The sequence below is a fragment of the Haliotis asinina genome, chromosome 15, assembly GCF_037392515.1.
Source record: "Haliotis asinina isolate JCU_RB_2024 chromosome 15, JCU_Hal_asi_v2, whole genome shotgun sequence".
NCBI lineage: Eukaryota > Metazoa > Mollusca > Gastropoda > Lepetellida > Haliotidae > Haliotis > Haliotis asinina.
In genome coordinates, this window is record NC_090294.1 from 29,567,386 (window position 1) to 29,697,098 (window position 129,713).

A 129,713-nucleotide genomic window follows, 5' to 3' on the forward strand; every position below is an offset into this window, starting at 1 on the left:
TCACGAAATGTCACCTTAACAAACTCTGCTTGGCTAGATGTTATTTGCAAGACCATTATGATTTATGATTCATTAGATATGTGTAGATGACACAGTCTCTCATTATAGTATGGTATTAGTGCCCTCAGGGATATGGAATACACCGCCCAACCTGTAGACCCTGTGTGTTAACGCTCTTGGACAGGTATACTGGAGCACAATACACTACTATAATCTCTACTTACCACCTAGGAAATATATACACACCTGCTTATACACACACGTACAAAGGTTGTCAAATGCAGGTGGACAGTTGTTCTTGAAGTTGATCCATTACAGTGGTGATCTTCCACATTAGAGATTTCGTTTTCTGATTCTGATTACTGCTGAGCAACATGTAAGTATTGTTACAGCCACTAATAAGCTGCTAAATAAGTAACTTCTCATAAACAGTGATCATTAACTTCCAAATTCCACTCAGGTTTGATGCCCCACAATGTATGAAGCCCATTTCTTGTAAACAGCAGCACAATATTGCTAGAATATTGCTGAAAGCAGCTTAAAATGTTACACATGTTACTGTGGTTAACTGAAAGAGATCCATTGGGTTCTGTAGCTTTCTTGTCATGTAATATATCTAATAATCCCTTGACACTTCTGCCTTTAAATTATACTGGACAAAAATAGTTAGGGATATATATAAATTTTAAAATTATAAGTAATGATCGTTTTACTCATTGTGACAATCTGATGAAATATCAGTCATAATCCTAAATTATTTTGTCCAGTATAATTAGTGATTCAAATGTGTGCAAAAAGTTCCGCAAAAGAGAAAACAACTCTGACATTGCTCGTTTAGTCAACATATGATCCCATTATTGATCTCCTTGTGTAAAGACGAGAGTGACAGGTTAGACCAGAATACAGTACGAGGTGTTGCCAAAGCCATTCACTTGGTCAATTGCTGAAAAAGCCTTTGAAGGCAGAAGAGGAGCGGAGGCTATGACCAAAGGGAGGTAACAAATAATTAATTTGATGAAGTGACATAAAATCCTTTCCAACTCCTCAAAATTATGACACAACACGCACAGTTTTAACAAACTGTAATGACTTAGGGACTGTTCACAATTTATGACTAGGGGGTGGGGGTGGTGATGATTTTTATAGAGTTGCATGTACAGTGTGAATGACCTAGCTCAGTAACGATATTTCGTTCTTGTTCAGCATGTAAAATGTCACGAGAAAAAAATTAGGAATGTTTACAACATGAGCACATGTTTTTGTTTTTTAAATTCATATCATGGTTTGAATGAAAATAATTTATAAGCGTAATATATAACATGGAAAGTGGTATATAATTTCACCTCAAACTTGTTCATATAGTCACAGCCCCCCAAGGTAACGAGGACCTGAAACGAAGCGCTGGTAAAATAACAACCTACAGACAGCTCACCCTGACTTCAAACACTTGGTAAATGGTTATGGACTTACTTTTGCGGAACAAAGCCCTCATAATCCCGACTTTATGCCTGGACAACAAACGTAAGTCGTGTTGTGAAACTTTGAATGAGAGCCAAGTTGTGTGTTATCTGTTCGGGAGGACCAGTCCCTCACTGATTCATCTAATCTGTATTCAGGAGTCTAAAGTACGTTCAACGCCAAGGTGTCTACATCCAGAGTTGCCTACAGAAATAACTGCATGCACACTGGGAACATTGGATAGAGCCCTAAGAGATAAGACGTGTTGTCCGACTTGTGCTATTCCTGTATAAAATGTCAGCTTATGTATACTGTACTAACGTGCGTGCGTGCATTCACGTGCCTGTCTGTATTGTTGTAGGTATTCACATGTTTCTGTGTTATGTTGTAATATTACTTACCTCTATAAAAAAAAATAACATAGAAGCAAAAGCAGGTGCAACAATATGATTGTGAGATTCCCTCGAAATATGGTTATGGGAGATATAGAGGATTGTTACATGACTCTATACAGATAAACGAGAGACATCAGAAAATGACATATCCCCCGGCCCCGACATATTTGAAAGGACAAATCATCTGACAGTTACTTGATGTCTTTTTCGATTAAGCTTGAATCGTTTTCATGGAAATCATAAAAAATATAAATGCCATATATCTCTAAACAAGAAAAGGCACCACTTCAAGATCTGTCTAATATATCTGCCAAGATCTGTTGAAAGATATGTTATGGTTTTCGAGTTGTGTTCCGGGCAGGAAGCCCATCCCACCATTTTAAGACTCAGTCCGAATTGTTTCCATGGAAACCGGGAAAACTAAAAATGGCAAAACTTTGTAAATAGCAAAAGGCACCACTTTGTGATCTGCCTCACATATCGGCCAAGTTTGGCTGGAAACCAAGCCCACCCACCCTATTGAGACAAAGTCAGAATCATTGCAATGGAAATGGGAAAATGAGAAATATAATAATCTGTAAATAGCAAAAGGCACCACTTTGTGGTCTGCCTCACACATCTGCTGTTGTTTTCAGAAAGATATTAAGAAGTTTTTGAGATCTGCTTTTTTGGTGAAAAAAAAAATACTGAACGTTTTTTTCTTTGAGTTTTGCTCCGGAAACAGAATGATTACGGATGGACAGACAGGTGGCAGTTTTTGTATTTCATCAGTTCGGTTAAAGTAGAATATACCTCTTGTTAAGCATGTTTCTTCGAATCATCCTGTAATATGAGATAAAAGATTAAAAAATAGCTTTACAAGTAAGTCTTGATAATTCCTTGCTTCGAGATATATCATGTAACAATCAGTCCACAGAAAACAGCTTTCGCGACACAGTTGAGAATACGAAATCAGAAGCATCTAGAAGCGGTCCCAGAATCAATACGTCAAGTTTGCTTGTATGTTGACACATATTTCTGTAGTATGACGGCAGTCATTCTCGTGTGGTTTGCGTCAGGTCATTAAAACAGCACAGTGCTTTCCATTCTTTGTCTGTAACTACCTAAGTTATGTAAACAACACCAACAACGACGACAACACCACTTTAAAACAACAACAATAATATCGGTATCATAACAACCGCTATAAAAAGAACAGGTAATCAAACAGAAGAAAACCTACTACAAAATGTCCAATCAAAACGAGATGTAACGGCCAACTAAAGGGATGTTTATCATCAGACTTATTTTAATCCGATGTCTTTCACGAACAAGTCTATTTATACGTAGAACGTTATATTTGTACTTGCTATAGGTAGATATATCAGACTTTAAAGCTGTCTATTTATTTCCCCTCACAGAGTCTGCCAGATTTATATCTTTGTGATATAAAAAGAACGGGAAATTGCGTCTGAAACCTTTCAAGGGTTGTTTCCGTGTTGAACGTACCTATACATGGCCAAAAGTATCGCAAAATCCTAAGTTGCCATTAACCATACCAGCTTAGGATAGCGAACGTATCAACTACTTACTTACTACCTACACTCTGGAGAAATTAAATGGCATTTCTGGACACTAAGTATCAAAAGCTGTACTTTATTCACAGACGCGAACATTGCAAAACTACGAGTGTAGTGCTCATAATGCTGTGCAGTTATTTTCAAGACTCTGGCATACAGTCTCCAAGAAAGGAATTATATAAAATATCACAACTGAGCTATGCCAGTTTCTGATGGGGCCTCTGCCACCTGCAACGATATCCCCGACTCCCCGACTCCCCACCTCACTGACTGTATCCGACGTTGAATTTGACGCTGAGGTAGTCCATTCTTGATGGATTGCTTGTTCCAGTACATTAAGAGTTTGGACAGGAGGATCTCCATAGCGTATTCTGCGACCTATAATGTCCCCAACATGCTTTATTGGATTAAAATCTGGTCTCTGGCGCTGACGGTCCTTTAACGTCATTAGTTTACCAATATCCCTTGCAACAGCCCCTAGTGACATGCCAGCATTCTCCAAACCTGTGAGTTGCCATTTTTGACCAATTTTCAGTAGATGAGTCCTGATAATTGCTCATGAAGAAGGGCGTCAATTAATTTCCCAAGTTATCGAGCTGTAGGACAACTGTTCAAAGAAGACCCGTGAAGGTCCCGAGGTAGAATAGGCCTTCAGCAATCCATGCTTGCCATAAAAGGCGACTCAGCTTGTCGTAAGAGGCGACTAACGGGATCGGGTGGTCAGGCTCGCTGACTTGGTTGACTCATGTAATCGGTTCCCAATTGCGCAGATCGATGCTCTTGTTGTTGATTACTGGATTGTCTGGTCCAGACTCGATTATTTACAGACCGCCGATAAATAGCTTAAATATTGCTGAGTGTGGCGTAAAACTAAACTCACTCACTCACTCACTGTTCAAAGAATATTATTTACATTTAATCACATCAATATGTATATTACAATGTATTGTAAATTGTGTTATTTGAACACGCCGTTGTCATTTATGTTATACAAAACAGGATCTCACAATCGCCGGTGAAGTTCCAACTGCATGACTTGTAAATTTTGGTATTGTAATGTTTTGAACGCAGCATCTGTAGCTACAACTACATCTCAGTGCAGTTTATTTATTCAGACAACTTAGTTCCCAAACAATATCGTTCCGAAATGGAATATCCCATTTTTCATAGTACATTATTTCATCGCTATTTTGCTTTCATCCAGATAGAAAATTGGTTTAAGACTGGCTATTATTTTGCGTTGATATTGTATTTTTTCCTGCTGTCAAGCGTTTCATGTGAGGGTTTTTAACCTCAGTAAATGGCGAAAGACCAGGCTTGCCAGACCAAACGTCCAAATGTTTTTGTGGAGCCATATAAGACGTTTGCTCATTAGGGACTTAGCGAAATCAATAAAAATATGTTCAGGAATATAATTCTGTTTGTATCATAAGTAAGTTCAGTAAGTGTAACTCGCCAATCATTTAGGTGTTTATGTTGGACCTTGTGTTTGAAATCACTGAAACAGTCTCTTGCCAGTATTTAATGTTTTGGTCAAAAGCATACTGTTTCAAAACGTTGAACTTTGATGGAGATAAATAGAAATCCCGATATCTGTTCTGATATCAAAGTTCAGTTCACTTCCGTTTTGATAACGTCACATCCGGCCTGGGAGAACACTTGAGCAAAGAGTGCTTGGTCTTATTTCATGTGTTACTGTATCTCCATATATCTTTTAAAGATGAAATGTGAAGATCATGATTTGAAGATACATCATGTTTTGCCAATGGTGTCATAGCTCATCCAAAGATCCTGATCATGACGTTTTCATATGTGTTTGATAGCTGTCATGATTTGGGGTACATCTGACAGCAGCCAGCAAGTAAGGCCTATGGTGACACCTGAGTGACACCTGAATGACACCTTCCAGCAGGATAACACCTGTGCCTACACTTCCCCAAGGGTTTCTCTCCAAATGCAACTGGCACCTTTTCTGTGCTTTGGGGTGTCCTCAGCCAGGATTTGAACACAATGGAAAACTTGTGAAGCTGGATTGGGAAAAGGATTGGAGATGTGCCCAAGGCTGATAACTGTAGCTGAGTAGGTGTAGGAGCTCAGATCTCAATGGGCAACAGCTCTGTATCCATAATCAGCACCCATATTGGGTACACACATTACTGTGCCTTGTAATGTGCTCAGCTACTATTGAAAATGTCATAATAGGTTTATGTGGAACAAATTTTTCTGTTATTTTGTCACAATTTAATTTGACTGAAAATTATTTTGCCTCTAGTCCGAAAAATACACATCCTTTCCTCGTTTGTCAACACATTCAATCATAATATGCAAAAATATAATCTCATTTAGAAAGAATAAACAACTTCTGGATGAAATATATTTAAAGATTAGTATGGGACTGAAATTAGCTTGTACACATCAGCCGGCACAAATCCATCTTACAAATAGTTGAATACAGTTGGCAGGAAATTAGAACTGTATGGTGACTGACAAGATATTTTTAATGTTTTTAAATATTGCAACATTCAAACTTGCAAATGACGTGAAAGTCTCTAGAATCTAAGTTTACAATATCCTTTTTAAATGGACTATGAGGTTTATCATTTGAACAAGTCTTATCATGGTACTGTATTGGTATGAAGTTTGTAGTACTCAAGCCATTTTCAGTACAGTTGTTTTGTTACATTGAGGTAGATCAGTGCTTCAAGTGTTCATCAGGCCAAATCAGTGGGTTCAAGCCCTACATAGGTATTTGCTTGAAGTAATATTTACATCTTGTGTTGTTACTTGGGGTAGCTCAGTAGTTCAAGTGTTCACACATATGAGTGGCTTGGTTCAAGTCCCTCCAACTATGCTCTGCTTGAAGACTATCACTGGTGTTCTGGACAGAGTTTCAACATTGACATAAGATCACTTTATGTTAAATCAGCAACTTGGTGATTATGGGCTAAAATATCATCTGGGGCAGTTGGTCTGCATTGGCTGTGCTGTATGTGAAACTAAACTGAATATGTTCCCCACCAGACGTTGAAGTATGTGTCTACTTGGCACAGCACTGCACTGATGCTGTAAGCAAGTCGGAATGGAACCCTGTTGCTACATCGTCTCTCTCCAGATATCTCTGGGTGACTACAGATTGTTAGTTGAAGGTAATTGGCCCTGATGACATCCGTGACCCCAGGGTCACATTGCTGATCTGGAATCAGGTGGTCTTATCTCCCTTGGCCCTGCTTGAGCAGACCTTCACAGGCAAGCCCTGTATGGACTACTTACTCACATAGCCACTTCAAGCCTCAGTTAGTACAGTGTGTGATACTTACATCACCAGTACCTCAAACATTGTTGACTTGATCCTCAATGGATCAGTCGGGTTTGCTAATCACAAAGGTGTTTTTGATCTTAGTCGCACAGCTTGCAATTGCACTTGTGCATGTCAAGGGGCCTGTTGCACCAACAAGTGTAGCACTGTGGAGGTTGTAAGTCTACTGTGTTGAAGTATGGGAGCTGTATCATAGCAAGGTAACAGCTTTGTGAAATGTGCCCAGGTATGATCCTGTGTTGTTTCTTAGTGTTGTCCACTCTCCATTTTTCAGTGTTTCAATGCATCACTTATATGAAGCTAACAAACTATGCATTTGTGTGTAGCATCAACATGTACAGATGTGTACAGATCCTATCTCCTACCAGTGGGATACAGTTTCCACCAGTGTTGCCGTAACACAGTTATATATAGACAGTAGGGCGTGCACCAATTCATCCAAACCTCAATTCGATTTTCGATATTGGACCCTTGCTTCGATTCTTCATACAAGTAAAATTGTCAGATTTCTTAACTCTCAGACTCAGCTTTCTTGTCCTGAAATCCATTGTGAACTTGGCGATGTCTACTAACAAGTTGTAGTAAAACCTTTGTTCTGGCTGTGTGGAGATCATTTAAATCGGTATTCAAACATCAAATCGAAATAGTGATCATGGTTATTGAAAACTGAAACTAAGGTGTCAATTTTTGATTAATCGGATAAAGCAGCTACAGCCCTAATTAACAGCACCTTGTAGTCTGGTTAGATGCTAGTCTATCTGGGGACTTGGAGACATTACTTGACCATCATGTCAAGATTAATCTTAAAAGAGCTGATGTCATTCACTTCCACTTTCAAGTAAGCCCTTGACTGTAATCAAGTTACAGACTGTGTAGGGAAGTTCTGGGAAGAAGCACGAAACAAAATGGGTTAATATCATGCTCTGCAAGTTACACATAGCATGATCTTAGGACATACATGTCCTCTCTCCATTTCCATTTGCACTGAAGTAGTTTAGCACTGTAGAAGTATGATTGCCATGTGGGGACACCACAAATGGGCTTCCCATATTGTACAAATGCAGGGAATCAAACCCAGGTCTGGCATGATGAGCAAATGCTTTGACCACAGAGTTACCTCTCAGTTTCCCCTTGCCAATGACTTGTACATATACGAGACAACTATGCAAACACCCTCTCTCATATATTCAAAAAGAATCGCTAAAGATGCAGGTTAGAATCATCTTCTGTAACCCATGCTTGTCATAAGATGCAAATAATGGGATTGGATAGTCAGACTTGCTGACTTTGTTGACACATCATCCTATCCCAATTATGTAGATATGCTGTTGATCACTGGACTGTCTGGTTGAGACTTTATTATGTAGACTGCCCCATACACTTGGGACATTGCTGAGTGTGGTACCCACTCACACATATTCACAAACTACCAAGAAGTCCATTGTGTTTATGGTTTATTGCCATATATTTTGAAAGGTACACTTTGAAAGTGAGTTGCATGTTCTGCATTCATTTACAACATTTGATATATACTGAAAACAATGTTTGTTTCCTTACAAAAACAATTCATATTTCTGAGACATTCACAAAGCACAGAACATTTGGAATTTTATATTGGAGAAAAAGGCATTTGTATAATATAGAAATAAGCAGAGGTAGATTATATTGGGATTGCTACAAGGCTCTTGAGTTCCATCGTGAAACATTCAGTCGGTGTACCCTGTGCGAGGAGACATTTGATTTAACCGTGACGTACTAATTGGAACTTACATCAAGCACTGACTGAATCTGGCCTTCATAACAAAACCTGTACCACTTCCATTTGACCAATTGGATCTCTATAATGCTCATGATCAGAACAGAATATTATTTGTGATCAACACAAAAACAACGAACAGTTAGTCAGAAGAAACAGACTGCAAAATATATGCAATGTCGCATAGAATGGGAAAGTTTATATATATATATGTATATATATATATATATTTATATATATCGTCAAATTTCAAGAGTGAAATTTAACATTTTGCATAACATGGAAGAATAGCTTAAACAGTGAAAACTTTGTGTAGTCGTAACTGTATTCAACTTAAATAAAGAAGACGTACATATACTTTATCCTACTTCAAAATGATGTGAAACGTTTAGTTATATTGCTAGTTCATAAAAGACATTAGTAGGTGAGGAGAGAGATTATACAGCAGAAAAGACCCTTGAGACGTTTTGCTCTAATTCCAAGTCTGATTCAAGAAATAGGTTCTTGAAAAAACAATTCATAGCCACAATTTTAAAAGTCGAAAACGTCCGTCCTATAGAAACTACCTCAATATAAAAATGCTCAACAATAATTAGTCTTGTAAGTTTATCTTGAATGAAATAAATGAATAAGACAAAACAATTTGATTCACGACATTAAAGAAACCCAACATAATGTTGTCCACCCAATAAAATTTTTATATATACATTTTTTTGTATTTAAGATAAAAATTCAGAATAAAAAAGACCAGAATATTAACCTGAAATGAAATGAATTTCTTTGCTATCTTTTGTACTGAGGTATTGATTGCAAAAATACAAGAAACAGTGAAGACAATTCAACAAATATATCTTCAAAGCTGTAACGCAAAAAGTGCACTGCTGTATATGTAGCATGAAGATGCTGATGAATTATGCAAAAAGCTTGGAAAAGAAAGAGAAAAAGTATTTAACATTCCTGAATATGCCATGACTTTGAAAGAATTAAGGAAAATAAACTGTACATGACTTATTTGAAAGGTAAACCAATGACAGTGATTACATCTCTGAACATTAAGGCAAATATGGTCTGACCCATGGTCTCAATGCTAAAATGTCTTTTCTTTAAACAATGTTAGATAGTTTAAGGTATGAGCTAGGACTGATTGCTGTCAAGAGAAATGCAAATCTGTTTGCCACAGAAGACACTTAAAGATGAGCAGGGTTTCCACAACCATAATTGAGTATGAATTCCACTGAAATATTCAACCAATGAAATTGATAGGTTTCCATAACTTGCTGATAGAATGAAACTTACATTTCAAATGATCATAACTCTAGTATTACTGAACGAGTCAGAAAGTCTTGACACAAAATTCACCTTGTATTTGTGAGTATGTTATTTCATTTCTTGAGTTGTCAGCTGCGTAGGTAACATTTGCTCAGACAAGTATTATGTATTATTATTGAGAGTGCTGGAACATGTCATCACTGAGAGATGACAAAATTAAAATAGATGGGAATTATTATGTTTATTTCAATTGCGCATATGCATAACAAAAAGTGTTATAAATCTGAATTATTTCAATAACCTTCCTTGAGCATGTGATGAATTGTCAAAATACTACAGGTAGGAAAATACTATGAGATTTATACACTTGTTATTAGTCTTGCATACATTGACTATCTGAAAACTGGCCGAGAAATATCGTGTGCGACAATTTACAAAAACAAAAATTGAGCGACAAAGCATTTTTTTACAGCACCAATGCAAGCAGACAAGATACACCCATTCCTTGCCCAGGAAAGTAGTCCAGTCTCACACAAAGTCTCCCAATTCTGTTCTCTCCTTGCAAAGTTCAAGGTATTCACAAACAGTGTGGGTGTGGCTTAGAATAGATCTGTCTCATTGACAGAGTAGTAGAGTCACAGTTTGTCCCTGAATTGCCTCAGTCCATCCAATGATGTATTTCTCCTTCATATAAACTTGACATCTGTCTGCAAGCTATCTACGGCCAAGCACAAGCTTTATGTACAGCTTCGCACACAATACGTTGAGGTAATGAGTTTTGATAGATTCAGAGCTGATAGAGGAGAGAAAAAGATTTGTGGCTATGTACAAATTCTATAGTTTTTATGCTAGAGTTTGCACATTTGTCTTTTCCCACAACACTTGTTCTTGTTTCCATTGAAGAGTTGGTGACAGAGGCGTCACTTGCCAGTTGCTGGACAGTTATTCTGAGTGGTTCCCGGCCATGTCCGTTGCATCGGCTCGGCATATAGGGCAGGTTCGGTTGGTCTGGAAATAACAACAGTTTGTACAGTGTTATTCATGTAAATAAGGATTTATCAAATTAGATGTTAACATACTGAAAGGCAGGTGACTGTGTATTATTTATTCAACATTTTGTAACATGAGACAATAGTGTGATTTTCCCCCCAACTAATGGCTGAGCAGTAATGAGCAGTAACCTATGACATCACGAGATGATACAGAGAAGGTGCTACAAGATACGAACTTTATACCATTTCTGTTTAACAATTTAATAACTAGGTGTTAAACCTGCAAAAGTGAATTTGTAAATCTTTCACAAGTTAATTTAAATGGAATTTCACAGACGTGAATTTAGTTTTCTGTTAAATACTCTGCGACATAATTTGATAGAAACTGTCAATAGTGTGATGACAATCAGCTTTCTGCAAGTCGAGCAAGGTCTAAACCATTGTGACAGAGGTATTCAATGTCTCAAGTTCTCTTGGTAGACTCACCTTGAGCCATTTGTCAACACATTTTGTGTGGAACTCATGGCCACACGGAAGCACTCTCAGCAGCTGGCGACTCTCGAAGTCACACATGCACACCACACACGATGTCTGGTCCAAGTCGGAGCGAGGTGTCTCACTGTTAAAGTAGTATGCTGGTAGCTGTTTGATGTCAGCCTTAGAAAGACCTCGCGGTTTGGCCTCTCCCAGTCGTTCCGCTAAACTCAACAGGGCCTGCAGGATATAGTATACAAATAAATAAAAGAAACACATATCTGGGTATCTGCACCTAGGGTTCAGATATACATGTATCTGATACTTGAGACCAAGAAGGGGCTCTCCTCAATCCTTCAAACACAACTATCCACACTGTAGCACATGTTTATCCAAGAACTTGTTTCTTTGACTGGCATTCTAGAAGTTGGGTAGATGAAGGATGAGGACTATTTATATGGAAAAGGAACTTCCTAATTCTGTATAGGCGTCACTTCCTTAGCAACGACAATAAAATCAATGTTGAAACATCGCTTATACAGAATAAGGAAGTTGTAGTCCATAAAAATAGTCCTCATCCTTTAAGAATTTCTTTACACCTCGAAATGGGGTGTTACATTTTACTGCTTGATAACAATGAATTGCAATTGAAGGGCAGTCAATTCACACAGCACACAGCGTGTTGTGATCATCAGCAAGCGAAGAAACAAAATATACACGTACACCTACCTCGTAGTTTTCCTCCGTTGCCTCATCTGGGGGATCTCGACCATAAGGAGGCACAGGCGGATTACCCAACATGGCTCTAGAGAAGAGAAAATATTAGTCAACCAAAGACATATAAGTAATGACACTCATAATCAAGACAGTGAATTGATAACTGATAACTAAAGTGACTACAGGCAATAGATAGACACAAGCCTATTCATCACACTAAAATCCACTGAAATGATGCACAATACTGAATGTTAAAACTACAGAGTTGAACAAAAGAGTAAGATAAAATGGCTTACAGGAAGTGAAGGAGGAATCCTGGGTATGGAGGTGGTGGTGGTGGTAGTGATCCACGTAACCGACTACGTCCTGCAGCTCTCCTTGCGTAATAGCGCTGATATGGACCCTGCAAGTAACACATTTTATTAAAACTTTTCACATAAAAGACTAGAAATTATTCTATCAATTAAAATGTAATAGCTGAGTTGAGCAGAGTTCCACAACGGCAATATTTCGGTAACGAGATAAATTCTTCATTCATGAGAATTTTATGTTCAAAGTTTATGTTAAAAAAACCCCACATATACAATGCAATACATTTTTTTCAGTTTGAAGTTGAAGATAGACTTTGAAATTTAAGATGATTACAAAACCTATTTGTGAAAAAAAACCCCCAAAAACCCAAAAGAACAAAACAAAAAAAAACCCCAACATTCCTTTCAAATAATCTTAAAATACCAATCAGCTTTTCTCTTACCATGTATATATCATGCGGTGTTGGGTGCACAACTGGCTCTTGTAAAATGACTGGAGGGGAGGGGTTCAGTGTTGCCCCAGGGTGAATACTAGTGGGGATGGGGTAATGTGGCCGGTGTTCTGCAATAATTTGCACATCTTCATCCTGAAACAAAGACGTCAAGTTTAATTTAAAGTCTATCATATATTCTGAATCAATGAGAAAATTTGGTCTGATTTATTATTATTTAAATCAGCATTTGTTTTCACCTACCCGCATCTGAGGTTGAGGGACATGTGGAAACTGTGCATGTCCAGTGTGCGTCAAGCCATGGTGGTGTGGCATCGGATGGTGAGGGGGCGGGTGATGTGTATGGTGCAGTATCGGTGGTATTGTATGTGGAACCGGCATCTGCTGCAGACTGCACGCTGGAATGTGCTGCATGCTGCATGACGGCAGCTGCACTGTGCATGCAGGAATGGACCATGTTGGCTGCGTGTTGCACATCTGCATGTGTGCGGCACTGCACACGGGCATGTGATGTGGACCGGTGCACACAGGTATGGCATATGGCGTCATGGTAACAGGTGCAGACACTTGAACCTGTGGTGCAAAAGATGAATATATGAAGAGATGTGGTTGAGAATTGATGATCAAGAAACATTAGATCAACAAGTTCTCATTAATAGCTAATGCCCGCCTGCTAATTTGCACATGAATAATGCATACCTTAATTCATACACTGACACAAGGTTAGGTGATACAACGAGTTGGACATAGGCATCTCATTTCATACTATTGTTATCAATTTCCGGAAACATTCATAGAGACAAGCAGAAAATTGAATCTATGAATAATATATGAGAGTTTTCAAAATTACAGCGGTTAGCTTATTTCACCAACAATAATATCTTTGAAAGGTTGTGACCTTTTAACCTATCACAAATGAAGCATCATGATGAAGGTTGATAAAGCGTACCTGATCTACATCAATGACAACAGGATGCTGGGGGGACTGGCCAGGCAGGACGGCCGCAGGATGGAGTTGTCTCCCTGTCAACACAGGGGGTTGGAAGGCGCGACGTTCAGGAGATTCGGACTGTCGCAATGTGTTGCGTTCACGAGCTGTCCTCCTTCTAGTCCCAGGGCTGCAACATAAGGGAGTATTGTAAAGCTAATGCCATGTTAATACCAATAAAATTATCACCTGATGCAAACATACATCAGTCTAACAAAAATTCTTTGTTCAAGTGAATATCCTACACTGATGACTGAAAACCTGGTAAATGCACTGTATAGTAGTTTGTGCAAGAGAGTGAGTGCAGCTAACATTCACCTGTTTCAAACATGGCGACTGCAATACAGAAAAGATGAAATACATTCTGAAATATTCTGTTCATAAATAACTAACAATTCCCAACATGTGACTGCATTATCATGGACGGCCTTATATATGAAGAAAAACACGCGTATCACAAACACGGCCAGCTGTGACACACTTCAGTCACACATGTTCCAAAGTAAACACTGGGACAAACTCGTCAATGAATACCTGGAAAATTTCGACACTAATCCATTCTGATATTCCATCAGTATTCTCCTAGCTGTAATGGCCACATCCCTGCTGAATTTACGCTGCAGTCGCTTTGAATCCAGCTGAATATTTGTGGTTCTTGCAAGGTCTCTTAAGTGAGAGGCCAGCATGGGAGTTACTTCCCCTACATCAACTTGTCTCAGCAAGATCAATGCAGAGTCCTCCAACTGTTTTTGTTTTGACACCAGCTTCTGAACAAAGTTGGTGAGAGTGGATCTCAATACACATTCAACTGGCTGGCCCAATATGCGAGAAATGATCTCCAGCTTCTGCTGAACTTTCTGCATCTTCCTGTCCACACATATTCTGACGTACAACCAGAGGTACAACTCAAACATATACTGGGAGTGAAGCTCTTGATAAAACTGCATCAAGTTATGCTGCGAACACAGTTGGTAGAGATGTTCGAACACCATATCATCCACCAATCCATCCACACTGATCAGACCAAAATCCCTCAGATGCCTATCGAATGATGAATCCCTTTGTCCATACAGAGGTATCCCACCTTCAGCACGAACTGGGCGACAAGACTCCATGATACCAGCCATTGCTGGCCGGGTAGGGACAATGGGACTAGAAGCTTGCCTCTCGTTTAATTCAAACAGTGGATACAACAGAATCCCCGAAAAGACACAATGGGAAGGACAATAGTCTATTTGTGGCCAGCTCACACTGTGTGCAAGTGTAAGCAAGTCATGCGAATCCGTTGATGAGATGTTTCGACCCGTCAACGCTGTCACACTCCCTACACATTGTGTAGGTCGTCGCACCCTACTCACAGCATGTGCGGCATATTGCTCGGGGACCTCATACAATCCTTTATTTAGGGTGGTTTTCAAACTGTGAGCATAGCTCCATCCATCAATATAACATGTCTCCACACAGCCACAGCTGTGCTGCAAGTCCAGCAGATTACTTCCTCCTAAATCCTCCCTGGAGGACTCACAATGATCTCGGCCATTACAAACCCCATATTCAGCTGGTAATAATGAATATATCTTTTCAGCAACTTCTTGTAACCTTTCTTCAGACAGAATAGAACTGATGTTTGTCCTTGTTCTTTGGGATGATAAAATATCCCAAGCTATGTCAGAAACTTGATTGAAAGCTGTGGACCAAATCTGAGATTCGGTTGAACAGGCCCTATCAAACTCCATACGAGGGATATAGCACGCAGGCTCATTCAGGCCTGACCATACAGGTCTCCACAGAGGATCAGTGATATCTGAAGTAAAAGCTGTACTCAAATGGATTTAACTGCTGATGGAGGCATGGTACTCCCTGATTCACTAGCAATGATTCAGAAAGGGAACTTTCCCTCAACACCAGCTGAATCATAACGGCATCCCTTACCCAAAGAACACGTTTAATAATTCCTGACTAATAAGCCATTGACTCATTAGTAGAGAAAGCCTGCATGACTAAGTCCTCACTGTAGTTGACTGTAATGAACACAAACAGGCTGTGAGGAATAGTAACTAGCTGACAAGTCAAGTTTTCATCTACAACACTGTTTGGCAATTCCAAAGCATAAATTAACCCACACTGGTATTTATTCTGTGTTTGTAATTACAAAAATTACATGATCAGAAATGTCAATGCAATTTCCACTGTTGGCTACTTAGAAAAAGGTTGTTTATTTCAAAACCTTCAAAACCATTCATATACAAGTCTGTTGTGGTAGTCTCAGCATGCCTGTGCATGCAGCCAAAGAAAACATGAATACATATGTCACCTGTGACATCATGCCACAATGATTCAGCTCTACAAGTGACATCAGCACCTTTAAATGACATCACAAAGGACAATACACTCCCTGATCTTTCAAGAGTTCTCTCCCTTTCCCCAGCACAATAATAAGCTTAACAACACTCACTCAAGCATGCATGAAGCCATTAAACCAAGCATCCATTCAACCGAACAAAAATATTTGAAAGGATGTTTTTTCAAAGATCCTTTAAAATCTTCTGCGCAGTGACATTCAGTGGGCAGCTTCCATCAATCCAGAATAAAGTAACGTATGCTTGAATTTCCTCCAAACTACCCCCATTATATAGTGATCTGGCTACGTGCCAGATATGTGGTTTCAACATTGAATGGAAAAACGAGCTCAATGTTGAGGGATGTGATAAATATTAGCCAGGCCACATGAGACTATAATCATTCGATTTATCTAGCTTGCATAAGCAGGGAAACTTTAGCACGGCACAATGTGTGCGTCCAGGTGTCCTTCACCTTGATATTACAACAGGCTGTTGGGGCCCTACATGGCGGAGTCATTACCTGCATCGAAATATTCTTCACAATGGCCCAGCAAGCACTGACCTATCTTGACCTTTTAATCCAGTCTGATGGATTAACAAGGGCTGTCCATAAAGAGGGAAGTGTTCATGGTCTACCAGCTAAGCCTAACAAAAGTACTGGAAGACACTGAGGGAAACTCAAGTACTGAATACTGAAAATAATTCATTACTTTAATTTATCAGACTATGAAATGTTTGACATTTATCTAATCATACTCATAATTTAACCTACCAAACCATCAATCACTCTGACACTGCCTAATTTGCATAGAGCTAAGTAATGAATTTTGCAAAACACATGATGGAAGAAAAGTACATGAAATTGATTGCAATTGACAAAATAGCTGGCATCTTTCTCAAAGCTTAAACTGAGCCCAAATCAGCTTATTTGTTCTTATTTCAGCTTAGAAAAGGCATAAATATTTAATAGATTTTCTTCTGCTTCATGCAGCTAGCTAAGAAAGTTTTTGAGAGCTAGACTTTGGCTGAAACTCAAAATTTCCAGCATCTTGAAAACATCACCCGAGGAAATGCACAAATTATCAAAGCTGCAACCACAAGCTGAGCTGAGTGGAGAGAAAGCGGCCAACAGCTGAACACTAGTCAAGTACCTCATTATACCGTCACCATCTGTATAACAACAAATCAGCCTCAGTATAAGACCCTCCCTGCCAATGACCTTGCCCTTGAAGAATACAGCAAACCTCCATTATATGGATTCCTAGCCTTTCCATATTCTCCTTGATTGGGCGACTGGCAATCAGAGAAGGGCTTCACAGCTTGCAACACTAGTTAGCCGAGGCCTTTCTAGCTTGGTAGTGATGACTGTTGACTAACACATGACACATTATTTAGAACCATACAAATCTCTCTAAATTCTTCTGTTGTATGATGTTTATTTTATACAAATTTGTCATAAAGAGCAAGTTGGACATGAATCTTTCATAAACCAGATTATTTTTTTTTAGTTCATTAAATTTTACAGTCTAAATTCATAGAGCAGGACTTTCAATAATAAAGAACAAACTTTAAATTTGCCAGTCTGATCCTAAATTGTTCAGTTTCAAGAGATAGCTTTTATAAGTATGACATTTTTAACTATACAGGAGTAAGGTGGTATCCTGCTATGCTACCCTGATGAAATGATAAATATCCTACACAAAACTAATTCACAGAACAGTCAGGTGTAACCAAGGACCACATGTTCACTACGATCTCAAGACAGAACTTAAGTATAGTTCACTGGGACACCATGTCTCATGTCCTGCTGAACCAACATGGGCATCCAATTGTTTGCTTGGCATTCTAGGAGTTAAAAGGCGCTGTCATCCATAAAGTTGTACATTTCACTCTTGGACATCAAAGTTGAGTCCAAGCATTCAGTTTGGACAGACTCAAAAAATATCTGCCTGAATCTTGCAGGTTGTTACCATATAACAGATATGGTTTCTTTTGTTACATAGCACACTCTTCTCCTCTCTTGATAAGCAAAGGCCATATACTCTACCTGATGACCCCTAGCTAAACGGCAAGAACCCCTCCCAGTAACATTTCCCCTAAGTGTAGCTCATTAGGGAAATTAAGCTGAGGATCAAACTCGTATTGCCTTGTAGCTGAATTACAAGAACAAAGAAAGTGGATTTTGTTCCCACACAACCCACAGGGAGTAATTTTATATCCCGGTTAGCATATGTTACATCTTTAAGAGAAGCTGCTATTTCAATAATTTTGTAACTGTTTCATTTAAACAGAAATTCTGGGAAATAATCAATAAAACCTGTTATTTATAATTTCTGACATTTTCCTGAAGTAATCCCCACAACACAGTATCCCACAGCTGGGATGTTAATTCCAAACAGGGAATATTCACGGAGGAAAAAAATCAATTGATTTTACCATATTCCAAACAATGACTGACTTGTGCAATTAAACATTCTTTATCACTAATCGATAATTGTTCTATTATGTAGAACTGTCCAAAGAGGGTATTTCTTTACATGTAAAGAAACTGTTGCCATGTAACATATTTCATCAGTATTATGTAGTGTTCATATTTCATTGAAATAATTTTTGAACGAACTGTTTCTGAACTTCTGTTAAACAGAGGGAACTTCACTCAATGAAATGGTTACAATTGGGACATTTTGTTCAAAAAAAAAAAAAGATGGCCGACAGAAAATAGGATTAGCTCCCTCAGCTTGGTGTCTTGGAAGGACTGTCTCAACTCAGAAAATTTGGTGTTGGTCATGAATTAATTCAACATGTCACAGCAAGGAGATGGATGGCCCAAACCAGCAAAGCCCATTGGCATACGAGTGGTTTCCCTTTTAACTTGCAGCCAATCAGAAGGGCCTGTGAATCACATAGGAGCACGATTTATTTACAGATGCGGGTCAAATCACCCTGAAGCAAGTTTCTAATGGAATCCGGTCTTCCATCTTTTTTTCCTATAGGGTTTTATCAGAACACACTTCTCCTCTGTAGACAGCTTCAAGCTTAAATCTGGGTAGCTAAAAAGATTGGACTGATGTGGAATGGGATTTGTAACCCTGAAACACATAAATTACGTGAAACACATATCAGGAGTGCCCCTGGGTTATCTGCCTCCAGAGCATGAATATGAACTCAGAGGGACCTATCTTTCTGTGGGCAAACATACATTTTTAGAGACACGACAGAGGAATTTACCCTTAAAAACAGTCATGCTTAGTCAACTTTGTATCCTGGAAATACACTACAAAATACCTCATAGATCAATGTTTTATATAATCTTCTAGATGGTATTACATTTGGTTTTGATTCAAGTCCTGTTTTTATCAAAACATTTAAGTTCAAATTCCAGGCATCATCCCGGGGTAATTCCCCTGCCATTTTGGATCAAATTTGCCAAACTAAACCTATCTAAACAAAATTAAGTGAATGCATTCAACAAAAAGATTATTTTTTAAACTCAAAATCTTTTCAAAGCATAGAAATCTATAACCCAATTCTTTTATCTCTGCTTTGTTCATCAAACAATGGAAGCAGAATAGAATTCCCTCAGGGAAAAAAAACTTCAACAAGATCCTTCATTTGTGCCACAGTGCCTCCAGGCAGACTTGCAAAGTTATCTGATACCCCCCATGTGACAACATGGACTAGTCCAGCACAACAGATAGATTATACCACTGCATTGCACAAGGGCATATAGATAGGAAAATTAATTGATAACTGGTGTATAGGAGGAGCATAAAGATGTCACAAGGCTAACTTGGCATTCATGTGACATCAGGTATAGTTAATGTCAGATGTTAGCAACTAATTTTAGCCAGGGCATTTTATTCTATAGTCTGTTTCAGGTATTTTCAGCAGGCAAAGACAGTGATTTATGAAGTATTTCAAGATAATGCCATAGCAATTGATCATGATTAATTCTTCAGAATATTGTCATGAACTTTGATGGTGATTCATAAAGAGGCCACAAAATGTGCAAATATTCAAGCTTACATTGTTCTGGGAAGGTCAACACTATATCCATCAACATTTCTTGGTGTGTTCCTCAGCTTCAACTCACAAGTGGCAAGGAGTCAGCAAGTGAGTGAGTTTGGTTTACCCCACTTGTAGCAATATTCCAGCAATGTCACAGCATGGGACACCAGAAAGGACTTCACACATTGTACCCATGTGGGGAATTGAACCCGGGCCTTCGGCTTCATGAGCCAACACTACTAATGTAAGATACTTCACCGCTCTCACAAGTGTATAGGGCATAGAGGTAGCCATGGAACGCTTCTTGAAGGCTTGAACACCATCAGTATCATGTGACAACAATAACAATTGAATTACACAGAAAACCCAAGCATAGTAATTATTAACAGGCACTTAACTATGACATCTCTACAACAGACAGCTATTTACTAGTGTTCCATATTTTGGAATAGTTGACATTCAAACAGACCGTGATGTCCTAATGCTAAAATAAAGCCAGTAAACCAGGGTATGATTCTGAAGACTTTCTTCAAAACCAAGTACAGTGGAAGCTGTCTAATCCGGCACTCACTGGGACTGAAGAAATCATCCGTTTTAGACAATGTGCTGGATTGTAAAACTGATGATAAATGTACAAGCCACGGAAGGGACTTTGACTTTATGCCAGTGTTGACGATTTACTGGATTAGACTGTAGCCGGTTTTGACAGCTTCCACTGTACTGATAACTCTTCTAAATGTAAGCATGACATGCTTCAAATTAGTTTATGCATATAATCTTGTGTATATTACGCTTTTATTAGTAAATGGGGGCGCACACTATATGCCAGTTACATCACTGGGCCATTTTTGAAACTCACAAGTAGATCATGAACTTGAGCATATATATGAAAAATCTTTACCTCAACAAATACTACAACTCAAAGGAGCAGGATCACTTAGTGTTTCGGAACACACTATACACAAGTTAACAGTGTTTGATGTTGCTTTGTCTACTTCTGGGAGCACTCTTCCACAAGTTAAAACAAAGCAACTTCTTCTATTTGGCCCAGCGGGGTGGGGTGGTTTAGTGGTTAAAGCCTCATGTGCCATGCTGAAGATATGAGTTTGATTCCCCACATGGATTCAATGTGCGAACCCTATTCCTTGTGCGTCGTGCCGTGATATTGCTAAAATATTGTCATAAGCAACATACACCCATACTGACTCTAACCTGCCAAAGACAGCTCAAGATGTCTCTAGTTGATATCTAACATGCTTGTAAGCAGGTCCTTACCTTCTCCTTGCTCTGGGTGTGGTGCAGCGCTCGCCTGGTACTCTCCTCTGTGTGGAGCTTCGTCTTCGTACTGATCTAGCCGCGTCCAATATAGCATCCCTCTGACTACTAGGGGGAGGACTGGGAGAGTTAGTGAGGTCCACTATGGTCCCAGATGTTTTCCGCCGCTTTCTACTTGGACTTTCACTCTGGAGAAAGAAAAACATAACACCAATTTAAAATTTTAATGAATTTAATTTAAAACATTCAAGCATGTCAAGATTGTATCCATTGCCATATAGGCGACATATTGGACGCATGTCACATTCTAACTACAGTATGGTTGGCAAAAGTAAGAGCACATTCAGATATTTATCAGCTTAAGGTGCGCTCAAATCTATTTCCTGGATAAAACCAGACCTAAAAGGAATTGATTTTCATCCCAACTAGACTGCCATTATACAAATACAAAGAGAAGCTGACAAATGTCAAATAGATTAATTATATTTACAAAGTTTGAGAAAACACTGCATTTACTGAACATAAAGTCATTCCAATATTTATATTCACTGAAGTCTTTAGGTCCAGATACAGATTTGAAATGTATGCAATTTAGGAGTTGGTCAAAAACAATGAATCGTGAATGTTTTTAAAAATAAGTGTTAGCATAACTCGCAATAGATCCAAAATTCCATCTTGCAGAGGACGTGCAGTCATCAAACATGCATTGATATTGATGCATGTGTGTCAAAAGTTTGACATCATCTTCCATGGAATTGGGTGTTTGCAAACCTTAATGGAGCCAGCTGAAAACTTCAAATTGCACAGCACCAAACACTGACCATATTTAGAACCTGTGTTGAGTAATAATTAAGAATGAAATGAACTCTTCTGGACACAGACTGAATCTAAACCATGACAAATGTTCTGCATCACCTCTTAAACTCCAGTACCAAGGCGGCACAATGAATAGCCATGTGTGTGTAGAGAATAAAGATAGCACACACTGCCAGGAGCTGTGGTAACCCTGGATGCGATGTCGCTACCTGGAGGATGCCAGCTCACAGAGACATCACAATGGCGGGAAATCGGCAAGCTAATTTGGGGTCTTGTAAATGTACCTAGATTATTCTAGTTGGGTAGCCATGTGACATTTTCAGGAGAGATATTTGTGGGTAAATGGAAGCTGGCGATAAGGAGTGATATGAAAACTTCTCATCTCATCTGACCAGCTCTGTTTCTCATCTCATATGAAAGTGCATTAACATACATAAAATTAAATGATGAATGATTTTCATGATGTTTCAATAAATAATTCTTTGATACCATAAACACAGGTTTGCTTTACAGTGAAGGTGGTTGGTTTTCTTTTCAATGTACTGAGGTAGAATAATACAGTACTTCTCAAAAATCTCTTGCACTATTACCATGACTACTGCTGCAACCTATTGAGGAGAGTGTAACCTTCAGGTTACCGGTCAGCCTTAGAAACTATATTGGTACAGATGACACTGGGGTATACAATATGGTCCTGGGTTTTCTAGGCAAAGTAATGTGACATTCTGTTATGCCTCATTCCAAAATGGCCGTTACAAACTCATTTTCGATCAGACCATGCTGCGAGGTTCTCCTGTTACAACAAACAAGAAACCCAGCACATTGCCAAGCAAATAGCTTGTCATGCTGAATACGATGTGCTAAATATTCTTGAAATGAACAGAGAAAGATGAACTAAGCACGATAATGACAGGATGTGTACCCCAGTCGCTTGAGCAATAAGAGACACAAACAAGTCCTATTTCAAAAGTGGTGATGCTGGAGAGTGGTAATTGCTCCAACTTTATTTCAACACTCTGTGCCTACATTCAGATGCAGAGGTAATGTATCACACTATCCCAGCCCCAAAAGAAAGGTAGTTGCAACACACCACACTGAAATTGATTATCACACATTTCACATTTTTCTTGTGGGTTATCAACGAACAAGGCTGCAACATACATCTCATACTGATGAATTTCAACTGGAACACCTCAGGGAACCTTCAAGTTCAGAGGGAAGCCGGAAATCTTGCAAACAGGACACAAAAGAGGCTGAAGACTATTGGGCATGTGGGGGGATGTTTCTATCACTGCTGTCACATCAAAAGCCTGGTTGACGAGTGAATTTGCCAGTGTAATTGGCGGTGCCTGCCCACAAGTCCTCAGCTCTCTACACTCTGGGGGAAGGTTGCAGCCTCAAGACACCAACCCTTCCCTCAACAAGTACCTTCCACATCACTGACACACACATATAATAAAATAAAATTAAAATTCAAAGCAAAGGAATTTCCGTGAGTTTACTGAATATTTGTTATGCCATGACTGACAAGAGACTTACGATGACTAACAAGCAATATATCGAAACATTTATTTTGATCTTATTCACATACATTTGGTGGGAAATAAGGCTACTTCACTACTGTTCAGGTTACTATGTACCACAATTTCTACAAAGTTGATCAGCTAGATTGGATCTGGTTGATGTTTATCAAGCTAATATTGATCTTCTTAGTTGGAGACAAATAATCAATATGAAGGAATCAATTTTCCAAACAGCAATTGATACAAATTTCTAGCTGAGTGAACAGACTATTCTCCCCATGGAATGTTTGTTGAAGAAAAACTCAGAAAGAAGCAAACAGTTCGGTCCAGTGGCTCTGTGACTGACAGTTACGTCATTCTACTCCCAACCTAGCCCACAACCAGCCAACATCACAGGATTCAAGAATGTGGAGAGTGCGGACACTAGGCTTGGTGGGGATACAAATAAACAGTGTGGACCAGGGAAACAGGAGAAATGTTTAGTACAGCTGAGCTGCTGGTGGCTCATAGTCCTGTGTATGGAGAAACCAGCGTGGGTGCTCTAGGCATGAACCAGCTGTTTACTTTGCGACAAAAACTTTGAGGGAGCCCGTATCCCAAGCTTTTGAAAACTACCAGGCTTTCAGAAGGTCCTGAATGGCCCTTGTTAAGTGATTTTTAAGGTGTGCACGTGATATTGGATATTGGGACCCGCTCTCAAACGATACTGCAGCGGGCTTTGGATGAAATTAATTGGGGTCTCAAGCTGTTTTTTAAGTCCGCGACAACACTGAAATTTGTGTAGCTCGTCTAATATACGTACAGAGTGTTTGTTTAGAAGTTTTGAATTAGATCATAGGCTGATAAAATTCTCCAGTAATGCAGTTTGGGCTCTTGAAATGGGAAACTGTGTCAGGTGAGGAAAAAAAATCAGCTTGAAGTGGTCTGTGACATGTTTCAATGGAATGAAAAGTACACTGACATGTTTAATCTGCCAGGCAACTCAGTACATTCACGACAAATCCAAGTCTCAACTTACTGAATCTGTACATTAGATTCATTCACCAACCGATCTAAATCTGCTTCAATGTGGATGATTCAATGACTGAATTAGAGTCAAAAGGTCTAGCCAACAGTACAGATCAATAAAAACATGTCCTGATATAAAAATATGTGAAGATCATTTGAATAAAAGCAAAACAAAGATTTACCATTGACAGTTGAATGTTTGTTTTCACACAGTCACACATCCTGACAGTACTACTGTATTCGTCCTGGTTTCTTCTGTCCTGCCAAAATTCACTCCCTGGTTGTCTACGTTCTCCCTAGTTGAGTACAAGCTCTGAGTCTCACAACACCACCTCACACATTCATCTCCAATCCCACTATGACTGTCCTCTGTGGTGTAATCAACATCCTATTCCCTGCCCTTTCTCTTCTCCACCTCCACGCTGCCTCACCCCCACTCATTCCAGTGCATACCATAGGCAACAGCCTCACTCTCATACACAACATCAAGGTATGAGTTCATTCAGTTTTATCGGTCACTCACTCTGATAGCAGAACCACTCCTCTCTATACAGGCTTCGCACACTAACACACACACACAAACTGCCTGCTTATAGCAAGGCTGCCTTGGTCCATCGCCTGTAGTACAATCCCTTATTCAACCCTAACAGTACTAACATCACTGAACCCCCTATGGGCAGACCATTCAGGTTGCATACAATAGCTGGATCTACTAGGGACTGTGACCCAAGATAAATGTTGACACATGCCCCCAGGGGAGGGGCTCTAGACAGGGGGGAGAAGAGGGAGGGAGACAGAGAGAGAGAAAGAGAGAAAAGCTCATTAGTCCAGAGGCAGCCAGCCATGAAACTGTCAAAGTTGGCTGCAGTATAAAGGGAGAGAATTACTTAAGGGTAGCTAGGGTTAAAATTCCTTAATAATACCCATTGCTATAAAATCCTCATGGTCTATGGATTAGCTTAATACACCAACGATAGCAGCCAGCCTGCATGTGATGTCTCTCAGACATTAAAAGTAATCACTCATCATAAATTCTTGACGATTCAATCATTAATTCTTATCAATTCATTCATCCTTTCTTCCTTCCCTTTCATTTGCATTCAGTTCCTCCTTTTTTGTCCACGCTCTGCCATGGCTAACTATCAGTTACATCTAGCGACTGGTCTAAAGGAGGATTTACAATTTTTCAACAAATCCCTCATGGCTCAAGGGGCAGAGGGATTTCTGGCTTAAATAAAGGAAAAGATTAACTATTGAGTCCAGAACTTAAAGCATTTGAAGTAATTCCCTTGCATGGTGCGAAGAAACCTTCATACTAGTTCACTATCTTAAATTTCAACAGCTGCTTAATCAAGTAAGTACTTGAAACTTGACTTTGAATCAGAATTTTTAAATGCCATATATGCTACACTGTCATATTAGATCAAATTACGCCAAATGTATTGAACCTGTTTGAAGAAAAATTTGATTACAGTTGAAAACATATCCAAATGAATTTGTTTTCCATTACAAACAAATTTTAATGAAAAAAAAATAAATCTCACAATATATCTTTATATGTGACATCATATATGACTTACTTTGTCTACATTTAGGGGAGAGGTAAATATAAATCTAACAATATATCTTTATATGGGAACCTACATATGACTTACTTTGTCTACATGTAGGGGAGAGGTAAATATAAATCTAACAATATATCTTTATATGTGAACCTACATATGATTTACTTTGCCTTACTTGTATAAATAGGTCTTACTCTGAGGATCTTTACTAAGGATTCTGAAGCATAAAAAGAAAGTGAAAACTTACAAGTGTGCAAGCAGAGTTATATGTAAAATTCGAAGTTTATTCTTCAACATAACTAATTGATTAAGTATTTAAAAATATGCTTAAAAAAGTGCCCTCTCATTCCACAGTTGAAGTTTGGACAGAAACATCAGGAAACACATTTACATATTGAGAACAGCACAGTAACATTCATGAATAATTTCAACATTTTCTTTCACAACTTTGCAGCCATTTTTTTATGGCCTTCTAAAAATCCAGAACAACCATCTGGGACCATGGAGCCTTTCTTCATGAGACCTGATCATTTTTTTCAAAACTCTGTCATGAAAAACCCGAGCCAGCCTATAAGAGTTGTACAGTCCACAGCAAAGAGCTGTTCTTGGGAGGCCAAGTTAAGCAAGCTTCCCATTATCAATTATTCAGCATGGGTCAATATTGGAGCCCAAGACAAGTCCGCTGGAGTCCAGTGTGCAGGCGTCAACACTGACTGTCGCCTTCTTCAATTATTTCACAGGGAAATCTAGACTTTGTCTTCTCTCAGACTAGTGGTGTCCTAGTGTTTTCGAACTTGAGAATTTCGTTTGAAATCGGCTTTGTTTTCCCTTCCTTACACACTGTGTGACTCGTTGAACATGCGAGAGGCTTTTGTTTTAAGTGAGAATGTTTGTTTTGCTCTTTGCTGTGAGTAAGAAATTTGACCATGGAGCTCAGAAAGTTATTGTACATAACTGTAGGAAAATTTCTCATTGTTTCCCCATCATTTAAACATGGAAATATGTAGACCTCTCATGTTTAACAGCCAGTACAAATAACAAATTGTGAACTATGTTCAATTATGACCCACATCAATTGGGGAAAGAAATCAACGAAAACATCTGACAATAATATTCCGTCCAACACTTTGACTTTTCCATCCACAACTGGATCCATGTACCTTCCAGCAGTTTGATACAACAACAGTAAAACGTCTTCCATTGTGATTATGAGGACTGAAATGGAAGACACTGTTCTGTCAGCATCTGCCCACATGGTCACATCAAACATCTGACATGCAATGAATGGAATTTTTCGCTGAAGTTTGCTTATTTGCATATTGTCCATTTCTCTCCGGAAAATAAAACAAAAGCAAGAGAGTGTCAAGTCTAGCAGGATTCACTGAAGGCTGAATGCCTTTAACACTGATGTTGAGGTCTTTATGCAAATAAGCTCTTCTCATTCGCAAGCTGTCATCTTTCATTGATTGGCTCTTTTTGTGCAAAGTATGCAGCGGGAAAACTGGCCGATAATGGGGGTGGAATGCACAGCCATTGTACTGGTCATGTGACAGGACGTACGGAAAGGAAAATACAGGGACAATCGTGCGTGCAGTTCGTGATCGTCAGGTAGCAGATGAACAATGCCACATTGTAACTTGCGTAGGATGCCATATGCTGCCTTAAACTCCATACTTTCCCCTTCCAATCAAATTAACAGAAATTATCAATTTCTCGATATTTTTTTCCCATGGCAAAACTCCACATATTCGCCAAAGTGTTTCGCCTTCCAACGGACATTCGCATAATCAATATTTCATTGTTAGTCAGCCCGAGCCATTCTTTCTTAGGAGATAATTGGCAAGTCATTAAAAATAAAAAAGCCTGGATGAAATTCAATATCTGTAATAATTTCAGCAATGAGCATCCCCAGAGATGTTATCTGTTTTTCCTCAGGTAAGTAGTTGAAACAGCCATGCACAACATTATCTCTTCATATAGATCAATAGCATTCTATCTTTTCCTCTTTCACTTACTATTTCAATCTCTGAATTAACCCAATAAACAGTTTACAGTATTACAGAGCAATTTTTTTTTTTTAAAGTTGACAGGTGCCCCATACTATTTTTCTACATATTCAGATGTGTTCATTATGATTTATGTATAGTATCAGTTTAAGGATATCTTATGGTTCAGTACTAGATAAATATCTGCATCATTACATTTGCACAACATAAAGGGTTAAACTATGTCACAGATTTTCACATGTGGTACCCAAGATATTTTACCAGGGAAGTCTATTATTAAAGACCCTGCCAGGATGTGTTTTTCTCATGTCTCATGAAGATATCTTTTATCTGACAATTACAATGGTGAAAAATAGCATTTTGAAACTGAATCCAGTCAGTTGCTCCTTGACAAGGATCTGGTTGCACATAATCTACAGAATAACCTGTCTCATCTTGTTTCAAAAGAAAATATGAATTTCCATTTTAAACATTCATGTATGTCTGTAATGTTTATGAGGGGAAAACATTTCCTTGCCATATATATTTTTCGAAAAAATGATTTTCCAGGCAGGTATTGATTCTGAAACGAACACTGTCCATGTCACATTTATTTGTAGGTTTCAGATAAAAACTTGTAGGATCAATACATTCTTACTGCTTATCATTGATTTTCTACAAACATTTGAAATTTTTATGACTCTCACAACCAAACACTACAGAGATTGTGTGCTTGTATTAAACAAATCACTACAGCCTACTATCTGCAACAAACTATTGTCAAGGCAAACAATGTAAATTCCGCTCTTCCAAAACATGTACATGGACAAACACAGATAAAGGCATGTTTATGTCTATTTCAAGAGCTATGTAAGGAATTTCAGGAAAGGAAAATGTAATTGAACAACATGAAATGAACACTGATTTCACAATGATTACAGTCATCAGAGTATTTTCTTTACCTTAGAATCTCACTGCCCACTTGAGTTTTTCAAGACACCAAGTACTGGTGGACTACAAACGAAAGACTCTGACAACCTTACTGGTATGTAAGTTGGGCATACAGCTGCATAAGACTGGGCCCCCTGGAAAACATTGGACTAAGAAATCACTTTTTCAGCTGACAGCAACCTTTTTATTGGCAGGCAATGTGTACAGGGAGGACCATTAGCTTCACTGGACAGTTGGGTGCAGAACTCACTCTAACAAACTAGCAATACAATGTTCTTTTAGTACTGTCTCGTTATGAATGAGTCATTTTGTGAATTTTCAGTATTAATTGCTGAATTTAATACAATTATCTGGTAATACAATGTATTTAATTTTGATATGGTTTGGTAAATTGGTTTAAACATTTCTATTTCAAAGAAATCTGGATCTTTAATAGCAAAACTGGATTATATAAACACCTCTCTAAGTAATGTGTTGAAATTGCTGGTTAGTACATGTGTAGAGTACTAAGCATGACATACAACTGCATAATCGAAACAAGTAATGTCAGTATTTTGAAGTCAGTTGTACCTGTGGTAAAATTATACCATTAAAAAAAACTAGGGGATATTCTATTTTGCGAGCATACTACTAGCCAATGCCAACGCATATGAGAAAAGTAATATATTATCCATACAGATGAAACATTTCTAAATGAATGGAATAAATTGTCACACATCCCCTTGATTTCTCTTCATCATCTGTTTCCTACTTGGCTTCATCATTTACATTTTCATCTTGTAAATCCACTATCCCCTACATTTTTAATGGTATATTATCATTATGCAGTTATTGAGCTGTGTATATTGCAGTGGAGCGATCCTTTAGACTTGTGAATTTCAGCAGAGTTACTGTCACAGGATTTGTCTCTCCCACAATGTAATGGATCTCTCCATGTTTACACTATGGAATCAAAACTTCCATGAACTAGACCCACCTTTCTGTTTGAGCAAAACTCTGTGTATGTTCATTTTCAGTATGTACATGTCAGTTTGATTATGAGCTTCATTTTGAGAACAAGGCTGCATATGTCCATTTTTCTGCTCTGTCAGTGTTAGTATCATAACCTCATTTGAGGAAAGATCATTTTGTCCATCACAAGAAATGTACAAGCATCTATTTTGGTATCCTAGAGATGTTTTAAAATATTGGTTAAATGACAAAGGTATCAGTTTCAGCATATCTGGCATTTTACATGAATCATTATGAGTATGACTTTGTATGGCACAACACTAGAATACTTGACACACTACAGAAACATGGCAACATGACATGAAACATTAATGGCTTTCAGAATGAACGTGCAATTTGAAATCATGCAAAATTCATACCCCACATCTTAGTTACTTCTACATAAAAGAAGTAAAATTCACATTTTACAGATAATAGTTGGTGAGAAATTTCAATCAAGAGAAAAGAAAACCCACAATTGGTGAATTTAGAAGAGATCACATCAACTAAACGATTCACTGTTAACTTTTCCAGTGTTGTAGATCCACCGTATACATGCACCTACCCCACATATTGTAATTCCACACATTCTAAAACTGGTCTGGTTAGCCACAGTTTGTTGTTGGTATCCACAGTTATCGATCCTTCATCATCTCAACTTCCGAAACTGTTTCTTAGCTTGTCGATATCAAGGCAAGCCCTCGATCAGCAGGGTGGGGAAGTTTGGGTCTTGCAGTGGGGTTCTGTACTTTCATATCAATATCCACCTATCTTGTTGTCAGTATCCCAACCCTGCTCCTATGTATGCATCACTGTCATTACTGGCCAGGGAAACAGTGGAGGTAGTGTATGAGGTAGACAAGCCCCAGGGCACTGATGTGGACAGCCAGTGAAATTGACAACTGCCTGAGGCAGGTAATCCACATGGGTGTCATCAAAGGGGGGTGGGTGCCCTGAGCAGGGGGGTAGATTTCCTTGTCTCCCAGCTGACCTAGTTAACCACACAGCCAGAACAAAGTCCGGCTTTCTGCACCACGACCCGCACAGCAATTTCCGGGACAAAACATACACAACCCCTAAAGCATTATTGCACTTAGTAAGGCCTCCAGTACATTTTTTCCTAGACAAATTGGACCTTTACGAGCCATAGATAGTGAGGCATGAATGAGTTTGGATCAGGATGAAATTGTGTACAGGCACTGACATGAAATTGTCTACAGGCACTGTCATTTCCCTGCATTTTTCAGAAACTGTGTGTTCGAGTTAGGGTCTGTATTACTGGAACAGTGTAATATGCATGCAAGGAATGTTGCAGATTTCACTCACCTTTCTTGTCGGATCATCCGTAATAATTCCTGAGTAAATTTGAGGCGAGTGCTGCATCTGTTGACTGAGGTTACTATGGAGATCTGGAAAGCAAAATACAAACTTTAATGTCCTGCCAATTAGGGAATATTTTCAGTTGTGAGTAATTTAGCAAAACACAATTCTGTCAAAATAACCTAGCAGTTCATTCCAGCTTTTACATGGCTGGACATATCATGCATTGGCTTCACAAACTGCCATATGTGGACGTCAAGCTAGATCAGTCTCACTATGGCTATCCCACAAACTCAGTTGCCTAGGCAAAGTGAATCACCAGTAATGAACAAACCACTTGAGTGAGGGTAGATGTACAATGTAGTGAGAGAATACAATGAATACTACTGCCATGATCTCACAAACCTTATCAGCATAACATTTTGCTTACAGATCACTGCAATGCACTAACAAAACTTCCATTGCTAAAAGCATAAACAACAATTCTTAACATTTTTTATCATGATCAGTATTCCTGTTTCATGAGATGACGATATAAACTCCATATCTAATTCAGAATCCAAGTTTTCTATAATCTCCTTCTCTTAGTTTATTGTCATTTCAAGCATAACAATACCATACAAGAATTCAAGTGTGTCTGATACCAACACTTCAAGATGATATCCAAAATAAAACCACTCCAAGGGCTATGCCCACACCCGATATTCCCTTGATAACCTGATAACCCCCTTGAACATTATGATAACATTCCACCTTCAAAATAAAATATTTTGCAATCAGTTGTCATTGTCTCCAGCAAGCTGACAGAATGCACACCCATTGTTCTCTAATACTGTTAGGACATTTGAGCTTGTGTTTTCTTATGCTCTTGGAGACATCACACTTTAAACACTGATCGAAAACAGATTTTGTTCCTTGAGTTATCACATGACAAAATAGTATGCTTACAGATGAAATCTGCAAGACAACTGAAACAACCCCATATAAAGTGCTGCTTATACACCTATCTGTCATAATGAAGGTCACAGGGCATAGGTTACATCATCAGGTGCCATTAACACATGTTATACCAGGAAATGGTCAATTTCAAACTGGTAGCCTGGTCCATGTCAAACTGGTGCTGGTCAACTTCAGCTGGTCAGCAGATCAGTGACAGGTGGCCATTACTGGAGAAACAAATTACACACACCCTGCCGTGAGTCTTTCATCTACTGACCTTACACAGGACATCAATTTCAGACCTTAACCAATCAGGCCACTTTTGTAATTAAGCATGGTCACATCTTTGAAAAGGTCTTAGAATTATCAGTCTTTTCAGATCCATTTTGCAAAACAGACTGTGTAACTTGAATATCTACTAGCTGTTTTCAAAGCATCAAAGCGAGGAAAAGCAACCACTTCGCCCATGAAGGCTAATTTGAAGTGGGTCCCTTGCGCCTTCTTACACTTAAATAATTGTAATCTCCAAAGTGACTCAATTTCTACTTAAATACACAAGGCAAATAAGTAGCGAAAAAAAAAAAAAAAATTACCATAATTACTCAAGTAAATGCTCGAGGGTTAAATAGTTTTTCCCAATAAAATTGTAGGTGTGTATTTGTGGAATTTGATAGTGTTACCATCCCAGAAGTATAGACTGTAGGAAAAAGGGACATTTCTATGCAGACTAAGCTTTGGTTCAATACCACTGTTCTACACATACAAGTTTGGGGAGATTTTTTATACTGAACAATGCAAACCATACCAGTCATTTGATAGCAGCATTAATCTGCACTGAGCTAATTTCTCAATGGTAAATGTCTCCAAACTGGCCCTTTAAGATATCTTCAAGAGGCATATGTGAAGGATAGACAAGACGTCTAATTTAATTATTATATTCCTCAAGTAGGAAAGAGACCTGAAGATTCTGATATTAATGTGAGAATTCATAATTAAAACACAAGGCTTACATTTCATTGGAGAACAAACAGTGGCGTTTATGCATAAAGTCGAGACACAAAAATCTCAAATCCCTTCCACACATGACACAGCAGACATGGTAATGTTTACCACACCTATATACTGTATGAGAAAACACATTATTATGACATTCCCTAAAAACGTTGATGATAGTATTTGAATGAACACCAAAACAGAATATTTTCAAAACATATATATATCTAAATGTTAAGATTCCAATCACAGTTCTGTAAGAAGTGACTTGGTCTGGAACTTGAAGACAGTTCCTCCTGAAATTCTTCCACTTTGTGACAATAATAGCTTGATGTTCCAGGTTAGTGCTACAGGCATGTCACCCTGACCCTTGGAGGTGCCAGATTCTTGGAAGTTTAGATTCACTCTTGACAACAATAGATGAATGGTTGGATGAATTGCCCTTAAGTGATGGGTGGGTAGCAGGGTAAGGGGGTGGGTAGCAGGGTAAGGGGCTTGGCACTTGAGCAGGGATGTTTCAAGAAGAAATAAAAAGTTGTTGTAGAAAAGGTATCAACAGATAACAGCAAAAAATGAGATGAAGAGAAGAAAAGGTGGGTTCTGATGAATGCAGGGATGGGCAGGGAAGAGTTATAAAGGATGTTGAATTTGGGCAGCCAGACTTCCTTGACAACCACTAATTGGTATAGAGGTAGGCTAACATTTTCCCTGATAGGGAAGGGAAGCTTTTGAATCAGTAGATTGACACTATGTCAGGATACCTTGTAGGACATTCGTCTGGGAATACTGGACAGGTGCCAATTTAGACATGTCACCCTGTGCAAAACATGCAAAACAAAACTTTGTCCAAGTCACTGAACAGTAACCTTGTAGACGGACATACAGACAAGTGATATGTGTTGGTGTGCTTACAAAAAGTTCACAAAAAATGTGCACAAATGCATGCAGATGGGCACAGATCTGACACTTCTCACTATGCATAGACCCCTGCTGTCTAGACTGAAACCATCACTCATGCAGAAACTAGATTTCATTTGAATTTGACAATCATACAGAAATATCCAGAAGTACATGAGGCACTTGGCAAGCTCCTGTCTTCACATATTAATCAAACCATGACCTACAACACATGTTGACCGGCAACAGCTGATGCAGACATACAAGTACTGCGAGACAACCTGACACAGACATACTGACTGACTCTAAACCTCTACCCAGAACACATCTGTCTCCACTAAACTCTTGGACAGACTAGAATCCCATAGACAGAAACAGTGCTTTAGTTCATGCAAGCTGATCATCTACATATGAGATTGAGCACAATGTGATATCAAGGCATAACAGCTAGGTTACTACATTGCAGTGCTTATGTCCACATGATGTAGCTGGTGTCTGCATAGCTTGCATAGCTAGCACACACTGACTCAAACACCTGACAGGGTGTATGTGGGCAGAACCTCTGTAGCAAGTAAAACTGCAGGTTGTGTATATTGGATTGGAGTCTTCCTGGGTTTGGCAAGGGCAACGCATGGTACAGGCATGTAGGCCCAGTGTAGGCAATCCAGACAAGGCCCAATTAAAGCTAATCATTGGAAATCACCTCAAGCCATGCTGGCTGCATGCCAGGACTACACAATCAAGCTGGACGGCATGCAGAGCAGACGTACTTGTGCCAGGAAGAGAGAGAATAAAAGAAGGAAGAATATATTGGATGAAGTGCTTGGTGCTGTGATTTTTTTTTTGGGAGGGGGGGGAGAAAGAAGGGGAGAGCGAGGGAGTGAAAGAGAGGAAGAAAAATAAAATGGGGTTTATTGAGTGATTGGGGGATACAATTTTGGTGGCTGGTTGTTGCAGAATATAAGGCAAATGTGGAGCAATTGATTGGAGGCAGATAACAAAAATGAAAATTTGAGAAGTAGGTTAACATAGTGGTTGAGGTAGCAGCACAGATGAATGATAAAACTGTGTAGTGAAGGGGGAATGAAATGGAATAAGGCTGCCATGATGGGGATTAGCTTTTGGAATAGAAGACAAAATAAAGGAAAGGAGGCAGGATTGAATGAAAGGTCATTCAGGGTGAAAGGGGTGGACTGTGTGGATGCATGGCACACAATACTGGCTGAGGGCAAGGAGTGGTAATTACATACCAGTGCTGAAGGACACAGGCAAAGATAAATGGTAACAGGAAACTCCAGCCTGAATAGTGATAGACAGAATTGGGCAGGGACGAATAAACTGGACAATAGGGAAACATAAACTACACATAAAGACAAGTCTTTTGTGTCACACAGTCAGACTTTGTTCTGAACATAAAATCAAGCATACATACATTACAATGAAAACAGAAGAAAGTACGGATGTAGATGAATGTGGCCTTTCATGAAGTCAAGGTTTTTTAAAAAAGACAGTTTAAGTTTGATAACATTGAAAATTACTTTAGCAATTGTCTAACAATATCAACAGTGGATAGAGAAAAGGCCATCAATTGGAAAAAGAGGATAAATTGGTTACTGGCACAGGGATTTAGAAAAAGACACTATAAAGTGGATCAAATTGCATATGAACTTTAGAAGGTCTTCTGAGTTGGTGAGAGGATAGAAAGAAAGAGAGAAAATGGAAAAGAGATATACACTGGTTGTTGACATGGGAATTGAAAAAAAATTGATGAAATTGCACATTAACTTTAGCAGGCTTACCAAGATGGCGTGAAGATAGAGAGAATGAGGTCAGGAAGGAGGAAAAGGAAGGAGGTATACACTAGTTATTGTGACGGGGATATATATGAGTAAGCCATGACAGAAATGAACATGAAAGCAAATGGAGCCTGAATATGGGGCAGGTAGGTGGAGAAAGGGAATGAGTTAGTGCAAGGGGATGAATGAAGGAAATTGCCTGTAAAGATAACGCCTGTTTAGATCGATACCAAGTTCATAGCTACATAAATGCATGCAAGCGTCGAGAATGGAGGGTTCAGAAACTCTACAAGGAAAGAAATAACCAAATGAATGACACTTTTGTACTGGTCCTAATGCTAAAGTCACTTTTACACACCAAGCGAAATTCACATGTACAGCCTGGCCAACATTTTCAAATAACTCTCTCTATCTTATCTGAGAATTTGACAAGTAAACAAAGCTGAAATGATAACACATGGTCTAGTAACTCACGCTGACAAACTTGAGAGTGCATACCAAAGTTCCCCCACTGATGCAGTTGATGGCCCATGCTGTTTGGGGTATGACTGTCCAACATGCTGTATAGTGAGGAGGTTGCCATGCCGCTATGGTTGTCCAGTTAGCTGTATAGTGAGGTGGTTGGTTCAGGCTGAAGTGACTACAACCACAGGCTGGCAATATCTACCACAAGCACATCCTACATCCTTGCATGTCCACCATCACGATCTACACAACACTACTTTGATACACATCCTTCCTCAACATCTAAGCATGCTTCAAGTGTTCCTGTATATAAAGGCTAGTTGCGGCCTAGTGTATCCAATACAGGGTTTAAACAAACCAAGCAAAAGGGGAAACTATGCACAAAGTTGACAAAATGAAGCAAAAATCACACTCACAAAGGCACAATCCGCAGTCGTACCTTAGTCCCTCCATTCAAACCAAGAGTAAAGCCCTACTGTGACTTGAGAGAGGCAGCAGGGCTGGAGTAGAGTGGCTTGAAGTACTGTTTGGCTGAGCTAGCTAGGCTATATGGACTCCACTATGGCTGGGCGAGCAGGCAAGCAGACTTGCCTAGCTGTGATAAGGTGATTACCGGGTGTGTCTGTCACTGGCTGATGGCCATTGAAGCCTGGGGAGACTGTAGCCCAGTCAGTTTGCCTGACACACACACTCTCCAGCTCACACACACACTAAGGGTTTCCCTAGCTATGTTATCACTGCTGCCTGACCTAGTTGGGATGACCATGAGTTGACCCAGCTACACAGGACCATGATAGAGGGAAGGCCGGGTCTCCCCTCCCATTGATGACAACAAGGCTGGGGGGGGGGGCTTCTCTCCCTGGAGACTGTGGAAGTCAGGCAAATGTTGCTTGCCTTGTCAGTTGCGAGGAGTTGCCTGCTGGAGAGTCAGTTTTTTTGTTCATGATGAACCGGGAGGGGGGCTGAAGTAGTTCATGTGACAAAAGTGTTGTCTGGGTGTTGGGCTGGGAGTTTTTTATCCCATGGTGTGTTTTTGTGAGAGGCTTCGCTACAGCTTTTGGTTGTAATGGGGTAGATAAGAACTGGGAATAGGGATAATCTCCACACAGGAAACTAGAACAAAGACAGATCTCCTGGGAAATTTGCTAAAATGATAATGCCAGTAGACAGCAACTTGCTAAAATATTAGAAGCAAAGCCTAATGGAAGAGGGGCCGGGAGGAACCATGGTTGAGGAATCACTTCATTTAGTGAAGGCAGAGAAGCAAATACTCTGTGAAGACCTGCGACCATCATCTCAACCACATTGATTCGCAGTCCTTGATTGAAAGCCTGGTGGGGAAACTTTAGTCCAAATGTCATTAACTTCCTAAATTCGGTGTGAGTTTCCCACTGTCTGGGCTAGCTCCACAAGCGAAGGTCAAAGCAAGAAGGTGTATGGGCAACACACCTTGGAACCTTCACTTGGAATCGGCCCAGCTGTGTCACAATATTAACAAACTGCAGAGGACAATTTCTTGTCCCGAATGGGTGAACAAGGACTACGCAACCACGTCAGGCCTCACCCAGCTCAGTCTCTTCCTACAATCCCCCACCCTTCTTCTGCTCCCCCCAACTTCCTCCTTCTAGATTGCCCCCACCCCATCTTATCGCCTTCCTCTTCTCCAAGCCACTAATCTACTTTCATGTTGAAACCATAGGGAATATCTGGCTGGCACCATTGCAAGAGTTGTACTCTTGCTCTTCTACATGACAGTCTGGAGCATTTCTCAGCCAATTTCCAGGAGCACTAAAGATACATTCATTACTCTGGAGTCTGACAACCTTAAAGGAACATTTTGATCGTGTGTGGTGTTTTTGGTTTTTGCATGTAAAATATTAGTTCCAGGGGAACAAGGGTTCTGAATTACCCAGCCTTCTAGCTTCACAGACTTTGTGACCAGGGAATGGTTTTAGCAAATTCTTTGGTCTTCTGGAATTGCTTCAGTAGATATCGGAATCGGTAACAGTGACTATCCTTCTGATGCTAATTTCTGGGGGATAAGAGTCTCTTGCTTGAAGGAATATTCAAACAAAAAACAAATTTAAATGAATAGGATACAGTCTGAGAAATTAGACAAATTTTCTAAGCCCTAAATCAGAAAGAAACTGTACATGGAAATTAACTCTATTTTGGCAATAGAATTACAAGAATAATTACAAACTCACATCTGTCTGACTCTTACAGCCTTCTATGATCAAATGAAGTAGGTTGTTGTAACAAGTCATATACTGGGATACAACTTTTCCATCAAAGTTCATATTCCCCTAGTTTTGGGTTGAGTCAGATCCATGGCTAGTTATCTGTAATTATGTATCCATTTCCCAGAAAAAACCCCCAAAACATGGAGGAAGAGCCACAATTTACTCAAAACATTTCTGGGGAAACAATTTTATAGCATTGAAAAAGCATAACAATTTGTTACCAAATATACATTACTGAAAAAATATCCTGTCAATAATTAGAACCTGGTGAATATCTGTAAGTACATAGTATTGACAAGCTTTCTGCTTGGTCAAAATGACAACTGTGACAGATCATTTTTATCAGTCATTACCATCTCATGGTTGTCAGTGCCATGTCCAACTCTCAAAATCAAACAACAGACTTAGTTTTCAGCAAGGACTTCTTATATCCAAGGACAGGGTTTACTTGTATTACTTATTCTTTTCCTTCTTACTGAAAAAACTGCCTCGCATTACATTACATCCAAAACTGAGCCTTTTAAAGATTTGTCGCTATATCCATTTTGTTACAAATATACATCAAAGCTTGTAGAAATGGACAAGAGAACATACTATAAAAAAACTTACATATCTGATGATCAACTTCTATCAGTGTCTGTGTGTGAAAGCATTAAATATAACAAAATCTTATGGTAACAAAATGTTCCAGCCTAAAAAATCTTTCTGATGAAAAAAAAAAAGGTTGTCTCCTTTGTTACTAATCCACAAGTTTTTCTATGCACATCTACGACCAGGGTGGTGACAACTATATTATTCACACCCTAACCTTCCAGTCTCATCATGGTGTGATATATGTCATGTGAAACTCTATGAACTCAAACAGGAAATGCATTGTCTTTCCCCCCATAAACTGAAGGCAGGCTCTGCATATCTCCAACCCCCCTGCAGTGCTCCCCACTCCCTTGCCCCGAACCAACACCTACTCATTGTCAGGTAAGACAAAGGACCATAGGTATGCTGTTCTAGCCCAGATAGTCCTAGACCAGCCTCCAGCTATCAACCAGCAAGCTGTTGCTTCCTTCTGAAAAACCAGGGGCAAATTGCAATCTATTATGGGCAAATTTGATCTACAAAATTCTAGTCAACTGTCAATGTGTTAGTCCTGGGCAAATTTACTAAGCAAACAATCGGCTCGCAATGCCTGGGGAGTTTTTAGCCCAGCCGAAATATCAAATATTGCAAAAATAAAATGAACTATTATTCCCCTCATGAGCAAACAGTCCGGGAAATGGACAGGTTTCTCGTAGCTCAACTAGTCAGCAAGAGGAAACAGCACACTGTCACCATAAAAGCAGTGACGGGACACAGTTTATCTGTGTATATATGTCTGCTTGTCCCGACTGTTTTTGTCCAAGTACCAGGCCTAGGGCAACAGGAACCACTAGATTAGAATCCACTGTGTGCAGAGAGTGAGCTGAATTTGCTGGTGGATTTCGATACTGATGCATATCAAATTGGGAGTTTCTCACACACACAAAAATAACCCACACCAGCTGTGTGATGAAACATACATCATGTAGTAACCCCTATCTGTTATACATATTCATTATGAATACATTTGGTTGAGTACTGAGCAATTCAAGGGCTCTGTCATAACCCTAATGTGAAAAGTTCAAGTATTTCAGGGTGCTCAAATTCAAACAATGTCAAGGAAACCTAAAGATTCACATAACTTCACTCATAGAGACATACACCAAACAGTCTTGGTGTATGGATTTCTATTATACATTTTGAAATTGGTTTTGAAATTCATTCATTTGCTGAATCCTATTCGAGTTGCTGAGAACTGTGAAATTGCCATACAATATCTGCGTTCAAGCCTAGGTTGAAAGTCAAGCAGTCATAAACCTAAAGCAGACCTAGGACATATATTTCATTGCAAAAAAACCACAAGTCTGATGACCACCCTCAGTCAAACACTGTATTTGAAACCTACTGTTAAACAAGTAGAGCTAGCTGTCCATATAAGTCATTGAGAAGAATAACCATTAACTAAGTACCCTTCAGTTATCATGATATATCTGAAAAGTGACTCTGAAAGACATTTAACATATTTCATGTCACTGGCAAGTGGGACCACATTAATGCAAGGATTCTCAACAAAAACAGTTCTGAACTTTAGATGTGGCTAATGAATGAGACATAATTTTGACTATTGTGTACACTAAAACTACATTTCATCAAAACAGCTCATGCAAGGTACTGTCGATGACATTTTCCATATCGATGATAGGAATAATTCTTCCCATCAACAATATTTTTGTTTATCAATCTTTTTGATCAGCCCTACAGATAGGTGAGTTTTATTTTTTCAACAAATAGTGTTGTGGGTGCACAAACTATACTTGTGAAAGCACAAACTATATTAGCCATGTGACCCTCCCATTAAAGCATGTACTATTCTGCATTTCTTTTTCTAATTACAATTAATACTTACCTCTCTACTCACATACCTAACACTCTGCTCAGGATATATAGTTTTTTGCACCCTCCAAATTCATTTTTGACTCTATCAATGTACCATATTATATACTGTGTTTGTGTAGTTTAGCAAGTAATACATACCAAATGTATGTATTTCACATAGTTTATAAAATGTTATATTATTATGTTGGGCAAAGTTCCTCCCCTGTCAAAATTATGGTGGGCAAAGTTCTAGTAGGCAAAGTTCTGTATATCCATTTTACTACAACACTGGTGTACAGTCTATGTGAACTGCAACTTAAAGGAAGACATTTCATATGTCATATTTAAACTGTTTCTAGATCGACACATGATATTGATACATCTTGAAACAGTAATAATTTCTTAGAAATTTATGGTTGCATAATGTGAACTTTGTATGTTTCACTACATTTGCCATGACTCTTTGAAGCCTTCATGCATACAAACCTCTTGCTTATTTCAGCAACATACACATGTAAATGACTTTGGTCACCATCCCCTTATGATGAAATATTCATCCACACATGCTGACTTATTGATGTCATCTTTTCATGTTTTGTCAGGTAAATCAATCTATCATCCATGATTCAAGCCAAGCATGAAAGCCATGAGCCAAGAAGATGGATTTCAAGCCTGATTATTGATGAGTTTTAATCTAGTGTGTATTTTGCTATAAATTTACAACGTTATCTTCATACTTTATGTTGAAGAATTTAATTAAAACTGAAAACATTGGAGGAACTAAACTTTTCTAAAACCATAATTGATTTTAGTACTAACATCTGACCACGCTCACTACAAAACATTGATTTTTCACTTGCAACATCAAAAAATTTACATTTGTAAATGTGACAATGTTCCAAATGCCAAACTTGAGATCAGTCTTCATTAGAAAAAGCAAGGGACTTTCAATGAAAAATACACATACATTAGATTATAAACAACAAAATTATTTCTTGATAATGAATCTTAACTGGTGTGGAATTATTGTGTTCTTCATCCATAGAAAAATTTAGATTTCCACTGATAGTTGGTAGCGTTTGTCTAGTTGGATGTGAAGCTCTGTAAGTGTAATTATTCACGGGAAGGATTAGAAACATTAGCAGTAACTATCACTGGATGTCTTCCCTTAGCAACCATATAAACACCTGGCTATATTGGGACTGTCATGGAGTCCCATCATAGCCTCTCTGCTGAAACTTTAATGTGCAATGAGAAATCTTACACACTAAAGCTTGATTGAATTTGACATTTCAAAGATCATGTCAAGTTGCATGTTATGAATGATTTTCATTTTTTTTATTTAATATTTACAAACTGTTGTATTGATTATCCATGTCTATTTCTGTCAACTCTGTTCTTGTTCATCTTTCCTAATTACCTCATTCTACATCACATTCTTATGTTCCACCACTGTGATTTAAGGTAAGTTGTGTTCGCTCTACTTGGATCTATCCTCAGCAGTGAAGTGGCTCCACTAAAACTTTCATCAACTTTTCACACAGCCATTTTTCCCATCCTTCTCCCTGTTGGTCAATCAATGGACAATACATTCAAACACAACTGACCAGCATCCAGAATGGTAGGCATGGCCATGCAATATTCACCTTGGGCTTTTGCCATTGCTCAAATACCAAACCCGGGCTGAAGTCAATAAGGTATTAGATGTATGGACCTCCATTATGGCTGCTGTTCCCTAGACTACAAGCAGCAGATAAGGTTCCCCAGTTTTAGGTTGGACTCCAAAACAGCTTGATTTTGTTAGGACAGTGATGTGGGTGTACAGTGTAATGTTACAGTTTAACATAGGGCCATTGAATTATTTGTAATGTCATGGCAAGTTTGAGTTTTGGATGAAAAAATAAATATGGCTGAAACTGACTCTTGAATATATTTCTCTCATATAAAACATGTCTGCTGCATGGAGCTGATCAGGAAAATATCTTGTAGATGAGGAACAAGTGTCCATATACTATTCGGGCTCTGTTGTCCTTCAAGATGTAAAAGCTGTATTGATTGGAGGTATATGCATCTCAGGCATTTAATTACACCACTTCCAAAAAGGCATAAAGAGTCAAAATTTGCCTTGTAAATTTCAGGGATGCGTAAATCTTGCATTAACCTACCTCAAACTATCATATGCTCTTCTGAGTCTCACACCTGAAGGATGCTTCAACTGTTTTTCCCAAAAGATCAACCAAAAGGAAGTGCTCAGATAGTAACTTTTTCATAAAAACACAAAAGATGTCTTGAAAATTATCACAGTCTGTACTCATTTTTCGACTCCCTGGGAGTTGCTAGAATGTTTCTCTTCAAAGTCTCTAAGAACAAAAGAAACTGAGAGAAGAAAAAAAATGACCCAAATACCAGTTTTTTCAAGCTTCAAGACCTTTCCCTAAAAACTGTAACATAACCAAAGAGAGTATAAAAAGAACGAACAAAAACTGGCAATGTGCATCTTGAAAAGTGTTTACCTGAGAAAAAAAGTTTTTATCTATCATCTGAAACTGTTTAGAAAAGTATAAAAAATGCAGGAATATCACTTGGTTTGGTGTCTGAAATGGAGTATTTATCGAGCAATCCTTGCTTATCCCAGTCTTGGCAAGAGGGATTGGTAGAGGCAGAGCTGTTGCTCAGGTTAGCGATAGGCTGTCTTCAATGTCCTCTCTATTCCGAGTGGACCTAGTTTACTGAGAGCTGCCGGGCCAGGCCAACCTGGGAAGGAGGGAAAGGAACCCACATTGTCCTCCCGCACAAAGGCATCTAACTACACCCCCTACAACTTCATCTACAACAGTACAACCACCAGTGGTATCCTACCGACTGGCTGGCGTGTTGATATCCTGTAGAAACTGTCATCTCAAAGACACTGGTCTTTACAAATGACAAACAAGCTTGTCTTTTAACATCTTTTGTTTCCTTGTAAATTTTAATAAATGACACTGCATTAATCCAAACATCAAAGCAACCTAAAAAATGTTGGACTAAAAACACTTGAAGTTTGTGTCTAATTTGGGGAAAGTAATTAACATTATGTGTGTGATGTAAGCTAAGATTTAAAACTAGTTAGGATCAAGTTCAAAGAATTTGACTTTTATGACCTAATACTTGGTATCCAACTGTTGTAGAAAGTGGAAAAATATTAAGATAATCATGCTACAGGCTATATTTAACTACCACACAGCTACTGGCTTATAGCCTCAGATTATTCTCAGAAAAAATCAAGTATCAGTCATAGCTGTACATTTTGTCAATATGACCCAAACAAATTAAAACCTTAATCAAGAAAATTCATGCCCAACGTTTTTAATTACTGGCCAACACTAATCTCAGTCTCTATTGGAATAATCTCACGAGGACAACTATAAAAACCCCAGGCAACAGTGGTGAAATTTCAGTATTTACTTTCAATTTGCCATACCACTTCTTCACTGGACAGCAGCCTGTGTGCAAGTGATGAGAACTTCTCAACTGGCTTTAGTTATAATTCACCCAGTGAAATGAGACCTAGGAAGGGGAGAAAACTGATCCCTGAATCCAAACACATCCCCCAAATTACAAGTTGGTCCCAGATGTTTGAGCTCTCTCCACACAGCTCAGCGGGAGCTTGGGATAGGCGACTCTCAGGCGCAGAGCTAGATAAACACCAGTTTTTCATTTTGTCTCAGTTTTAGACCCCCCATGCCACCTCTCCCTCCTGCCATGATAACCTCCTAGGTGTAAGCACCTTTATATTGGCTTGAGATTCGTGAGAAGTAAGTAGTTTCCATGGTGTCTCTTGTTCACGAGTTTCATCGACTATTTTCACACAAGTTTTTGGCCCAGATTCATAGCAACAGCATCTGATTGCAAAGTTGATATTATGCATCAGTTGCCAGGTGACTACATTGTCATATCTGCTTCAAATGAATATATTTCATCCAATACATAGGCAATGGTATGATTACTAACAGAATGACAAAACCTGAAATCACATGTGTAAACAGATGGATCAACATATATGATCATGGACCCATTTCAAACACGAAAACATCAGGAGCCTCACTAACAATCATACACCACCCAAAATAAAACATTGGTGCAATTCCATCAGGCAAGACTTGATTATAAAACTCACTAAAGAAACAGAACAGCACAACCAAAAACTGCCGAAAGCAACCAAATTTTTCAAATTCCAAATTCATGAAATTGACATCCCGTTAGGGATTTGGGCCTTAATTGTGCCCCTTACAGACAGCAGAAAAGCATAAGCTAAAGTCATCAGATCCCTGGTCCCTGCTGTCTCAACTGCCAGGCACTGGTATTTCTGTCGCCAGGTCTAATCCCATTCTCATAGGAGCGGAGCTAGGCCCTGTCTTTTGTCTCTGCATCCAGGAAACTTACCCAGTCTAAGGACTTCAATGTTGGGAATACCTTCAACATCTCAAATGCATTTGAAATCTCAACCGAAATAGCTGCTTCCCAGTATAAATTTGATAGTTCACATGGTTACAAATCAAGGCAATGTTTTTGCCCTCCCTGCAGCAAATCAGGCACAGGAAACCTAACCTGTGCATTATCAGTTGGGCCTGGGTTATAGTCGCTTTCAGATTTTGCTGGCTTTTCAACAAACAGGCAGTGTGTTCAGTCTCAGAACTGACGGTTGCTATCTGAACATATTCCAACTAATGAAGGACAAATGCACCTGCCTATTCATGTAAAATATTTTCGTTACAAACATATTTAGAGCCATTGCGTGCTTACTTTAGTGACAAGAACATAAAATCACTTGTTCTAATTCTAACAAGGCCAAAAATATAATCAAATCATTTTTCTTGTTCAAATTAGGGGTCAGTTTTTGAGTGTTGGTAGATTACTTTCTTTTCCAACAGCAATACTCCATGAAGATCACTGAAAAATATTTCCACCAGTTTATTGCACTTCAAGATGATCAACCAGAGCCAGGCATATCTTGTCAGATGTCATAAATAAATAATTCTGCAAACTATTAGAGGCCAACTAAATACCCGAGACTAAATGAAATAATAATTCATTGTCAATTGCCTGCTGCTGAAAGTTGAAACAAAGCATACCCTGTCAACTCTATGCTGGAGTGGGAGAGAAAGAAGGGAACACTCAACTAAAAGAAAATCTCCATGGCAACAGAACACTGTCAACATTTTTCATCCAATCAGTTGGCTTTAACGGTTCATTCCAATCAGAGATAAAATTTCATATTTTTTCTTCCTTCACAGGAACTAGAATCCAGAGACCATAAACACAGCTCAAGGCTTCAGAGAATGTACATTTCCTATAATCATGAATAAAAGGCACTTAACTGCAAAATATTTACTGTGAAAAGCTTTACGTTATACATTTTGCAAATAATTACATCCAAAACTGATAATTACAGCATTTTCCAAGACAGGATGTCTTGCTGAAATATCAATGGAATAAACCATGAGCTATTCCTTGGCTTGAAGATTTTCATTAATCTTTGGCATCAAACCCATCAAGCTCTCCCAAAATCCTTGTTGATACCAGAGAGCCAGCCAGATAAAACAAACTATTAAGACAGAAACATGATTGAGGAGAAATGTTGAATAGAAGAAAGAAATACAGCAACACATAACTGCTAGCCATTATTGTTAATATCCAACATCTCTGATAATGTCTTGGACATCCCATTGCATAACAATAGCATTGCCAAAATTTGGGCAAGTTCATCTCATGACTGTGTGTGTAGGGGTGGGGGTGGGGTAGGGAGAAGGGAAGAGTGGTTTAGGTATGATATTGTGTTTCATTAGTTTTTAAGGGATGGAGAAATCAAATTCTCATTTAAACAGCTTCCCCAGCTGTGGTCTAAACAATCAAATGCACATTTGGGAAGTTGAGCATCTCATTTGCAGAGACAAAAAAACACAAACCAAAAATATGTGGGCATAAACCTCATTTCTCATACCCTCTTGCTGGCACTATCTGAAATTGTTTAAATGTAAAAATACTTTCAAAAAGAAATTATCAGAGAGAAATGATATGAACGTTGTTAAAAGCAGAAAACTGTAATCATAACATTAATAAACAGACATATTCTATATCTATACAGCTGCTTATAGAATTTGACAGTTAACTGTTGCCATGGAAGCTGTCATCAGTTTCATTCCAGAGAAAGTACTCCTGTCTTCATGACATCTGCTTCAAATTTTCAGACTATGTAATTCAAAATGAAAATGCCTCACAGTTTACCACAGTGGGGTCCTGCAGATGTTTGTAGACAGTTATCAAACAGGACAATTTTTATTTGACAACCAAAATCATGGTGACCTTGTCTTACAAATCTAGATTCATAAGGTCCATCCTTTCACTGATTCATTCCTTATTCAAGGAAGAGCACTATATTCAAAGTCTTACAACCTAAAATTTTACACTAACAACCTTATTTTCCTGCCTGAGTGAGCTAAGTCAATGTTGTTTTATGCCCTTCTACAATGTTCTAGCTATAATTATTAGTTGACAACTTGAGTGACAATTTACAATTCCTGAAAAGTGCTAAGCCCCTCTGCTGAGGATGTATACTATACCTTTCATAATTTGCATGTAGTAAGTAACATGCATTCAACACATACTGGATGAGTGGAAGCAACCACTGCACCTTGAGTGAATGTGAGTGAATGAAAGATATCATAGAACCTTTTGTGAATGTGAGTGAATGAAAGATACCACAGCAGCTTGTGAAAATGTGAGTGAGTGAAAGATATCAAAGTACCTTGTGTGAATGTGAGTGAATGAAAAATATCAAAGCACCTTGAGTAAATGTGCGTGAATGAAAGATATCAATGCACCTTGTGTGAATGTGAGTGAATGAAAGGTATCAAAGCACCTTGAGTAAATGTGAGTGAATGAAAGATATCAAAGCACCTTGGGTGAATGTGAGTGAATGAAAGATATCAAAGCACCTTGAGTAAATGTGAGTGAATGAAAGATATCAATGCACCTTGTGTGAATGTGAGTGAATGAAAGATATCAAAGCACCTTGAGTAAATGTGAGTGAATGAAAGATATCAAAGCACCTTGAGTAAATGTGAGTGAATGAAAGACATCAAAGCAACTTGAGTGAATGTGAATGGATGAAAAATATCAAAGCACCTTGAGTAAATGTGAGTGAATGATATCAATGGACCTTGTGTGAATGTGAGTGAATGAAAGATATCAAAGCATCTTGAGTAAATGTGAGTGAATGAAAGATATCAAAGCACCTTGAGTAAATGCGAGTGAATGAAAGTTATCAAAGCACCTTGAGTAAATGTGAGTGAATGAAAGATATCAAAGCACCTTGAGTAAATGTGAGTGAATGAAAGGTATCAAAGCACCTTGAGTAAATGTGAGTGAATGAAAGATATCAAAGCACCTTGAGTAAATGTGAGTGAATGAAAGATATCAAAGCAACTTGAGTGAATGTGAGTGAATGAAAGATATCAATGCACCTTGTGTGAATGTGAGTGAATGAAAGCAACCACAGCAACTTGAGGGAATGACAGCTACAACACCTTCAGTAAATAATTCGTTTATTTGTTTATTTCACCTATATGGCGGCCATCTGTAAATTATTGATTCTGGACCAGACATTCCAGAAATTAACAAAACAAACACCCATCTACAATATAATACAATGACATTTCTCAACCAAATCGAAGAGTCTGACCACTTCTTCCTACGACAAGCCTGGGTTCCTAAAGACCAAATATAACCCGGATGTAACAGCTAGACATATAGCTATTGATGAGTAAGACTTTTTGCTCAGTAAGACAGCATCATACCCATGCTCTAGTGCTCTACTGAAGAGGTCAACATTTCAGACCTACACCGCTTCAGGTGGTCCTCCCATGAGTCAATATGTTGGAGAAGACTGGATACTTTTGACCACAGCATCAAACTCACTTCACACGTTCCTGAGATAGTAAACATAATGTGCATAATGAAAAGAAACTAGTACCATTTCTTTTTCTTTCCTTCATCAAAGATACCAGTGAACAAAGAGCTTGCATCTGATGCAATAATAATGTGATTATTTATAACGCACCTCTTCCAGGATGGGAATCCTGCTTAAAGCACACAATCTGGTCATTATTAACTTGAATAACCCAAGCTAGAAGGTTAATAGTCTCATGACTTATTTCACCGGGTACCCACTTTCTACTGGGTTAACAGAGGCAATTTCAACAGAACGCACTTGCCAAGGGTATCAAACATGCTTTGTTGCGGGGCACAACTGATGTCCTGGAAACTTTCAGGAGTTTCTGAACATGGTCACCCATCCATGGACCCTCCACGCTCAGCGTTGCTTCACTTCCACTAATTGTGACCTCAGCTCTATGCACAGGGCATCCTCACCACCATGATAATAACATAACAATCATTTGGTGTATCAGTATATATTTTAGTATATTTTAGCCTGTTTTTGGTGACAATCTAAGTCAGTTTTAGGCCTGAAAGTGAAATCTGACTCTTCATTTGGCGATATTAAGGACACAAACGTAAGGATTTTTTTTTTCACATTTTGGAATCTAGAAAACCAACCATGATGGTTTTAATGGCCAGCACAAATCAATCAACCAACCCGACTGTATTGAGTACTCAAGCTGCCTTTTCACCAAATTGTATGCCTATAATATGAATATTCATGTTTACTGGGAGTAGGCTCATTTTCTTCTAATGTTTCTTTACACTCTAACAATATGACTTAACTGAACTGTGTTGATGGCACAGTAAGTTCAAGTGATGGTCAATGGACTTCAGTAATTCTAAACTGCTGTCAAATGAACACATGGCTGCCTACGGTAGTCAAATGGGACTGACAAAGGGAGATAATTATTCACAAATTCTGTCGCTTTTGTCTCAGTCATGCAGTTCTCTCTGTTATGTTATCACTTCGAGACTTGACGGATGTAAGTTTTCACAGATATTTATTAAACACCAGAGTATGTGAAGCAAAGCTGTAAAATGACAGACAGTGTTGATCAAAATCCTGCTGTTTTCTACGCTCATTTATTTGTACAATAAATATTGATTTTACACGTTACCTTGGCAACAATCCCCATGCAGCTGACTTCATTTGCAAAGTGTGATTTGCCTATATTGATACAAAAAGGGTACCCGGTAGGATATAACCTTTTACGCAAAACATGAAACTTTCAAAGAGAATGCAATTTGAATTTACAGGGGTCCCCTGAGTGGGATGAAAATATGTCACAAACATAATCACAGCTACCTTGTGAACTGTACATAAATGGACAATCACCATTATTTCAGCTATTTCAAATCAGAGAAATTATGAGTGATATTTCCACGGAATAAATTAACATACAACACCAAGCCAGAAGTTATGTCAAGCCAAATATTTGCCACATTTATCCAGACACATTCACAATACATTCCATAAGCCAGAATTCCACTTTCTGCAATAAAAGATATAAAACCAGTCGACCTAGCCATGTGCTCGATCACATTTATCTACCTCAGACGAGGGTGTGGAAGAGTGAGGAGACCCACAGAAAGGATCTTACTGGAATGAGAGGGTCTTGGGGATGAATAAAATATCCCTTCAGTGAGTCATCAGCAAAATCAATTGTGTACACCTACAATGTTTTACATACAATGCCAGGCCAGCATCCAGGCTAACCACTGCCACAACGGTTTTAGCATGAAGCACTCTTTACCTGACAGAGGATGCTTTTAAGACCTACCAACTGATGTTGGGTGGTGGGTTGGTGGCCCAGATCCTGAGACGGATTGACGTGGTAATAATGGAAGCCTGCAAATCGGATCGAGACTTACTGGAGCTACATACTTACACTGCGATTGAGTGCACACAGGCAGAGTCCAATATGTCAGTTGCTAGGCAGGCCCAAACTTTGCTTTTCACAAAGCCAGGACAAAAACATTTGGAGTGGGATTGACAGCTGCCTACCACACACACAGAGTGTTTTTTATGCGATGCTTCTTTCATGTTCATAAACACCAGACAATACTGCAGGACCTGATTTCCAATTTACAAATAATATCCCAAATTCATGGACAGAAATATTGAGAACATACCTTGTACTCTTGAAGAGCATGATAACCCCATCACTGACGAAATGAAACAAAATGTTGAAAAAAGAAAGAATAACATAAAAATGATTCTGATGAATAAATGAAAATGGCTGTTGAGTTCAACATGAGAAATGTACATTGTTCAGTGGGCACATGTGAGTGAAAACCCCTAACCTGTGTGAACCACTCAGTGAAACACATCTGAAAGTACATGGTTGAGTGAAACATGCCTGAAAGTACACGGTTGAGTGAAACACATCTGAAATGTACATGGTTGAGTGAAACACACCTGAAATGTACATCCATTGAGTGAAACACGCTTGAAAGTACATGGTGGAGTGAAACACACCTGAAATGTACATCCATTAAGTGAAACAAGATGAATGTACATTAAGTGAAACACCTGTGATGTACATCATTGGGTGAAACATATCTGTAATTTACATTGTTGAATGAAGCACACCTGAAATATACAGTGTGGACTGAAACACACCTGTGATGTACACCATTGGGTGAAACATACCTGTAATACATTGCTGAGTGAGAAACACCTGAAATGTACATTGCTGAGTGACAATCACCTAGCATGTACACCACTGAGTGAAACATGATAAATGTTCATTGATGAGTGGAACACCTGAAACATACATCCTTTGATGTACATTGTATCCCATCTGGGAAGCATGAACACATGTTTAATCAATATGGTTTTCTTTGCATTGTCAAACTAATTTAAATGATAATTCAGCGATCATGTTTCTCCCGAGTGTATGAACCACAAACATGTTGAATTTGATATACGAAGCTTGTTGAATGTTGAAAGATCTGTACCAAATCAATTTTTTCAATACTACATTGAGTTTACCATAAACCTGTTTTGTATTCACAAGGCATTATTGGTTTTGAACTGAGTTTGGAAGACAGAAAGAAGAAACTTAAATTCATATTGAAGATGATCCTTGCAGGTGTTTCACACCAATCATGATATGTCATGATATAGACAAGCATCTGAAATTGAAATAGTGGCTTTCATGTTTCTACCATCACCTTTCAAACATATGCTGTAAGTATAACAAGCCAAGTGCTTTGTCCAAGGATTTGCTATGCAAGATTCAGACCTGTAAGTCCCCATGAGCCTGCCGAAGACACTACTTAGCATCATGACATGACATCATATACCTAGTTGGCAGCACAAGGTGGGATGGCCACGATGTGTCATACCTTACACTCATCAAGTCAAGCATGTCAGCAATCTCAAGTAATTAAGTATTCTCACGTTTATTTCAACTAAGTCACTTGTGTCCTGTTTCCTTATCATCACCCAGGATACACCATCTTGTACTGACCTATTTCGATCATTCTGTCCCTCATACATATATCACAAAACATACTTAGATGACCTCAAAACGCCAGCAGGAGACAGGGGCTATTTTCGGTCATGACCACAAGGGAACTATGTAAATAGAGCGTTGATTTAGCTTGGTGTCAAGGATGTGTTATGGTCAAGAAGGAAAGTGGCCACAACTGACGAATATCAGAGACAAAAAACAAAATCTCCAGCAATCCCTTCCCAGTGTGATATTTACCTGAAACATATGATTATGTCCATTGCTGATAACATGAAAGAATGTTGCATGTCACCCTCTGACTCTCTCTGCAGTGGCATGTTTCCGATTAGACCATGAACCTATATTGTTAGTCAAAAGTAAGTACCCATCAAACACTTTTATACAACAGAAGATCAGATTACCAGTAACAGACAGTTGGTCCCAGAGATTATTAGGTAGAGTAGAGATTATTAGGTAGGTAGGAATACAGCCAACATCAATCAAACCTGTTTATCTAAAATGAAATATACCATTCATAATAAGTAGGGGGATATTGGATTTACAACATTGATAACATACAAATGATGAAGCCGAGGAGGAAACAGATGATGAAGAGAAATTAAGGGAAAATGTGAAAAATTATTCCATTCCTTTTAAAAATATTTCATCAATATGGATATTTACTTTTTCTCATAAGCATTGCCATTGGCTAGTGGTATGGTCACAAAGTAGAATATCCCCTACCTTTTTATGAATGGTATATAAGGAACCACGTTCAATAAGATGTCTGAACAAACTGCCCCATCAACTTTAAGTGATGATTCTTCACCATGTTTTCACACATTAGGAAAGGTTTGGTAATGTTATGCAATAATTCATCCAGCAATAGACATTGTATCAATGTACAGATATCATCTAAACATTTTCTACCATGATATGTCATTTGCATATGCATTTATTCATGATACAGAGTTGTGATTGGTGGATCACATCTTATCCACTATTCATGACATGATAATAGAATTTATCAACCATGCTGATTTCTGTACATGCTCTTGGGTACTTATTTTGAATGATTTCATTCACAATAGCATCAAAGCCTCTGCAAGTTAGAAGGGACAAACCTGGAACATATGCCATCAAACACTTTTTAGATCACAAATGAATTTAAGTTGGAATAAAATCGAAGAGTATTATGTAAAGTCTCAGGGTTTTTCTGAGCACATCTTTACAAATTGTTCAAGCGTGGTTGAATTTCAAATGATTTTAAAAATATCTTAAAACAACTTTTTTAAAATTGAATAATAGCAACAGGACTTATCAAGTTCACAGGTGGTAGATCCGGACTCCAGACCTTAATGAATACATCTTTAGAAAGACCCGAGTACAAACAAGTTCGCCCACAGAAATGACTTTCCTGTGACATTATGATTCATTTAAGTGCATCCACCCGCATTGTTATCAGTTTGATTACAGTCATCCTAAATCCTGGAATCTGTAATACCACGGACCACCATGTAATCACAATGGATAAAGCAGTGTGCACTGAGTGACTCCAGATCGTCATCGGGCTGTTTACTGACCAGACATCATACACAGACAAACAATGCCTCTCTTCAACCATGATACATCAATTCCTCACATGGAATTCACTCAAATGTTTGATTTTATATTTCTCGTAAAATTAATATCCAATATTTTGTAACAGATTCTCATCACATTCATGTCAGTAAAACAATAATGCACAGAGCTAAAAATCAACCAGCTGTACATATATATCTGATTGCTTAGAGTTACACCAGAAAATCCAGTAGACGATATTCAGTCAAGCGCAAGCCATAAAATGAAGCTACTGTTTAAATTTCTTTCCTCATTTAAAAGCTGGTGTTGCTGACACTGTCAAGCCTTTACAGATGTAGATGTTAGGAGGAGGGCGTGGCATTAACGTCATTCTGTTTCTATCCCACTTTTACTATCAAGTTTGCCTACATACTCTGGGTGGACATGCAAGTAGATAAAATGTATAATGCCTGAAGCAATGGAAAAGTACCACAGGCCGGAGAACTGAAACTGACAAGTGAAATAGACATGTAATGCACATCACATGAAATCGACAGTTTTTGCAAATGATGGCAATGAAATGGGGTTCAGCTCAAGAGCATTCCACTTACATAGTGATGTTTCAAAATGAAATATTCCATGCAGAACTTTTCATATGTGCATGTGAAAATTGACAATTTTGTGTCTCTCAGCGGGAATTGAAATGATAACATCATGTAATGAATTTCTACTGGGGTTTCACTGTATTTACAGCTGTTGTATGTAGCAATAACGGTTACTGACCAGCATCTGTGACCAAGTAACGAAGGAAGGCTTGTACAAGTCCCTTCACCAATACACTCATTCATGCTTCACTGAATATCAATTCAACATTTTTTTTTTCATCATCGACCTCAGCAAGCCTTTGAAGTCCTGCCTCGATATAAAACAATTCTGTTTCAAGCTTATTCAATTAATTTTGCCAACTTCAAAAGTATCATGGTCGTTTTTCAACATACAATGAGTAACATTTCTTGATTATTCTGGGTAGCTTTTATACTGAAGGTCTGAGAAGTGTTATAGAGAGGAAGGCTGGGATATGGTCTAGTTCACATGGTACATCCAATAATGAAGAGAGTATTGATAGACTCTGAGCTTGGTTCCATTTTATCTTACAAAAGAATGTGGGAAATTGTAAAACAGCTCTTAGATAGCTAATCCATAATGTTTTTCAAAACAAAATGTCCATAAAACATAAATTTCAGATGTTGACTTCAATTCACAGCAATTATCTGGAAGATATAGAATCATGCACTACTGAATAGGAACAGACCTAAATGCAAGGGGAAAATGTCAGTCACATTTACCCCGGTGGATAACAATTTGAATAAGATAATTTTTCTGAAGTAATTGAGCATAATTACATTGACAAATGGAGTTTGATTTTAAATGAAAAGTGCAAACCAATTACCCAACAAAAATTTAAACACATAATGAACAAATTATGGAATATCAGAAATGATTGAGCAACTGAATTAATGTAAACAAACATGGGGAAAGTGGAAAATGTAATTTATTCTTACTCATGAAAAACAAGACAGTGGCTTTCATGAAAAGAAGTTTTATGTATTTAACAAGAAAAGTTAAACATAGGAGAAGATGAACAGGAAAGGAGGTAAAGCTTAGTCATATGAGTAAGGAATACAACATGGTCACATAAATGAGACATCAGAGAAAGACATGACAATTACCAAACACAAAGAATCCAGGTTGAAATCCCTCGAAGAAATAAATGTATGAGGAGGGTCAAATGAAACGATTTCGCCCTGAATAAAACTTAAATGCAAACTCAACATTGATTGGAGAGAGCGATAGGGGTCCACAGATCCGGGAACCACAATGAGGGCAGAGCTTGTCAGATGGACGCCCCTTCTGGAGGGTAGGTGAAGGTAATTGAAGGGTCGGAGGTGAAGGTAATTTAAAGGGTTTAAGGTGAAAGGCAGGCTTAGAACAGGGTCGCAGCTGTGTGGAGTATGATGTTTTAATCAGCATGATGTAGGGGCTTAAGGAACAACATCGGTTAATGATTCTTTACTTTTAACTACAATAATTAAAACAGCTGCCTTTATTCAGTGGTTTCAACAAAACTGTATATGTAAATAATAAAAGTGAGCGAAGATTTATACTTGTGTCAACCATTACCTTTTTTAAAGGTAAGTGACTGAAATATACAGAGTATTATCTGACAGCAAAGATGCATACATATATACAGCTTTGTCTGAAGGTTATTTGTTGAGTAAACAAATGGATTTGAAAGCCCACTATTTCCTTTATGTGAAAACTCGCACACCAATACATTCTCAATTTCAATTAATCATTACAGTGACTATACTCTCATTTACTTACCAGACAGAAAAAGCTAGGTTTATTTATTCAACTGAACATGAATACTGAACACCGTTACTTCCTGTAGCCATTGAATTCTCCCATTTGATAACAATGGCTATCAAGGAAAGCAAAATAACTTGAATTATTAATCATCTCCCAAGAATGAGTATAACAAATATGATCACATCATTATGAAGAAGGCCAAAAGTGAATTGCTTCTTGAATAAATAGTTAGCTAATCATTAAGAAAAAAGAGTAGACATAAGTAGTGGTTGCCTGGGAATGGGAATTAGAAATCAACACTGGGGCTAGTGATTCATGGAAAAAGTGAGTGAGTGAGTGAGTGAGTGAGTGAATGAGTGAGAGTGAGCGAGAATGAGTGAGTGGGAGTGATTGAGCAATATCCCAACAATGTCAATGTGGGGGACACCAGAAATTGGCTTCATAGATTGAACCAATGTGGGAAATCGAACCTGAGTCTTCAGTGTGTGTGTGATGAGCGAACGCTCTAATCACCTGGCTACCAACCACCCCTCATGAAAAAAGAATCAGAGTAAAACAAAACAAAAGCATCTAACTTTACAAATCTGTAGTTGCCTAGATAACTGATTTTCTCTTCCTGTGAAAAAAAAAACCAGGAAAAAATGTCCCGATTGTATGTCAATACTGTCTCCCAAAAACAGACTATGAAAAAAATATCATTGCTTGACCACAGTAGAGGATACAGTCCAGCAAAGATCTTTAAGAACAAGAACACTGTGAACGAGTCAACATCAATGTGACATCTATATAAAGTTTGCTTTGATTCAAACAGAAATGAAAAAGAAACATGTCCGATTCCTCAGAGATGAAGGAGACCAAGTATTGGGATTGTTAGAGAAGCAAAATGTCAGCAGTTAATTATGTGGATGCAAAATAGTAACAGTGAAAAAGGGGATGTATTTCTTCCGAGTGCTCTAGAGGTATGGGAATAAGACAAAAAGCAACAGCTTCCGAATCCACCAACATTGATCAGGATCTGTATCTGCACCATAGATGTTACAAGCTGTAGTATAAGGACGACCCAGCCATGTAGTATTGTGAGTGTCTGTGAGCACCCATAGTAACTGTAGATTACTGTCAACAGGATAGGATACCACATCATATTGTTTTGGACAGTACCAAAAGTATACAACTCAAGTCTGTTTAGAATCAAACATCATTCAACAAATAACAATTGAAATATCCCAGTACACAATGACAGGGTAACCCTTGTAGAACATTAGTTTCATGATCAGTGAGTGAGTGTGTTGGGTTTTACACTACCTTTAGCAATATTCCAGCAATATCACGCCAGGGGGACACCAGAAATGGATTTCACACAATGTACCCTTGTGGGGATTTGAACTCAGGCCCTCGGCGTGATGTGCAAATACTTTAACCACTAGGCTACCCCACTGCCCAGATTCATGATGAATGAACACAGGAATATAGTCATGAGCTTGATGTGTACAATAGTGGTGTTCCGATTAATTGAAATAATCAAAGACTGGTCGCAGAGACCAAATGACCAAGCAATGGATCACATTTTCTCATAATCGAACACAAACGATTTTGGAACTTCTGTGTTAGTGTTTGAAACACTTGATGATGGAACATATCTTTGAAGTTGTCAGGACCTGAAAATGTGTTTCTACCTTAGAGAACTCACTTCACTAACTGAAAAGTCATGATTGAATATTTCTTAAAGACTCCAGGGAGTTTACATTTATGATATATTAGTCATCACTTTAAAGTTGCAACTGCATCATTTTATACATATCTACAATAAAAAACCTTGATAGGAAAATCTGATAAATGACGTTCACCAATTTTTTTCACTGATTATTTGTTGGTAATGAAGCAATCATCAGTTGTGAGATTTCAATCAGTTTCAAACACTAGAGTGTAAGGTGCTCAAAAAATTATGCTAGGATGTAGCATGACATAACTGTTGTGCATCACTATCAACATTTGCTTTGGAGGAGTGTAACATTTAAATGCATGTATGTCAGATCAGCGTCAAAGAAGTCATTTTGATGATTCAAGAACCAGAAGGTGCTAGGCATGCTTGAAAGTGTGTCCATACTACACACACTGGACAGCCATGGCACGCCATGAACCAGTCCACAGTTTCAACAATGTAAGGAGGCAAGTGAGTATGTTCAAAATTGCCTCTATCAAGCCACCAGTAAAACTGGCTATATGGCACTACACCATGGTAGTTTGAATTTGAACCTTGAGCACCTGACAGGCAAATGGTTGTATTTTCCACTGGGAGTGTTCTGTACTCGTTGACCAGGGTAATATGTCAGTGCTTTGAGCATGCAGTGTGTGGATAAATTTGTAATATAAATGGCGTATTATTATTATGCTAGACAACCAGGACATGTCAAGTTACTGCTTACATCTTGCCAGAGGAAAACACAAAATGAAAACGTGTACACATTGACAGTTTTAGTGGTTAACTTGTGAGCCCAAGTACGATGAAGAAACATAAGGATAACTATCTGAGCCAATCTGGGAGTCAAACTCACAAAGTGGCTCCCAGAATACCTATGGATGTGAACTGCAGCATTTTGCCCCTTGGCTAAACTTTCCCCTCTCTGCAAGATGCAAGGGAATCCTTATGTACATCACAGCCCCCTTCTCTACGAAGAAACCCACAAGCAGGAAATCGCAATGAACATAACATGTTCAACATATAAATACTTATCGCATACATAAAACTTAAGCATCACCAAATTGTCTGGAATCCAGCAATGCATTCCTCTATGATGTTACTTAGTGGGTTGAATGCGATACAAGAATGAAGTATCCTGTGAGTGTCAGTGTCAAGGAAGCTGTAGCAGCTAGATGAGTAAAGCTTATTATGTATATGAACTCTTCAGGAAGTCTGTGTGTCAAGATTCAAATCTCTGAAGGAAGAATGTCTTATGCGACATCATTAGCCTGTTGGAAGGAAACTACTTCAGTCTTCTGATGACCTTCGGAGGTCAAGAGGAGGTCAGGCGATATGCTCTTGACTGGTCGCTGAAATACTTGTGGTGTATGTCTGTCATAACTCTATAGAACCTTTATACTGCCAGGCTTATGCAATCAACTGTAAACTAAAACCATAACTTGTTGAAAATATTTTCAAAAGGCCTCTGCAGAGACAACAACCTATATCTTTGGACATGCAGACAAGAGTAAGAATTGACCCCAGTGTCTTCATTTGCATGCTCAAATATAAGCAGGGTCAGTGCACAGCCTTGTGGTTTTAGTGTCCACTCATCATCCTGACAGCCACGGTTCGATACCATATTGCTGGAATATTACTTAAAACGGCAACCATCCTAAAACAAGGAAAACACAGGCATTACTTGCACAGACTTTCCAAATCCAAATTCATAGATCATATATTCTGGACATCACCACTTTGTAAGTATAGGTTTTTAGCTAAAGTAATATACTTTCTTACAGTCTCATATAGACACCACATCCAAACTAGATCCAGATCCTGTCTAGTCTTTGCTATCGGTACAAGCCAAGTCCCTGTAGATGGTGTTAAGTTTGGATATTGAACCAAACCACAAGGACACAACAGTTGGAATTTAAGCCAAATTAAGGCTAGCCATCACATAGTGAAAACACCCATAGATTAGTAAATCTCAACTTACTAATACTTTCAGCACTCAATCAATGGCAGTGGCAATCTCATATCCTACAGCCTATCAGTCAAGAAAATTGGTAATTTCAAACCACGTACTTGGAGGATAGTAAATAACACACACTGGTACAGAGTGACATCTGTGTGAATGACACACAATCTGCAGTATGCATGCGTGTGTGTGTGCATGCATGCATGTGTGTGCGTGGGTGTACATTTAGGACTCTATGCAGGATTGTTGCCTCTGTGGTGTCCTGTTGAGCCAACTTCCTCCAAGCGATATTGAACTCGGAAAAACTGCAAGCGTTCAATCATCCTTGTAGAAGACATTTTGGAATTCCCTTTTTCTAAGTTTCAGGATGAAATATAGCTCAGTGATTCTACACAGCAAGATTTACAACTTGAACACAAATAGCCAGAGCACAAGAAGTAGGGATCAGTAGAAATCACAGTTGTTCCAGCATTTAAGCATGCGTGAGCAACATGGCAAAGGGATCCACCATTTCGTATTCTGTCCGTGAAAATATGCCCATCATCACAAGAACATTTGCAATTAATTTTTTTTCCAAATACATAGGGAAATATTTTCAACACTCTTTCATTTCAACTTTCCCTCATTCTACAAGCACACATAAAGCCTAAAAATGCCCTCAGGCTTTGGGGAGGTGGGGGGCTCAATAAGTAATGACTGGTAGTTGAAAGTGCTTAATCTAAAAGGAAGCCAACACCCAAGTTAAACTATAAAGCCTCAGATTTTCATCTATTCCGAACCTTCAAAGACAGTTAAAACTTTGATACTGATGGATGTCTGTGTACCTATCTATGCTAAAGAATGCTGGTAATTTTAACAAGTGCTGTCAAACCCTCTTTCAGGAAATGGAAGGCTTTGTGTATACAGATGGACCATACCATTTCTAACTGAAGGGTTGTCAGGCAGGAAGTGGACAAGGTTGTGACCTCAGAATGGCAGGTGTTGACTACAATGAAAAGGGCACATGGAAAGGGCTTGCGAATGGAAAGGGGAACAACCCCTCAAGCCAAGTGACCAGGTTTTTGTAAATTTGACCTGAGTGTGTGGGAAAATGTCACCACTGTAACACCATGTCCCCTGAAATTCAGACTAGAGTTGCCAAAATCAAGTGTCTCTCTCTCTCTCTCTCTCTCATTTTTTTGCCAGATTTCAAATTCATAATACCCTTCAGGTACTTAAATAAGTCAATACTTTTCTATAAATTGGTTTACAGATCTGTTCATACACACGCACACGCACGCACGCATGCACACACACACACACACACACACAGATTTGAGAATATGCAACCTAAACAGGACTAAAATCCATCATTGACATATAATGATTGTTTTTCTGGTGTGAAAAGGTACCTAAACAAACCAGTGCTGGATTGCTTCAACGGCAGCACACACTAAGAAACTTATAGTACTGTTGTTAATAGAAAAAAAACCCTTTTTTCATGTTATCTCTACAATTTATGCAGTTGATCTGCGAGAGTGTGAAATACCTGTTAAAATATGTTCGGCCTATCTACAATTGCAGTGGTGGGGAGAAAGGAGACATGACAGAAGACTTTTACTGAGGAGAGATAAGAGCAGAAATGAGCAATGCAGATTTTTTCAGCCTAAAGTGATGTATGGAACAGACCATGGCTTTATGCAAATTAGTGTGCGATGACATTGTATTACAAAGGGTACTTTTTAAATGCCCATTTTGAAATAAAATGTAGCTTCATTATAAACGATAGCTGACATAAAAAATAACCTACATAAAAAATAATATGTTGCTACCCTGGAGTCTCACTATCATATGAAAGAAACAGGTAAACGGAATCATCTCAAAGGTAAAAACCAGGATGGGTAAAGCAGACGATGTTGGGGTGGGGCTTGGGGATAGAGATATTAGCTAAGATATGACAATTCCTTAGGGGAATTAAAGTCAGGAAAGTACACGGCATGTCTTAACATGTAAAATAATATCCAGTCCTATCAATCTTCAGGTTGTATGTCTACGATGCTTTTCTATGGTTATCTGGTATTATACTCTTTTACATACCTTAACATAAACTTCATGAAAGGAAGACACGTAAGATGTTTGTCAACAGATGAGACATATTAAACACACTTGAAAAAGCCCAAATATCTTTGAGATGACCCCTTGCACCAGTAGGCAATGTGTGCATTTCACGCCAGGTGAGTCAACTTTGTCATTGTACGTGGCTGAGTGACCTAATTGCCATCTATAGTCTGATCTATTGTTACACACCCTCCTGAATTCCCAGTTTGGCACTAAAAAGTCTTTTTGGCATATCCTATTTACAGAGGTACGTCCGAAAAACATTTCTATTCCATTTCCAACTGTACTTTAACTCTCACATTCTGGCGATTTTGAATGGTCTATTCCTAACAATTGTCTGTGCTTTGAGCATGGACTGCTTAGAGACCAGCGCTTTACAAATGTGTTATGATGTTGATATTAAGCTGTATGGGGACAATCATTTCTGTTCTGAGAAAAGTGACACTGTGAACAGTGAAGAAAAAGTTACTTCATAAATAGGTTTAGCATTGGTGAAAGGGTAATAGGGGTACCTCAGAAGTGTACCCCTGGGTATGTTCATGTGCCAAGAAACGTATCCCAGGTATGCTCCTGTGTACAGATATGTATCCTGTATATTTCCCAGGGTACAGAAATGTTTTCCAGGTATGTTCATGGTACAGAAATATTGTTCAGGTACGTTTCTGTGTACAAAAATGTAACCCAAGTATGTTGGTGAGAACAGAATTGTATCATAGCCCAATCCAGAACAGTACCCATGATAGGTCCACGCTGCACTGTGCAATGCATACCCGTGAAGGTCCCGGGGTAGAATAGGCTTCAGCAACCCATCACTGACTTGGTTGACACATGTCATTGGTTCCCAATCGCGCAGATCGATGCTCATGATGTTGGTCACTGGATTGTCTGGTCCAGACTAAACTCACTCTGCAATGCACTTAATTGATTCTTTAAGACAGAACAAAAAGATTTTATTACTTATTGCTAGATGTATTCATATACAATAACCAGGATATGCAGTGAGGAAACACAGTGAACATACACTCTTATATTCTTTGATGTGCAGCAATATTCATGATGCACTCATAAACAGATGAACCAGAACTTGTAATATGATTGAGATTCAGTTTCCTGCTGAGGAATAAGGACTCTCTTGTCGCTTAGGGTATTGGGTACTGTTATGCATTTTGATTTTGGCTAAGGCTGATTTCTATATTATAAGTTGTTCAGTGGTCACGAACACCTCAATGTTACTTTTAAACTGTGGGAAGCATGGGTATCGGATCGTACACTTCAAACAACGTGTGTGAATCACATGATTCGAATCTTGAATCTTGCTGTTTTTTCCCCCCATATATATTGTCTTAGTAGAGACACCGTGATATAATTCCCCTTCTTAATTATTCACAGGGACTACATTTGAATCTTTTGTCTAAATTTATTTATTGGAAAGTGAATAGCCATTGCTAGATTTTGCGGATGACAAAAGAGGAACAGATTGAGAGTTATCTCCCTTTCATCAATTTCCATTCGCAAAACATTGGTAATTTCATTGCACGTCATGCATGATTTAATAAGTAGATAAGAAAGTAACTACCACAAAGTACTGAATGAGTGCTATTGGCAGCAGGTTATATTACAATGTACTATACTTGCAACAGAAGAGCGCTCAGCCAATCAGAAAACGACATTTATGTGTGAGGTATGATAAATTGAAATGTACACTTCTGTAGCATCTGTGCAACCAATGACCCATTTAGCTTACAATGTTAAAATGAATTACTCAGAGTCGTAGGAACTTGGCAACAATAAATTATCTGAGAAAAGATCATAATACAAATATCTTTTCAAGGACATTATTTAATTTGGAAATTATCCCCCATGATTGCTGTATCATGCTGAAAGATGAAGCACATTATGTGCTGTTTCATTGTGCTAAGCTGAATGGCGACACTGACAGTTGCATGGGCGTACCACTTTCCACAGCAAATGACAATATCAAGACAACTAATCTTTAACGCTGACTGCAGTTTAATCTTAGGTATACATACTTTACTCTAAACAAGGACCAAAGTGGCGGTTTTTAACATTTAAAAATAAGGTTTTGACTTCAAACAATCCTGTCCATCAAGTTACTTCCTTCAAGGGGAGATTCCTAAGAACTTTATGGGAAAATCCAATCATGTTAACTTATTTTACTTTTGAGGAATCTGACACAAACCTAATACTGACTAGCACGCACAAGGGGATTGAAAGGTACCCTGTGTCACAGAAAACACAGTACTTTGCAGCAGGAATGCGCAGTATGTTTAATTCTACTTGGTTTAGTGATAGCAGCATCCAATGACTGGAGGCAGCGAAAGCAGTCCTGCTGGATGTGACAAAAACACTTGCTGAAAAAGTATCTTGTCACTGGTATGAACAATGCACTTGATATACGAACCGATTCTTGCAGATATTGTATATGTCATTATGTAGGGGCAGTAGGATCGCCTGGTGGTTAATGCGTTTGGTCATCATGCTCATTTCTGGTGTGCACCACCATGATGAAATTTATGAAATCTTTAATACATGTATAAAAAAGTTAACACTCTTCACATTAGCTTGATCCTCAAACAGGATATTTAGTTATAATGTCAACACCATAGTATTTAATCTGTCTCGACTATCAACAGAAAAAAGTGTGATTCCTGGACCATATTACACACATGCATCAATCTACCAACAAACATCCTGCATCTCAAGTATCTGATGCTATATCTTTCATCAAGGTTGCGCTTAACCCATTATCTAGCATATATAGCCAAGTATCCTGTCACACACCTTCAACACCTTTTGAGAATCAATCCTAGTTCTTCACAGTGTCCTTTTCACAGTTAACAAACTATAGACATAATCTGCACGCCAAGTCAAACTGGAATCTAAACCGTGTCTGGATTCTATTGTTCTATGCTGACTTTCTTCAAATCCACTTCAAACAAGAAAACTCAGAATAATGAGTGAGATGGAGAATCTACTTTTATATCACTTTTTATCAAAATTTCAGGCCAGAGACACACCGAACTGACAAAAATTGTACAAATGTAGGGATTAAAACCCTCATCAAATGAAGAAATGCTTTTCACTACCCCCAATACTTTTAAATGTAGGCAAAATTGTGATGCTTGTGTTAACAATAACAACAACATGCCCTGTTGTTCCCACATGAACAACAACGATGTGCAATAACTTCAACAGCATCTCACGGGTAGGTGCACCAGCAGTAGCAGCAGTAATACAAGCTGCTGGTGTCTCCATAGCAGCAGTCCCCACGGCAATAATTCATGAACAAATACAACCAACACAAGCTAACTGGTGAAGCTGCAGAAGAATTACTTCATATAAGAGGGAAAATCATCACTTGAAAATATCTATGGAATTTCTCACGTGCACTATTGATTTTGAATATGAAAATTGGGAAAAAAGTCTAATGATCCCTTTTCACACAAAACTTCCAATTTCCTATTGTCATCATAATAAGGGCGTTTGACAAGAGTGCATGCTCCCTGCATTCTGCAGTTGGGTATCATATTGCAACGTCATGGGCTGCTCTTCAGGGCTTCTCAAAAGGACGTCGAGTTCCATACATCAAGCATGTGCTTTGTGTGAGACCACCTATTTAAAGTCATACTTGAATTCTAAGAGGATGTTGAAAAAAACGTCCAAATTATCATATCAGAAAATGCAAAATAAACACCCAGTGTAAATATTATACTTTGGAACTATTTTTTCTTAAGTGAGTTGATTCTGACAAATACATAGAAGCAGAACATTAACTGCGGAGTGTTTACGCCAACCTGGTTTTCACCTGGACCAAAGAAAGAATATTCCAAATTTTAAACTCATTCACTCTGAAAGTCAATGCTCAAGCTAAGGCAATATTTCATGCTAATATTTTATTAATATGCATATGCGGGCTAGTTGTAATTCCACAGAATTTGCTACAGTATGTGACTGCTTCATATGGGAAAGAAACATGTCTCCTACTGCAATAAATATAACTGCTGGACACAGTTATTTAAAATCCATATGTTTAAACCGCTGTTCATGACACCAGTCTTGATTCCCTTCACGAATTCCAATATGATTCATTCTCAAACAAACTATAATTTATGTTACAGTTTTGGAAACAATATCAAAACTGATAATTCAAAATGGGAAACCTGAAAACAATCTAAATCTGTAAATGTGAACAAATCTAACAAAAATAACATGCAGCATCAAACATACCCTATGCATGAGCGATCAAGAGAACGGTGACATATATATTTAAGGATTCATACTGCTGCTCAGACAGGGGTACAGATCAGAACTATAAATCGTTCTTCACAGAACAAAACTAGATGTTTAGCCACTGCCTACGTAGGCAATTGTTATGAGAGTTCGCGAGTGTGTGGGTGGTCAAGTGAGTGAGTTAGTGAGTGAGTGAGTGAGTGAGTGTGTTTGCAGCCCAAAATGAATCAAACAATCTGGATTACGACAAGGACGCCTTGACGTTCATTTTGATACCAAAAAGAAATTTCACCAAACAAGCATTAAAAACTTCCAAGTCAGTTTTGTATGCATGTAGATTGTTGATGAAAAACATGATGAATGCCTAAAGAAAAGCAAAGAACAGAGGATAATATTATTGAATAGTTTTGTTTCTTATAACTCCATAGCCTTGATAAGAAACACATACCCATATGCCACACATACAATCGCTTATTCTACATACAACCCTTCAACGGAATCAACATTCAATAGAAGATCAGGATTTCTTCATCACGGCCAACAAGCATCTATTTCAAAACGTCACACAAAAGCTTCTGTACTAACGTCATGCACACTGATGATGACATCATCTTCAATTATTGACAACGCACTCGAGTAACATCTCGTTGCTAGGGGCAGCATCCTAAACAATCCTAAACAATGGGACAAAAGGTGTGAAGTAACCAATGAGCTTTTAGCAAAAATTATATCACTGAAGATAGCGGAGAGAGCTATTCATTATGTTATTACAGTTTTTAAACAAGTAAAACCTTGGTTGATTTTTATTTCAGCATTTATTAGGTTTATGAGTTTACTGATATCATGTGATGTAATAAAACCTAGAACACACTGCCACCATTCTGGCTAGAATAAAGGTGTAAACTGGCATATTTTCCCAAAGCTATGGCATGATGGCAGAGTCAGGGAGCCCTTAAGATGAGGACCAGCCCTGAATGGTATGGTTTGGCCTAGGGCCGACACGATCAATATTCAGTATTGACGGCAGCAGCAACGGCACTCGACTGCATTGTAAACCTTGTGAACAAAAGGATGGCTTTGTCAGATGGGCATATTAATGTTTATATATACCTCTCCTAAAATACCAACACAGTAACAATTTTCTGTGTAGTTCTACTGACATTATCACAAAGTAAATATTTTCTGTCTTTACTTATAAAGGGAGACAATGTTTGGTGTAATTGATTGTTTAAATCCAGTGTTTATAAAAGAAGCATTGTTTTCCTGAAGGGTGAAAAAAAGCCCCCATCCTTTCTCCTCCTCTTGTCCAGCAATGTCTGTCACAAAGACCATTTACATGAAACAATGTTAACGTTAATCTATTCTTTATCAGCACATTACCAATGCATCAAAAAACATATATACAACTATCTTATTATACATACAAAAAAGCATTATTTTCCAAATTAAAATATTCATATTTTTCATGAGAGGGCTTCATATGATAGCTCAATTACACTTGAAAAAAAAAAAAATTCAACAAAATTTAATTGACTTCTAAATAATTCATTATATATTGGACTTGTCTGAATAATTTGCTTCCTGAGCTAATTGTACTCAATGGACCACAAATAACTGACATCGAACTTGGCCATCATAAAACTGTCCTAGAATTCTCATCTCTTTATAGCTTTCCACAGACATCCTTCGAAAATGCACATTTATGGTGCCTTGTGCTGGAAACTACAAAACAAAACCATCAAAATTAATACACAAAATAAATTTTGTTACTCCAAATATCAACCTAATTCAAAAGTAAAATTTCTATTTTTACATGCGTAGATTTTACTAATAAAGAGCACCTTTGTTGAAGTGAGTAACACATGCTGTCACATATTACACACACAATGTATTGATTCATGCAATACACTTGATTATTGTCTAATAAAACATGGGTGGCCAGTTCTCTAAATTAGAGCAGAAGTACTACTTTCCAATCAGTGATCTTTACACATCTGTGTTTCAGCTTACGTGAGGTCAAGGTCATCCACCCCACAAAAATACATGAATTAAATAGCCTCAAACTTCAAATAAAAAACTGACACTGTGCAGAAATTGCTGTTTTTCGTAGCAATGAAGAACAATGGTTTACTCACAAACTTCACAACAGTAAAGTTAATTAACCAGACATTCCATTCCATATAACAGCATCAAAATAATTTACTTATATGTTTCAAATCAGAACATTGAGTTGTTTTCAAATTTCATCTGTAATTTATCTGATCAACCATCTGTAATTTATGTGAAATAATGTTTAGCAAGCAACAGCTGGTCCTATGAAAAATTATAGCACAGGTATACTGAAACTTCTTTTGCATTTCAAACTTCAACCATCTTTAATGTCATCTGAATTTAGAATTCCTTTTTCTTCTTATATGAGTATAGAGAAAAAGTGAGACATATTACAAAGTTAAGCCAAAATTTGTTTCCACGGAAACTGAGCGTGTGAATCCATCAATGAACTCAATACAGGACCTACAGTCCCCTCAGGTAGGCAGCCTGCTTGTCACATGTGTTATGGATTATTCAGCGAGACCCGTGGCTCCACGCACGTGAACTGGGGCTAACAATGGCGGATCAATACGATCAATATTTCCCCCTCTATCCATCTGCTTTCTGGGATCGTCAATGGCCCCTCCCTTGCCACACCCACATTTGAGTAATGAGTTTATCAATGTTCATCATCAGTTCATGTCCACGTTTGGTTAAGGCTGCAGTAAATGTAATGATCTACACTAAGGATTACTCATTTCCATTGATACAGAGGCAGTCTGTCCAACAGTCCCTGAACCAGGGCATTTTCTCTTCAGCCCAGCCCTTGTTATTCAAAAGGTTCAAATGAAGCAAGTCTACATTTTTTCTGGTCCAGAATCCCCCATCTCTTTTTCAGTTTCCATGGAGTTGTTTAGCCCAAATTATATATCATCAAGGATAAAGCATTAGTCTAAGGTGAAAGCCAAAATAACCAGCATCTTCCAGGAACAATGATTCCAAAGTTCATACAATCTTGGAGAAAATGATACCATTTGTGACATTCAGAAAAATGTTTTTGCTTGATCATAGAATCTTGCTGGATACAAGAAAGCCAATTACTGTGTGGCCGACAAGACCAATGTCGTAAGTCACTGCTGAATAATAACAAAATCTCTACTGGTTTTAACTGTACAGATATAAGCAAATGGTACCTTAATATATAATAATCAATTATCATGAACACAATATTCTATAAGAAAACGTTAGTGAATGAGTTTTCAAGACGTGTCTACAGTAATGGTTGTTCGCAATAATTACACACAACATGCTTCATATGATACTCTTCATTCCTTGCATCAAGTCCTGGATGTCACAGGCATCTAAGATGCTGAAATTTCTGTCCAGAGTTATGTCCTTTAGTAACACAAAAACCCTGATTGTGGGGAAAGGAGAGCATGTTTGAATCCCAGACTGGTAATAGTTATGTTTCAGGCCAGTGTTCAGCAAAGTGGGGAATGTCTTTATCACTTCTGCCTTTTCGTCTACACTTGCCCCATCATTTTTATACTGAAGTCACAAGATGTAAGAGCTGGCAACTCCAAGCACATATAGAGTTGGGTGTAAAAGGCCCTGCTCATATTGAGCATTTTATATACATCTGCCTGAAATGCAGATTTGGGCAAAAGACAAATAACATCAACCTAAAGTAGGTATGTGCAAAATTTCAGAAGAATCAAAATGGCTATTCCTGACGTTCATGAAAGATTTTAAAACAAACTCTTCACTCTTTGTGTGACAAATGTGATTTTTGTGAGTGAGTGAGCTAGGTTTTTTGTGGCCTTTAGCAAAAAAATTCATCATGGCAAGGGACAGGAGTAATGATCTTTACACACTGTACCCGGATCTTCAGGGTGATGAACCAATGCTTTAACCACCAAGTTACCCAACCACAGGGACATAATTTTGAAGGTTTTCATAATTTATCCAAATCCATGCAAGGTAGTATTTGTTGAGATGCCACAAAGAATGGAAGTATTTCTAAGACATTGTACAAATACACTACTAAGACAGATCTTTCCACACCATATCGACATTTGAACGACATCAGATTTCACTCATCATGATTGTTTGGAGAAATTTTGAGAATAGTTTCTTAAGTGCTATCGATCAAGAAACAAAATTCACAAAAACATAGGCAAAAGCAATCATGGATTTGGGTGTCAACTGCATGTGACAATACATTGTTTCTAATGTAATAAGGGATAGGTCTGTCAATGATAAACAGAGCACTTCTAATATGGTACTAACTTAGGTCTCATGAAGTAAGCTGCTTTTGGTCTTTGTATCAGGCAATACACCTGACACGCACTAACCTAACCATTAGGACTACCTTACCATACAAATGTAATTGTTCTTCTATACAACTTTTCAAAGTTCAAAGCACAAAAACGTACGCCTGTCAGATTTCCAAAACACTTAATTGTTTTCAGCCCAAAATAGAGTTTTATTTAAAGCTTATGTTTAACCTACAGCACCTAAAGCTTATACACCGATAACATGAAGTCTACATGGCATGCCTCAATAGATAGGACACAGCAAGACATAAGAATAGATATATCACAATGCTTAGGGACGTGTCTCATCCTTAAAAGCCCTGGGGAACTGAATTACCCCAGGCCAGGTCTCCCATATATCAGCCATGCTGGTATTGTTCTGTTATTAAGGAAGGCAAACAGTGATGTAACACGTGTTTAAATCAACGACCACATTGTGTATTATTTGGTACAAAATTTATTGTTAAGATAGGGGTGTTGTTAAGTTTTATGAGTCAGGAAGTATACTTTGTTTAATCTAGTGAGGCTGATAAACAAAGGGATTGGGTGAAACGTTACGACATGTCAATACTGACTGCTGGAAATGAAGGACATTGCTGTCATCAAAGTGATTGAAGTCTCGACAACTGTGTCAGCTTGATGAAGTCTATTACAGTCAATTAATTGCCTGAGGTAAAACAATAAGAATACTTTGTCGGTTTTAAATAATCCCAACTATCATAAATTCAGTAAAGTTTTCAGGTAAACTGGCATCATTAGGAGTCACTGAACTTAAAAACATGAACAATCACAAGATAGGAAAGGGTTTTCATTTCAGAAAACATATCACCAACATAACAATCCCAAATTGAGACAATCAGGAAAATCTCTGCTAGTGTCTAAAATAAGTAATCGAAAAAAGCAACAGCAATTAATAATCAACATTAACCTGATGAGATCTGTGAAACTTACAACCATTCATTATCATTTTATATAACCATTAAAATTTTGGAAATAAGAAATTACGCTGTGTTTGATTTAACAATAGACTTCATATTTTATCCTTTATGTTTACATTTTTATATTGTGCCTGTGTTTATAATAATATGCTATAAAATACACCAATTTTGTAAAATATAGTCTCTCATAACGGTCTTCGATAGCATTTGTACTTTTACCTTCTTAATATTCAAAATGCTGTATTTTCACTCTTGTAGTATACAAGGTGGAGCTTTAATAAACAATACTGTATTGTTCTGCTATAACAAATGATTATTTTTCGATCATAAATCTGGACATGTATGTGACAATGCCTGAAAAGACGAAAAAAAAGAGAAAGAAATAGCTTGTCTAAGATACTGGCAATACAGTGTTTACAAATGGTGTTTCAAAGTAACAGGACTTTCGGTCCTGTAAGTTTCAGATGTCTGTCTGACCCACTGAAAATTCACAGGACCCACAGAATAAAGTTAAACAAACATTTCAGATTTAACATTTCTCAAAATTGACATTGAAATGATTAACATTATATAATGACAAACATTATAAACATAAATTTATAAACAGTGAACAAGTGTAACATGCCACAAATAACAACTTCAGACAAAGTCACTGTTATTTTTTCAGTCTGACACTGGGGCTAGCAAGTTGGGGACTTCTGTCTGACCACTGGCAAATCTGCCAGATTTGTCAGAGGCTCAGAAATTATTTGTGAACACTGGCAATATTATAGAAATGAATACTGATATATCTTTCACTTCATTTCATTAGCAAAAATCTAGTTCAAATTATCATAATTCCACCAAATTCATAATGACTGACGTCCATATATGACACCATACCACAAAATGGGACTCAAACTAAAGAAAGCTCCCTGGTCCATGAAATGTAATGATTTTTAAGTGTTTAAGTAGTTTGACGAGAACACTAGTTTCTTCCTAACACAGCTGATGCAACTAGCCTTTAAAGAAGTTATGTTAGGGGGTACTGCTATTGAACTGAGGAAGGGGCACCCTTAACAATACCACGTGAATGGTTCACTAAACATAGCAGGAGTAGGGTATTGATGCTTATTTCAGTGACATGTCAATCATCATGATATGTACATGCCCAAACAGGGACCTCCATCCAATTTTAACATTCACTTTCAAAGATACCCAAGTGATACTGCTTCTATCGAACGAGCATCTTTCTTCTTCTGTCAATCACACACAATGCCCATCCCCTGACCAGGATCTGGCTCTGTGTCACACACGTGTGTACAATCAACGAGGGATCTGTGTCAGCGTGTGACACACGGTTGCCCATGTGTCGTGTCACAAGGAACCACATCTGTGTACAGGCACACACTGTTAGAAGGGAATTACTGAAAGACTCTAACAACGCTTTCTATTTGTGCGATCTCAGCATCGAAATAATCTTTTTACAACACATTGTAATGTTAAAATGTAATATTCGTATTCATAGACCTTACAACATTGTCCTACATTAAAACATTATGTGGTGAATAAAATAAAAAACATAAAGATGACACTTATTATCACTTTGTGAAATTTGGTGAAATAAGTTCATGTAATTAAAGTAACAGTGACCACATTACCTATGGCACATGTAGGACAATTTATCACCGTTAATAACATTTATAAAGTCTACAACATTTTCCCTGAAACGTGTCACTGTTTTATTCGTGACCTTTGTGTAATATACATATAAAAATATAATATATTGGGGATTGTACAAGAGGTACAATTTTAAAATTGTGACATTAATAAAGCTAATTATTAATAATGATGAGATAACTGACATAAACTCTAGCAATTAAAACAACAGCGTGGTCATGACTGCAAGAGTGAATGAGTTTGTCTTTGACAGTTACCACCTGCATGAAACCCAGGATCATGGTAAGGTGCTGACAAAGATAAAAACATTGTCAGAATGAATGTAGAATTGACACCCGCAATCACAGGTGTCTAATGAACCTAAGGGAGGGAACTGAGCAGCAAATGCACCCTGGACTTACCAGAGTGTTCTGTGTTGCCTGCACTGAATTCTAAATAACCTTACCATCTGTCCCCTTTGTGGATCATCCAGCAAAGAAAAATTCATCATAATTCATTTTCTTTAGTTATGACCAAGTTACGCATCATATCCTATGCATAATTTATAAAAACTAAAATACTGACCAATGATTACAAGCTGACACCAAGAAATTGAGAGTTACTCAAACTTTGTCATGAAGTAATTAGTTAACACTGGATTTTCATCAAAAACCTACAATGCATACAAAATCACTTGGTCACAAAATACTACTTAATTACTCAAACATTGTTCTATCAACCTGGCAACTGATTTGACATGATCAGTATCAGTACTATCAAGAGCCATATTAAATGATATAAGACCAGGGCCTACATTTTCAAAGCTCTCTTAGCCCTAAGACAGTCATAAGTTCCATGAATATTAACATTAATTTATGATCTAGGCCTAGGACTTGAATAAATAATTCACTAATCTATATCATACCATTGTTAATTCCATATCCACATTAATTTTCACATATAAGAATCTAAATCAACCATTATCAAAATCACTTAATAACTGTAAACAAGAACCAAATGAAACTCTGATCTAAATATGACCTACTATTCAAAAGGTCCAGTTAATTTAATGAAAGCACAATCATTCAACCTCACATTTCAGTGAAGACCATTTTCTGGTGTCCCCCTCCGTGATATTGCTGGAATATTGCTAAAAGCGGAATAAAACTTCTCACTCACTCACTCACATTTCAACATCAAAGTGAAAACATGAAGACAAAGGATATTTTAGAATTAACCCCTCATGCTCACTGGAAGAATAACCAACAAAGAGATGTAGAGACTACTTCTACTACTACTACTAAATTTGAAAATCCATCACTGTCATAATATACCTTGCACAACTGCTCCAACTAAAACTTTTAAAGACTGACATACAAGACATCAAATAATAATTTTGGGTTCAACATCCTACAATGGGTATTAAATAATTTTAGAAGCAGCAAATTGTGGAATTTATTTCTTGTTTAATCCACGGGATTACCATAAAATGTCAGGAAATTAGGCTGCACACATAGCCCTGAGGTTAGTGACACTGGAAGCAAATCATTGGAGACAGTTGGCATATGTGCTGAACTTTAACTGAACTTTATGTAAGTCTCTTTTACTATTATTTTCTCTATTGGTCATGGAATAAACAGTAAAATGTAACTTAGCTGAAATAATAAGAATAAAACAATCAAATCAAAATGGGTCTTCTACACTGTAAGACTCACATGATGAAAATATAGTGTCAGTATATAGGAAATATTATGTAATTTGAGAACTATTCACCATATTGAAACAGGTAGGCAGGTCAACACATAAAATGTTGATCCAGAAAAATAACTACAAACAATCTCATGTGTGTACAGGTTTTAGAATATTTACAAGACCAGGACAAATTCTTCATTGTCTCTAATCAAATTATAGAAATTTACAAAATGTTATTTTACTTTCAAACTATTGATCTAAATATCGATATTTCTCATTATATACTGTATATGACCCTAGATAACATGGATTTCTAAGAAAAAACAGAAAAGAAAAAAAAAACAGAAAAGAAAAAATGAAAGGGGCCTGCTTATCTACAGGTTACAAATTTGTAAAGCTTTTTTTCTGGTGGTAAAAATGACAACATTGAATCACTTCACATGAATGAACATGAGAAATCAAATTTGTCTGCGAAGATGTCAACTTTGAAACTACACACCACTAGACAATATTACTGTAGTTTATGTGGTGAATCATCACAAGCTTCAGCTTTCATTTCTAAGACACAGGTAAGTCTCAATGTTCATCTTCTTTATTGAGGGCATGTTTTCCAAAAGTCACAGTTAACAACCTACAGTGTTCTATGAAGATCACTGCATATGGTGTTAGTGAAATTTACTCATGGCATATCCAGAATGGAGCTTATAACTTTACAAGGCTCTGCTAAGTCGAATAAATTTAAAGTGAAAAAAAAAACGAAACAAAGATATCTATTTGTAAAACCATGTGTGTAATTTTAAGCTATGTTTAAACTCTTGCCACTACAAGAGTTCATAAAGTGTACACATTCTCCATATATACTTCAAAACATTGCAGTACAAAAACTTTGCCAACGACCATTGCTGTAAGTTTACCTTTAGTTCTCTTGTCAACAAAATTATTTTCCTTTCCCATATGAAGCATGTCAGAACCTAAGACATAATAAGTAGTAAGAGGCGACTAATGGGATCAGGTGGTCAGGTTCGCTGACTTGGTTGACACATGTCATCGGTTCCCAATTGCACAGATCGATGATCATATTTGTTGATCACTGGACTGTCTGGTCCAGACTCTATTATTTACAGACCACTACCATATAGCTGGAATCTTGCTGAGTGCAGCGTAAAATTAAACTCACTCACTCATAACAAGTGAGGAAATTCAAAGTTGGCATTTTCAATGACAGTGATTCCTACCTTGAATACTGCGTCTTCTAGTGCTTTCCCGAAGATCATAGAATGGAGACGTTCTCTGTGGCTCTGTGGGGCTAAGGTTGGGACTGAGGTTGAGTATTGGGGGGCTGTGGGTGCTGATGTAGTGACCTTGACTCTCCCCTACCCCGGATACTGCAGCAGACAGACTGGCCAACTGACTGGCGCCTTCAGGCATCAGCGCCACTGACTCTGCGCCACAAAGGTTCTCTGGACTGGGTACAAAGTTTGAGGTAAGATGGCCAGCATGGCAGGAGGGTGGCTTGGGGAGAAGCTGGTGGTATTGCACAATTTGTGAATCCTTCTGGGAGGCAGCAACAGGCATTATCACTGGCAGTGAGGTGCCACCAAGATCACCGCTTACTGGAAAAAACACAGAAACAATTGGCGTTAATGACAATGCAGACATAATCCCTTGTGCAAGTAGGTAAACAGGAAAGTAAAAGCCATAGGGTCACAACCTAGTGTTAATAATAAAGTTGTAGCCAATCATTAACAGCAAGTAATATAGTAGCATTTTGAGGGACTCTTGATGACCTTTCACATGGGTGTTGTTCAAGGTATATCATGTCTGTCAGTAAGTGACTGAACCACTGCTCGACTGCATGAGCACCAATCCATGCTGCCTGGGCACAGTGTCACAAAAATGACACATAGCGATCACCTGATTCTCGCATAATAGGCTCTGACTTTATGCATTGAGCATCTGTGGTGCCCCCTGCCACGATATTGCTGGAATATTGGTAAAGGTTATATAAAACCCAAATTACACCAGTCTAAGTAAACACTCCACCACTGAGTCTAACAAACTCCAAGAAGGTCGCATCAGGTAACCTTTGAGCGACCTATGACCGTCCAATCAATAGCGAGACGGTTAATGAGATTTAACCAATCAGACAACAGCTACTCTTCAGCGATTGGAGGGAATATTCAGGTCACTAACTCAGACCTCTCTGCTAACAAAAATCTGCATATAATACAGTTATTTGACCTGCAGTACATACGCTTTGTGGTTTCTGTTGACATGGTTACCATTAGCTAATATTTCCGCACGATGACATCCTTGAATATTGCCAAAACACTATTTTCAGTGACTGTTTACTCACCTTTGTCATGGTTGTAACGTGCACCGTGTGTATCACCCGCAAGCGATCGTATGCTAAATAGCATTCAGAATCGTTCAGGTACAAACCTTTTTGAGATAAAAAGTTCACAAGGTATGGGCCAATGTTCACTTTTGTGATTTGGTAAGCTGTGTTCTAATTGGTCAATCTCAAAGGCTACCTGACGTGACCTCCCATAAGGTTTTGTTAGACTCAGTAGTGGAGAGTAACAAAAAGTACTGAGGCTAAGTTTACTTAGATTGAACTTACACACTCAAGCATGGAGTGTTATGTGTTATGTCATGTTCTTACGTAATGAGCCAGAGTTAATTATGTCAAGGTCCCTCAAAAACAAATCTGGGTCTTGAAATATTTTATGCTTTTTGGAAATAGACAAATCAGAGACATTTCTAAATGAATATAATTTTACTGAAATGGTTCTGACTGTGGATAAAAAGACTACTTCAGCTGAAATGGAAGTCACAATACAATTTTTGTCTTGATACATTAGTACATGCAGTATCTTAGAAGCACAATGGCCATGAAGTGAAAAAGACATTTAGACATATTTAACAATCAGATAATGTTACCTTATCACAGAACAGTCACTTACATCATAGCAAGTAACAGCAAAGGACTAACTACTTCCTAACCCTTTCTTAGATGTCAAATCAATAAACAGCTTACAGGGCAAGGGAAATATGTTATTTCATTAATCAAAGACCATGTTAAAAGATACAAACATATATGTATCATGTATGGTACAGTGGGCAAAAATGTACAGCACATTGTAGTTTTACTGCATTGTTTTTCCTTTATGAGAAGTCCATTTTATTATAGGAGCATCCCTTCATGGGTTTGGTTCAGGTCAAAAACAAGAACAAACATTTGGCTCAACTCAAAGGCACATAACAGTGTGTTCATTCTTGGGTGATTGTTACATCAAGTGGGCATTGTTCTGATTCATTACAATGCAGCCTAATTACTGGGTTGTCTCCCTTGGTACTGCCGAGTTCAAGCTCCCTTCCAGTGTGTGACACCTTCGTTACACTTTCAGTCATATTGCTGACAGCAGGGTTGAGCGGCCATTTAAAGAATCTTTAAATTTGCCCTGTAACCTCCAAAACAGTGACATTTACAGCTTGGTGTATGACTTTTAAGAATGTTAACACAGTGAATCTTGAAAGGTTTACGAGTGACTTTCTAATTCCATGATGAATTTATGTTTTGTTTGTTTAATCAGCCTGGTTGGAGATTGCAGACACATGGAAAAGCAACACCAAAGTCTGTCAAAGACTACTGAATCAATTACTATGCATGAAAATCAAAATGAAATAGAAATTCAAATTGACTTAAGAAAATAACGTAACTTGTGGAAAAGTACTTGAAACACATCTGCAGCATATAAGTATAACAGTCAGTAGTTTGTGAGTTCAACTCTAAGCATGGTTGTGGCCATATGTCACAGTGGGGAGCTGTGACTGATGGGAGTGACTGTATGGAAAGCTCCACTAATGGGTCATGGCTGTGAGGAGCTTGTGCAGAGGTCTGATAACAAAGAACAAGTTTCCCATCAAGATCATGGATTAATAAGAGCATAAATTATACTAATTGGATCCTGTGATTGAACAAATTAATTTTGATAACAAGGTAAACTGAATGCAATGCTCAATGAGGGACATTTGTGGGTTTCAAATTCATTTGTATCTTCACAAAATCACTAAAATACAGTCTGCTGTAGCCTCCTTCAAAGACTTAAGTGGTATAAGTCAAAGTCCACAAGGAACGAACTGTCACAGGACATTAAATAATAAAAGTCTCCGATTAAAAGACTTGTGTTACATTATGACCCTGAAATGACTGATCATTGAAAAAGTTCCTTTGGTTCACACATAAAACTAAGACTGAGTGATGTCACACTAAAATTGAACTAGGAAGAAGAACAAGCCCAACTACACCTCTGGAGGTCCATTTCTGTGATCAGTGCTCAGTCCTTGAGGAAGAACAGAACTACTTCATGTCTTGTAATAAATCTTGTCATGTCACCTCTCACCAGCAGCCTAAACAATCCTGTGTGATATAACAGTTACTTTCTTGGCATGTTTCTGATTCAAATAGTGCAGTGAAGTTACACCACATATATGACAATCTTTCGTATGGGCCAGTATGTCTAGTAGAGATGCAGGATCACCAGTAAACATTTCTATGTGCTGATCCTTAGTACAGCTGACAAGTTTTGGTCACTCCTTTGAGCAACATTTAGAAGCTGGTAAGATGAACATGAACAGTTTTTTTTGTGGATAGGTAACTTGATCATCTACACCAAAACATCACATCCATTGCAATTAAGTAGCTCTCCATCCATAAATAACACATTGGACACATTCTACCTATAAACAGTCATTCCTGTTCAAGTTTTGGTCAGACTCAATCACTGATTATAATTTTTTTTCTTGGGGTGGCATCAAATCAAGTAACAGTCCTTCTGACTGAAGATTCTAAAACATCCAGGTTTTATATATGCATCTTTTTACTTTGGTTGCTGAAAACAGTAATCCATTCAGAATTAACAGAGTAAAAACGTCTTTCTGAAATTTCATGAACACTATTTTGAGCTTTAAACTTTGATTTAAACCAGTAACTTATTTAACTGTCAATCTGAAAGAGATATTGAAAGTAATTATTCAATCAAAGAGTCTTTGTAAAAAGAGTCATTGTAATTTTCTTCACTGTAATTTGGGCATAGATGTATTGGTGACATTTCAGAAACCAAACATTTCTGTAATATTCCAGCAATATAATAGCATCCTAAATCTAGACTAGAAAATTCAGTGATTGATACATGTATCCAGGTTGAATGTGATGAAACAACCATGCCACTGAGCTGAATACCAGATTCATTAGTTGCCTGTTACAACACGCATAGTTTACTTAGGACCAGGTCTAACCCAGAATTCCAAAAAGGATATAGTATATACTATGGAGACATAAAAAGAGCAACTTAATTTTTGTGCCACTTTTAGCAATATTACAGTGATATATATCACAGCTGGGGACATCCAAAATTGGCCTACAACATATTGTACCCATGTGGGGCATTGAAACTGGGTTTTCGTGATAAGTGAACACTTTCACCACTAGGCTACCCCACTGCCCAACAGAGACCTAAAAGCTGTTGTCTGTTAATATTAACGTCTACTGACGGGAGAATTCCATGTTCTAATGTGAAATGCCAATGCTTAAGTCTATCTGCATCTAAAGCTGAGGCAACAGTGGATTATTCTACATGATCTCATTAAAAATCTGAAATAATACTGCACACCATGTAATTGTTTTATGTTATACAAACCTTACATTTTTGTTGTGATCTTCATATCAATGTTGTAAACTGTTTAATAGACACTTTAAAGTTTAGTTGTGCAGGTCAAGCATTATTTAGTACAGGAATTGGGACATGATCACCACTAGAATTTCGAAGAAAATTTATATATACTTATCTTTCATGATATACCTGTCCATTGCCATAATTTTGCTGGAATATTGCTAAAAGGGTGGTGAATCCATATTTACTCACTGATGATGTGTCAATCAAAAAACGTAAAGTCTACAGTGACATGAAGCCAGTTTCAGACTTACATGTTAACAACAGACAAGCCCCACCTTCATCACTTGCAATATTTTTGTCAAACATCATCAAACCTGTTCATACATGTCGCACAAGATTTTTATATCCTTATAAATACTGCTTATAAGAGTTCAGTAGCTAATCACACCCAGAACTATTTCAGAAACACAATTTCTTTTTCCTAAAGTAATAAGTCTTGTGTTAAACGTGTACAAGGAGTGGCTTCAATTTGTAAGGCTAAGTGATGGGCTGTGTCAATACAAGAGCTGGCGTGGTAACATCAGTTACCAGAAATACTGGTGAAGGAAACACTTATTAATGATCATAGATATGAAAATTGTGTCCTTGATAACATCTTGCATAAACTATTGCGACAAACCATTTTAAATTAAACACTAACACACATTTATTTATGGATTGCTTTGAAATTATATTAAGACTGCTGTTTTTAGTAGTCCACGAATATTGGTCACCATGTGATACCTTGATTTAATGAGATGTTTTTATGCATATTACTAAAATTCATTTCTCCAATCTTTATCAGTCACCAATATCTAGCGAATGGTCATCGATCTCTGTGATCCATGTTCATTACAAGCACAAGGCAAAAGAGGTACTTTTCAGCATGACCTCTACCATGGTCAACACCCCCATCTGTATGAAGTAACAAACAGGATTGGGTGATCAGGCTTGACCACTTTGTTGAAACATGTCATCATATCCCTGTTGTGCACATCAATGCTCATGATGTTTATCACTGGATTGTCTGGTCCTTACTTGATTATTTACAGACCACCATCATATAGCATAATAACAAACATACAAACAAACAAACACTTCTGCCAACAATGCTGCTGGGCCTCGTTGGTGATGAAGGCTCCATCCTAGTGATGGCAAAAGAACTCACAGTAAGAAATTGTCATTATCATCTGAAAATGCTCCCAAGCCAGTTCTTTCTTCATGTTTGGGGATAGAAGGAAGCCCTGAGGATGCTGACAGAGTTCAAAGCCAGACATGCATAGAGCCCCTGTCGGAAACAGATTTGTGCACAGGTGAATAATTCTTGTGGAACAATACACTGTTTCCCACAATATTTATCTTGATATTTTCATGTGGTTGCCTAACAAAACTAGAATTTGGGTCATAACTACTCTGACCTTTGGGGTGGTTGTCCAAAATTTGGATTCCTTGGAAACACAGACAGCTCTCCATTAGTTGATGGAACAGACTTTGCTGAGGGACAATTTAGACATGTCAACCTTTTCCACTATTGTTTAGTATCTATATTCCTGTATGTGAAGTAAAGTCTCATTCATATTGCTCAACAATAAGTGATGTGTCTGCAACCAAACAAGGTATCTCTCACAAGAGATGATCAGGAAGCTGAAGTCTTCAAACTGAGCATCCTAAGGAAACTGTCATGCCAAGAGGTGCCCAGGGACACTAAATTGCCAACACTATTAATAGCAATACCATCAATGACGACAATTTAAAGCAGATGAACCCTCTGTTATCACCTTAGCATATACATAACATTAAAAACATGCATACAGAGAAACGTTTGCATCATCATGTAGACACACCATCAACACTGTCAACAGGGTCTGGTGGCACTGAACACTATACCATCTGGGGTCAGGCAGTGCTGGAGACTGTACAAACAAACAGGGTCAGCAGGTGCTGAACACTGTACCAACAGAGGTCGGGTGGTACTGAACACCGTCTGCATAGACAGGGCCAGAAGGATCTAAACACTGTACCAACAGGATCGGTTTGTGCTGAATACCATGTGTACCAACAGGGTCAGCTGGTACTGAACACTTCACCAACTGGGGTCAGGGGTACTGAACATAGCCAGCAGGGCTGGCTGGTGCTGAATTCTATCTGTACCAACAGGGTCAGGTAGTGCTGAACACTGTATCAAGAGGGCTAGAAGGTGCTGAACACTGTATCAAGAGGGCTAGAAGGTGCTGAACACTGCCTGTACCAACAGGGAGAGTTGGTACTGAACACTGTCCATACCAACAGGGCTGGCTGATTGCCGAACGCTGACTGTACCAACAAGGTCAGGTGGTGCTGACCACTGTACAAACAGGGCTGGAAGGTACTGAACACTGTAACAACAGGACTGGTTTGAAGACTGCTTGTATCAACAGGTACAGGTGACACTGAACACTGGACAGAAAGGGTCAGATGGTGCTGAACACTGTATGTAACAACATGACTGGTTTGTGCTGAACACCATCTGTGCCATCAGGGTCATATGGTACTGAACACTTCACCAACTGGGGTCAGAGGAACCGAACATAGCCACAGGGCTGAACGCTATCTCTACTAAGAGGGTCAGGTGGTACTGAAGAATGTACCAATGGGGTCAGGTGGTGCTGAACACTGCCTGTACCAACAGAGCCAACTGGTACTGAACATTGTCTATACCAACAGGGATAACTGGTGCTGAACACTGAATGTACCAACAGGGTCAGGTGCTGATGAACATTGTACAAACAGGGCTGGATGCTGCAGAACACTGTAACAAGAAGACCAGTATGAGCTGAACACTGTACTAACACAGTCTGTAGGTACTGAATACTGTACCAACAGGGTGAGGTGGTGCTAAACACTGTACCAAGAGGGCCGGAAGGACCCGAACACTGTATCAACAGGGCCAGCTAGTGCCGAACAACATCCATACCAACTGGGGCAGTTTGTGTTGAACACTGTCAGTACCAACAGTGTGAGCTGGTGATGAACACTGTCTGTACGAACAGGGCCAACGGTTGTTTAAAGCAGAGTGATATGAAAAGATATTATGGTATTACTTCACGGTTGTCTAACATAAGTTGTTACATGTTATGTAAATTTTGTGGGTAAGAATAATGTTGATGCTCCAAAATGCTTTAGAAGGTTGTGTGACTTTCTTTCTGTTTGCCTCTGTCACAATAGACTACTGCCCCTGTATAGCAACATGCATGTATGTAACTTCTCCCTGACAAGCTACTGTAGGATCATGGACCTAACCAAATGAGGTATCATGGTGCAATTTAACATGAACAGTCCATCCTGACATACTGACCAATCTTACCCTACCCTTAAAGCCAAACAGCAGGTTACATAACAAGAAGAATTATCTGCTTCATTCATCTTTCGGCATGACACCACCAAGGATCAAGCCACCATCTTCCCTCTTTCCCATCTGAAACAGGGTTGTTAAAGTCAGTGGGTTTCAATTAACCTTACAATTGTCTAAAATACTGTCTTCTTTACTTCACATTTTCATGCACATTACTTTCCTCAGAGAACTTCATTGTGTTCGTAGCTACCAATGCAAACGTAAAAAGACAAGTGATTGATTACTGGAAATTGTTATTTGAAACGTTTATGAAATTCTAAAACAACATGTCTGTAGTTCTTCAATGCAAAGAGTTCTAGGGCACCGAAACTATTCTGATTATTGCATTCAATTTCATTGATTCAATCTCTAAAGGAACTCAGTCATAGAAGAATCTAATAATGACTTACAAAAGTCAATATTTCAAATAGCTGCAATTTGTAAGGAAGGAAAAGAGAAAATTGCATAGTACTTGAAGAAAAGACAATACTTATTTAATACTGAAATACCATCCAATTCATTGTTATCACATGGTCTGGCTACAGCCATAAACAGTCATATGAGATGTTTATTGACACTGTCTCTAAATATAAGCCTCATATCAGCAGATACTGACTTTTGACTGACATTGAAGCACAAGGGATGGCTTATAACAGTGCACATGTACTATTAAATGTTTGCTAACTTTTTTGTAATTTCTATCACTTTCATTCAGACAATTTTTGTTTACTAAAAACTGTTCCAGTATACAATGAAATCAGACACTGTTCTGACATTGGATAGACATGGAAATATTACACAGCTTCATCACTTGTTCAAATACATGCATGTTGGTTTACTCAAAGTTTCTTCCAAAAGCTGACATAGGTAGTTAATGTCTGTCTCACATTGCAAAGATAGGGTGGTGAAGTGTTTTATGGTTGGGTCTAGATGGATATCACGATTTCATACTATGTTTCACTGCATGCTATCAAGTCTTTGTTACTCTGTTTCAGGTTAAGTGCCGAACATGTTTTGAGTTCACCTTTGACAATGAAGTACTACCTTCCTGACAACTGACCTTCGTGAAAGATTCATATAAGTACCTTTACCTACATAAACCTCACCATAAGCTCCTGAATACTATCTAAATACAATACACTAAAGATATGGCACAAACCATGAACTTTGACCTACATACAGAATGCAGGCTCTAAACCCTGTAAATATTTAAAGCTAATACTGTCCACAATTTTCGCATCTGTTGATGTTAATTTTGTAATTGATGTACACTAAACGTTTATCCAGATCCATATATACTCAATTATTCTGCTGCAAATGCATAACTGCAGTTTGGTATTATATTTAGTCAACGCTATTCTTGGCAAATGGATTGGTAGAAGGCCAGAACAAATGGCCATGTGTTACTTGATGGAGACCTTGGACTAGCAGAGAGATCTTACACACCTTAACTGTTAACCTGGGCAAGAAACCAACACAGCGTCACCATCCACTATAACATTCAGTCAAACCGTCAAGTACCATAATGTATCAGGCAACAAATAGCTTTCTTACACTAGCTTCAATATGCCTAGATTCTGTTGATTTCCATGGACTTGTAGACTGGCAAAAGAATAAATTTGTTGGTTGAACATGGTCTGATTAAATTACCTTCTTTGGGGACTGGGGATATAGGCTGGTGGTATGACTGTTTAATGTCACACTTAGGAATATTCCAGTTATATGGTGGCAGTTGCTAAATAATCAAATCAGGACCTGCATCCCAGTGATCAACATCATAAGCATCAGAGTATGCAATTGGGATACGTGACATGACAATGTGTCAGCCAAGTCAGTGAGTCTGACAACTCAATATTGTATACGGCAAGCATACGTTGCTGAAGACCAATTCTAGCCTGTATCTTTGAGGTTAGGGGGTTTGGGACTTGCATGCAATCTGTGATTATGAAAATGGACAAAATGACATTTATCATCATCCACTTGACTAAAGTCTATAAGTATCTAAAACAACATAAATGCACAAACTTCTTTCATGGATAAAAGCTTCATATATCAATGGTAGTAATGTTTCAGATTTGGTTCATCAGATGAACGCTTACTTAGCATATGGGTCTAATATATACATATACAATGTACAATAAAAATAGAAATAAAAAGCTGATAAAGCTTTGTTAAATAAACTAATGGAAAAGATGCTAATAAACTACAATGACGGTGTGGACATGGAGCTGGGTGGAATCACAAGGAGCAGACTCTTGTAACAGTGAACAATATCCATATGACAGTTTAGTGGTCAGTGGCTCTAAACAATGTCTTCTAAAGGCATGCCTTTGTTGACTCAAGTCCTAATTTATATTACAAAATACTATTCAGCCAGTTAACAACACAAAAGCAAGAAGTCATGTAAAGACAACAACATTCAGACAAGTAGCCAGACTCATTATACAACAATGTTATCTAATATGTAGTGATAACAGATTAATTTAGTACACAAACACTGTCCAAACTTAAGCTTAATTATCTACCACTGTATAACTACTGAAGTCTAAGGGTGTCTGCTGCTCAACATAAAGCTTCTGTTGCTTTTAATTAGCCATGTCATAGCTGGCTTATTGATTTAGACCAATAAAACCTAAACGAATAAGGGAACAGCTATTTATTAAAAGGTTGGGTGACTGTACTTTTGTGTATACTTATAACAACAATCCTCCCCAAACCACTTTACATTTCATTAATGTGTCCAATGTTTATGCATATCTGCATCCCATGTCAGAGTTTTGAGTGATGCTGCTCTGATTCCCCTTATACATCTCACCCAGATCCTCATGTATGGCATATATATACTGCCAATTTTCATACTTCATTTCACCTCAGTGTGAAAAATCAATTTCTTGGATTTGAAATTTTGTACAATCATTTCAGATACATTCAACATCTCTTATTGTAAATTCCAATTAGTGGATGAATTCAATATTCGCAGTAAGCACATGTGTCAATACTGGCCCGTATCAGATTCGTCTACATGATAAAAGGCACAGTGTCTCTTTAAATCGTGCATATCTTCTGAATGCGGTACGTGTGTATCACGACAGGTATAATTCAAAAATTCTCTAAAACGTCCCCAATAGTGTTATATATATACTGTTATACATAGACTTGACCTACAGTACCTGGAGCAGTGTGTTTGCGGTTTGACCGAATTAATACAGCCGGATTCAGCTTCCGACAGAGAAAGTAGGCTGGACGAAGCACGATAATGTCGACATTTATTGTACCGAATATGCGTTTTAGACAACCCTTCGTGCTTTTTCGAATCATTTTCATTTTAAGAGTTACATATCTTATAAATAAAAATACAAAAGCATCACATAGATACTCGCATGACACCAGAAACATTGCTCAGCTCGAAAACTCCGTGCAAACATGTCAGTCCTTTCAATGGCCATCAAGTTGCTCATGGGCCGATCTTTCTGTATCACACAAAATGCTTTCTCTACTCTTCCCAATGATTAAATGAAAACATACAATATCACATATAATGTCCTCACCTCTATGTTCAGTTAGATATCTGGGTTTCGATGTACTAATACCAGTAACATTCACTTCTGATCGAACACTTATCAAGCACTTCTCTCGGATGATAATCAAATAAAGGATTCCCCGCCTACAGTAGTGACGTCAGATCCGTAGGAAATACCTCCCCGTCTGACAGATGTATTAAAATTTATATTTTATATGGAGCATAACATCTTACGATTATTCTTGTAAAATAAAGACCTTAGAAGAATATGCTTTAAAAAATTGTAAATAAAACATGACATTGTTTTGTTGACCGAGTAATGCGAAAATAGTCGGATGACGACAAGCGATTAGAATAAACACAAGACGATTGGCTGTTGTGGTCACATGGTGCAGTGTAACGCACCTGATTGGCAAGCTGTTTTGACGAGAAGCGAGCGAGACAGTGGAAAGAAGGGAAGGAAATTGAGAAAGGAGGGCAGTCGCCCCCAGTTTTGGTTTATATATTTGGCTTTGAAAGTTTGAAATTGAAGAAGACATTTCTTGAATTTAAGGAGACACTTTTGTACTTATATTGGAGGTTGGAAGCAGTTTACTGAAACTACAAGCAGAAGAAAAATACAGGTCGCTGAAAGATAAATAGTGGACGCCATCTTGAAGTAAACAAACCGAGGTCGATTTGTTGTGTTCAAGTATTCGTTGAAGTACAGCTGTAAGGAGATTCTACAACCTACAGATCTGCTGCTGGTTAACCCTGAAGGTCGACTACCTTGTGTATTCGATAAAGAAGTGTACGTGATCTTTCAAATGGTCCTGTCAACTCTAGGTATGTCGCAGTCAAACATAAAGGACAAATCTAAAAGGTCAAATGGGAAATATATTTCCCAGAGAGACGAAAGGGTGAAATTTTCACCGAAACACGTTAAACAAGTGCCAAAGAGGGTTTCAGGGCCCAAGGACATTATGACTGAGAAACGGGCTCAGAAATTTTCGCAACATTCTACACCCTATTCAAATGGTTTGATCTCAAATCCAAGCTGTGACAGGCGAAAGGATGGAGATAGAGCCAAGAAAAGGAGTCGTTGCCCGTCCGAGAGTGAGATGCAATCAACGAAGTTAGAAGAAATCCTTGATGCACAGGCAAATGCCTATGCTGGTGCTAAATTTAGCGACCCACCCTCACCAAAAGTACTGCCGAAACCTCCATCCCACTGGATGAACAATGAAAATGCTGTACCCAGGTGTGACGATATGACAAGTCATTTGAAGATGTTACTGAAAGTACCAGTCCAAGCATAGACTTTTTAAGGGATGACTTTTTTGTCATTCAAGGCCAAAGGGTCCCACAATCAAAGTCATTCCAAGTTTATTTTTGTAAAGGCTTGAATCAGTATTGTCATTGTATGGCATTTTCATAGACTCATATTGTTGGATTTTTGACATCAACTTTTAAAGTCATAGACACATGGACATATCATTGTACATTTTCTTCAGCAGTCTGCAAGACCAGAGGAAGATCTAATTACCATACCATGTATTTTTATTATAGATTTATTCCTCATCTATAGCCCCTCTGGTCACTATACCCATACTTGTGCAGTTCTTTAATTTATTGTACATAAATTGGTATGCTAAAGTTCATGTGATGTGTTCAGCATCTAAGTTATGAGCAAAATAGTGCAATACCTACTACACAGGTTAAACGAGTGCTTTTATGACCTGTTGCTCTGAGGTGCTGTCTTGAGCAAAACTTCTGTGATTTTATTTACAAATGTGATGCTTTCATATTCGATAAGAAGAGGGTGCATGTATGAAAGATGGGTTGGTCTTGTTTTAAATTTTTTGTGAAGGTTAAATTGGGATCATGTTTGTTTATGGCTAAAAGTGTGCAAATTCTGAAATATTATGTTGCCTGGTTTCTTGTGATTGTGAATAGTGACAGGGAAGTTGTCTTTAAGTCTTCGTTTCCTTTTCTTATGTTTCTTTCAAAAATTTTGTTGGACTGTTCGAAGGTATTGTCATCTTCCTTTTGGTACGTTTGGTGGTTTTTGTTCCAACAATCAACATTTCCGCACACAAATTATCAAAAGTGTTCACAGGATTTTGCATACTGATTGTGATAACTTGCCTGTCCTGATGAGTAATTTGGAGCAGTGTTTTTAAATGTTAATGCACCTTTTCAAGTTGAATATATGTTTGGGTAATGTATACTTGCTCTTCATGTGCATAGTTTATGGTTAATATGTCACCCTTTCTATCAAAACGTAGTTGGCCTTGTGTCATATAATTGAAGCAATATATTTAAGCAAGAGTATTCCATAGTTGGAATAGCCTTGCTTGAGTATTTTGAACTGATGGACCATAAGGATAATGTGATAATACCATTTATTATACCTGTAGTTATTATGAAACATGTATTTTTACCAAGTATTTATTGAGAAAGCCATTGTAGGATCAGACATATGACAAACTAAAAACTGAATGGTCCTAAAGTTCCTTTACTTAGATACTTGCTGTATTATAAATCGATTTAAACAGAAAAGACAAAAACAAAAGGTAATGGATTATCACTCTACTTATGACCCATTAATATTATATACAGAGGTGGATATTGTCACATTCAGCAAGCCCAGACTGCTTTTGTTGTGTTAAAGGTAATGTAAGGACTGTTAAATATCAAACAGTCTGGGATTATGGCTGTATGTTATAAGAGGCTGACAGATATCTTTGATTACTTTCCATATTGCTATATTGACTAGTTTTTTAATTTAAAGTTTGTGCTTTAGCCTTTCAATCACGTGACACTATTTTACAAATGTTTGCATGGCTGTCAGATTCTTTTTTCTGTCACTTGTCAAGATTCAAATGTTCAACTTAACTGCGAAGAAGTGTTGGACAAAATTATGTCAGTATCATGTACCCTTTTGGGCAGTATTTTCCATTGCAAAGAGGATTGAAGACATTTGCATCTAAAATTGGAGAGATGGAGCAGATAATGTCCAGAAAGGTATGTGATTGGAGGAGGCACATTTCATTGATTTGGCAGCTCATGTCAAGTGTCTAAAGAATTGCCAACTGCCATTTACTTTTAGTGTCTATTGTTATTGTGATGAACAACATTGTAGGAATGAACAACTGACATTGTGAAAGGCTTCGGTACATGCATGACTTTTTTCCGTGCCATGTTGAATTCAAGAAGAAATGTTGATGTTTGTGTTATTTCACATTGATGAAAGAATTTATTGAATGTATACTGTCACATGAACTTGGTACTTAAGGAACTGCACAATGTATATCATAACAATTCTGTCTATCATGTAGTTATTTATTATTTTTTTATTTCACATCATCAATTTTTTTGGGGCCCTTTTCAGGGCCCACCAGTGTTCCAAAAGGAGACTTTTAACATGATGAAAACTTGTGTGCGGTGTGAAAGAAATGGACGAATGATTGAGAGATGTATGACTGTGTTTATATTGTCTCTTTATATGAAAATTTGGTGCTATATTATTTAACAGGCATCAAATCGTCGGTACTACATCTTTTGATGGTTGATTTTTAAATAACCTGATACAACATGTTGTAGGTCGGGGAAAATGGCATTCAAAATTTTGAAGAAAACATTATTTGGCTGGATATGAGTACCACCAATCTTTTTCAGTCCTACAAATGTGGGATTTTGGTAGTTTGAATGTTGAAGTACCATAGAACCAAGAGCATTCTCTTTGTATTGCCAAGTTGACTAAAGCCTTATTATTCAGGATATGTATTTAGTCAATGTGCAGTAAATACCAATAATTTCTTAGTGGATTGAAAAATGCAGCTAGAGTTAAACATTCTCTGCAAGGCAGTATCTGTGAACTAATGACGACCAGAGTTCCTATTTGAGGTACGTATGTTGACATGCATGGTTTTCAAGCCAGTCACGATGGAAAGGTGTATTTCTTGAGTCAGTAGTTGTGTCAGATGAAATTTGAAAGATAGTAATGTATACACCTCAGGGTATTATGTTATGGCTCTTTTTTTGGGATGGGGTGGGGTTTACAGAGAGAATATTTTAAACGTTATAGTGATGACATAAAATTTGCTGCAAATGTTTGTTGTTTGACAACTTCTACAATTGGTATGCAACACTGATTTCTAATATAACCTGACAGTGCATGTTTGGCTTAAGGTAGTTTTGAAAAGGATTTGTAATTGCTTTTGATGTCTATCATATGTCAACTGTAAATTAAATTAAAAAATATATTTGGTATTTTTTCAAATCACATACAAATAATAGGACATAAGGACAGACAATTGTGGAGATCCATGTCAGGGGCATGCTACTTTTGGTGTTCAGCGCTGTCTTGGATGACTAGTTTACTATTAACATGCCAATTCAAATAGGTGGAAAGTGACAAGTGTCACACAAGACAGGAAATTGTAATTGTTGCACTTGTTTTATGTTTATGATAAAAGGAGATTCCCAAAGCAGAATCTCACCAAGCCTTGTCTTGTGAAGACAGGCTGTTTTTTTTGACACTTTAGTGTCGGATACATGAGTATTTGCTCTGTATTAATTGTCAAGTGGACTAAGTATGAAAGTACAAAGATAAACTTCGGTGAAATAAGTTGGCATGAAATGAAATTGTGATATCTCATTGTACTGTTGTACTAATCCACTTGACAGTGACAGCCATACCAAGGGAGTGATTAGATCACTTGTTTTAGACCATTTTTCAATAAATATTGTAATGTTTGGAGTTTCTGCCCCTTGGTATTTAAAATGAAATGTTTTCAAATTTGATTCGAATTCTATGAAGTGGTCTGATTTGTGACTGTGGTCACAAATGAGTGCATATTAGGGATGAGTGTTCGCTTGATGACAAATTCCATTTGAAATGTTTATTGCCAACAGGAAAAATTAACTTTCAGAAAAGTCTTTTGATGTCCTCAATATTACACTCATTCCTGAAATGTTGCGCTTGAAATAAGGGTTTTAAGAAGACCCTTATTTTAACAAGATTGAGTTTTGCGAAGTAACATTTATGGTCATAAAGCACAACTTCTGGAGATCTTTTGAAAGAATACCTAAATTCGAAGAAATGTTTTTCTGATTCATTTGGAATGTTTGTTCGGAGAATAATGGTTACAAAAAATGAACCTGGTCACAATTTCAATTATCAATTCCCATTTCCAAATTTCACAACATTTTGTTAACTTCCATGACATCAGTCAAAACTGTGCACTATGTGGTTTAAAAAATAGCATTAAGGAACTTGTGTGCACAATGACTTCTCATGTGTAAGAACTGAATTTACAAAGATGTGATATTTATTTGTTTTCTTAAAGAATATATCTGAGAATGAAAAAGCAGGGAGTGATGAAACCCATTCAGGAAACTCAAATTTTTTTTTGTTATCTTTGGTAGTTAAACCATCAAAAAATTTTCCTGAAAAGAGTCTCTATAAACCAATTTCGCTGTAGACTTGATTTGATATTTGAATATCAATAGCAATAATATATGAAATTTTTGTGTCAAATATTTCTGTTGCAAGAACGAACTGATGTTAATTATGTTGCTATTTTCATTTTATGTTAAACTTCACCATGGAAGAGTTCAGTGATGTTTAGTTACTCTTTGGTGTAACAGGTATTAAAACCCTTAGAATCTTTGTTCGATTGTCATATTAGCTGATACAAATTTGATAAAGTCTGTCACTTATTTAGATTTACATAATTTGTGCCACTTAAATTATTTTATTTCTACAAACTATCTAATATTTTCAATTGTCCATCAAACTGTAGTTAGTAAAATTGGCTGAATATTACTAACAGGACCTCATTGTGGGGGATGTTGTAATTGTTATGAAGCCAGATATATTAATAAATTGTTTCTAAGTTTCTTTTTGTAGTATGTGTTGCTTACCTCACAAAAAGCAGAGAAGAGATCGGAGAGAATTTGGTCGAGTGAGCATTTGACATGACATTGTCGCACGGCTCATCATATCCTGACTAGATGAGTCAGTGCCTTTATTGTAAATGCTGTTGCTCACCTGTTTGAGAGCCTGCACTGCACTGATCACAACTGTGGGGTGATCTTCGCCTAGCTTATGTGTTAAAACCGGATATAAAAAGCACACCTGCCTACCAGTCTCCATTTGTTAATGTTGAATTACGGAGATACATCTGTTTGTTGCAGACTGACAACATTTAGGAAGTCAGCAGATACTGAGAAGTATTATTGATAGCGGTCCTGGACCACACTCAAATTAAGCTGTATAATTTATATATGACATGGATCTAGACCCTTTTTAAAATAAGTTCAAAACAAAAAGGCACTGCCCGTCTTCCTTCACACAAGCCCACTGTGGGGGTTGCCTCCCAGAACCGCTATTAATAATACTACTTACTGATTTTCATATTGGACAAGCTACAGTGTCCAGGACACAAGTTACATGCATGTATTTAGCAGGCAGACACTGCAATAGGAACATAGCAAGCACAGTTAATGGTGATCTTGAATCCTATCTATACTACCCATCGTGTCCTGATAGTGTAAATGCAGCCTCTTATTTCAGTCAACTGTTCTAAACTAGTTTGCACAAAATATTCCATACTGATACAGGTACTGTTTATATATGAATCTGTGCACTGTAAGATGAATTCATAACAAAAAGATTATTATCAAGCATTCAATAAATGATGAAACACAGTGAAGAATGGCGAATTCTTATCAAAACTTTACACCAAAACGCAGCTGTTAACATGCATGATATTTGTACATGCTTTTCACAGGGATGGCAAGTTTTCGTGAATCTGTGGATTTAAATGCAAATCAAGCAATCTTGTCCTACCCTGGACATGATTGGGGGCCAGTGGCCCCCAGGGCCCTAACTGATTTTCAGCTGAAATCACGTTCACCTGTTGACAGCCCAGCAATTAATCTGCATAAGGTTTGCAATTGGTTGCCCTGAGTTAGTAGTGAAATTCATCTTCGTTGTAATCATTCATATACATACATAACTAACACTAAACTTTTGATAGGTAGTATGTTTTAACAAACACAACTATAGATTTACCTGCACTGCTAACTTTTTTCAGCAGTTGGAATACATCACCAGTATCCATGTTTCAGAATGGAGAAACAACATCCATCAGCTTTACACAAAAACACAATTGGTCCCATATATACAGGAATGTTGCTTGTGTTTAGTCAAATAAGATGTGATATGTCAAATAGTAACAATACTTTTACTGTTTAGAATTACCATGTAGTTTAACTAGATAAAATATTTGACATGTCTTGCTCTGCAAAAACAATTTAAAAGTGCTTCATATTTTTCAGTTTTCAAGACATGGAACACATACGAAGGCAAATTATTCTATTTTTGTGTGTTAAGCCTACAATGACCAAATCAAAGTGCCATTCATTCATTCATTCATTCATCTGTTGCAGAAAATTCTTCGACCCAACCCTCATGTTTACTAAGCATCTGATGTTCTTCAGCATGCAGCACAATTCTTGGCTTTTTCCACAGCTGAATTCACTGTGGCTGAGGTGATTCTTCTCAATGTTAATTATCAGTTTTTGAAAGTAAGAATATAGCCACTCAGAATGGGAAAAAAACCCTGCAATACCAATACTTTTAAAGATTCGATGCCTTCTGTAAAAGCCCGAAGTTAAGTGAAACTGTATCAGGACGTGACAGCCTTTTAGCTGCTGTGGACCCTGAAGTCCACCTCATTTACAAGTATATTTCTAAGTCCACCTGTGAAGTTGTAGGTTTAGAAGCAAATGATCAGCTCACTTAATCTTCCTTAGTTATGATAGTGGTATCTCTACATTTTAACCTGCTGGTTATTTGAAGCCAAGTGTCCCTTTTGTAGTTGTCTTACAATGGAAACATTGTGGGTAGTGCATCTTTGAAGTAAGATCTAAGAATTTTCACATTTCAATTATAAGAACTGCTTAGATGTTTTACATGTAAACTGTAAGACCTATGTTTAGAGCCTACAGAGGTTTTACAGCCTCTCCAGTCACATTCTTAACACATGAAAGTTCAGCAACATGAATCACACCTGCAACATCATATCTTGCATTGTAAATCCATCTTCTGTGTTCTAATACAGCCAGCAAGGCAGGTAATAAAATGGTGTACGTCTCGTATATCGGGAACCTCTGCTATCTTCATGATGGAGATAGTCTAGTCTATTGTCATCAAATTTGTTTTATACCATATGTTATAGCACAATAGGTTCTTATTTTAATATTTTCTGCATTATATGGGTCATATGATGCTTTATAGCAGTCCCTCAAAGTCTCAGTCAAACATGTATGAAACATTAAGCAGACAGTCAAATTTCATGGTGTTTTCCTGTTGTCAAAAACTACTGATGACTAAGAATAAAATTCAAGAGCTATGAAGCTGAAATTTTTTAAAACAATCCCAGCGTCTTCATGAAGCTCTCACAGAATTTTATCATTTTTAGCTGTTACTCTGTACAGCACTCTGTGTGTACCATTGACATTTGCTCATGTATGTGATTTTCAGGGTAAATGATATGTTTAGGGCATAGTTTTGATAGTTAATCCAGCTGCCACAGTCACTATCATATACCCGATTTTTAAAAAAATCTACAATACCCATAAAACTGAATCTTTGCATTCTATTAACAGTTGGAAAACTGCTCACAGACTCATAATCCAAAGTTTGGCATGGCCACAAGGCACATGAAGACTTTAGTGTCCTTTTTCCAGAATGTGTTGATATTTGATATAGTAGTTGTTTTGTTTGTTTTTTTAGTATATGAATACTATATTGCCTCTGTACAATATGTATGTTGTGTCAATCAGTTGATGCATATTGAACAGCTCTCAGTACACCTTACATCCTTAGTTGCCAGCCCATTACAAACATTACATTGTTTTTGTGTTATTGGTTTAGTAGTTGTTAGTATCGAGGCCCAACTAATGTGTTATATTTCCTGTGAAGTTGGAAATTTTTTCACAGATCACTGATCCAACCTATGTTTCTAACATTCATTATCACCAAAGTGAGATTAATCAATTAAGTACAGATAGGTATACAGTTTAAGAAATATATTTGATATACCAGTTCACAGTCTATCAAATTAACAAATTAAATGCATCCTTGTAGAGATGCCTTATCCTACAGGGATCGGTGGGGTAGCCTTGTGGTTTAAGTGTTTGCTTGTCATGCAGAAGTCCCAGGTTCGATCCCCCCATGTGTGATGCTAATTTCTAGTATCTCAAGCCATGATATTGTTGGAATATTGTTGTAAGTAGCATGAAACTATAATTAGTCATTCAGTGCATTATCCTATACATTTTGACAAATGAGCAAGTACCAAAATAAACTGAAGCCAACCCCAACAGAAGATATTTGTTTGGGCCATTATGAATACGGTGTCAGTCATATTTGTCAGGGTCAAAGTCAAAACAGCTAGTGCCTTGGACATCAAAGCAAGGCCTAGATATCTTTCTGGTGATGGACTACTTAAATGTGACCCTATGACCCCTGTTACTCTGACATTGACCTTTGTTGAGAGACCTATGGACTTTAACCATATTCAGAGGTCTCAATTTTTAATTTTTGTAAACTAATCAAGCTGAAATTTGTCATTTCATGTTCCTTTTTATGAAGAATCTTGTTCATCAGAACATGATTTTTGTTAAGGTTGTTTTGTTAAAATATCTCAAAATTAATTTTTGACATTGAGTGATTGGTAATTACTAAGAGAAAATCCAGCATAGTGCAGAATAATGATGGGTAATAATGTCCATTATGTTGTATGCCCTCAAAGCACATCCATGCAACAGAGTGTCAAGTGCCACATAAGTGACCATATCGCTATTACAAGTACTACAATTATTACAAGAGGGACTTAGAAAGAGAGAAAAGCATATTTTCTCTGCCACACAGTATGTCAAGTCAAACTGTATGTAAATCTGTCTTCTTGTACAGGCCAATCTGCCATATGGAACAGGTCAATCTGCCACTGTACAGAAGCAATCTGCCACAGCATACAACATCAATCTGCCACAGTGTACATCAATCAACCACACTGTACTATATCAATCAACCACACTGTACAAGCAAGTCAACCACATTCTATGTCAGTCAGTCACTCTGTACGTCAATCTGCCACACTATACAGGTCAATCTGCTAACCTGCACAATATAAATCAGCTACACTGTACAACATTAATCAGTCACACTGTACAACATCAATCAGCTACAATGCACAACATTAATCAGTCACACTGTACATCAGCCATACTGTACAGCATCAATCAGTCACACTGTAAATCAACCTGACAAACTGCACTACATCAAGTCACACTGTACAACATCAATCTGACATACAACTACATCAATCAGCCACACTGTACAACATCACTCTGCCACACTGTAAAACATAACTCAGCCACACTGTACATCAGCCACGGTACAACAGTCACACTGTACATCATCAATCTGCTACACTGTACGTCAATCTGCCACACTGTATAACATAATTCTACCACTGTATGCTTATGGATAGCCACACTGCATGACATTAATCTGCCATACTGTACATCAATCAGCTACACTGCACATCAGCCCCTACACAACAGGCACACTGTATGACGTCAATCAGCCACACTGTACAACAACACTCAACCACACTGTACTTTATCAAAGAGTCACAGTGCACAACATACACCACCACACAGTACATCATCAACATGCCAAACTGTGCATCAATCTGCCACACTGTATGACATCAGACACACTGTACAACATCAGTCTGCCACACTGTATGACATCAATCTGCCACATTGTACAACGCTAAAGAGTCATACTGGTCATCATTCAACGAAACTGTACATTATCAAAGACTCACACTGTACAACATCAATCAATCGCACAGCACATCATCAGTCTGTCACACTGCACAACATAAATCAGCTACACTGTACAACATCAATCAGTTACACTGTACGACATAAATCTGCCACACTGTACACCATCAATAAGTCACACAGTACAACATCAATCTGCCAGTGTGTCAGTGAGACAGTACAACATCAATCATCCACACTGTACAACAGTAACACTGTACCACATCAAGGCCAATCTAATACAGTACAATGTCAATCAGGCAAACATAACTTGCCAAAAACATACTCCATTTATTCCGACAGCATATGTTCTGCATAGTAGTTTTATATATTAATGTCAACCTTACATATTCTTACAGTCTAAAACATAAAACTTGACAAAATAGCCATCATTTTATTTTTATATGAACTGTTTCTTCATGAAGCTGAAGGCAACTCAATAATTCAGTGACAGCAGCATGTTGCAGTTGTGACTGAGAGTTTAATGTACTGTGCTTGGGCCACAATCAGTAAACATTGCAGTTGTGCTTATTGAGGATTGATGTGCTTATGGATATTTAAAGTAAGATTCTTTGAATGTGAGAATATGCACCTCTAAAGCATGCCCAAACAAGTGTTTGCCACTAACATGGCAATGTCCCTGCTGCTAAAGAAGAATGAAATATTCATATTATGTTCACTACTTTTTACTCACACACAAGATATGAGGGATGACTGGTGTCTGGATAATCATCTAATGTAGGCTGTTGACAAAATTGAGGACATTGGTTGCAATGGTTAATGGAATATTGCATTAAGATAACTTTGAGAAATGGACGTGTCATGGTCATATTGAAAATAAGATCAAGATCACCCAAACTGACAGGGTGTCCCCAATGTGTTCTGTTGCTAAATTTGAAGACATTGGGTACAACAGTTCGTGAGATATTGCATCAACAAGAGTTTGTAAATGACCTTGAAAATGAGGCCATGGTCAACAAAATCAACTTTTCTTTGTTTATCCCCCAATGAAGGCTGTCACCAAATTTGAAGACATTGGGTACTACAGTTCATGAGATATCGCATTAGCAAGAAATGGGACAAACATACATATGGACGGATGTGGCTGAACACAGTCAGTTACAGATGTATTTTAACTCAAATGCAAGTGAGAATCTTTGTTACCCTGTGTCAACAACATCAAAGGTGCATGAAGTACTCAAGCTCACTGCTAGAAATCAACCATCTTTAGCTGGGTATCAGGATACCTTGGTTTCTTCAAAGCTAATTACTTGAGGTGACCATTGCCAAAGAAAGATTCAAGGCCTGTTCATAAAATGTTAATACGTTTTGAATGATGAGAGAATCTGCAGAGATTGTCCTGAATGTATATTGTGAGAGCTGCTAATCAACAGGTACTTGAAGTGATTTATAGTCCTTGGTGCCGTTGCACAAGGCAGCAACAGCTCCCATAGCTGAAAATAAGTGAGTATGGTTTTACGCCGCTTCTAGCATCTCAGCAATATCATGGCAGGGGACACCAGAAATGGGCTTCACACATAGTACCCATATGGGGAATCAAACACAGGTCTTCAGTGAGATGAACAGATGCTTTAATCATTAGGCAGCCCAACCGTTCCTTTCAAATAAGACTCATGACAGTCTTAAATCTAAGACTGCTTTAAACAAAGGTGCCTGAACTTTATCACATAGCATCATCTCTCCACAAGTTGCAGCTTATGAGATTCCTAAAATCTATATTTTAATTGTTACGTAAATGTGTTATTCTTTGTGTGGACATATTTGTTGAGAATAATCACAATCTATGTTAGTTGGACAATGGCATAGTTGATCATGTGGACACAACTGAGACCCATATTTCACACTATTCTTGTAATGTTGAAGAAAAGAGTGACTTTAGTGTTACACCGCACTCAGCACTATATGGTGGTGGTCTGTAAATAATTCACTCTGGACAAGACAATCCAGTGATCAACAGCAGAAGCATGAATCTGGGAAATGGATGGTGTATCAACGAAGTCGGCAAGCCTGATACCATTAGTCACCTCTGACGACAAGCATGGGTTACTGAAGGCCAATATTCTAACCTGGATCTTCACAGGTTGTGAAGAAAAGAAGAATTACTGACTTTCATTCTTATAGCCAGACATAAATCTAGGAGGCATGAATACAAAATGCCATTAAGAACATTGTTAAATATAACATCATTACATATTATATTTATGATTACACTTTCTCAGTGAAGTTGATACCGATACTTTTACTCATGCACCTAATTGCCCTACACAAAGTCAACCTGTTTGTTCACTCAGGAACCAGTTTCCATATGAAATTATACGGGCAATTCACAAAGAGTTATGGGAACAATTGAAAACACTCGATGTTATTATTTATATTTATTACATTATATACATCAAGCATATATACAGTGTATGTCAGCTTTGATCCATTGATACTGTCTATAGCAAATGATACAGTGCATAGATATGATTTATACAAACATGCTAAATAGCCTCCTATTCCCAGGGATGGCAACAGGAAAATCGCTTTTCAGCTGAAATCTTAATATTGTGTCATCAAAAGGGGTTCAGATGATTCACAATATTGAAGTTTGAAATAAAATCGGTGGAAATCCTCGGATCCACGGAAAATTGCCATCCCTGTACTCCTCTTGAAACAAAGCATGCATTTTGAAACACGATCTGAACCCAGCTCCATTTAGGACCATAGATTTCACAATGCATCAGCATAACATCAGCTAATGTCAGGAAAAAAAAAAATAAATAAAAAAAAAAAAAAAAAAAAATTGCACACAGCCTACCTCATTAATATAATAGATAAAAAGGAACTAATGTTAAAATTGTCCTAAATGCCTGTAAGCAAATTATTATCTTATTGTCTTCATACAGAAGGTTGCCTTCTGTTTATTTTTCATGATTACACTATTTGGATTTAAGATTTTGAGTCTTTCCAATAACATGGCAAGATATTTGGTAGTGTGTTGAGTGCAAATAGTTCTCAGATGGATCAGTGTGAAGGACAGATATGATGACTGAAACTGACATGAAAGGACATGGTGTTGTGCCATGAACATGTTGAATGTGTTTAGGTGTTTGAATGTTTGATGCATGTATCTCATGTGGAATGAAATCTAATTGTTCAGTGTTTGACCTGAGTAGAAATATATACAAGCTAAAATGACAGCAAAAGTATTTGTAAGAACATGTTTACTGCATGTTATGGTACTATTTTCATTAAGCATTCAAGCACCTGTCACCATAACAAAATAACAATGGAAAAAGAAAGTAACAGATTGCTGTGTTCACTCTTTGACAAATCCAAGGTTATGTGCAAAAAGCCAATAACATTTAGCCATTTTGTATTCAATGTGTCATAAAACAAATAAAACTAACAACATGTATCCAGACTCTAAGTGATGAAAGACAGATAAGAATAAGACAGCCTGTGAAATTGACATGATGAAATAGACATCTCTCATCAACACTCGCACAACCATGCGCTCCCATAATTTACAATGCGGCTTGAACACAAGCTGATGAACATGTTAAAAGTATAGTCATTTGTTTAGAGTAAAATACATGTTGTATATGATCAAGCATAATCTACGTCTACTAGTGTAGCTTGGCTGGGCTGTGGGGCGGGGGTGGGAAGATGCTGCTACTTCGACAGTACGGACGAGATGTGGGATTGAGACCGACCTGGAACAACAAACGGAAATGTTAGTGTTATGCAGGTAATATCACATAATCAGGGCTATTAGTTACTGGATATTCAGCTTGAATTAGAAATTCACCTTTGACAGTGTTACAATGGGCCAAAATGACAATGGAAATGTCACTAAAATTTCAAAGAATTCTTTCTGAATGGCATCATTGATAGGAATCTGGTACACAAAGAAGTAACATTAAGTCTTACTTTTTATTTCTGAATTCAAATACTTTCGTTTTACAAACACTATAACAATTATGTCTGTGGAAAAATAGATAATTACAAAAACGATAAGTTTGCCCTTCAGCCTCTCATAAATGTAAAGCAAACAAATTGGCTGTAGGTAATACTGGAAAGTGTTATGCATGCTGTGATGCCAACATGTCTCTGGCAACGTCCATGCAACAAGGGGATGTAACAAACCAAGTGCTTGATAGCTATTATAACTCCTGAGTCTTATGTCAAAGCCATAACAGGTTCATTCGCACATTCAATACAGCAAATAAATACCACTATTGATTCTCCCTGCTATTCATAAGGTCCAGACCCCCAAGCCAAACATGCTTGATATTTTAGAGCTAAGGTCTACAAAGCCTGCTGAACGAAACTACTAGCTGTAGCACTGAATTTTTTTTTCAATAATCATGAGAGAGAAACCCCAATCTTTGTTGGCACATTAAGTTGTTGTTTTTTTATTTAAGAAAAAAAATTACCTGATACAGAAAGAAAAATAAAAAAATAAGCAAAAATAAATAAGTGCAAACAATTAAATATAATACAGGCATGCAAAACAGGCTTAGTGCATGTTAATTTTCATTTTTTCAGTCAAGAAAGTTTTTCAGCTTCTATCCAATATTTGTTAGCATATTTCTGTCCTTTTGGATTCAGTCTGGAATCAATGTTGAAACGCAAGGCAAATAGCAATGTGCAGGGCTGTCAATAACAAGGGAAGGGTGCCATCTTACCCAAGCTACTCAGACTGCCTCTCTGCAATGTCAAAATAGGGGGGTTACATTTCATGCTGATTTCACACAAAGGTGCTATGTGTACCGACGTGGCGGAGTGAATATATCGAGAAAATCAACTTCTGACATTTCACATCTATTCCTTTTATAAGGTGCAATCTGCACCATTTTCAGTTATTAAGTGTAGAATTCCAGTAAAATCAATTGGTATAGAGTTTTGCAAATCTGAGATTGATGTGAAGAATCTGATGTTGATTTCATTTCACTATTAGCAGAGAGATGTCAGGTAAATAAAAATTGAATGGCAGAGCATTAGTTCCCAGTAATTACTATCACATTTCAAAATAAGATGTTGTTCAGCAAAGATACTTCAACATGCAAAATATATTATTGCAATGAAATTAGCAAATATGAAGGAAGCATGGACATTCTAAGCAAAGGGTCAGCTAATGCTGACCAACAAGCAAGGTTCAAACAGTCAATCCCAGGACCACATTAGTAACTTACATCAACATGTACTCAAAGCACCATACAGGGATGGCAATAGGTGAAAGTGATTTCAACTGAAAATCAGCTAGTAGTATGGGGAGGGGGGCAGGGCTCCCAAAAGGTCCAGGATCAACTGATTTGCATTTAAATCCACAGAATTCTGCTGATTTGCGGAAAATTGCCATCCCTGATCATATAACATATCACCTTGTGCTGAGTTGAAATCAACATTCATGTCAATATAGGGAAACAAATTTAAATCTCCAACATTACAATTTCAGAAACAGATTAACTTTACATAGGTACAAATTTATTATCTGCATGACAAAAGCCAACAGCAACACCAGATATGCCAAAGAAATGGTGTGTATCTACTGACATCTTTCCTTGTTTCCAGTTGGTTGAGGTGCCTATCTTTTCAAACACATGTACATCAGTTTGATAATGCAAACACTTTCATGTACTAAAAACCCTTATACATTCCTTTGAAACCAATCTTTGATTTTAATATTGTTGGGGAAAATACAAATGTACAAAAAGCAAAACCAAACACAGCTGGAATCAATTCCAAATTTGAAATTACAACACACTTACAGTGTGCTTCATAGCCTGCAGTGTTAATAAGGATAGTTGCTACACCTAATATGCTTAAACAGCAGGGATATACCGACCCCTTCATCCAGCTTCATCATATACAATACAATTCAAACTAAGTCAAATTAGATATTATTTTGGATTTTGTTCAGTTCCTCCATAGCTTGCCAAATTTGAACATGTCTTCTAAATGTAAATGGTAACACCACTGTCATCACAGGGAACTGGGCCCAAGTCCACCTAGTGATTGCATCATTGTGACAGTCTGTGTTGAAGCCGTCAGCATAGAACCATAATCACTTTGTGGAACTTGGCCAATCATAGATAACTTGCCATATCATTACATCATACTGAAAGCTGATCACATTATAAACACTGGGGCAATATTTTGATACAGTTATGGCTAATCATGCAAAACCATGCTTGAGTATAAACTGCCTCTCACGGAAGAGTGATTGTTCAACCGGTCACCTCACTGACGACTTTAGGAACTCCCTTCCCCTGAATGGACAAAATTACACATAAAACCAACATTCCCATTGCACCGCATTCTCTTCCCACAGTGGTTACTTGTCACATCTTCCTACGTAACCTCTGTTCTAATACGACCCTTTCGCGGTGCGAGTATTCAAGACTCGTGATTGGAGGCAATGAGATTTAGTGGTGCAATCAGCGACCTTGTTTCAAAAGTGATCGTTCGCAAGATCTCGGTAATTTCCGGATGCATCGTGAAAACTAGAACCTCTTCCCGAGCGCAATACTCAAATGTTTCTTCTAGACAGAACTCAGTCATGTCATATTTGTTTCTCCACATTGCTTGCATTTGTCAAGTTGAATCTAAGTCGATGTAACACGTGTTCTGATTGGACAGAAAAAAGGGAGATAAATCTGTTGCCATTTTTTGCCGCTAGGGGATTTTATGAGAACTGCGAAATATGGCCGTATTAGAACAGAGGTTCATAGGAAGACCTGACAAGTAACCTCTGTGGGAAGAGAATGATTGCATAGATGATACATTTGGCTTTTGCTACACTACGAACACTGACACTTTCTTGACTGAATGAAATTCAACATTGATGAATGTTAGTTTAGAAATCATGGCTCATTAACATCATTAAAACAGACACTACAAATTGTGAAAAAAAAGACATGCAGTTAGTTCACTGTTGGATTTGCAAGGGAAAGCACATAATAGGGCTTCTGTTTATATTTTTTAAAGCAAAAAAAAAAAAAAAAAAGAAGCTATAACTAAACAGCAACAAAAAGATGAAGATTAATCACCAGAAAGCATAAAAGCACATGAATTTGTATTTTAGTAAACCTGATAAGTATGAATGTTAATATTTAGATGAGGAATGATACAAATTTAGCTTTAAATATAACATATATGAAAAATATAAATACTAAAAACATATGAAAATATAAATATAAAATATATATGAAAAATATAAATAGAAAATACATTTAAAAAATATTAATGGAAAAATAATAACAATTTTTTTGAAAATATAATACCCATACAAGGACATGTTTTATATGATCTTTCCATTCCAAATTTCATAGCTCATCTACAGTGTTTCAAGTCTTGATGCATTCCATGGTTAGTTCAACCTGGGGGGTGATTTGGAAAACACATTCAGTGTGTCGTTAACCAGTTTAACGTGTAACATGAAGTGACTCAAGAGATACACACAGCAAAATCTTGGTACGATCCCATTGATGCGAGACTTGCGTTGCTGCTGCCACACCCACCATCCTTGCTGCTTACCGTGGTCTGGCTAAACAGGGAATCGTTGTCGGTGGGGCCCGTATTGCGCTCTGATAGCACTTTTCGAGCAAGGCGTAGTGAACGCCTCTTTTGTGACTTGTTGTTAGGTGTCTGAAATGTGAAAGAAATAATCAGAATAACGGTTAAAATATCTGGATAACTAAAGTGAATTGATCTTGAAAACATCTTCTAAAACACTTTCCCCACTGAAATGCTTTTCTCACATTACATACATGTAACAGACATCAAGTGAGTTAGCGAACTTAAAATGGCATTCACGAGGGTCCCCTGGACGTGGAAAACCTGACTATATGATGCAGTGTATGGTGAAAATACACACACACGATAATTCTTTAGAATGCAGACATAAAGGCATATACCAGAAAAAAATTATTAGCTGAAAGTCGATCTCTTTAAATTGTACAACTCTCCCCAAAAATTTGGAAAGTCAACCCAACCCGCAAATGTAAATGTCTTGGGGGAACCCTGCACTCAGCAATATTCCAGCTATATGGCAGTAGTCTGGAAATAATCAAGTCTGGACCAGATAAGAACCAGTGATCAACAGCATGAGCTTTGATCTATGCAAGTGGGATACAGTGACGTGTCAGTGAGCTTGACCACCCGATCCCATTAGTAACCTGTTACAGCAAGCATGGGTTACTGAGGATCAATTCTAACAAGGATCTTCAAGTGTACTATGAGTATAGCTGTTTTCAGTTTGAAACATTTTTCTTGGCTGTTTAAATTCAACTTACGTAGTATCCCAGTTTCACAACAGCATGTTAATCCATTCTGGATAAGATATCTTAATGACATTTTCAATAACTGTCCAGACAATTTTGATCGTGACGTTTTGATCAATGTTCCAAAATGTTGGTTTATCTTCCAGCGAGTTACTGAGTCTGACTTTTCCAACTATTTGCTCTCCTGTTGCAATCAACAGACCCATGATATTACATATCAGTTACATTATTTTCAAAGATATGGATAGTGGCAATAGCTACATGTACCTCCACCATGAATACAGAAAGCAATCATAAAACAATTCTAAACCAAAAGTGTGATCAGTGTACACTTTAAATATTATTAAGAGCTCAATATCCTGCCCAACAAACAGGTTTTATAAAGGTGAGTCAGATTCAAGGAAAAATTCTGTAAACAAGATAAGACAGTGCTGACTTCACTGAGCACTTGACACTGATATTTGGGACATGGTTCCCTTGTCTGAAACCAGTGCTACGCAAGTCCTATCATTTAACATAGACTTGTCACAGTTGTGACACTAGGTGAAAGACAGCTACATCACATAACATTATGAGCTGAACTTATGCTGAACTATGATGTTTCATAAAATGACCTATTGGATATGATTTACAAACATCCCAAGGAGTTATTCACTTTCATTTTCATTCATGGGTGACAAGTTATAGCATATTTGAATAAAAAAAAGGAGGGCCTGTTTAATGACCTGTCATCTTAATAACATGACAGATGCAGGCCATGGTTGGTAATTAACATAGGGTACTGGTCCCAAACTGGTGCAATCTTGGAATGACAAGTGACATTTCCTTGTGGAATTTTCCTGCTCATGGATCAGTAGTTTTATTTGTAGACTTGCAGACCTGCCTACCACACTTGCTCTCAAAGTGTATTCATTGTGGCTAAAACGAGTATATTGAGGTGTAAAAGTGTATATAATCTGGCCCTTCCCAGCACATCTCCTGTGTGTGCAATATTAATATCTGCATGGCAATATGCACGATACAGATACTTGGCTCCGTAAGCTGACCTGCTTATTCTGGGGATGGAAGTGTATTTCTTAATAAACTTTTTATCAAAGGATATTTGTATTTTCGAATCTGGGGGGTTGTCAATGGCTTGATCAGCCATGCTGTTGACATTCATAAGCAACTGGAATATGTTGGTAAGACATGGGTGTGCATGTTGATGGCTTTGAAAAACAATATTAGAAGAGCAGACAAGATTGTTCTCAATGAAAGTTAATACTAAAGTTGAACTACAGTGTGGAACAAAAATATTCTTTGACAAAAAAAAACAAACTTGTTTTGCGTACAATTTGCTATGTTGGTGTATAATTTTATTTAATGATAGAAAGTCCTACAAATACGCCAAAAACCTCCAACCCAGCCAGCACTGGTTTATAAAACATCTAGCATAGCTGAAACACATTACTGCAGACAAGCTATGCCTGTCCCTCAGGTTGCTGTGGCATATGATTGACATACCTTACTGGCGGACATTGGCGCACGTCGGTATGGAGATGCAAACACACTAGTGTGTTGTATTCGGCTTACTGAGGCGGGGGTTTTGTTTGTGTCATTCAACTGTTAGAAACATGCAAATAGCAACAGTGAGAAGTGATGATGCTTACTTGACATACACACTTGACTGACAGGTGTACATTGCAGGTATAGATTCCAGTGTAACCAAGGAAACAGTTGATGTAAATCAAACATGGAAGCATCAAAGTGTTTCAGGTGTTTCAAGATTTATGTCGGACTTACAGATGAAATTGCTTAAAAACAAGACTAGTGATGAAATGAACAACTTGTGTCAGTCAAATGTATATGAAATGTGCGATGAACATGAAAAGTGACTTGGGATTGGAAAAGTTGCAATTCTGATTCAGAAAGCATGGCAAAAGTACATGATATTGGAGGGCTGAAATTAAAACCTTACAGCTTTCAAACAATAATGGGAATTAGTAAAAGTGGAATTGAAGAGCAATGGGACTAACGATTTTTTTTTCGTATTTGGAAGAAAGGACCATGTAAGATAACACCTTTGGTGGTGTATTATGATGAATCATGCTATGGACAATGATTAAGCCAAAGCAAAAGAAAGCTAGACATTCCCCCAGCACAATGCTTTCTAAGACAGAAACTGGAAATGGGATAATTTCCCACAAACCATTTACCTTACAACGAACATTGACGTGAATTGAAATCTGACTGTCAGTCTGTCACAAATGACAAATAATGAATACTTTAGAAAGAAGATCATGTATATGCCACAAAATAGTATTACATTGCATGAACTGCTGTTATTATTACAATATTACAAATCAGATGAATCAATAAAACCAACAAGGTGTGAACAGCACTGCTTTTGGTCAAAGGGGAGTAACTCAAGTTTACCGCAGTACCAGAAACATCAATGGCAATTCTTGATGTACAGTAGTTTGACAATTAGTTTGAAATTTCACAGGAAAATCCTTATATACACAATTAATGGGTAAACATAATCTTGAGTCACTCACCTTTCTGACTTTGTTAGGTGTTTTCTGGGGAGTAGTACCCCCGAATGCCCTCTTGGAAGGTGTTGCTGGTTTTGAACCAAAGATCATCTCTTCCTGAATTTGTTTGGCTTTAGCTTTTTGCTGCAAACAAATTAATACATGGTGCATTATGAAAATATGAAATTACCTTTGCACTGACAAAAAGCAGCTGAAGTTTGTTTAGTATTCTTCTTTTGAGTCTGCTACTCCATACACATAGTCAGTAGAACTCTACCAGTACACTGACTGACAATAATACCAGGGTATGAAGCTCCCAAAAATTTTAGCCAGACGTCAGGGGCGGTTAGATGTAAAACTTAACAGCCTTGACCAAAACTTACCTGCCCACAAAATATCTTCATACATACATATCTAAATATAAACCCAATTGACAAGCTGGTGAATTTGAGAATCTGTCTGTCCATGTTGAAAATGACCCATCCTGGGTGTTAGGACAGGCAGGTATTACAAACACTGATAATAGCATGAACTGATACAACTAGACTTGGGGAAACTTTACTAGACATGTGGTTTAAGACACGCTGATTGGTCAAAAATAAAACACCAGTATTATAAATATAAATACTAAAAACATATGAAAATATAAATATAAAATATATATGAAAAATATAAATAGAAAATACATTTAAAAAATATTAATGGAAAAATAATAACAATTTTTTTGAAAATATAATACCCATACAAGGACATGTTTTATATGATCTTTCCATTCCAAATTTCATAGCTCATCTACAGTGTTTCAAGTCTTGATGCATTCCATGGTTAGTTCAACCTGGGGGGTGATTTGGAAAACACATTCAGTGTGTCGTTAACCAGTTTAACGTGTAACATGAAGTGACTCAAGAGATACACACAGCAAAATCTTGGTACGATCCCATTGATGCGAGACTTGCGTTGCTGCTGCCACACCCACCATGCTTTTGAGAATTTGGTGAATTTGAGAATCTGTCTGTCCATGTTGAAAATGACCCATCCTGGGTGTTAGGACAGGCAGGTATTACAAACACTTTTACTTTTATTTCGAGGCGCGATATATTGTGTTGGTGCAAGCCTATTGAGGGTGAATGACAAACATGGTGGACTTGATCACTTGATACCGCTAATTATTGCAGGTAAAAGAATGACCTATTTAAGTTGAGAGGTTGTAGAGCGAAAGTGGAATATCTTCGATTACAGAAAGATTATGCGTTTCCGCTATTCGGGTGTTTTAAAGTGAATTACATAGTATTTCTTCTCTGAGAGGCGATGATTTTCGTAGGCAGATTTTTGGCGTACAAATGAAAAAATCGTCTTTTCCCAAATTCCAAGCAAAGTTTCTCGGTACATAGTGCACCGATTTTGATAATTTTGGATTGATTCGAAAGGGAATTTATCTGGCTTTATTCCAGTAAGAATTGCAGCTATATATTCCACAATTTTTCACCCAGAATTCGCCCATAATCGAGAGTGGGGTTTCCTTCTTTATACGTGTATGGATATCAGTGTACGCTTGTTGGACCCAGGATGTATTATTTTCAGCAATACAAGCCCTATACAATACAAGACAGAGTCTGGTTCATACTGAATAATGGAAACACTGGAAGAGGGAACGACTTGTTTATTTCCTTGTACTTATCTGCCATTCAGGTGACAATGGTTGTCAAATATTTCTCACAACCAAGGGGTTCTTACACGAAACAACCTTTACTAAGGTTAACTGTAACACCATTCATTAACACTGCACTAATGTTACCTTAGTGACTTGCGATCACCTCAGTGCTTTGTGAAAGGAGGCACTGGTCAATACAGGATAGACGAAAGAATTGATATTTTGATTGACTTTAGTTTGTGTAATGTGTCAATGACACGTGTGTCAATGACAACAATTTGAGCTAGCTTACCCTCTGCTCCTTCTCGCGGATCTTCTGTTCATTGTATGCCTCTCTCTGGCGTATGATGTACACATCGTACTTGACCCCCTCTACAAGAAAAGGTCGGTTGTTCTCCTTCTCCCAGTTCCGCACAGCCTCCCTCACATCGTCCTCTACCTACAACCCATGATGGACTTCTGTCACCAAACGCAGATCTACACAACATCAGAATGTAACATACAAAGTATAAATAACTGTACAGTTAAGAGTTGTCAGGAGAGTCAGTGAAATTTGTTCATGTCGCTTATAGCAATATTCCAGCATTATCATGTCAGGTAACACCAGACATTGGCTTCACACATTGTACCCACATTGGGAATCAAACCTGGGTCTTTGGCAACTAGTCAAGAGAGGAAATTAAGCTTGATAAAACTCAAATGCTGAGGTGAAAAGTTACACTTACCCATGGTGGTCACCTCTGCACGAACAATACTGGGACATTCATTTCGAAAATTCCAAAGTATATTCACAGAATTTTTCTTCACATACCTTTGGTAATTCTTTCATGAGTTTCTTGCGTTCTTTTTCTTCTTGTAAGAGACAATTGTGCCGTCTGTTCTTGTATCTGTTGGGATCATTAGCCTTTCTCTGTAAACATGGAACACTGCATTGTTAAATAACATAATAATAAAAAAAATAAAAAATAAAAATAAAAACTAATAAAATTTTGAAAGGCGGACAGGGGTACTAAAATAGACCTCTACTACAGATGATACATACTTCAAACTCTATCAGCTTTGCAAAGAGCTCCTCTCGCCTGGCGATCTGGTCTAAGAGACGGTGATACTTCTCATAAAAAGCCTTGACCTTCTCTAACTCCCGCTCATGCACTTCCAACAACTCTTCGGTGTAGTGCTCTGTTGCCATGGACACAAAAGATTAAGATAACTATGACATGTCAGAAGTTAAATACTACAGATTTGCACGAAATTAATCTAATTCTCTGAACAGGTTAATCTGAGTCAGGAAGGACAAACTGTCACATGGATGAACGTCATTTCACAAGACTAAGGAAGGAAAAGGTGAAGACAAAGAGTCTCTCAATCCAGAATCAGCCAATTTCGGATTTGGAGGAAAATAATCATAAGTGCCCCAGGCACCAAATGTGATGTGCAAAAGTGACTGATGCTGATAAAAAAAATAACCCAAACTGATTTGTAAATCCTGGATATTGGGGAAAATACTAATGCCTGGGTTCACTACATCATGCCACTTGTACATCCAAATATTTCAAATGTACAGGTACTCTAATATTACAACTCAATTTATGATACTAACCATCTGTGAGTGGCTCAAACTCATCCATCTGTTTTTTACTGTAAAAACACTTTCCCCACCAGTGCAACAGTTCCCGTCGGATTCCTTCAACAAATCTCTGAACATTCTGAAACTTTAGTTTTTCACACCGTGCTACCTCCTCTTTGAGGCTGTTTATGACATGAGGTTTAAAACTGTCTTTGTCCTTCTTGAAGGCTTCCCGCTCACTCTCTTCCATCTCTAACCTGTCCCACAGTGCATGGACCTGAAGCCACAGGCTCAACGTTGTCTGTTTCATGTCATCCTTCTTCTTCTCAAGCTGGAACATGATGTGTGAATAGCAATCAGTAATTTGAGGTTAACCTAGTCACTGTTTTCAAAACTGGATTATGCATTTTTCTCTTAAACAACATATTGCATGATTTACAAGTGCAACCAGCAACATTCAGTCTTGGGTTAGAAAACATGTGGTTGATAGAATGGAGAACGGTCATGTCGTTTGGGTATAATGACCTGCAAAAATATTCGTCAGTCAAACCCAAGCCCAGTTGGGTCACATCATAGATTTGCTCTTTAGCTGAACTCAGCTTTAAGCAATATTTCAAACTTATTACGAAACATATTGTGGTCCATATTTTTCCTACGACGCCCTACAGCAAAATACCACTTTGTCATGGTGACATGATGTCATGAATGATGCCATCACCTCACGGTTCTTCTGTGTCTTTGCGTGTCCAACAACTGTGGGTAGTCAGCCCACGTTTGAAAGTAGATTTAGGTTTATTTTCCTCAATTGAACTATCTGTTGAAAAAAAATAAACTCACCTCAGTGTGAAGGGCTTTCAGTGTCCTCATATTTTGTGTAGACAGCTGGAAAGCATCATCTTCTTCACACATGATATCTCTCTCAAATGATGTGTCAGGGCTTCGATCCATTTCATTGAACAAGTCAATGATAAGTTTCTTGGTCTGTACAAATTCTTTGTGACGTGTTTCCTTTGGACAAAGATGAGCAACAGTTTTACCTGAATGCTGAAATGGTTACAGTCAAAGGAAAACAACTAAGGTATGTATATATTATATTATGGATTACAATTTTTGGCAGTCCGATCTGGGATTCGAACCCACATCCTCAGTGTCAGGCACCTACTCACAACTGATTGAGTTTAAAGTCAGACAATAAACCCCTTCAGCCCCAGTGCTACTTCCACCCTGGCTTCCACTGCTGACAGGATTTGAGGTATTTTTTTCAAAAAGAAAGAAAATAGACTACATTTTCCATGTGATACTGATGCATAATATTGGTGATAAATTCCTGAATTGTGATTTTTTAAATAAACACACAACACCTGATTTCACAGCACTTACTTTTTCTGCTGAGAGGGATGCAATGTGCTTCTCCAGGTCCTTGAGTTGATCCCTTGTTGGCACTGTGCCTGATGCGACATAGTAGGGTGTGGCACACAGCATCTCACAAAGATTTTGGTCTTGGTCACGCAGAGTCTTCAGGCTCTTCATCCGGGATGACTTCTCCTGCTGCAGACCTTCCAACTTGGCCCTCAACTCTTTCTCCTTCTGAAGCATGGTCAGCGACTCCTTGGGCTGGACAGACACGGACAGAGGTCAACAATACACTTACATTTGAAACTGTGAGATTTCCATTACTGCTGCTTTGAGGATTAGCTTGATGTTAAGGTGCACAAATAAATCTTAGTAATTAACCAGTGCTATCATAAATAATAGGTGCATGTCTCCCAAGTGGTCTGCACCTCTCTGATCACCTTTATGCACTTTCATGCTAGAGATGGTGTATCGGTCTTTTCCTCCCAAGACGAATGCATCAGTGGGACCTGACTGTACCTAAACTGTAAGAATGATGCAGAGTCGTGGCCTAGAATGAACACTGGTTTACCCATACCCTATTGTAATAAACCATAAGGCTTGTCAAAAAGTTTGCAAGGAATGGGGGCTCTAAATCCCATGATCATAATATTTTTGATCAAGTAGGAGATCCAAGGGTCAAGGACAGAGTTGGTGATAGCTAAACACAAACAAAACTAACTCTGATCACCAAAAAGACATCTGAGACCTCTGAAGTGATACTTCCAGACAACAGTCTGAGCCAATTTATGTTTTTCAAGTTGTGTTTGGCAAACCACATTGTTGTCAAGATATCTCCCAAACAGAAGCAGTAAATGTTGGTGCAACTTACCACAAATGGGGTTACAACCAATTCCCCTGAGATTTTCTTGATATCATCACTGTATGTGACAATGTTTTGTTGTATCTGTGAGCGGAGTATTGATTCCTCTTCTACCATCTCCTCCAGTAGGTTGCACAGATGATGAGACACAGTCCCAGCACGCTCCTGCATCTGGGATTCACAGATGCCAATCTCATTCCAGATATGATACAATTTGTTGAGGGCGGCATCAAGGCGGCTTGTTACCTCACTCTTGATCTTGTCCTTGCTGAAACAGTGTGTGGCAGCTACTAAAGGATAAAGCTAGACTATCCTAGTCAGAATCAGAAACTGTTATAGCACATGAGAGCTCAATCAGAAAAGACCTCCACCCATATCTCCCTTCAATTTCATTCTAGTCAAATAATATCACCTGAACATATATTCCTAAGCTGAAACGTATGTTTCTTTAATTGCATTTGAACTCACTGAAAGACATTATCAAACTTATATAACTGATTGCTGTGAGTTTGAGTGAGTCCGACATTCAGGCAAAGACTTACATATGTACACCCCCCACCACCCCCTTAAATTTCAGTCTAGTCAAATCACCTGCATATATACTCATACGCATAAGAAACAAGAACGGGGCAGGGCTGACAAGAATAGATGTTTTTGAGGGGTGATGACCCTTGGAGGACCACTCTGGTTTCTTTCAAATTCACGTACATGTGGCATTGTTGAACAAGGAGTGATAGGTCAACTTTTGTGCAGTTTTTGTGCATCACCCACTAATGGTGACGACAATTCATGCGTGTACAGTTTCACAAGAAGTGTGTGCATGATACCGACATGTTTGTAGGTATAGTACATTTTGGTGATTCCTTCTATTGATCAGTTTAACTTGAGTCTTCCAAAATGCAACAAAATTATTGATAAGACCACCAGGCTTTACCATATGCTAAAAGGTCGTATCAGCTAAGGGTTCTGGAAAGAGTTCCCCAACATTCTTTCTTCGGTAGATTAACAGAGGCAACACTATGTGGTTCAACCCTACGTGCTGTACTTAATTTGTTGGCTTTTAGGAATTTTTGTGAGCCTTCTAGTAATTGTTGTGCTAGAGTTTGTTAATAATTATTTCATATATCAATTTACAAATTTTATTTGGGAAGGGGGAGTGGTTCCAAGTTTGTTTGGTTAAAAAAAACCCAAATAACTACTAACGTTTCTTCTCAGATGCTTTGGTGAAAGATCAAAGGCGCCGACAATACTTTATTAGACAATGATGTGCACTTTTTGCATTACGTCACAATGTGTTGACGTCACTGCGTCATTCCAGTCTGTCCCTCATAATTGCCTCGTACAGCCTCCCACAGTAAACTGCTTCGTTGCATCCTGTTTCTTGGTTTGCAGTTGCATCACACAGCTAACAACACTGGTGGAAACATTACGTTTAGGTTTTCCAAAGGATAAAATGCCTCATAGTTCAGCTCAAAATTTTGCAAAGACACAGTAATGTTTGCAATGTTTACATTCCCACAATGCAATCGTGACATGTCGCATGGCTAGTCAGCTTCAGCTGAAAGTACTTTCGTTGGTAGTAGAAATGAGACAGTCATATTGCCTTGTATGGTTTAAGAGAATCACAGATGTAATTAAAATGATCTAGAGAAGATATTTAACCCGAACATAAACTGTCGTCAAACTGTTAATCACATGTGTTTCTAGTAACATTTGTCTTAACGTAGGGGGCTGACACATCAAGAGAACAGTGTGTCAGTTAGCCCAGTGTGAGGATTCTTAACTTAGGTCACAGACACCGTCACTTGTTTTCTGTCATACATTAATCGAAAATAGGCTTAGAAATTATTAAATACGGCACCTTAGAAAAGAAATACAGTTTGTCCTTGTGCTTTAACTATAATAGTTCAGGGCGAAAGTGTGCTTTATTACACTATACATGGTGGCAGAACGAACTGTATTTCTCAATTTTGCATGTGAGTATATATACATATGTATACAGATACAAAACACAACTGGCCTCAAGGTGATATGCACCTGGGTTAATTAATGGTAACGATGGTTTGGTGGTAATTATCTTTAATGGATAAAGATTATGATTTACTTTTTTTTTTAAAAATAAAAAATAAAACTGACATAATTGACAGAACAGGCATTTCAATTAATTTATTCATAATTGACTCATGAATTCATGATATTGGATCTATGTGCTATTCTCACATTGGATTAATGTGTCAATTCTGTTGATACAACGAAATTTTATTATTTTTATTACAAGTTCTATTATAATAATTATATTATTAAAATTATGAGTCCTCCACAACCACCTGACATTCCCCAAATGAATTGGGATGTTGCCATAACTCGGCATAAGTTATAAAAAATGTGATGTTGGTAGAACAAAAACAGACAATGAAAACGACCACTTTAGATTGTTTCACTGTCGTGTCGGAAGCCAAGCAGGATACAAGAAATTTGAAAATAAAGTTTATCATTAGCATCTAGTGAAAACGAAAACAATACACATATGCACCGGCACATTTGATAAACAAATACAAACCTTGATCCCGTCATTGTTTCGTTGATTGCACGCGTAGATTTATATAAAACTATCTACTATCCTTACATCTTCTTGGCTGACAAGTTTCCCTTACCGCTTCGCCTTTTGAAATTTACCGATGTAAACTCGATGATGATTGGCCAGTTCGAATTTTTCCCGTCATGCAAAAGCATCTAAGGGACGTAACTCTTAAAACAACAGAGCGTGTCCCTCCATGGCTTTACTAGTGCGTTTGTTTTCATACTGAGAAAGATTAATTAACAATATGGGAAACATCCCGTTTCCATCATCGATTTTCTCAGAATAATTATTAAATATAATCAATGTCATTAACTGTATAATATACAATGACCAGCTTTTCCCGACTCTATAGTAGACACCATCTAGTATCTATGTGAATTAAAATATTTTACAGGACATTTTCTGAATAAAATGTAATAAAAGTGAGCCATGAAACTCATCGTTTCAAATATTTGAAAAAGTCTAGAATTGACAAGTGTTATAAATACCTGCATGGACTGCACTGCATATCCTTAATTTGGTAATGTACGAAGCGCCGCGAGAAGGCAATTTGCCTGGGTATCAGAGCCATATAATCGCACTATTACTATGTTACTATTACTAAATGTAAGCCGACTACATTCAGACAAATTAATATTCTCAATCACCACTTTCAGTTAAGAATTTGCCATTTCACTCAAAGTTGAAAATAAGAGTTAAACTACTCACTGAAACACGTAAGGCAGGTAAATGCAAGCTTTCCATACAATTAGTGTTGTCCACGGGTATGCATATTCCCAAATGTGTTAATTTAAAATGTATCTTCATTGTGTTTCAGAATACAGTAAAATCCGTTTGTTTTTAAATGGAAGCATTCTGACACGCAGATCTTGGAAAATACAAATAATGTATCTGAACAAAGGTATATATACTGAAATATAACCTGGTTTTAAGGATTGGTGTTTATACTGAGGCAACTCTCAATGGCAGCGTTTGTTCCAAAATACTAATGAGACATACTGAAATCTCATCTATGCAAAAATGCAAATGTTGTATCTGAATATATGTATATATGTTAAAATATAAGTTAGTTTGGAGGATTGGTGTTTATTTAGACAAACTCTACTAAACAGTGGCAACGTCTGTTGCAAAACAGGAATGCGACAGACTGTAATCGCATCTATGCGGTGAAACTCACCTTGCTCGACAACACTCCTCTTCAGTCATCCTGTATTATTCACAGAGTCCTTGGCTCCAACTGATTCCACTGACCAAAGGTCACTATTGTTAAGATTCCCCCACCTTTGTATGATAGCCTCTGGGTAGGTATGCTTATATAATAGGCATTAACAGCAGGTGTGATTGTGTTCCAGCTCACTGACCCGCTGACTTTCATGTCTGATTGCCTCCCGTTGATGCGACAGGATAAAGCCATGCTTAATTGGTTTTGATATATTTCATTTATAAAACAATGAAAGCGTTTTAATTATCCTTCTCTTAATTACAAGATGAATTTTGACTAAGACGTAAAATTCCTAACAAGTTGGCCTGCGGAGTCTGCAGTGAAAGCTGACCTCATGAGGTTAACGTTTTGTCACTAACGTAAATGTAAATGTTAGAGTCTGGATCAGACAATCCCGTGACTAACAACACGACCGTTGATACACTTTGTCTTTTCACTGGTATGTTCCGAAAGTTGGGTGTTTGCCTTTTGGGTGAAAAATGATGTAATTGTTTACAGACATTCCGTTCGCTTGATTTGAATTAACACGAAACACCTATGGTATTAAATCTTTATGAAACGATGACTGTTGTATCCTTTGTGTGGCATACTGGCCCTATTTATATTTATTGTGCTGTTTCATAGAGAGGAGCAGGACATTACCTGTGTTTGGCTTGTTGGATGTCAGTTAAAAATACCATAACTGAAAAGAAACACGCCCAAATCCCCACTTGACAGCTTGAACGCGTTACATTCAGGAGAAAATTGTAAAACGTTGTATTTCCTCTTGTTTTTTGTCAGTCGTTCGTCCGTCATGCCAACGACCCGGGTTCGATTCCCCACATGTCCCTGTCTCAAATGTTAGACATTTGAGTCGAGGTAGAAATCCTTTGATGTTTGATGTTGTGACAACGTTATTGCTGTAAGGGATTAAGACCCTGGTTTTCTGCAAAATATAAAATGCGTTCGTTCAGGAAACGAAATGAGACGTGTACTGATATGTGAGTGAGTTCGCTCAGTGACTGAGTAATGAAATTAATATTTAGTTCACTGAATTCAATACTAGTACTATTTGATTTCCTACATGAACTTGCACGCTATAGGAAAGTGTTGGAAATGACGATTTTCATCATCATGTCCACAACTTCAGTTTTTGCAAATACACAAATTACATCTTAAGTGTCTTTCTACATCTCAAGGTGGGAGATACCTTTGTGAAAATAGTTAAAATATCAAACAAAAGGTTGCCTATTTTAATGTTATAAACGTTTAATGTTTATAGAATGTTTAATGTATATGTAATATGCATCCGAATGAATGCACAAATACAAATGATTTTAAACAGAGTGACTCTTGTTTAGTTATTTTCCGGCTAACATTTTAGTATTAACCGTACGGTTCTAAACGCATTGACTGCCATGCATATTGTCTAGAACTTGTCGACCTTAACGACATACCCCTGCAAGCCGACCAGTTTGTTTTTACACCTATACAAAGGTCGGACTTGCGGAACCTAACACCGATACAGTGCATGAAGCTCATTTCTTGTGCCCCCGCCTTGATATTGCTTCAATATTGCTGAAAGCGGCGTAAAACTAACCTCACTCACTCACACTTGTATTGTGTCGGCAAAGTGATTAAATCGATTGTATGAACAAAACAACACAAAGTTTCGTGTTTTACAGACATTTTATAATCATCAACATAACATACTTAACATTATGGACAAAATAGTGGAATTATATAGTTTCCAGTTTGCAGAAACCATTCGTTCAGTCTCACAACAATATTTTGGCGTTATTTATAGTACGTACCTTTTCGTTGCATCATGTGAATAAACCTACTGAACATAGGATTATAGGCATAAGAAATCTTAGTACTTAATTAAATGGACACGTATATATGGACACGTATATATGTCATCGCATGACAGGGTTCTAGTCTAGCACGTAACGGAGGTAACTCTCAAATAGTCACTTTAGAATATTCTATAGGCACAACGCTTTCCCTTTCAGTACCAACACTAGTACCATGTTATTTTAGACATTTCATATAAACACATAGTAAAGAATATACCGGAACTATAAATAATGTATGCGCCATGGGACAAACATAAGTAAAATATGAATAGAGCACAAGTTTCCTTTCAACTTAAGTGACTTTATAACATAATTTTGACTTGTAATCACACATAGGCATTAATCCAGTAAAATCTACATAGAGGAAGTCTGAAATAAGGATTGTATCTGCTTTAGTTCTACTCTCGGGAAATAATATAAACATGCATGAAATATATATACACTAAAATACACCCATTCAGCTGATAATTCCAGTGTAAAAAGCGACTTGATATTTGACACCTTTTCTGCAATCAGGTTTGGCAATAGAAGAAATACGTATTAGGTATATATACATACGTATTATCGTCGTTGTGAATTCATTTATGAAATTTAATTATGTACAAGAGGTGGGGATCGCTTCAAAGATGTTTTTGCTTTATTATCGAATTCGCACTAAACACTGCTGTCCTTTTGTAAGACCGTTTCTTGGCTGGCTACGAATTTACGAATAATCTTTGATACAAACCCTCACAAATCAATCACAAATCACAGATTGCTGTTTTCACCCGTTTTGTTGAATACAGATATAATGGGTCACGTTGAATACTTACCGCTATGCTTCATAAATCAAGTCCTCTACCAAAAGTCACAATGATATGAAAATAAGAAAATATTGAAATGAATATAAAAGAAATCTTTGTTTAGCGGAGTGACAACTAAGATCTGGCTTCTCTGAGGGTGGATATCGACCGAGATTGTAGCATTATCAATTCCAAAAGGACGTTGATCTTCGTGACATGAAGTTAAGCAAATTGTGAAAATATGCCAAAGATTCCAATTCTCTTGTTCACAAAATTGATGGAAGAGTTGGGTGCGTGTGTGCGCACGCAGGCGGAGAATGTTGGCTTTTGGAACCTAGTACCTATGTGAGTACGGAAAGTAGGTCCGATGTTTAGTGTGACTGGAAGACGGGTTGTATGTGGGACGTCGCTGATTTGCTCTCTGGTCCAAACTCCGGAAGCTGCGGTCAAACTTGAACTCTAGTTCGTCATCAAGGCTGATGTCGTGCTCAACACCGGTGGAGACTGGGTAGGAAGAAGTTGTGGCGTTGTAAGGCAGGTGGGAGACGCGGTGACTGGAGTAGATCGGACCGGACAGTTTGGACCTGGCTGCAGAGAGGACGTCTTGAGCAGCCTTCACGGCATCGGTAGTGTCCGGACTGGCTTTGAGGCTCTCTCGGGAGTCGGAGAAACCTGCGGGTGGAGGAAAACGAGGTTCATGTCTCGCCTGAGTGTGAATACAGAGGGCTGTGTCATATCTAGTTGCCAGAGAGTGGATAGACAGATAGGGTGTTCTCCTTACCTGAGTGTGAATGGAAGGAAGCACTGATTATGTCTCCTTGTCTAAATGTGATAGTGTTTATGTCGAGTTGCCAGGTTGTGAATATGAAATTAGTGATCTAGCTGTCTGATTGTGAATAGAGGGGAGTGTGTGTGTGTGTCAGAGAGCGAGAGAGAGAGATAGAGAGAGCGAGAGATAGATAGAGAGAGAGAGAGAGAGCATGCGTGTGTGTAGTTTATGTGTAAGAACACACAAACTCCTGGATGAACTGGTTAGGGTCAGGGTGAAATAATTGATTGTTGGTGGCCCGTAACCAGGGTGATGTTTGATACAGTGGAGCACTGCTATACAGGACAGTTACCGGAATCCGAGTTCCTGGACGCGGTAGCCGGAGCTAGTGGAGATGTTGCTACCCTGGCCTGGTACTTCTGCAGCTCCTCCTCCTGCATCTGGGCGATGTATTTGACCGAGTCCAACTCGGACCTCAGCTTGTGACACAGGGCCAGTGCACCACGGGCAACAAGAGATTGGGGGACGATATCCGAGTCGAAGGCTCGCTGCAGCGTCCCTTCCGACAACAGGTTGAAGTTAACCTGCTCAAGGAGCTCCCGCTTCTGCTCCTGGCCAAGCTTGTCCTTCTCTGGAACACCAGACATTAAAACACTATATGTATACTCCATTACATGTGGGTCAATACTCCGGGATAAGCGAGGAAGTGCAACAGGTTTTCATGCTCTTACCTGCCTGCATCCTCGATATCTCCAGGGTATTTATCGGGCCGACCCGTGGATGCATCCAGGGTATAGTGGAGACTGTTCGGAACGTATACCCTGGAGATATCGAGGATGACCTGCCTGTTCCCAAACCAGTAGTTTCAACATTCAGGAAAGCACCACCATACATACGGGACATTGTCGAGTATCCAGGGCGAGTCCAAGTGATACAACAGTATTAAATCAACATGGTTTATCTGAGAATAGGCCAAGGACACTGTGTGTGTTCGATATTAGAACTGGTTTTCAGTTACCCATGCTTGTCGTAAGACGCGACTAATGCGGTCGCTGACTTGGTCATCTTATCCCTATTGCGTAGATCGATGTTTATGATGCGGATTGTCTGGTCCAGACTCCAGTATATAGAGACCGCTGTCACACAGCTTGCATATTGCTGGAGTGCGGCGTTAAAGAATAAACCAATCGTCATGAAATAGGCGTTTACTCCTGTGCATGTGGATGCGTCACAACATCTGTCGTACACAATCCACTTGTTTTCAAGACAGCTGCCCTCAGTATTTATGACACCCTGCTTTAGATCAACAACAAACAGAATAGAAGTTTTATGCCACGGTTATCTATTGACACAAGGAAAAGATGCACATTAGGTTTTGTAAGGTCCCAAGCTGACGTCATTACAGACCCTCGTCATGGTTTCGACAGAACATTCATAGTCAGCCAGGTCTTTCCACGCCTCGTGGCAGACCATAACAGGTCATTCCACGCCTTGTGGCAGACCATAACAGGTCATTCCACGCCTTGTGGAAGACCATAACAGGTCTTTCCACGCCTTTTGGCAGACCATAACAGGTCTTTCCACGCCTTGTGGCAGACCATAACTATCCAGCAGTGGGACAGGAATACCGCCTAATGACACTAGACAGGCGATGGCCATTGAGACTTATTTGTCTTATCCTACTATCTACAGCGTGTATTACCCTACAGTGTTTGTCAAGATATGCAGACCAACCCTGATAGATGTTCAAGAAGAGGCTTTTTCTAACCCTACTGACTCATTAAGTAAGATTACCTTTGAGGTACTTCTCATTGTATGGACTTCGAAAGACTCTACAAATTCTACAAGGAGACCACGACTGACAAATATCAAAACCAAGCTCACCATCATGCAATATCGGCTACCAGTACTGATAAGAACCAATTGTGACTAGCATAAAACCGGAGTTGGAGATCATGTAGGACTGATTACATAATCGAGCATTGTAGACTTGACACAAACCAGAATCAGATGTCTGTATCAAACCGCTGATGAATACCATTGCGGGTAACATACACTAGTATTGTAGACCACGCAGTACAGATGGCACAATACTAGCACTGTAGATCATGCAGTAATGGTAACGCCCAAGCAGTATTGGGTTCCTTGCAGTACTGATTATATAACACCAGTAGTTCCAGTACCCATGACACAATAGTAGCACTGGTGGTAACGGTGACATGCAAACAGTATTGCGCTATTTTCAATACTGATTACATTACATTAAAACTGAGTTCCAGTACTGATGATACGATAATATCACTGGGGACCTTGCAGTAATGGTGGCACCACATGATTATAGGAGGCCTTGCAGTACTGATACATAACACCAGTACTGAGTTCTGTACCGATGACACGATACAGGCATTCGAGGTCATGTGAGTGAGTGAGTTCAGTTTTACGCCGCTTTTTAACAATATTCCAGCAATATCACGACGGGGGACACCAGAAAATGGGCTTCACACATTGTACCCTTAAGGGGAATCGAACCCGGCGTGACGAGCGAACGCTTTAACCACTAGGCTACCCCACAGACCGGAGGTTATGTAGTAATGGTGACACCAAAACAGTACTTTATCAGTACTCGCACTTGACACTTGTTGGTATCAGATCAGTACTGCAAGTTCTTCAATTAATGTAATAGTAATTCCCAGAAACAAACACCAATGTCAGACCTTTACCAGAAGCGATTTCTCGTTTTTGTTTCAACAAGATTCAAGATGGTGCCATGCATATCTGTCGCTTGCCGATAGATTTTGTTACTGGATATTAAGAGGTTCTTATGTCTTGAATACATCCATAAGTCGAATTCATTACTTGGTCCCCAGAGATTCGACTCATCGGGATTTGACTGTAATCATTTGGCGTCACACTTACTACATGACTTCAGTGCTATAGTAATTGTGTCAAGCAGGGGTACTGGAAGTCAGTATTGGTTTCGTGTTATCAGTACTGTAAGGTCTTCATGGTGTCACCGTTACCATATGATCTACAGTGCCAGTATTGTGTCGTCAGTACTGGTTTCGGGCTATCAGTATTGCAAGGACAAGCGGATAATCACTTAGCACCTATTTAATTTCCATATAGTACCCGACAACCACGTGGGGTAGCCATATCTGGTTCCCCTTCCCCCAACTGCCCTTTGTACCCGGCGTGGTATGTTATAGCATAATGGAACTGGGTAAATACTCTTCTACATACCCTGGATTCATGTGCCATCATCTGATCTGATGAGATACACTCCTGCCAGATTGTTCTGTTGTAGCTGTGCTGAAAGCCATTTCAAGGCAGTGGTCCAACAGAGTTGGAACTCTTGCCAAGAGAACTTGATTGTGATCTGCAACTTCCATTGCGCTCCTATTACTTCTGCGGGAACGTTAACCCTACGTATTTTAGTAGACTGCATACTAGACTAACGCTTAATCTCTGAATACACAGAGACCAGAGATTCACATCGGGAATTCTAGACTTCATTTAAGACTTTAGCATTACAGACGTTGACAGCCTGTAGCGAAAATTACGTGGATCTGGGACTGTGAGGCAGAGTAATTGTATATGTACATGGCCGATTGATGTAGTTTTCAAAATAGATTTACACTTTAATTGGTGATAATTTATGGGAGTAATTGCAGGGAACGGGGGTTGGTTGGGTTGACCCAGCAATTACGTCTACCAGCCGTATTCAGTACGGCCATGTTCTTTGCGTTAACTGATGTCATGGAGTTACGGTTCCACATGGCATTCGTCTTGTAATAAAGATGTGTTTCCGGAGAGGTATTTGCAGTAGGAGGTCGTCATGGATATGAAAGGACGAATGTGCTTCCACATAAGTTAAATGCAGTTAACTTTGACAGCCTTCACTACTGGACAAGGTCCAGCGTTTTCTATTACAGAAAGGAAAGACCCCTCACTGTGTTTAAGCACTTTCCTTTCCAAGATGAAATGGTAATTAATCACTTAGAAACCTGATACTGCATTATCATGGCGGTCTGTTAACACCCAGGGTTAAGCTAACAGCCGGAGGGCACACCGATCTACGCGAAGGGGACTGGTCATTTATCATAGGTTGAGTGGATCAAAGGGAATAAGGAGGGGTCACCACATATATCATAGTCCCTAGGAAAATATAACATTGTATATTAGTGGGGACGGTCATTATAAAATGGTTGCTATATAACACATTTTCTTTTTAGTGTTTTGTGAGGATCATAAATAAATGTATAAGGTCATCGGGAGGGTCATCCATATATGTCAAACATCAGGAGATCATTTTGCACATTAATTCATCAGACACTACTGACCTATCCTCCTGTAATAAATGATCGATCCCCTGGTCACAGTGACACACACTGGAGCAGGTCACACGTTATAATACCCTGATCATCATCAATCGGCTTTTACGAAAAGCTTGGCATACTGAGGATCACGTCTTCCATTGAAAAACCCATATTGACCTTTTAACACGTGTTGACAGGTGCATTCGGTGTTACTGACGATGTGCATCGTTTTCTAGCAACAGATGTACGGACTCACCTGTCTTAAGGATGTATTCTAGGACCTCGTACATTTTATCGTGGGTGACTCTGCCGCTAGATGGTGCTGCGGAAGCCAGAAGTTTGAACGTCTCTGCCGTCAGGACGCCTTTACGTGCCATTTCAGACATATAGGTGTCAACAAGCTTGCACGCGTTCTCAGCATCGTCTCCGCCGCCCCTGGTCGACTCCAGCACTATATCGTGTAGAACAGACGGCGATATAATACACAAATCCTCCGGCGAGAGTTTGTTGAGCATTTCTCCTGCAATTTTGACTAGGACTTCACGACAAGAACAACCACGAGCTGTTGCTATCCTGAGGACTTTCGTTATCCACTCTGTTGTCACCTCCGATACAGCATACGCCTCTTCAGGCAACACCAAAAGGATTGCGTCTAGGACTTTTGAAATGTCAGTCTTAACGACTGATTTGTCTGTACATTTAGAACTTACTGTTTTGGTTGAATCATCTTTATCTTGATCTTTTCCTTTAGAATCTGTCTTCGGTTTGGTGTCGTCTGCTTCATCCTTTTCTATAGCTATGGTGACATACCTTATCGCCATTTCTCCTAACTCGGAGAGCTTCACTCCCTTTTCTTTTCCCTGTGTTAGAATTTTTACAAACCATTCCACAGGTAGAGTGTATAGATTATTGGAAGATTTCTCGCCTTTTTCCTCAGAAGACTTCTTGGAAGTCGGGCTGCTGAAGCGTGTGGGTAGTTTTAACCAACAGTCAACTAGAGCCTCGATACACTGGTCCACGATTCCGGCTCTTTCAGCAAGCGTCCCAACAGTAGCACAATACAACAGCAAGGTAACGATCCCAGAACTTGAACGACTCATTTTAGCAGACGTAATTGTGTCTTGGAGGAATTTTTCAGATATCTCGATTAGATTTGCTTCTCCGTTCATTTGGAGATATTCCGCGGCACATCGTACTTGGACGATGTTGTTTTTAGTCAAATCGTAGGTCATGCTGTAGCAGAAATCAGCTACGAGGCTGAAAATATCTTGACCACCCGGAAAGTTTGTCAGCTCAACTATTTGAGTATCCGACATGTTTCCACGAGCGAGGTTGTTGAAGTACCCTGACTTAGTGTATAGCGGGAATTTATGAAGCTTAAACATGTTTCCGTCAACATTCACTGTCAGATCGGACAAATCTCCCGTCTCACGGAATCTTGAGAAATTCATCTTGGTTGAATATTGTTGTAAATCGTAGCACGGTGTGTCGTCTGCTCGTAGATCAAGACGTTCTATATCACTGACATGCCTGTCAATGTCAATATCATATTTACCGTCAGTCACGCTGCCTAGCAACAACCAACGCTACAACTAAAATACATGTGTGTTTAAAAGGCGATCGAGTCCTCCACCAGCAGTGTGAAACAATACACGTACCATTTGTCACAACAATGTCAATTCGCGCCCTACCTCGTCAGTCCCCGAATCGGTAAAGTTCCTGAAATTTCCAGCACGCGACAAAACAACAGAGCAAATAAGTCCTTTTTCCTTTCCCTTTCTGTGAAGTGATATATGTCTTTTAAATACCGCTGCTGTCATGAAGCCAAGAGCCCAGATTGTGCTTACAAAACGCAACACACAACTTACTGTGGAGGTACTAGTTCAACGCCACTGTTTGTTATTGATGTGCAGCGATAATAGTTGCCCATGTTCAAACATGTCTGCGTTGGGCACTCGTTTCGCGGGTAGTGTTAGTATCAAAACACGTATCACTATAGCTGTCCTCAACACGGACGGGTAAATACGTCAATTTTTTGTCACTCCTTAGCTATTTGATCAGCAAATACATGCCATTGGCACTTAATATTGAACGCCGAATTATCAATCATCGCCAGTTTTCCCGCCATGAGCTTCAGCTGTTTCCAATGACAAACGGTATCAGTCGAGCAGTTTAGAGAGTAAATGGCCTCGGCTTGCAAGGCGATTATCCCTCGCTATAACGCGGTTGCGTTGTACCTACTGTAAAAACCAATGCAAACATTAGTTTGTGGCAATTTAAGGACGGTAATGGTAACTGTAGCGTTACTATAATGCATTGTATATGTGGTGCTTGTGTTGTGTTTAGAGCCTCGATATAGGTGTAGGCACAATGGCACAACAGACTTGCTTTGTCGCTATCTGATTATATTGCTGACAGAAGTGTTTTAATCTGTCGGAACTGCACCAAAACCCGCTTTTAATTTCATTTTGTGTTTGATATTTGTCAGTTTGATAACTCTGTTCAAGTAACTCGGATTATATGAATGAATAACAAACAGTAGCAGTTAAAGTTTGATTTTTTGTATATTTCAAACAACTGTCTATAGTCTACACTGTCCTCAAGTGTAGAATTAATTTATTTATAAAAATGTTTTAACAGACGTCTGTCATACTGATATATATATATATATATATATATATATATATATATATATATATATATATATATATATATGTAAAAAAGAACCTCCGATGTCCATGGTGTATCTTATGTACAATTTGTGGTTAAAATTTGTGTATCTTTTTAGTATGGCAGCCATTACAATGTCTGAATTTTTAAAAGGAGACTGAAAAAGTCTTGCCCGATCTGCGGGCAGGCATTGTTGTGCCATTATGTGACTTATATAAAGACTTGAGTCATTCGTACCACCTACTAGGTCTGTTCCCGTGGGTATTTAAACATACCGCGAATAGCTCGGTTCAGCGGTGACTATTTAAACCTAGGTGTACCCGACACATGTTAAACGTTGACAATATCTCGAATGGTCTGACACGCAGTCGCTATTCAGAGGTAACTTGTAATAATTTATGTCACACCAGTATCGGCGGTTCTGCCGCCATATCGTGGCACAACAAATACCAACCAAGGAATCAAAACCGGATTTTCTGCAAAACCAGCGACAGTACGTACCATGTGTCCATTTGTACGATTTAATGTAACGGACATGTTGTTTTAAACTTGCAAAAGGAA

General features: G+C 38.1%; 3 protein-coding genes across 22 annotated transcripts; all 3 read right to left on the reverse strand.

The window, feature by feature from the left end:
• Positions 1 to 9,981: 9,981 nt before the first annotated feature.
• Positions 9,982 to 88,032, reverse strand: LOC137266179 (E3 ubiquitin-protein ligase RNF38-like). 10 transcript variants are annotated; one of them, XM_067801668.1, is made up of 11 exons: positions 87,876 to 88,032; positions 76,476 to 76,853; positions 31,477 to 31,559; positions 21,313 to 21,500; positions 13,649 to 13,817; positions 12,943 to 13,272; positions 12,691 to 12,834; positions 12,233 to 12,339; positions 11,943 to 12,024; positions 11,232 to 11,459; positions 9,982 to 10,761 (listed from the first exon to the last, which is right to left on the reverse strand). In XM_067801668.1, the coding sequence occupies exons 2-11, from the start codon at positions 76,813 to 76,815 to the stop codon at positions 10,696 to 10,698; spliced, it is 1,737 nt and encodes a 578-aa protein (XP_067657769.1). In that variant the 5' UTR covers positions 76,816 to 76,853; positions 87,876 to 88,032; the 3' UTR covers positions 9,982 to 10,695. The 10 variants fall into 10 exon arrangements, with proteins under 10 accessions (XP_067657769.1, XP_067657771.1, XP_067657770.1 ...); XM_067801670.1 differs by having other exon boundaries at positions 11,949 to 12,024; positions 87,876 to 87,989; XM_067801669.1 differs by lacking the exon at positions 87,876 to 88,032 and adding an exon at positions 81,867 to 81,877 and having other exon boundaries at positions 76,476 to 76,849.
• Positions 88,033 to 101,116: 13,084 nt separating this feature from the next.
• LOC137266182 (protein regulator of cytokinesis 1-like) lies at positions 101,117 to 117,672 on the reverse strand. Of its 11 annotated transcripts, none has more exons than XM_067801686.1 (14): positions 117,535 to 117,672; positions 114,984 to 115,242; positions 114,140 to 114,373; positions 113,597 to 113,767; positions 112,793 to 113,090; positions 112,235 to 112,371; positions 112,004 to 112,102; positions 111,485 to 111,631; positions 109,566 to 109,685; positions 109,224 to 109,265; positions 108,532 to 108,630; positions 106,283 to 106,393; positions 103,432 to 103,453; positions 101,125 to 102,456 (listed from the first exon to the last, which is right to left on the reverse strand). In XM_067801686.1, the coding sequence occupies exons 1-14, from the start codon at positions 117,546 to 117,548 to the stop codon at positions 102,416 to 102,418; spliced, it is 1,794 nt and encodes a 597-aa protein (XP_067657787.1). In that variant the 5' UTR covers positions 117,549 to 117,672; the 3' UTR covers positions 101,125 to 102,415. The 11 variants fall into 11 exon arrangements, with proteins under 11 accessions (XP_067657790.1, XP_067657784.1, XP_067657788.1 ...); XM_067801680.1 differs by having other exon boundaries at positions 106,208 to 106,393; XM_067801688.1 differs by lacking the exon at positions 103,432 to 103,453 and adding an exon at positions 104,960 to 105,015 and having other exon boundaries at positions 102,399 to 102,456.
• A 2,754-nt stretch (positions 117,673 to 120,426) lies between these two features.
• Positions 120,427 to 128,666, reverse strand: LOC137265637 (uncharacterized). The gene is made up of 3 exons (XM_067801070.1): positions 126,739 to 128,666; positions 122,519 to 122,797; positions 120,427 to 122,069 (listed from the first exon to the last, which is right to left on the reverse strand). Exons 1-3 carry the CDS (start codon positions 127,931 to 127,933, stop codon positions 121,732 to 121,734), a joined length of 1,812 nt encoding a protein of 603 aa, XP_067657171.1. The 5' UTR covers positions 127,934 to 128,666; the 3' UTR covers positions 120,427 to 121,731.
• Between the last annotated feature and the right edge of the window lie 1,047 nt (positions 128,667 to 129,713).

Bases quoted from the DNA above. Each gene is read 5' to 3' on its own strand.
- LOC137266179 (XM_067801667.1), bottom strand. From the start codon at position 15,423: ATGGAGTTTGATAGGGCCTGTTCAACCGAATCTCAGATTTGGTCCACA. The intron at 13,818-14,221 runs GTATTCATTGAC...CTTATGTTGCAG, and splicing joins TTAGTGTCGAAATTTTCCAG to CCCTGGGACTAGAAGGAGGA. The intron at 12,340-12,690 runs GTAAGAGAAAAG...TGTTACTTGCAG, and splicing joins CACCGCATGATATATACATG to GGTCCATATCAGCGCTATTA.
- LOC137266182 (XM_067801679.1), bottom strand. The intron at 112,372-112,792 runs GTTAGTATCATA...CCATGGCAACAG, and splicing joins GTTTGAGCCACTCACAGATG to AGCACTACACCGAAGAGTTG. The intron at 109,686-111,484 runs GTAAGCTAGCTC...ATTTGTTTGCAG, and splicing joins TCCGCGAGAAGGAGCAGAGG to CAAAAAGCTAAAGCCAAACA.
- LOC137265637 (XM_067801070.1), bottom strand. From the start codon at position 127,933: ATGAATTTCTCAAGATTCCGTGAGACGGGAGATTTGTCCGATCTGACA. The intron at 122,798-126,738 runs GTGAGTCCGTAC...CTGGTGTTCCAG, and splicing joins AGAATACATCCTTAAGACAG to AGAAGGACAAGCTTGGCCAG. The intron at 122,070-122,518 runs GTAACTGTCCTG...CTCCACCCGCAG, and splicing joins GTCCAGGAACTCGGATTCCG to GTTTCTCCGACTCCCGAGAG.